This window comes from Leptodactylus fuscus, chromosome 5 (genome assembly GCF_031893055.1).
Source record: "Leptodactylus fuscus isolate aLepFus1 chromosome 5, aLepFus1.hap2, whole genome shotgun sequence".
Lineage (NCBI taxonomy): Eukaryota > Metazoa > Chordata > Amphibia > Anura > Leptodactylidae > Leptodactylus > Leptodactylus fuscus.
In genome coordinates this window covers 130,651,117-130,795,295 of record NC_134269.1, presented here as the reverse complement: position 1 = coordinate 130,795,295, position 144,179 = coordinate 130,651,117, and the positions used below count along the sequence as shown (strand labels likewise).

At 42.3% G+C, this 144,179-nt stretch overlaps 2 protein-coding genes across 2 annotated transcripts in view; both read right to left on the bottom strand.

Moving 5' to 3' along the window:
* The window catches only part of WNT2 (Wnt family member 2), a 53,488-nt gene extending 17,689 nt beyond the window's left edge, over positions 1–35,799 (bottom strand). Inside the window, exons 1-4 of the mRNA XM_075274279.1 lie at positions 35,713–35,799; positions 25,245–25,480; positions 12,741–13,018; positions 10,902–11,166 (exon numbers count right to left, since the gene is read on the bottom strand). Coding sequence (XP_075130380.1) covers positions 10,902–11,166; positions 12,741–13,018; positions 25,245–25,480; positions 35,713–35,795 — 862 coding nt within the window. The 5' untranslated portion in view covers positions 35,796–35,799. The remainder of the gene's footprint in view (positions 1–10,901; positions 11,167–12,740; positions 13,019–25,244; positions 25,481–35,712) is intronic.
* An 18,453-nt stretch (positions 35,800–54,252) lies between these two features.
* On the bottom strand, positions 54,253–133,088 carry ASZ1 (ankyrin repeat, SAM and basic leucine zipper domain containing 1). Its single transcript, XM_075275867.1, has 13 exons — positions 132,993–133,088; positions 127,770–127,869; positions 119,209–119,331; positions 112,023–112,134; positions 108,070–108,181; positions 89,796–89,930; positions 87,336–87,451; positions 84,876–84,948; positions 84,208–84,264; positions 71,440–71,549; positions 66,076–66,178; positions 65,211–65,324; positions 54,253–54,417 (listed from the first exon to the last, which is right to left on the bottom strand). Exons 1-13 carry the CDS (start codon positions 133,086–133,088, stop codon positions 54,253–54,255), a joined length of 1,416 nt encoding a protein of 471 aa, XP_075131968.1.
* Between the last annotated feature and the right edge of the window lie 11,091 nt (positions 133,089–144,179).

Below are 144,179 nucleotides of genomic sequence, written 5' to 3'. Positions count from 1 at the left end.
AAAAGGATAGATTTTAAAGGGATCCTATATTTTAAACACATTTTTTTTCTCCCTAACATGTCGGAATAGCCTTAAGAAAGGCCTTAAACGTGCCTTAGAAACGTGCCTTAAGAAAGGCTACTCTTCTCCTACCTTTCCTTGTCTTCTCCGTGCCACCGTTCGTCTGCAATCCCGTTTTTTCTCGGTATGCAAATGAGCTCTCTCGCAGTTCTGGGGACGGGCCCCAGCACTCAAACAGCACTGGGGGCGTCCCCAATGCTGCCAGAGAGCTCTCCAGCATGGCCTCCATTTTCTTCTGCAACGAGGTCTTCTTCTGGTGGTGTCTTCTAACTTCTATGCTTCGGGCCTAGGACAAGCTGACTGCACATGCCAACGGCCACAAGAAAAATGGCTGCTTCCACAGTATTGAAAGCGGCCATTTTCTCGTGGCCAGCGATTGCAGGCGAACGGCAGCACAGAGAAGACAAGGAAATGTAGAAGACAAATAGCCTTTCTTAAGGCTATTCCGACATGTTAGGGAGAAAAAAAATTGTTTAAAAGAATCCATTAAAGTTTAGTGTTCCTTTAATTCACTAATATTTTTATTTATGGGCCGCCAAGAATTTATTAGGCTATTTTCTTTCCAGATTTTCTCCTTTCTTTGTAAAAGTTTCACTTTTTACATTTACACCTGGAAGAAGTGAGCGTGGGAGGGATCCAAATTCCTACATTGACCTGTATCTCCTTTACTATCCTTCTATATAACCAGATAATCATAATCCTATAATATATTAGGCTCCTGTTACTGAAAGGAATAGAACTCTACATCACAACTTGCCCTCTTTACGGCCAAAGGCACCTTCATGTAATTGAACAATGTTTCTGCTCAGCACAAATGCAAATGACCCCTTCCAAATCATCCACAGCATAACAAATGGCATCTCTTTACTAGCACCTTATATAGCAGAGCCTCTGCTGTCTGATGTTTATTTGCCTCCACAGACATCAGTACGTTGTCTATGATCTGCATACAGACTACTGCAAGCCAGAGAGAGAGAAAGCTATGGTGCTATGAAATGATGCACACTTCCCTCAATGAACTGGTGGAGTGCCATATGGGAGTTCTGCCTAATCATTAAAAGGGGTTTCACCATCGGTGTGTTTTACCTTCTATCATGACCCCCTCAGTTCCTGTTTCATTCACAAGATAGTAGATGGCTCAGGCCAGCAGTGCTCCATCTAAGGCTTCATGTACATGACAGTCTGCACAGTCAGTGTGCTAGCCATTAATTTCTATGGCCCCATACACACAACCGTGTATTTTCACAGTCCGGTGTATGGGACCTTGAGCAAAGCTCAGAACAGGTCCTATTCTTGTGCATTTTGAGGACCGTGCTCACTGGCCCCAACAAATGTGGCTGCGGAAAACCGGCCTGTTTACAGATGACACATGAATGACATCTGTGTGCCGCTCATGCCTTTCGATCACGGCCAGTGGCACGCACACTTCCAGTTTTTAGCAATGAGGGTCTTTGCCGCAGTACACAGATAGAGAAATAGCCTGGAGGCCTTGCTACCCAGGTGTCTAGTGGGAGGTTCAGGAGATAGACAAGGGGATCAAGAGGGACCCCCTGCAAAAAAAAAAAAAAGGGCATCCGTCAAAGTTCTGACCTCCCTCCAGAAGCCCAGGACAAGGGGACATGTCCAGAAGATATGGTACAGAGTACCCTCTGCAGTGCCACAGCTCCAGCACCCCAAGGGAATTGCCGCATTCAAGGCATGAAGATGGGCGGTTTTGTGATACCAATGCATCAGGAGTTTATATTGTGCCTCCCTAAAGGTCACACACTGAGAGGACCTCTGAGCCCAAGCCCAAACAATCTGCCACTGTCCCGTGGAAATAGTTTTACCCACTGCCTCCTCTCAATCTAGACATATAGCGGTGTTCGACAGAACCAGTCGCCTGTGAGTCAAGAAACTGGTAGACTGAGGAGATGAGGCTCCTAGTAGACGTGCCTGCAAAGCAAATCTTCTCAAAGGCCGAGGGGAGTGATATCCTTGTGGACCCATGAAAGGAGGATTCTTTTTTTTTTAGTGTCAGGAAAAAAAGAAGCATCTGTCATTGCCTCCAATTGGAAACAATAGGAAGCAGATTCTGGCTAGAATTTGGAGCTGACTTAGAGGCAGAATCTGGCGAAAATCAGCTCCAAATTCCTCCATATGAACCTGCACTAATGAAGTCCTTGCGATTTACCATATCATGTGAAATGTTTGTCTTGGGCCCAGCCATTCCTAGTTGCTCCACTGGGTGGGAATACCCCTTTAAGGAAGTGGGGGGGATTATGGCTTACGGTGACAGGCCATTGTGGCCGCAGGTTATAAAGAACAGGGACTTTTTAGTAAGATATTTTGTTGCTGAAAAGTATATCTTACAGTTTTAAAAGGTATATAACTATGCAATTACATGAGTTTAAAATACACTCCATTGTCTCACCCTTGAGCAAGGGGCACATCTTCCATGAGGTGACCTGAAGTGTTAGGCTCAAGCAGTGCCTCATGGCATAGAAAAGGGGTAGATGCCATTCTTTTTTTTTAATCAGCCGCTTCTTATTGCATTATTATAATAGGTAGTGGCCGATAATTTACTCACCCATTGACGCGCCTGTGCAGGCCAGCCTCCACATGGTGCTGCACTTCTGCCAGTATCCTAGTGATCTTTAGCGTCAGCTACAGCACTCCCTGGAGTTGGGAGTGGAGGTTGGACTGCATGTTCGATTTTGTGTCTGGCTAAAAAAAAAACGGTTTCCCTGCAGACAGGCAGAAAACGCACACGGGCAGTCACCTTTGCAAACCCATTCAAGTGAATGGATTTTAAAACTGACTGCTAGGTTTCCGTCCCCTGTCCAGTTTCGCCGGGGCAGAAGACGAAAACGAAGAGCGCAAGTGTGAACCCCCCCCTTAATCTGTTAACAGATTCCCTTTAACAATAGACAAGATCACCAAACAATCACAGCTCATATACAATCTTTAAATCAGATGTCTAAAATTCTTTTCTTGGTAATGCAGCAGTTCCCAGCGCCAAAAGACGCTCATTGAAATCAATAAATAGTAAAAATAACTAAATGACTGCTTTTTTTGTATCTAAGTATCTTGGATACAGTGATAATAACCAATTTGCCAAAGGATTAATTTTCAAAGGTTGTCAGTGCCATTGGGCCAAGACAAATGTCCTGCAGTAAAATTCCAAATTAATAAGGCGGAATAAAAAAAGTTAAAAAACATGAAATAAAAAATACTCTAAATTATAGGATACTGACCTATATTTATTGGCATGTCACAAAAAGCAAAGTAAAACCTTTTTTTTCATGTTAATGAAGTGGTTTAAGTGGTTTACCAAATGGGGTATCTTTTCCCTCTAGACTGACTTAACTACAAACCTAATCCTCAAAAGGTTTCTATGTATTTCAAGCTTAGTATTGAGCATCCTGAACAAACAACTGGCTTATTATTTCTATGTCTCTTCAGTTTTGTGCAGAGGCCCCCAGCAGTGTTAACCCCTAATATAGAAGCTGTTTAACACAATCAACTGGCTGCTGTAACAAGGCCACCATACATGTGACGTACCCCTGGAATTAACAGCTATATCCTGTCCAAAATTGTGGGAGGGAAAGCAGCAGAATTTATTTAAAAGATTTAACAGAAGGACTTGGCACCTGATACTTTACAGTTCATAAAAATGTACATATTATTCACAAAAGCACACACCCAGTCTCCCACAAATAGACATATCTGTATAAATGCGAGCAGAAATATATCCTGCCCAAAGTAATTCATGCTCTACTGACTTTGGAAGACCTACGGCCAAATGAATTCATGGCTCAGCCTTTTCACTTCTACCAGTACTAAAGCTGTTATTGTTAAAACACGGGAAAGTGGTATTGTACAAATAGAAAGAAAAACAATAATATGAAAAAAGTTTTTTCTCAGCAGAAAAGCATGTGTGACAGCAATGTATTATAAAAGGGTTTTCAGTTTTTCTTTTTTTTTAAAAAAAAAACTGTATGGTGTAAGCCAATGGCTGGTCAGGTAATGGAGGGGGTGTACATCTCCCCCAGACTACTAAGGTGGGTGAGATGAGAAAACTCCAGAAAGAATGTTTCTCAGCAGATAACTATTGTCTGCTGAGGGTTATTTCAAAGTTCCGGTTACTGGGCTGGATTTTTAGGAATGACAGGTAGATTGGTAGTGGGACCTGTCATTCCACTCCCCTCTAGTCCACACTTTCGGGATGTTCCGGCAGCGACTCAGCTGTTGAGAGTCTCCTCGTCAAGGAGGCTTAAGAAGCCAGCTCCAGCAGCAGACTGGGGGCAGAGTTTGGCTGGAGAGCCAAAGAGAGAGGTCATATTTTTGGAGCTGTGTCCTGAAGGACTCAACTGGCTTTTTGATTTCTGTGGTTCTAGGTGAGGTAACCTATTCTATGTTTAGTTAGAGCCTAGCAAGGCAGGTATTTATTTTTGTATTTTTTCCTTTTGTTGCTGCACTATACACTCACCGGCCACTTTATTAGGTACACCTGTCCAACTGCTCGTTAACACTTAATTTCTAATCAGCCAATCACATGGCGGCAACTCAGTGCATTTAGGCATGTAGACATGGTCAAGACAATCTCCTGCAGTTCAAACCGAGCATCAGTATGGGGAAGAAAGGTGATTTGAGTGCCTTTGAACGTGGCATGGTTGTTGGTGCCAGAAGGGCTGGTCTGAGTATTTCAGAAACTGCTGATCTACTGGGATTTTCACACACAACCATCTCTAGGGTTTACAGAGAATGGTCCGAAAAAGAAAAAACATCCAGTGAGCGGCAGTTCTGTGGGCGGAAATGCGTTGTTGATGCTAGAGGTCAGAGGAGAATGGCCAGACTGGTTCGAGCTGATAGAAAGGCAACAGTGACTCAAATAGCCACCCGTTACAACCAAGGTAGCCAGAAGAGCATCTCTGAACGCACAGTACATCGAACTTTGAGGCAGATGGGCTACAGCAGCAGAAGACCACACCGGGTGCCACTCCTTTCAGCTAAGAACAGGAAACTGAGGCTACAATTTGCACAAGCTCATCGAAATTGGACAATTGAAGATTGGAAAAACGTTGCCTGGTCTGATGAGTCTCGATTTCTGCTGCGACATTCGGATGGTAGGGTCAGAATTTGGCGTCAACAACATGAAAGCATGGATCCATCCTGCCTTGTATCAACGGTTCAGGCTGGTGGTGGTGGTGTCATGGTGTGGGGAATATTTTCTTGGCACTCTTTGGGCCCCTTGATACCAATTGAGCATCGTTGCAACGCCAAAGCCTACCTGAGTATTGTTGCTGACCAAGTCCATCCCTTTATGACCACAATGTACCCAACATCTGATGGCTACTTTCAGCAGGATAATGCGCCATGTCATAAAGCTGGAATCATCTCAGACTGGTTTCTTGAACATGACAATGAGTTCACTGTACTCCAATGGCCTCCACAGTCACCAGATCTCAATCCAATAGAGCATCTTTGGGATGTGGTGGAACGGGAGATTCGCATCATGGATGTGCAGTCGACAAATCTGCGGCAACTGTGTGATGCCATCATGTCAATATGGACCAAAATCTCTGAGGAATGCTTCCAGCACCTTGTTGAATCTATGCCACGAAGAATTGAGGCAGTTCTGAAGGCAAAAGGGGGTCCAACCCGTTACTAGCATGGTGTACCTAATAAAGTGGCCGGTGAGTGTATTTTTGAGTGAAAATAAAACTCTACCTTTGTTTTGGACTAAAGAAACTGGAATTGTGTGTCTATGCCACCCTACCTAGCAACCCCAGACCCTGACAATTGGTGGAGGATGCGGGCATACAGTGGTTGCTTGGGACAACGACACGTCCACTCCTTGCTGGAGAAATTGCTGACCTAAAATAAAACCTGTAGCAATTCCCCCACAATTTCCATATTAAATACAGTACAATTAGACGCCTGACGCGTGTTTCACTGGTGAAGCCACTTCCGGCGAAACACGCATCAGGCGTGTAATTGTCTCAGGCGTGTGTAGTGGATCCCCCTTGGTGGCTTACTTTGACTGCTATTATGTCTGTGGGTATGTACCTATAGCTGGCTATACATGTAAGCTGATTATTGGCTGTCACTAGCCAACTATACATGTACTTGTATAATGGTTACTCATTTATACCTATTACTATCTTATTATCTTGCGATACTTCTCATATTTAATATGGAAATTGTTGGGGAATTGCTAACACACCTGTAGGTGGGAGGGTTTGTGGTATCTGTCCGCTATTTGTTAGTGGACATTCCCTTGTTTGTCTCCCTTTGTTTTGTGTCATTTTGTGCTTTTTTTTTTAATCTTTTGGGATATTTAATAAATACTTTTGTAATTTTTATTAGATTTTTCTTTGTCTCTATTTTTTGGTCAGTTTCTGCTTTAGGTTACCATTTTGTGCCAAAGCAGACATTGGCAGGAGACTGTGCCTCACCAACCAGTATGCTGCGCCTTACCAGTAAAGCCTTCCTCACAGTTTGAGAAGTAGTGTACTAGACTAAATTATTCCATCCTGCAGGAAACGTCCATGCTCAGCTGGAAGGAAGTTAAGACAGCCAGAGAAGTGATGAAGTGACTTATGACTTGCAGCTGCTCCAGGCACTCCAGTAGAGTGACCAGGTGGTGGAAGGTGAAGGTCAGGTGCAGGGACACCATAATGAAGAGAAGCAGCAGCTCCTAGTTCTCAGAGCTGAGCAGCACCAGGTAGGATGGGAGATAGTACTACTGCAGTTTCCCAACAGCTCTGATGTCATAAACCCACATATAGTGTTGAAAGGAGGGAGGAGCTGTACAGGTGATGTATGCCATTGTATACCTATACAGTTGAATACTTTGCAGCATTCTATTGGTGGTATAGGTCAGGAGTCCTCCCAGTGTATACCAATGTCAAAAGGCAATGAGGTTATGTGAACACAATCTTACAGTGAGTCTGCCCTTATTATTTCCCAAGTTCTGCTGTTACTTATCATGTACATTAGGAACATTCCCTTCACAGAAGTCAGTAATGATGACAGAAGTCAGTAATGATGGCAGCAGTCTACATACACTTTGGATTGCAAGGTTAACAGTGGGCTAGTAAATTGTATAAAGCCGGGTTGACATCTGCATTGTTAATCTCCTCTGTCATTGGATCATCACATAAAGACAATCCCCATTTACCAATCAGTCATGGATAAACTAATGCTGCATGCTGAACTATTTTGTCATTTTAATTGGAATCTGTGTGACCGGATCCTAAAAGAGCCTCCAATGAAAATGCGAACACTACCTAAAAGAGTGTATATTGTTCATTGACTAGTTATGATATATGGGTAAAAAATATGCAAATCTAGTCTCCTGGATGGAATTAGGAGAACAGAGTGCACAGCGCTGTCCATAGTTGGGAATCTGTTCCTTTTGGGACAGAAATACTGATTTAGCAATTAAATCCACATTATGATTAAAAGACTTTACAACTGAGTCGTTCATGATGTTAAGGATGCTGCCCTCTATAGGGTGGTGTACAGAGTGCACTCTGTTCTCCTAATTCCATCCAGGAGACTAGATTTGCATATTTTTTACCCATAATCCCTAGCGGAGCAGGAATGACTTGTAAGTCTCCGTACTGCCTATGTAGGCGAACACTCTCCCTAATGTGGACGAGTGCCCCCATACCCTGGTCTATAGTCTCTCACCATGCTAAATCAGTATCCCTACACTATGCTGAGGATGGCCCAATAGGCCGAAACAGCGCTGTCCATAGTTGGGAATCTGTTCCTTTTGGGACAGAAATACTGATTTAGCAATTAAATCTACATTATGATTAAAAGACTTTATAACTGAGTCGTTGATGATGTTAAGGATGCTGCCCTCTATAGGGTGGTGTACAGAGTGCACTCTGTTCTCCTAATTCCATCCAGGAGACTAGATTTGCATATTTTTTACCCATAATCCCTAGCGGAGCAGGAATGACTTGTAAGTCTCCGTACTGCCTATGTAGGCGAACACTCTCCCTAATGTGGACGAGTGCCCCCATACCCTAGTTATGATATAGGCGTAGTTAGCTAGCATTCTTCCTAGATCTGCAAAGATCTCAGACAGATGAAAACACAGAATGGTAATTGCTGCATACAAATCTAAAATGGCTCAAAAGGAAACATAATATATTCAAATCACAAAGTTAAAATGAAGTACTTCATGTAAATCTTCGAAATACGTCATTTCTTTCAATGTGACCTTAAGTGAACAGTTAATACCAGACATACAATTGAAATTCAGAGAAAATAGCACAGTTCGAGAGGAACATTATAAAATCAGGTTAAGTGCATCTTTGCTTATTTCATTCCTTAAGTGCACTCTCTACATCAGCTCATTCCATGTAAATCTGACATCGTGATCAATACATTTCAAGCGCTGATGTACAAAAAGACGGGTATTCTGAGAGTGAAGTCATCATAGTGTTATCTAACAATGGAAGCAGCTATCTCCATTAGTGCCGATAAATACGTCACATCATCTGAACAGAAAAAAAATGATCTTGTGTATTACAGAGGTTCATTAAAATTAGATCCACTGAGTAACAAGCATTACGTCATAGTGTCCCATGGTGAATAGTAATACATGCTTAATGTGAATGCACAATTTCATCTTGTACTGGACTTCATGGTGCTATTTTTCTCCTTGATGATGTAATCTGCCTGATCATTTTTAGCAGCAGTTCTAAACATTCATGTATCATACTATAACCTTATCATTCAAAAAAGCACAGTAGATATTTTTTAAACTTTTGGTCCCAAAGTTATGGACATGTGGTATATAGCAGTGCCATTAATTCTCTTATTCCTGATTTACTGTACAAACCTCTGTTCCATTTATTTGTATCACGGGAGCAGCCCTCTGACTATCTACATCACACAGCAGGCATGTCAATACTCACGCTGCTACTCGCTGCTGTACGCTGCTGTGTAGACGTGATGACGTCACATTGCGTCTACAACTGTTAGCGCGCGCGAGAGAGAGATAGAGTGCGGCGGGGGAGCGAGGACTCGGAGTCGTCGGAGAAGGTAAGTTTAATGTGTGTGCACATAGAGGTGGAATGTGAAACTGGAGGCAGATGAAGGAGGGGACGGCATGACACTGGGGGCAGAGATGGAGAGGACGGCATGACACTGGGGGCAGAGATGGAGAGGACGGCATGACACTGGGGGCAGAGATGAATCTAGGGGCAGAGATGGAGAGGACATGAATCTAGGAGCAGAGATGGAGAGGACATGAATCTGGGGGCAGAGATGGAGAGGACATGAATCTGGGGGCAGAGATGGGGGACATGAATCTGGGGGCAGAGATGGGGGACATGAATCTGGGGGCAGAGATGGAGAGGACATGAATCTGGGGGCAGAGATGTGGGGACATGAATCTGGGGGCAGAGATGATGAGGACATGAATCTGGTGGAAGAGATGGGGGGAGATGAATCTGGGGACAGAGATGGAGGAGGGACATGAATATGGGGGCAGAAATGGGGGGGGACATGAATATGGGGGCAGAGATGGGGGGGACATGAATCTGGGGGGCAGAGATGGGGGGGACATGAATCTGGGGGGCAGAGATGGGGGGATATGAATCTGGGGGCAGAGATGGAGGGGACATGAGTCTGGGGGCAGAGATGGAGGGGACATGAGTCTGGGGGCAGAGATGGAGGGGACATGAGTCTGGGGGCAGAGATGGAGGGGACATAAGTCTGGGAGCAGAGATGGAGGGGACATGAAACTGGGGGCAGAGATAGAGGAGGGACATGAATATGGGGGCAGAAATGGGGGGGGACATGAATATGGGGGGGACATGAATCTGGGGGGAAGAGATGGGGGATATGAATCTGGGGGCAGAGATGGAGGGGACATGAGTCTGGGGGCAGAGATGGAGGGGACATGAAACTGGGGGCAGAGATGGAGGGGGGGACATGAATCTGGGGGCAGATGAAGGGTGTATATGTAAACAGATAATTTTCTTTTATGAAACTAACAAAATCTTCTCAGAGAACAAGGCTGACTGATCACCACTTATCATCTTTGATCGAAGTAGGCACTACGTTGTCATTTTAGCCTGATATACCAACAATTGATAGCACAAAGAGGTGTCAAGCCTCAGGACAAAACACTAAAAAAGATTGAAAAAAATTATAGCAAATAAATGTTTAGTTTTTAATTGCTGTATTTTTGTTAAATATATTAGTTGCTGTTGCGCACTGCAAATATATGTTGCTGTTACATATTACTACTTCATATCTTGTTTTCATGACTGCTGTTAAAATACGTGTGTGACATTAGCTGCTGTGTGCGGCCCTTGCAACAACCTCTTGTTACTAATGTGGCCCTCGGAGTATCCAGAGTTTGACATGCCTGTTACACAGCATCTTTTGTGGTGACCAGAAGTCAGTTTCTATGTACATTGCTATGTGACTCACATTGAGCACCTCACAGGAATGTAGACTGTCCCCATTATTTCTGGGGCTTATACAGTGTATTGCTGAACATATATCCTAAATCTATGCAACTTTATGACTATATAGTTCTGCATATATCTGCCATTAACTTCATACTGACATTTTACTGCCGGTTCCGCTTCTATTGAAAACGGTAGTTGAAAACACTTTGCAGTACAGTTGAAACACAGTTATATTGTTTTGGCATACACGTGGCTATGTCATCGATGGATAGTTAGCACATACATCAAGAAATGCTTTTGATGTATACACTAAACACAAGACATATTAAAAAGAATCTAATTGTGTTAGAAATGTACATTTTACACATTTGTATGAGAATTATTTGAATATATTTTAATAACTCCAAAACTTACCAGCATCTCTGTCCCTGATACAGTAGTCAGGTGAATTCTCAAAGTATACCAGGTCATTGGATGTTGGTTTGTTAAACCTTTTATTTGCCACTGTAAAACCAGTACCATCTTGATTCATAACAACTTGTATGGCCCCATTGTATTTTTTTCGCAATAAGTCTCCAGATTTTCGAAAATCCCCCATAGTCAGCCAACATGTCCTTAAAGTACAAGACCCACTCACTCCATGGCACTTGCACTCCTGTGTCATAAACCTCTTTACAGCCTGCAAGCAGTAAACACAATGTAAGTCTATATAGTTACTTATTAGACATATCACTCTTTAATTTACCTTAATGTTAATGAGTGGGGTGATCAATGATGTTACAAGGAAAGCTGCTAGTAAACTATATCCATTCTGTATTAAGTAAATGTAGTGGTTGATACAAAGAATGCTAAAACCATTAGGCTGGGTTTACATCTGTGCCCAGTCTCCGTACAGGCATTTTGTTTGTCTCTCCGCATTTTTCACCCCTTTTCAGCCAGAAACCAAACGGAAACCATGCGAACCCCATTATAGCCTATGGGTTCCATGGGTTTCCTAAAGTAACCACTTTTTTATGCATTCGGGAGGAAGTCCCCAAGCGCACACCCCAAATGGAAACCAATGCGCAGATGTGAACCAAGCCTTACAATGTATTCATGGTATCAGTGGCGTAACTACCACCATAGCAGCAGAAGCAGCTGCCACAGGGCCCGGGACATTAGGGGCCCGGTGACAGCTGCTACCGCTGCTATCATTATGCTCGGAGGTCTTTTCGGACCCCCGAGTATAATGATCGGGGCCCCCGTTGGTGGAATACTTTCCACCAACAGGGGGCCCCGAAGCTGCAGCAACGGCTGAGACACAGGAGCTGCAGGTCTGGCTCCTGTCAGCGCTGCAGGACGTTCCCCCTCTCTCCCCCCTCCCTTTCTCTGCTGTCCTCTGCCCACCAATGAGAGGAGGAGGCGGGGCTTATCCCTGCCGAGCTCCTGCACAGAAGAGAAGAGGAAGAAGCTGCTCTAGGAAAATGAAACTGAAGATACACAGGTACGTACTGGGGTTACTATACTTATTACTATCAGGCATTTGGGGGGATTACTTGTGTTTTAGTAACTCCATGTGCCTCATAGTAATAGCAGTTAACCCCATCATCTCCCTGACATTAACCCCTGTTTGTCTCACCATAAGAGTTACTGATATGTGAGACATTTGGGGGTAATAGTAATGAAGATACTTTATTATTACCTCCATGTCTCTCACATATCAGTAACTCTTATGGTGAGGCAGACAGGGGTTAATGTGAGGGAGATGATGGGGTTAACTTCTATTAATATGAGGCGCATGGAGTTACTAAATTGTAATGCACAGGACCAGATTTTTTTTTATCCACAATTTGTCCTGGTATAGCGGTCAGCGGTGACAGTATTTAGTCCTGTAGGGGCCACTAAGGGACATAATACTGTGTGCAGGGGGCCACTACTGGGTATAATACTGTGTGCAGGGGCCACTATTGGGTATAATACTGTGTGCAGGGGCCACTAAGGGACATAATACTGTGTGCAGGGGCCACTAAGGGACATAATACTGTGTGCAGGGGCCACTATGGGACATAATAGAGCGCGCAGGAATGCGTAGGAGGGACTCGGTCGAGATCTTCGTTGTCGGGGGGGCCCCATGTCAAAAGTTCGCCACGGGTCCCCGCCATTCCTAGTTACGCCACTGCATGGTATAATACAAAACCAATATAGAAATGAACAAGGAACAAGACACCACATTTGTGTTTATAGCACCATAGTAAAAAGTAGATAAATGAATACCTTTCTTCCAACTCTGTTGTTGTGAAGGTTCATTAGCGCTCTTGCGTCTTTTCCTTTCCTTTCTCTAGCATCCACAAATGCTCTAGCAAATCTGATTCCATAGTCTATGTTGTCACTGCAGCCACCCCAGTCAAAGTTGCCTCTGTTGTCCTTAGACAAACCTTTTTTCTTTGGATCACAAGAGCAAGACTTCAGTTCTCCTTGACTGCAAGCCCTTGTGATAGCAAATACTACTCCAGCAGAAGAGATGGCATAAACAAAAGCTGACTCTCGGCTGCCTGAAAAAAAAAGTTAAAAACATAATTGTGCTAGTTATAGAATTATGACATCATTATTCACTTGTCTTGGACTTCATATCTTAGATTAATATTGAAAAACAGATATATAAACAGATCCTGCAGTCATGTATTACTTTCTTTCATTACTACTTCTTCTACTATCTTAGCATAAAGAGGGAGCGAAGAGGGAGATAAGTAACACAACTGCATGATCAGACTGCGCAGAGTTTGTTTGTAGTCTGTAACCACAAGGAACTGTTGCCCAGCACAAATGAACAAACCCATTTTGTCATACAATTTTAGAAAAATGGGTGAAAGTCTAAAAAACAAAAAAAAAAACAAACAACATCAAGACTAAGGCTAACACCCCATGTTGCGGAAATGCTTTTTTGTTGCAGAATTTGCTGCCTTTTTTGGGGGGGCCAAACCTAGTAGTGGCTACATAAGGAATGGGATATATCTAGGAAGTTGCTATACTTCTCTCTTCTGGTGAATCTATTTTATTTTGCTAAAAAAAAAAAAAAAAAAAGGAAAAATCTGCAACATAAAAAGTTGCTTTTCTGCAATATTGGGTCTTAGCCTAAAGAGGTTTTCTGCAGGCCCTAAAACTAGAATAAGCATTGTGCTTGCTGATGTGCTTAGTTGTTTCCACCATTGCAAAAGAATTTAAATGAAGTGGCACAATGCAAGTGTTTGTCAATGAGTATTAACCTATATTACCAGAGAAACAAGATCCTACTTTAAATTTTTGGCACAATTTTTTTTCTCATATGAAGGTTTGTCTTTTGTGTACCTGTCTTGATGTTAAATAAAACAATTGCATGCAGTCAATCAAGATTGTTGGTTAAATGTATTATTATTTTTTGTTGTGGGTCGTTGAAGTAAACTGAATTCTGAAATTTGATGAAAAGGTATGAAAAATGTTGCCTGAGGCAATACATATTTATCAAACAAAAACAAGTTTTTACACAAAAACATTAAACCTGGTCCAGCACAAAGTTTGAGGACTTGTGTGTCTTGCTTTCACACATGCCAAGTAAAATGCAAAGTCACTCCAGAAAACAGGTGGAGAGAGAGGCAAAAGTCATACAGTACGTTTCGTACACACAGTCTTGAAACTAATGTATTTAAACATTATCCAAGTATCCAATTTGATAGATTATCCAATACTGTAATACATATCGAATATAGGAAATGTGAGCACAAAGCACAAATAACTTAGATAAATGATGTGTTACATGACTAGTGGGTTTTCAAAACTCTCTTTCTGTGAACAAATAAAGAATTTTAATCTACTGAGGACCATGCCCACCGACATGGGAAGAAATAAAGATAAACGCCCAAAATTGATTTGCAAGTAGAAAACATATTTAGACAAAGTTAATATATCAAAAAAGCTTGTCATACAAATACAGTGGCTTGCAAAAGTATTCATATCCCTTGATCTTTGTCACCTTACAACCACAAACTTAAATGTATTTTATTGAGATTTTAAGTGATAGCTCATTGCAAAGTAGCAGATTGTGAAGTGGAATGATACATGGTTTTCAAAATTTTAATCAAATAAAAATTGGAAAAGTGTAACGTGCAAAACTATTCAGCCCCCTATATCAATACTTTGCAGAGCCAGCTTCCGCTGCAATTACAGCTGCAAATTTTTTGTGGTAAGTCTCTATCACCTTTGCACTTCTAGAGACTGAGAATTTTGTCCACTCTCCTTTGCAAAATAACTCAAACTCAGCCACATTAGATGGAGAGCATCTGTGAACAGCAATTTTCATGCCACATATGATCAATGGTTTTCTTTTTGCCACTCTTCCATATAGTCCAGATTTGTGTAGTACATGACTTATAGTTGTCCTGTGGACATATTCTTCCACCTGAGCTGGGGATTTCTGCAGCTCCTCCAGAGTGACCATGAGCCTCTTGGCTGTGTCTGACACATGCTCTCCTTTCTCGGTCAGTTTAGGTGGACGGCCATGTCTTTCTGTGGTAGGATTGCAGTTATAGAATACTTTTTCCATTTTTGGAAGATGGTTTGAACAGTGCTCCATGGGATGCTCAAAGCTTGGGATATGTTTTTAAAACCTAACCCTGCTTTAAACTTCTCCACAACTGTATCTCTGACCGGTCTGGTAAGTTCCTTGGTCTTCATGATGCGGTTTGTTCACTAGTGTTCTCTAACAAACCACTGAGGCCTTCACAGAACAGGTGTATTTTTACTGAGGCTAAATTTCACACAGCTGGACTCTATTAACTAATTAAGTGACTTCTGAAGGCAATTCTGTGCAATGCATTTTATTTACGGGTATCACAGTACAAAGGTCTGAATACTTTTGCATGTCACACTTTTAAGATTTTTAGTTGATTAAAATTTTGAAAACCATTTATAATTTTTGTTCCACTTCAAAATTATCTGCTACTTTGTGTTGGGTTGGTCTTTCACTTAAAATCTCAATAAAATACATCTAAGTTTGTGGTTGTAAGGTGACAAAATGTGCAAAGGTTCAAGGGGTATGAATATTTTTGCAAGCCACTGTAAATGCCAGACAAGCCTGGAAGCTTTCAATAGGCTTACAGCTGTCATGGCCATGGATCGCCAGCACCCGGAACGAGATCCAGGCACAGCAATCCTCCATAAAATGGTGGTGCCAGGAAAATACCGCTTCAGTCAGTTTGAACCGAGCCACCTGGGGCCTTAATGCCCACAATTACTGTGGGTACTGATTGCAAACATTAGCGCCGGGTCTCTGCTGTGTAATACTTAAATACCCGACATCTGAATGGTTGGTCTGAATTGTCCATATACCAGAAAGATATTTTGATATAATTACCTTACTAAATTGAGTTTACCACCAGACTTGTTCAAATGCAGATATCAGCAGTGCTGTGTAAGGTCAGTCACAAGCTTATTAAGCATACCCTTCCTGTGCTTTAGTGATATGTTGGTGTTGAGAAAGATAAAATTACGTCTTACCAATAATTAGAATTTCAGGAGCCCCAATGACAGCACCAAACACCAGAGAGATTGACCCTTGTCCCTAATAGGAACAGGAACACAAAGAGGTTAAAAAGTACCCACATCCCTAAATTGCCCAGTGCTTAAAACTCATTAGGTAACCCCTCAAGAAAGTATGCATAAAAATCATACAGGGCGGGAAACCATGGTACTATCATAGCGGCTCCTGAAAACCAAATTATCGGCAAAACATAATTCTCTTTATACATTCCTCCATGACAGCACCAAACACCAAAGAAATGGCAAATCAAAATTATTGGGGATGAAGAAGGGAACCATGTTGCAAAAACTTCCTACCAAATACATCTTCTCAAATCTTAAGTCAATAGGGGCCACACGGTGGCTCAGTGGTTAGCACTGCAGCCTTGCAGCACTGGAGTCCTGGTGTTCAAATCCCGCCAAGGGCATAAAACCATCTGCAAGGAGTTTGTATGTTCTCCCCGTGTTTGCATGGATTTCCAACCCATATTCCAAAAAACATATTGATAGGGAAAAATGTACATTGTGAGCTCTATGTGGGGCTCACAATCTACATTTTAAAAAAAACAAAAAAAACAAAAAAAAAAAATCTTAAGTCAATAAATTTAGCTTGTGGTGCTTAAAGAAGGTATGTGGGTTAAACCGCACTCTAGCTTCACAGATTTGTTCCAGAGATGCTGAAGATATTTTCTGCCCACAAGACTGATATTGCATGAGTAGAATGCACTTTTAGAGAGAGTAAGGACCCCCCAGATGACTTGTAAGCTTCACAGACATAACAGCTATAAGCAGTGATAGATTTTGAAGCTTTCTTTCACTTGTTGGCTCCATAGTACTGGATGAAAATATTCTTATTCAAATAACAAGGTTTTGTAATTCTACGATAAGTACAGAGTGATAAACATCAAGTGTATGAAAGTCTTCTTTTTCAGATCAAGTTTTTCAGAGCTAGGGTTAACGTAAAATGATGGTCAGATATTGTGTTGGGATCACTGAAAATAGGTAACCACTTTGGGTAAGAATGTGAGATCATTTTTCAAAACAATTCTGTCAACCAATATGATGAAAAAAGACTTATTAATAAAGAGTGCTTGAAGTTCAATAATTTTGCGAGCAGATGTTATGGTTACACAAAAAAAATTGTTTTCAAGGTTAATAACCTCAGAGATACTTCATGAGTTCAAATGATTTTTGTATAAGTGCTGTAAGAACCCAAATTAGATTCTATGTAGGAGACAGGTTAGTGATCCTAGGTTTTAGCCTAGCTAGAGCTTCGCAAAATATCACAACCCAGTGATGGTTGCTGAGGCAAACATCGAACATGGAACTCAAAGCCTAGATATTAACTTAGAGACAGATCTTCCTCTGAACCTGTCTGGAGGAAATCTAAAACCTGGTCAATATTTGGTTTGTTAGGATGTAGTAGAGAGACCTCCTTTAGTTAAGATAGTCCTCTCAAACCTCCAAGCAGTAAGATGATGGTTTCCCAGATTTGGATCTGGAACTGGGCCCTGAACTAACATATGTTCTCTCATTAGTAAAGAGAAAGGATCTTCTATAGCTAGATCCCTTAGGAGGCCGAACCATCCTGTCTTTGGCCAAATTGGAGCTACAAAGATTACCTGGGTTCTCTTTGAAGTTTTGGAAGTGCTTTTGGAATAAATGGAAGAGGAGGAAGTGTGTAGGCAAGACCAAAGTGCCATGGCTGAGCAAGAGCATAAATCCCCACAGGGTTATCTTTCATGTATAGAGAGGAGAAATTTTAAACTTTCCTGACTCTTCTTGAGGCAATAAAGTCTATTTCTGAAAATCCTAATTTCTAAACCAGCAGAGAGAACACCTCATCAATCAAAAACCATTCTCAGGGGTCCAAATAATTTCTGCCAAGAAACTCTACTATCCTGTTGTCCTTTCCCTTGAGGTGGATTGTGTTAATAGAAAGGATGTTAGATTCAGCCCAAATGAAAATTTGGCTGCTAAAATCTGAAGATATCTGTACTTAGTATTGCCCTTGTGATGTAGAAAAGCTGTTGTGGAATTGTCTGAAAACATTCTCATGTGGTGATGCTGGAAGAGATGGTAAGACTCTTGACTGGGTCCCCAAATTGCCCTTAGCACCTGATAATTAAAAAAAAAAAAAAAAAAGGATTTTCATGGCTATTGACTGTGAAATAAAAGACCCCAGATCTGGGCTGTCCAACCCCAAGCACTTGCATCTGTAGTGCTGGTTATCCCCACTGATAACAGGGTACACCCTTGTCCAGATTCAGGCTATGTAACCACCAGCCTAGAGATCTTCAAACAGAAGTTGGAAGGGATATACTGCTGTCCAATGTTAACTGAGACCTGATCTCAGAATGTGAGCTTACAGGAGGTGCTGGTGGAATTGGCTCCAAGACACTGCTGGGAGGCAAGCCATCATAATCCTGGGAACTCACATGGCCTGCTCGATAGCTCTTGCGGATTTTTCTTAAAGGCCTTTATTTTTTATTTTATTGACACCTTCTTGTCCTGTGGAAGAAAGGTTGTTTGTCTAGAATGACTCCCAAAAATCTTTTGCTGATACAGGTGAATAAATCAGATTTCTCAGCATTGATTATGCAGCCCAAACCTTTTAGTAGTTTAGTTGTTAATACCTGGTTTTCCAGGAGATAGATTAAGGGAACTGTAATCAATATGTCATACAGATAGGGTTCTAGATATTCTTCAGCCTTAAGTACGCTAATACTTCTGGTAAATTTTGGTGTACAGTCTTAACACTGAAGATATCTCATAGAGCAGTGATGGCGAACCTTTTTTAGACCAAGTGCCCAAACTGCATCCCACAATCCAATAAATTATCGCGGAATGCCATTGCAATTTAACCTTAATACACAATTGTGGACCCACAAATTACAGTTATATAAATGGGGCTTTACAGATCTTGCACTGAAAGTTAAAGATTTCTGCATTTGGTACTTTTGAACAATTAATGTTCTCTATTTACATTGCACAGGATTTGCTTTATAGTGTCCATGCAATGTTATTAAGGCCTGTACTAATACCATGTCTGCTAAAAAACATATACTGTGTGATATAAATAGTGAAGGAACCCTGCACAGTACCACGCCCCCACACAGTATTATATGCTCCACATTGGGCCCCCACTTTGGGCATTTACACATACAGCTGAAAGAAGGGATCACTCACTAATGGGGAATCTGTACCGGATTGCCTGTTAGTGAGCGATTCGGGTGACAGTGCGCATGCCTACAGAGAGGGCTCTGCGTGTCCTCTCTGGCACGCGTGCCATAGGTTTGCCATCATAGTCATAGAGAAAATTGAAAATGTTGAATTATTCCATGGAAAAGAGGAGCAAATCTGAGGAATTTTTGATTGGACTGATAGATTGGCATTCAGAAATAAGAATCTTTAACCCCTTAGCGCTATTTCACGTACATGCATGCACTTCAGGGAATGTGGCTAGTTCCCACATTCCCACGTGCCTGTACGTCATGGAGATCACACGGGCTCAGAAGCAGAGCTCTTGCGATCACCATGGGAGCCCGGCTGCATCTGACAGCCAGGCTCCCGCTGTAACAGCGGGGACGGTGATAACACCGATCCCCACTGTTTAACCCTTAAAGTGCAAGCGGTCAATAGTGACCACCCCATCTTAAGAGTTTCAAAATTAAACTAAAAATGCCGGCGGCATTGGGGGCCGATGTTAGCTGTAACACAGCTAGCATCATGCTCCTTCACCCCTGATCGAAGCTGCGCTTCAATCGGGGTTTTTAACCCTTTGGATACGGCGGGCAAAAATGTCCGCCGCATCCAATGGGCTCCGCCGGGATAAGGGGCCCCAGGTCACCGCCCACAGTGAGATCGGGGGGTGCCCATATCAAGAATCTGCAGCCCCCACATACCTGCTTGATCCTGACAGGAAGGGAGTAAGTTAGTCTATGCATCTGATCTCAAAATCACTTGTGTAAGTTATAGCGTCTCAAAGTTATTGCCATATAAATTGACACGTTAGTTTTGAAAAACGAAGCCTGGTCCTTAAAGCACTTTTGGGCTTTGTCCTTAAGGGGTTAAGATTCAAGATGACCATAGCTGCATTCATTTAGATGAGGGGGAACTGTTGATTTCGTAGTTTTCATCTTGAGTTTTTTTGTAGGCTATGAACCAGTTCAGGAACTTTAGATTTATTATAGTATAGTATAAAGACCCGTTTAGATTTTAAATAAGAAATAGTTGCAAGTAATGACCCGTTTCTGCTTGAGAAACAGGGGATAAAGGTTTTTAAAGGTTTTTTACTAACCCTTCCTTTCTTTTTTAAAGAAGGAAGACCGTGTACTGGCCAGAATAAATCTGGATGAGACTGGGAAGAAAACTCTAGATCATTGTTCTTAAGATCCCCAGATTTCTGGTTACTGATTCCCAGCCGTGGATGAAGAGAGAGCGTCTTCTTCCAACTTTGATGATACCATTGAGGTTTGGAAGGTTGATTTTGGTCCTCCTCTATTTTTGCCAGAGGTTGAAGATCAGACCCTGGGAGATTCAAGGTTGCTACTGATGCCTGGATTTCCTGTTTAACAAGGGACCTTAAAGGAGTTCTCCCATTATGGATAAGAAATTACCAGGTCCCCCAGTAATCAGCAGGACGGGGGACTGAAAGTCCCTCTAAGGCTTCCTTGTGAATGGAGCCCCAGTGTGTTTGTGTCACCAGCACTCCCATGAACTTATATGGGGCTGGGGATGCATTACAGTTCCAGCAACCCACTATAGGGGAATGGAGCACTGATCCCCCAGTGATCCAACAGTTATCACCTGTCCTGTGGATAGGAGATAAATGTCCATAACAGGACAATTCCTTTAAGTCTTTAGATATAGTAGGCTTATGGTGCTTTACAACTTTAGCTGTGAAAGAGCTCCCAGGGGCTTCTTGTAATTATTCGGCAGGTTTCCATGCAGGAACCTTTTCACCCTGTGAGCATCTAAGTAAGAAAATGCACCAGCACCCAGTAAGATAGAAAGTGAACCTCATGGGGACAGTTACTTACAGGATTAGGGTTATTGGCATGATCCATAATCTTCCCACATGGCGCAGCCTGACCCTCAGGATCAGAAATTCTGAAGCAGCAATAAGCCGATCATGTCTTACCTTCCGCCTAGAAATATATTCATAATTGCCACAAAAATATTGCTTCTGTCAATCGTCTCTGCTTCCTCTGTCTCTGCTCAATCACTTCCAGGGGGAGAAGGAGAGAGCTTCATTGATGATTCCGCATTTCCAGTCACATACAATGCCTATCTTGGATGGAAACATGGGATGCCAGTGTGTGACGTCACTATCCAGCGTAAGTCACTGCGTCATCATAAATGTGCCAGAAGTTACATGTGAGGTCCGCATCATGAGTAGTACCTGACAGGCCAAAGATAAGGAGGGAAAGCAAGGTAGAGGGAGCCAGGAAAACCTGGGCAAGGAGACCCAGTTCAGGTGGCCTTCTCATTGGGCTATGTATAACCCCTCCAGTGTGCAGTAACCACCAATTTAACAGACACCAGCCTACAGCGTATCGTACATTGCAATTTATGGCATAATGGTTCCTCTTGAGGAGTCAAATACCTGATGCAATGCAAAGGATGAGATGAAAAAAAGCTCTAGACACTGGAGACCTCTTTGAATCCCAAAACTAATAGGAGTAGTAAACACTGGGGAAGTGAGGTGGGAATGGGTACTTGTAACCTCTTTGTATTCCTGTTCCTACTAGGATCAAAAATCAATCTATCTGTTGTTTTGGGCTACCATGGTGACAATGTGCAAATAAACCATTTATTCTTACTGCAAAAGAGCTAAATAGGGTGTGTCTTGGCATCCTGGTGCACTAAAAGACTGGGGCAAACTCTTGGTGCATCATTTAGCTCACTTGCATAAAAAATAAAAAAATGTAATTCTGCAAACTGACATAACTAAAGCACTGGAAATGTCTTCCTATTAAACTTATGCATTGCTCTACTTCTAATAGCTAAATATTGACAAATCTAGTGGTAGACTCCCTTTATTACGCCTTACATACATATTAAAAATGACTAAAATGTCACCAAGCCACACCAAAATGATGCTCAGACGCGCAGTACTGCACATGCCTGAGCGCCATTTTGGTGTAGCTCGCTACAGAACAGCATACTGAGCAGTAGGTTGAGTTCTAAAGCGAGCTACAACAAAACAACACTCAGGCATGTGCAGTACAGCTCTAAACAGAGTGGAACTGCACACGCCCGAGAATTCAAATGCAGCAGCGCGATCTGGCAGAAAGAACATCCAGGGAGGAGGAGGGTCAGATGGAGCACAAGCAATGGAGGGGCGTGAATAAAGGTATGATGTGGAGGGGTGCTTGAAGGACCTGAGGAACGCCCAGGGTGCTCGGTGGGCTCATTTACATAAAGTAATTAACCAGGATTACAAGAGAATGGCAGGGAGAATTGAAAAAAGGAAGGAAGTAGTAGAATAGCCTTTTTAAAGGCTATCCAGGAATGTCTTTATCTTAAAACCACTGACACCAATGAGAGACTCCCTTTAAATGGTACGTATGCTTTCTGATTAATAAAGGGTCATATTATAAACAAAAGCCCATGTTATTCCCTCTCCTGGGATTACTCAAGTGACATGAGAATAATAAAACCATTTTCCCCTCCCTGCACACCGTCGGCTACACATGTTCTGCAAACTGTTGTTCAACATAGTGAAAACTGCTCTGCAGCTAAAGTGTAAACTGTTCATGCAGTTCCACAGCTACACCTCTAAATCTAGATGGACTACAGACATGATTCTTGGCTTTAAAATAAGACCAAGATCACGACTCTAGTCCCCTGCGGATTCAGAGTAGAGCCATTTAAAATGACAACACCCTCTAATGTCTTGCTGAATGTCTCCTGTAATGTACTTTTCTCAAACCCTGTGTAGGGTACTTCAAAACTATTTTTATTCATGGAAGATAAATAAAACTAATTCTCCATAATGCAATGTTTTTTTCAGTTTTAATTTGCATGCTACAAATTTAGGGATATTAGAGATTGCCAGACAAAATTTTTGAGCATGTCAGGCAGATTTTCTGGCACATGAGATAGTTTTCAGTCAAATGTGATTGACCAAATTGTTATAAAGTAAACATGTTGAAGTACAGTGGTACAATATATTGGACATGAGCCCTAAAAATCTCTATTTATCGCTTTCCAGATATTAAGTCTACACAAAAATCCCTGCTAAATAACTAAAAATAGGGTCACAGATAGCGTAAAATAGCATAATAAGGGTAAATTCACACAGGGTTTTTGGTCAGGGTTTTGAGGCCGTATCCGCCTCAAAACCCTGACCAAAAAGACATCTCCCATTGAAATGAATGGGCGCCGCTCAGGTCTTTTTTCCAGAAGCCGTTTCTTCCGGCTCCCTAAAATGAAGCGAGATGCTCATTCTTCAGACCAAGTCGCCTCGCAATTCGGCCTGAAGAAACTCCCTCCTCCGGACTAGGCCCATTCATTGGACCTAATCCAGAGTGGAGTGCACGACTGTATGCTGATGCAGTGCACCGGCTTTCAGTTGCTGCTACCCAGCTTATGGATTGGAACCTGAGGCGGCCTCCACCTCAGGTTCCAATCCAAAAACCCCCCGAGTGAACTTACCCTAAGTGTTGATTCATTTAAAATAGATAGAACTGGAATTACAGGTTTCTGCAAGGAGGCTGAGGAAAGTAAAAATTAAAAAACGCATATTCACCTGTCCCCGATTTTCCCCACCAAAGTTCAGTCCAGTGGTGACGAGGGGCTTGTTTCGGCTTAAAGGGGTATTCCCATGTACATAATTATTTTTAAATTTGTAGATAATTAAAAGTTAAACATTTTTGCAAATATAAGTAATTAAATATTTTGCAGAGTTTTAAAGATTTTCTCTAAATATCTTGTGGTCACAGTCTGTTGTCTCGATCGGTTGCCAGTGGATACGACCATGATTGCAGAACCTTTCTAAGGTCAGAAAATCAGCTATGATTTCTTTATTGTAGCCAGGATATCTTCTCATACATGTAGTGTCCCCGCCTGGTAACCCAGCTACAATAAGAAAATCATGGCTGGGTTTTTGACAAGTCCCAGACCATAGAAAGTTTCTACATTGGTGGTCGTATCCATTGGCAACTGATCAAGACAACAGACTGTCACTACTAAGATGGTTATTGGAAATCTTTAAAACGCTGCAGAATTTTTAATTACTTATATTTGCAAAACTGTTTAACTTTTAATTATCTACAAATATAGATATGATTATGTACATGGGAATACCCCTTTAAGTCCTCACTTGTGAAAGCCGACAGTGCGCTGAATTCAGTGCACTGTCGGCTTTCCAGCAGTATATAGAACTGCCTGTGCCCCAAACCATGAAAGGTCCTCTTTAAGGGCATACTGGAATAAGGTGTAGAATATTTAAAAGATTTACACAATACATTACACCTGTATACATATGTTTATTTCCTTTGTGTGTATTGGAACAACACACACACACACAAAAAAAAACATAAATAAAAGGCAAATTGGAAATAATTTCACAGAAAAAAACCCAAAAATGGGATGGACAAAATTAGTGGCACCTTTTCAAATAAATAACTTTGTTTCAAGTACAATGAAACTCACCTTTTTTTTTTTTTTTTTTTTTAAATGTAGACTGTGAGCCCCATATAGGGCTCACCATGTACACTTTTTCCTATCAGTATGTCTTTGGAGTATGGGAGGAAATCCACGCAAACACAGGGAGAACATACAAACTCATTGCAGATGTTGTCCTTGGCAGGATTCGAACCCAGGACTCCAGCACTTCAAGGAAGCAGTGCTAACCACTGAGCCACCGTGTTAACCCCCTAGAAAACTTTTTTTTTAACCACTAAATCAGTGGTTCTTAACCTTGTTTGAGGTATGGAACCCACCAGTTTCATAAGCACATTCACCGAACCCTTCTTTAGTGATAAATCAAATATGATTTTTTTTCCAAATTCAAGACATAGGTATATGTTTTTTTTACTGGTACACAAAATGAACCGTGCATAGGGCCTAGGGTTCGATCGAACACTAGTTAAGAACCACTGCACTAAATGAAGGGTTTGAGAACCAAGCTATGCCCCACAGTTTATGTACAACATAGCTTCGTATTTTGAAATGGCAAACTATCCAGCAAAAGTAACAAACAGATCTCATACAACTTACTGCGTAAAATTAATTTTCCAAATAAGCTTTGATCTCTTTCATGTGTGTTGCAGTTCCAGCGATGATGTTGAAACTGATGTTGACACTCTGCTATCCACTCGCTCACCCCTAGACCAATAACATGCATGATTTCAGGATAGCGCTGACACAGTTGTCTCTGTCGGGTAACTAAACCAGGTATGTTATTGCACATTACTCGGGATGAAGTAGAAGAGGAACCAACAGCCCCCATGTACCTGGCCAAGGAAAAAAAAAATCATATTAATTGTGTAAATATTTCCAATGTATAAAAGAAAACTGCTAAAAAAAACATGAATACTATCTTTTATTCATATATTGTTCCCCAAGTTAAAATTTACCATACAGGTTTTTTTTTAGGAGCTTTTAACATTTAGCCAAACAATATGAAATAACATTTAAAAATAATTAAAAAGTATCAGCTAAACCCCCACGGTTCCAGTATAGATGCTCTTGTGGGTTTTTTTTTTTACTGTGTTTACTGTACAGGATAAACAGTATTAAATAAACAGTCCAGACTTTTGCACACTGAAATAACAATTATGTTTAAGTTTTTCTTTATTTTATTACGAGAGGCGCTTGAAAAGTTTGTAGCCCACCCATGGAATCTTTTTCACACTGTCTTGTTTTGCCATGCAATATGTTATTTTGTTATGAGCAATTTAGATGTATTTTGATTTTTTTTTTTTTTTTCAGGTGCAGCATTGTAAAGCTACCTTTGGCTCACATCTGCATTTGGTAATACATTCAGGGAGTCTGCATGGGGACCCCCCCCCGAATGGATTACCAAACGCACTTGCGAGCCGTGTGCCGTGAAAGCACACGGATCCCCATAGACTATAATGGGATCAGTGTGCTTGCTGCAAGATCTACACACAAATCAAGTGGACAGGAGAGTAAATTGTGAAGTACTTTCCTGTCCACATGTTCCATGCGGAGATCTCACGGCAAGCACATGGACCCCATTATAGTCTATGGGATCCATCTGCTTTGACAGCACATTGCTTCCAATTGCGATTGTATTCCGTCCGGAGAGTGTCCATGCGGACTCCTTCCGGACGGAATACGAGCACTACTAGTGTGAACCAACCCAAAGGAGTCTATGTTGAGAACTGACTGAAAAATTTCAACCCACAGTCACTACTTCTGGGTTGGGCCACAAACTTTTCAGGTGCCCCTCATATTTCACATATTGGAAAAGGTGGGTTTGAACTTTTAATATTAAAAATTTTAAACACTTTTACCCTTTTTTATTGTTTTGACAGTCCCACAAGGGAACCTGAACATGTCATAGTTTTCAAATTGTGGTACATTTTACTAAATGCCTATTAATAGAGATGAGTGAGTAGTATTCGATCGAATACTGCGGTATTCAAAATACTCGTACTCAATCGAATACCACTCGCTATTCGCAGTAAAAATTTGATTCAGAACCAGCATTGATTGGCCGAATGCTGTACAGTGTATAGCATTCGGACAATCAACGCTGGTTCTGCAGGACGAGTAAAAGCAAAGCGGAAGGAGTCCGGACCCACATACAAAGAACCGTACAGAGCAGTGACACCGTGACGGGGAGCAAAGACACCGTGCGGGGAGAATGATAGATCCGCACAATAGTATTTCACCTTTGAGTAGCAATCCCCAGCATCCCTCCTGCAGAACCAGTGTTGATTGGCTGAATGCTATAGCGTGTATAGCATTCGGCCAATCAGCACTGGTTCTGCAGGAGGCTCGTCTTTGACGAGACGGAATCTAAGATCGGACCACAATGAAGACTGCTCTAATGTTAAATACCGTATTTTCCGGACTATAAGGCGCACATAAAATACTTCGATTTCCTCAGAAATCGAAAGTGCGCCTTATAGTCCGGTGCGCCTTATATAAGGCTTGAAGCGGCGGCACGCGAGGAGTTAAGTGGCGGCACGCGAGGAGTTAAGCGGCGGCCGCCGGCAAAGTCTGCATGCCGCTTCCATACATTGCAATGGGAGCGCGCTATTCAAATAGTATTCGTTCATCTCTAACTATTTGAATAGCGCGCTCTCATTGTAATGTATGGAAGCGGCATGCAGACTTTGCCGGCGGCCGCTGCTTAAAGAGATTCTACTAGAGATGAGCGAGTACTGTTCGGATCAGCCGATCCGAACAGTACTCGCTCAACTCTAGATTCTACCATTAAAAGAACCTCTTCCCCCTAACCAAGTCGGAATAGCCTTAAAAGACTATTCGTCTCTTACCTTTCCCATAGCCAGCGCCGCCTTCTCCCTGAGCTGTGTTCGCGCCTTCCGTGTCGTCTTCTTTGGGCCTCATGGATGACGCATGCGCAGTTGGCTCTGGCTGCGAGAGCCTGTTAGAGCCGACTGCGCATGCGTCATCCATGAGGCCCAAAGAAGACAGAGACGGAGCTGCAGAAGAAGGCGGCGCTGGCTATGGTAAAAAGGTAAGGAGATTATTCCGACGTGATCAAGAAGGAAGTTCTTTAACTCCTCGTGTGCCGAGCGCTTCCATTCATTTCAATGGAAGCGTACCATTGAAATGAATAGAAGCGGCTGGCACGCGGGGGGTTAAGCGGCCGCCGGCAAAGTCTGCCGGCCGCCGCTTTCAATCATATAAGGCGCACCGGACAGCGCTGCACCTTGTAGTCCGGTGCGCCTTATATATGGACCTAGGCAGGACTATAAGGCGCTCATGGGTAATGCGCCTTATAGTCCGGTGCGCCTTATAGTCCGCAAAATACGATATGCAGTCTTCATTGTGGTCTGATCTTAGACTGCCTCATCAAAGACGAGCCTCCTGCAGATTGCTACTCAAAGGTAAAATACTATCCTGCGGGTCTATCATTCTCCTTGCATGGTGTCCTGCTCTGTACAGTTCTTTCTCTGTATGTGGGCCCGGACTTCTTCCGCTCTGCTTTTACTCATCCAGCGCTCGGGTACTAGGCTAGTTTTGACAGTCTGTGCTCTCCTGGTAATATACAGAAACTGTATCTGGGCCTAGATAGTTCCTGGTGCTGACTGCCTAAGTACCGCACTCTCCTTCGCTCCTCCTCAACACTCTCCTCCTGCTACTCATAGACTTGGTGACTCCCATTTGTCGAATAGTGGTTTCCCCTGAAACGAGCATTTCATTCCCATAGACTATAATGGGATTCGATATTTGATCGAGTAGTCGAATATTGAGGATCTACTCAAAACGAATATTGAATCTCAAATATTTCACTACTCGCTCATCTCTACCTATTAAGTTCTGTTTCTGGGAATGTTGTCATAGGAGAAGGCACAGAGAAAGGGTTCCCTTCTCTCTAACTATAAAATAGTAATAATAACAACAACAACTTTATTTTTATTTAGCATGAATATAAGTTATTCTGCATCACTTTACAAATCAAAAGGTAACTATTTAGATACCATGATCACAGCATTTAAAGGGGTCACTCAGGGACTTTATTTTAGTTTATTTCTTGCCTGGGTTCTTTTTCATCCAAACCTTGGGTTTCCTGCTTCCGACACTGGGCCACGTGATTAGAACCAGAACGAGCCGATCCATCTCCTCTCCCCCTTTCTCCATGTTAAGTGACATTGCCTGTATTATGGGGGCTTTACTATTACAAGGATCTAGTCTGTCAGCTCACATAGTACAGTTAATACCACTGAAGATGGAGAGGAGGGAGGAAGCAGAGTGACTCTGGTGCTGGTCCTGATTACAAGACCCAGAGATGTAAGCAGTTGGGAAACACAGGTTCTGATCAAACACAAATACAAGATGTAATTTAAAAAGTGCCAGAACAACCCCATTAAAGGAGTAAAACTGCCAGAACTGGGAGTTCTCTCTAACTCTGGCAGTATAAGCCAGGTCCCAGCTGTATAATGCAGCTAGAACCCCACAACAATATAGCAGGTGTTACTCGTGTTACTATTACTGAGAATTAAAATGTACATGTCATTTCAGGTAACCGTTTAAGAGAAGCTACCTTGTTTGTACATGAGAATACTATTTCTGATCATTATATGACTTATATGCTACAATTTTTACCAATTTGCCCCTTCATCTGAAATTCATAGTTCTCTCTAAACTGGTGAATGGAAACTAGCTGTTTTACACGATCCACAATGAGAGTACAGGAGAATTAGTTCCCCCCCCCCCTGTGTTTTTGTAAAATTTTCAATTATTTAAGAATTGTACAGAAATATATAATGTACGTTAAATATCACATAAACATATAAATGCTGTGAAAAATACCTAAGAATTAAAAAAAAATTGTATAGTCTGGTTTGCTAAGTGCAATTGTTATCAGTAAGACCTTTTCATATAGATCTAATGTACAGTGTGCTGCCAGGAGGGCTAGGGCATTAGCCTGAGGCATGGCTAGGAGATGCTAACTATTAATCAGGGTAGGAGATTGTCTTTTTATTAACAATTGCCTCTCTCTCCTTCCAATCTCATTTATAGCTTTTGTTGTTTGTTTTTGTAATCAATTCAGCCAAATAAACCCCAGAGACCATTGAATGGGACAAGGTTAGTAAGATGTACTTTTGTAAAGAATTTCACCTAACAACAGAAAGACTGGACTGCATGACAAGCCCACAGACAATGAAATAGATTTGCCCCAGGTACGCTGCACATGAAATGGACAATGGAAAAATGCCCATTTTCAGGCCTATTGATGGCGGAGATACGTATGATTTATGTAGTATTCTGGGTGTCATCTCTGTGTATATAGATGACAGTTTAGTTCCCATTCCCATCTGTGGAGTCATAGTCCTAGGAAGGGTGCAAGTAGAATAGTAGCCCTATTTGTCCCTTGGAATTTTTGGGCAAGGAGACATATTTTAAATGTATTGTCCCATTTCTGAGTAGTCAAGGTTCATACAGGTGCCTGTAGGAAACTTAGGCAAAATGGAAAAATGTTATCAGGAATTTCTCCTGAGAATATTTCCACTTTATCAGTAGGGTTCAAAACGTTGGCCAACTGTGCTTAATCCTAATCTGTACCACACCATAAAATATGTGATGTTGATGCTCTTGGAAATCTGAGTTGGAGACAAAATGTGGCATATAGTAGGCAACTTGGGTTAATTTGTTTAAATCTCCTATTTCATGTTTTCCACACAGAGATGAAAAGCGGGATATCTTTTACTGTGCTTTTTATTTTTAACTCCTATTTTCCCACAGTCCAACTCTGACTCCATCATAAATGTCTGACAGGCAATGGTCAGGCAAACACAGTGAATCTCCTCGAATTCACAAAAAAAGCTAATGATTGATTTCCTATAAAGATAAGTATGAAAAAAACCTAAGAATCTAATTAATTATAGAACATAAATAAGGGTATAAAAATAATTTAAAATAAGTGATCATTTTATTTTGAAGTCGCAGTGTGGAACTTTTTTTTTTATTCAGACTCCACAGCTGTTCTGAACAAAATACATAGACTTTCAGATGACTTTTCAGGATAAGCAGTTAGATGTATATACGACAACATCATTTCTATTATATAACTTGTACCTTGCAATTTATAGCAGGCTCTCTTATTCAAATTCTCAGCTTTCCCTGACCTAGTGGGAAGAGACTAATTGCTATGATGACTCCCATAGACAGTGCATGATAAAAAACTGGAGACTCTATTCTTTATTGCTCTCTCATACACCCAGAAACAGCAACACCAATTTAAGACACTATCTTAAGACACTGTGAGTTAGGATGGGAAGCACAGGTTCAGTATTAAGAGACAAGGTCATACACAGGAGATCAGTAGATAAGATCAGAGTCAAGACAGTCTCAGAAATGACCCAAAGGTCAAAAGATGGAGAACATTCATAGGATCTAGCAAGTTATGACTTTATATTGCTCAACTTTAAGTATGTTCTGAGTGACAGGCATTGGCTGGGGAAGATTAGGGTGAACACTGTGGATGCTGGTAGTTTTCTCTGCTTTGATAGACAGAAGATGTATTTTTTTTTTATTGGATGTGCTTGTGTTGGCTATTGTGATTATGGTTTTATAGTTAACTGTAAATTAGGCTACTATTAATATATTCTGACTTACTGTAAAGAGTTATAACATTATTACTTGTATTAGCCTTATAAAATGTATTTTGCTTTTCTAGTTTGTCCAAAATGGGTTGTCTGTCTAAGATTGCTGGTTAAATAGTCCAGAAATCATGGGGAAATATATAATGGAGTTAAAAGGGACAGAAAACCTAGTCTATTTTAAATTGATTTGTTTTGCATCTGAATATTACTGTTGCCTGTAAGCAAGTTCAGGATCATTTTAATGATCTAATACAGAACATCCTGATGAATTTTAAGTGCTACTCCCAGGACTATGCCCATCTTACATGAAGTCAAATAGCCAGGCTCCTTGCATTTATTTCCTGCTTGCATGATGTCCAGTACAAGCGATACATTGTTACCTTCTCTTCTCTCTCTGATGTATTGGATATTACAGATCATATGCCTCTTATCGCTATTGTTCCTTGACAACCATCCCAGATCATCTCTCATGAGGAATCGTGTTTTACATGCTGGGCAGCATACATATTGACATTTTGCTTCTTTTTTGTTACCTTGGCTCTGCACTAGTCAAATGCTAACTTTAAAAGTTGCTTTAAAAGTTTCTAAATAATCCACACATAATACTGTATAAACAGATGAATGTGGGAAAGATTGCATTGTAACTGAAAATTCTAAGCTACTACCAGTGATATCTCATCCACAGTAGTAGTAGAAGATGCAGAGCTTGCCCAATCTGTCCATGGACATTTCACTTGGTTACCAAAAAAGCACACTAACACACTAATGAGTCTCATAATAAATAAATAACATATACCACATTGATCCATGTAGGTGATGAGGGTACTTTCAAATTATTTGGCTATACTGAGCATCATCTTTTTCTATCCTATAACAACAAAACACTTCAGATTTTTAATCATCATCATTAGTTGCTTTACAATAATTAATATTTTTTATAGCTTTCCAGAATAAAAAAAAACAAACAAAACATATTGCTCAAAATCTGTAGTATGTCAGTCAGACAGTTCTTTACATTGGTTAATCTAGGTTTATCAGAAAAGGGACAATTCTTTTAAGCCCCAAACATGTGTCCAATAATTAGAGGGGAATTAAAAGCTAATCATTTATTAAATTGATGCCCCATTAACAAGGATCCATGAAAAGATATTTATTGAAAGTTACAACATTAGTTCTGATTCGCTCAGACATAACTTATGTGCACTTTCACAGATTTACTTCCAATCACAAAGACTTCTGTATGGGGATTTCTTAAATGCAAAATAAAGTCACTGCAAAGCTCCTGTATCTCTGACATTACAGTTATTTGCTACAGGTGTCCTGATAATGTGATGAAAATCTTTACTTGTCCAATAAGATTTCTGACCTAAACATAGATGCCAGATTTTCATCTGTACTATCTACACATTCATGCCCAGGTTTAGGTTCCTTTAGGATGACAACCTTACAATTGATTTAAATATTTTAAATACATTTATTTTAATATGATTATGTGTTTAATAGACAGAGACTGACAGAATCTGGAAAACTGGATTACTACGAAAGTCAGCAGATATTCAAGCGACTACTGAAAGGTCTGATTTTCCACAAACAGCCACAAAATATATTCTTACATAAAGTTAATTATATAGTACAAGGAGCAGATCAGGGAACTAGTTGTGCAATGCATTTTATAAATCAGCACTAAATGCATTTTAGTTCATTCTGATGTACTATACTTTATATTTTCCAGTACTCTGAAAGTATACCATATCATTTATGATTATCCCAATTCTTTCTTATCTATGAGATCTTTGACAACTGCAAAACATTGCAATACAATTGCGTATTGCCATAAGCATAAGTTGCACTAGATTAAACAATTATAGTGTTAATCTTGTTTAATGATGATGAAATACAAATAATTCAAAATGTATTTCTTTACCTATAGATACAGCAAGGCTCCAATTGAATCCATTTAATGTTAAGAGAACTGGAAACTGCATAGATGGCAATTACCAACTACAGATGTAGCAAAGCTTATGTTGACTCTCACTCATTAAATGGACCGTGGTAAGAACCTTAGAGCAAATTTTTAATGGCTTTTATTGTGTTTTGTGATAAGATACCACAATGAAACAAGTCATCAACGTTAACACATCCGCATAATGTGGTTAACGGAATGCAGAAGTTTTCACCTAATAACTCCACAAATGCATTAATAGACCTAGATGAGAATATTTTCTCCATTGTGATGGGTGCCCATAACAGCTGTCAGGAAATATGCTAACACAAATAGATATGTACTATGTTACAAGTCATTTTTTCACAAAACGTTATTTCAAGGGAAAAATCATAACTTCGCAATACAATCTACCACTTTTCGGCAAGAAACATTTTAAAATATGCGTATAAACTGTTCCTGACCACTGGTGGGTGTAATACCATAGATATAACCATAATCATTATCTAATAAAATTATAAACCCATTTCACAATACAATTTCTCATGGACCTATGTAGCATCTAATATGACCTGTGGCTTCCCTGCAGGAAAATTTTGCTCAGGGCTTGGCAACCTTTTCTGGTATGGCGTGCAATTTTGCAATTGTATCCAGGTACAAAAAGATAATGCACACACCACTGCTGCCCTCTGACTAAACTAGCTTACAGCCTGGACATAACTTCTCGCACTTATTACCCCCTCCCCCCCATTACTGCCTCTTCCCCTCAGACTGTGTTTCCATGGTCCACAAGAGATAGCGTTTGCTGCTCGAAGCAGCACTGCTCTATGTTTAAAACAGCAAAGAAAGCTGTGACAGGTAGATATGCCTGAGGTGCTGATTTCAGCACTGTTACTAGAGGTTGCTGCCCCGACAGCATAATACACACAGTTTATGGCAGGCAGTAATATATACAGGTGAAATTTTTATTATTTCTTCTTAATTTGCTTTAGAATTTTTTGATAATACAAAATAGATGAAGGTAGTTATGTAAAAGTATGTCCTGAAATACACACAACCTGAATTTCATATACAGATAACATGTGACTTGAAAAATATCAAGTCAATTCAGGTCAGGTCACTAGTAATTCATTGGCTTGGACATTATATGATGTTATTCCCACTTCCAGCAATGAAACAAGGTGGATGGAAAAAATTAACATTGAAAAATTTAAAAAATAAATGTAAAAACATCAGTATGCAGTGTCCACTGCAGAAGCATATTATTTTAGACAAGTCTTAAAAAGGAGATTACATCATCGGTGCCCAGATGTTCCTTATTAGCTAAGAAAGTTTGGAAAGGCACCTTAATAGTCAAATACATTGTCTTACAAGTTCATCTAACATAAAAATCTCTGAAAGTGGGGGCCCTACTTATCTTTTACAGTCTGTAACCTGGCCCCTTACTTTTATACACATCTGGTGGATTAAACAGTTAAACTACTCACAGTTCCTATTAACTACATAGAGTTAAATATTCCATGTAAACAATGTACAGATTCATCAACATCAGTCAATAAGTAATTAGAGAACTTTATTAATTTATATAGTATTGCTTAAGATATAAATACACAAAAACATACACAATTACTTACCAACCTGACAATATTCCTTAAAATGAAATACTAAAATGTGTTTTACATGGTGACACATGTAGTCTACCAATCAGAAAACACAAATGTGCATATTAGGTTTATGTAATGGAAAATTGGCCATAGTTCATGTTAGACAGTAAATTAGCAGATAATCCATATTTTGGTAACATGTGAGTTGGTAAATCTGCACCTTTCAGTATACACAACATAGATAACTAGGTATATATTTAGTATGATAACATCTGAAGAGCAGAGGTCACCCGTTGTGAAGTTTTATTCATTAGCACTGGAAAACTTAAGTATAGATGTTAGATGGCACTACATTCGGTCAGCTGTAAGAGATGATTATAGCACTATCTGTTTTAGACAAAACCATCATTAAAATGCTGAGCTCTGCTGCATATTCTAGATTTCACCTTACTGAGCCAGATAAATCATACTGCTGGGGTTATAATACATGCCAAAAGAAAGTATATGCTTAAAAGGGACAAGTAATATGTAAGTGCATATTTAAAACAAAAAAAAAACATATGCCATAAAGCTTGAAAGCATATTGCAAGTATCCCTCCCAAATAAAAAAAAATCAACAGGATTACAACTTAACATGAGGTAGAAATTACACATACAGCTGCTATGAAATAAAGTTAACCAGTGTTTTCCCAAAGTGCACCTCAGAATAGATCACACTTTCAATGCATAATAAATCATTTGTATCTCCAATATTATGTAATAAATGCAATGATATCAGCAAATTAAACACCCTCCAAAGCCACAGAATATTTCATTTACTAATCATACTATTATATTTCAGAAAGAATCAGGTTACAACAGAACATAAGACTTACCACCATGAAGTAGTTGCTTCAGGTGTCACAAACAACAAGATGACAGGAACAACAAACCAGATGTCCAAGAACAAGGTGCTCATATTAAAAATCCCTCACTGCATATCAATATTAGTATAGAAAATCCCATGAGAGATGAGGAGACAAAAAGGTTAAAAAGATTATTATTTCAGCATTAGACATATGAAATAAGCCTTCTAATGTATCCGAAGCCTACAGTTCTTTGTCAGACTCTGATCAGCTACTGTGATATGACATTAAAAACTACGGGCAAAAAAAAAAAAAAAATGACTTGGAACGTTCTCAAATGACTTCAGCTCTGTCTCAGAATGAAATGGTTAGTGGAGAAGAGGAGGAGAGGTAAGCTTATTTCATCTCTCCTGAGCAGTGCTAGTACCGTTCTGGAGCTGATGGACGTTGCCTGCAGAATGGGTGGGTGTATAACACTGATGGATGGAATGATGTCAAAAGACAAGAGGGGTTAGAGAAGGGAGGGCTACAAAGTACACCTTTGATTGACAATTAAACCCCAAAGTCACCTCTCAGCAACCTGAAACCCAAACAAGATCTGGTCAAACAAAAGTGTATGAAAATACTATATTAATATGATCCATCTGTCCCTCCCCCCTTTATAAACTGTAGTCCAGAAAGCTGACAATGTATACCACGCTGTGCTTTTGCTGTTCACATTCCTGCTTATGTCAAAGTCATACAAAAATAGATAAGCAACATGTATACCATATTGTAATGAAAGTGCACTCCTTTTATGCTGCAAATCTGACTGCAGAGCCAAGTCCAGACTAATTAAATTCAGGATCGTTGCTAACATTGCTAGGACTTTGAGATCATTTTCTTGTGCTATGCATTCTCCACACTCCTAGATATTCATCATAGTCACAAATTAATGCATAGTACTCTGCTTAACATAAGAATAAGATGCATTCCAGCATTTAACATGAAAAGCTACAAAACATACATAAGCCTTGCCGTTCAGTTAGTAAACTGACCCCAAAACTGTTGTTTTACAATATCATATATTGGACATTTACTTTCAAATCCAAATATTTGATATGATGAAGTGTTTCCTGGCAAAGTCCTACAAAATTCAACAAAAAAGCACAGGAGACAAAGAAAAATAAATGACTTGCATGATGAACATGGGTGAAAAGGAATGGAGCCTTCAGGATTCACAACATAACATAATAGGTGTTACAGAAACAGATGGTAAAGTAAGACATAAAACACTGGGTTCAACATCCCTATAATGTAAACACATATTTAGTGATTTCCAAGCTGTATATGGTTTTCTGACAAGTAAAGCTCAAGATTCATTATACATTCTATCACAGTTCTTCAGTGGTAGATATATTGTGAATGGAATATTCAATTGTAAATGCACAGATAGATAGCGATGGTTATATATACTAGGGATATAAAGAAGTTTTTCTGCATCTTGAGACCAATTTAATAATTCCATTGTTTCATACTAGTATGTAATATACCTTACATACCTCACTGAATAATCTTCTCGCAAATTGTATGTACGTACAAACATGGTAAAACACCCATTTCTATAAGAAATACTTTACCATTACAGAGGCAAATTTGACCAAGTACTAATTCACGGAAGGGGTTCATAGAACCTATGAAGGGTGATATTAATGAAAGTGTTTAATTTTCTAGAACTCTTTTTGTGTGCCCCACGTTCAACAACTGAAATTCATAAAATATATTTTTACCAGGTCATTTACCAAAATTCTAAAGTACGTTGCATAATTCAGTGGGTTTATACAAGTGCTTAAATTTAGAACTTCACTGGTTCCTACAGCGTGCAACAGCACTATAAATTTTCCATTCATATATTTTCTTAACTTCCTGTTCTTAACTTCTTACCCCAATATCTGACACATTTACTTATTCATTGGGATATTAGTGCTGTGCCATTATAACAATATTGTGATACAAAATGTAATTAATAATACTGAGGACAATGTGATATTTATAGGCACCTTGCTCTTCAAAACTCTGTTCTGTATGCTACGCATTAGAGAAAACACAAATAATATAAAAAGATTTACAAACTTGCAGAAAAAAATAGGTCAAATGACTGACTCATGAAGGTCCCACCAGTGAGGCCTTCACTCATCAAAAACATGCATTACACTATAAAGGCCCCAAAAATTAGGGCAAAGGGTCAGTGGTTGTGCTGCAACCTCCTTAAAGGGGTTGTCCAGGGAGTATTCACTCTCTTACCTGATCCATTGGATTGTTTTTGATGAGCCCAGGTTTCGGCGACCTCACTGAGCCCTGGTCATGTGATCGGAGGCAGCGTTTGGCTCACAAGGTCGCTTCACCTACTCCTTCCTCTATCTAACAAGCAATTAAATTGGCGATCTGTGAGATCGGGGAAGGAGGGGGGCAGAGCAACACTGGAAGCTGAACATTGCCACTAGAGATGAGCGAGTACTGTTCGGATCAGCCGATCCGAACAGCACGCTCCATAGAAATGAATGGATGCACCTGCTACTTCCGCTTTGACGCCGGCCGCTTAACCCCCCCGCGTGCCGGCTACGTCCATTCATTTCTATGCGAGCGTGCTGTTCGGATCGGCTGATCCGAACAGTACTCGCTCATCTCTAATTGCCACCAATCACGTGATGTCACCGAAGCCCCCTGGGATCCATCAAAAGCATTCCGTCGTTCCAGTTAAGTGAATAAATAATCTCTTCACACTAATGGATTATCCATAATCAACAATTGCTAAATTCAACGTATTTGTTTCATGGTGGTTTGTAAGGGATCTATGATCTTTATACCCAATATACCAGATGGTGATCAGTGGACAACCAACAACTCTTCAGTGAATAATGATAGCATGTCCGTCAAATAACATGTCTTGTATGTATATGTCTATATCTCCAAATATAAAAGTTTTTGAAGTGAATTTCATCCTTTTCATAATTTGCATAATTTACATTCAGAAAATTCAAAATGAAATCCATATGAGGAACGCACTACACTTATTTCTGCTTACAATTATTTCAGCAGCAGTGGGTAATTGGTCTTGGTTAGTGTAGAATGTGGGTGCCAACTTTATACCGAAATAGCTAAGGTAGAAATGGATTATTTGATAGAGTCTAGTTTTATCAGTAAGATGATGCTGGGCATCTCATCTCTGGGAATTTCTTATCTCATTCTCATCTCTGGGAATTTCAGACTTGTACTGGGAATGTAAGAGTACATTCCAACTACAACTGCTGGAAGTTCATTCTAAGACTCAACTACTCTTCCAGTGAAATAATCTGACAGAGCTATAGAGGTACAGGCAAGATAAAGCACAAAATGGATATCTAGGAATATAATCATAGTCTCAACCTTTTGAGAATGGCATAAGTGGATGAGGTGAGCCACCTCATATTGTCAGTAGTTTGACAGCAGTGGAAAGTAGTTTTATGCTTTTTTTTCCTTTCAATTTGTAATCAACTAAGGGAGCGTTCACACTACCGTCGGTGTCCGACATGTAGTGTCCGCTCAAAATCTGTCACGGACACTAGGAGCGGACACTAGGAGCGGACACTAGGAGCGGACACTAGATGTGTCCGTGACACCTGTCATTCACTTGAATGGGCATCGGGTGCGTTCTTTTGCACTCCGTGCCCGTCCTTCCCTGTCCGCAAGAGAAGATGTCCGACTTCTCAAGCGGACAGAGGAACCCTGCATGCAGGGTTTTTCTGTCCGCTTGAGAAGTCGGACATCTTCTCTTGCGGACAGGGAAGGACGGGCACGGAGTGCAAAAGAACGCACCCGATGCCCATTCAAGTGAATGACAGGTGTCACGGACACATCTAGTGTCCGCTCCTAGTGTCCGTGACAGATTTTGAGCGGACACTACATGTCGGACACCGACGGTAGTGTGAACGCCCCCTAAGGCTTCATTCGCACTGCAGAATCTGCCACTGAGTTTGCAGTGGATTCAGGCCTCACACAAAAAAAAAATAAAAAAAAATAAAGGGTCCTACATGCTCTTGCCATTGAGCCTGTGGCATGAGTCTCCATTCAAATGGATCTAATCAGCAGTGGAAAGAGGAATTCCGCTGCAGTGATCCAGGAGGAGGAAAACGAAGAGGCGGATGTCCACCTCAAATTCTTCTTCATTTTTCAACATCTGAAAGGGGTCTAAAAGTTTTCCACATCTCCTGATCGGGCTTTGAGCAAAGTAGCTAACAGTTTTGCCCGAGGAGGACACAGGTTGGAAAACTGCAGAAGAAGCAATTACTAAAAAATCTTTACCTTTACAGCCAGAGATCAAAATCATGGCTGTGGCCTCAGTCAATCTTTAGTTATCACTGGTTGAAGTGGAGCTGCACATGCTTGCAGTTCTCATTTCAGCCAGTGTTCTGGGGAACACGTGCTGCTTACAGTGTACATGGAGAAGGGATGGATTTCTTATATTTTCACCCTGTGATATCAGATGACCGCAGGGGGCAGTGTATAATTATCTTCTCCCCTCATTATCAATCAGAAAGGATACTTGCCATTTAATTCCCTTAGGTGCTGCAGCCAATGCAGAAAAAAATTAAAGAGGTATGGACCAAGGATATGAGAAACTTTTCAGTAGTAGCTAACAGTGAAAACATTGGGCTTCATTCATTGCTATAAAGCTGCCAGGATTGTAATTTCTGACAGTGCCACAGCAGGTTAGGAATAGAGTGCCGATCATACAAGCATACTAATGTTCCACTCACAAGGAGGCTTTAGGGCAACTTTTGGTCGCCTGTTCTCGTGATTGCTGGGGAACTCAGCAGTCAGGCCCCACTGATTAGACACATCCCCTGTCCTGTAGAATAAGTATCCTTAATGACACAACCCTTTACACAATACATTAATGTATTTACCGTATATACTCAAATATAAGCCGACCTGAATATAAGCCGAGGCCCCTAATTTTACCACAAAAAAAACTGGGAAAAAACTAATTGACTCGAGTATAAGCCTAGGGGGGAAATGCAGCAGCTACTGGAAAATTTCAAAAATTAAAATGGTCGGAGTTTTTGGGTGCAGTAGATGCTTGGTGCTGGGAAAGGGGAGGGGAATTGGAATTCAGCCTAGCTGAATATAGGGTTTCTGAGGTGCTCCTATTAAACTCTTCCTGACGGAACAGGAGCACTGCAGATACCCTATATGCAGTAGACCGGGCACTGTCAGACACAGGGATACCTAATGTGTTTGTGTTTCCCAGTAATTTTCTACTTTTATATGTATTCTAGGGAAAGGAGTGATTATGAACTTTTTTTTAATATATATATTTTTTTAAAGCTTCTTTTTTTCCCCCACTATTTTATGGGAGATTCTATACCTTACTATTGCGGCTGGTCATTTTTTTTGCTTTTAAAGTTCTTTTGTCTCTAGATATTTGTGTTACAAACTTAGGTGGATGTTTTAAAAGAATCAAAACAACAAACACAATATGTGCCACGAAGGGAATCACATTTGCTCAGTAGATTAGACAGTATCCTCTTACCTTTTGAATACAGGTGGCAGAGCAATTCTTGCTATTTTATATGCTATCCAGTAAAAGTCAGTATGCTAAAAGTGACCTTTGCTTACCAGCACTGTACATATTTACTGAACATACTAAGAGGAAATTGAAAGAATTTGAGGCAACACCATCATAAATCTGTAATTTATAAATGACTCGAAATAAAAAATTGCTAGACTTTGTGTGATATAGTAAAATACATTAATATTTACTCCAATTTAATATATATATATATATATATATATATATATATATATATATATATATATATATATATATATATATATATATATATATACACACACACTTACTATGGTTTTTCCATTCTTGACAACAATTTCATTTAGGCCGGGGCCCCACATGGCGTAATTGCCATGATTTGGCTGTGGCAGAAACATGCAGTGATTTACAGTCTCTGCAAAGCAGATGGGATTCAAGAGAAATAAATGCTGCAATTTCAAAAACAAGTCGCATTCTAGAAAATCGCAGTATGTTAATTAAACCTATGGAAACGCTGGTGGTTTCCCTATAGGTATAATTGAAGCAGAAAGTCCACAGATGTAAACAATACATGGGGAGCATAGTCTTAAAGACAAAAACGGATTCATGAAGATCAGCATATTATATAATAATCTTGATGAACAATCCAAGAATAGAAAAAAAAAGGACACTCATCAAAAATGTGGTAAGTAAAAAAGTATCCTTTATTCCAATTCAAAAACTGTATAAGGTGCAGCAGACTGGAAGAGAGGATCAGGTCAGCAAAAAAAATCTTCATAATCTTGGTGAACTCTGAGCCAGAACAAAGACCTCTTCATGAATTAGGTGCATTTCTCTCAAAACAAAGAGCCCTTCAGGACTGACAACCATGTCTCCTTCATTTTCTTGAGCTGAATGAGAATAGTGAGCATTGTTTGCAAGTACAAGAGGAAGAGGTGGTGGAAGTATTAGTCACAGGGGGTGTAGTACTACTACTGATATAATAGTAGTTATAATTGTTCTGGTAAGGGAACTAGGGGGAAATCTGGGAGGTGGAAATTATGAGTGTGCAAGAATTCCATGGCCATGATGTGTCACAGAAGCAGGGAAGACAATGACAATGCTGATTCTTTTGCAGATAGGACCTAACAACTGGGTCAGGGTGACAAGGTCACATCTGATGAATAGGGTTGTGGCAGTGGTGATAGTAATGATTCCAACAAATGTGTAGGTGTACATCCAAAAAGCCGGCCTGGGCAGACCTAGGAGTCACTTGTGGGGTGAGGGTGGTGTCACTGGTGGTGGTAGTGGCAGACAAACAATAAATTCAGGTGCAAGATCTGCAAGCAGAAACTTAACCATGGTAGTACAGGAACAAATGTAGGAACAACATCTATACGTACTCACATGAAAAGGCATCATCATCTTATTTGACAGGCAGGGGAAGTGAGCAAAACTGTTCTACTCCTCCCTGTGATCTTCCTTCGAGGCAGGTCACATATAAACTAGGACATAATTGTCATCACTAACTGCCAAACCTCCCATAAGGGAATGTGTATCCAGGAAACAACAATATGTGGCCAGTCATATGATAGGTCTGAAATATACCTCACATTTGGCCAATCTGCTAGTGTTGCAGTCAGTGCTGTATCAGTTAGTGGATTCCACTACATTTCGCCAACTGATGAAATGCGCTTAGGAAAGCTGTCCCTGTTTTATGGCGCCATATGTCGAAGAATGTGGACCTCTCCTTAAGTTTGTTGATCTGGGGAAAGGTGTACATCGCTATCATCACACAGAGCAGCAATTATGGACAAGGACAATACATGGCTTTCACTGCTCAGTGGGTCTGTTTTGAGCAACAGTGGCGACAGTCCAGAAATGCAACAAGGCCAGATGCTAGTTTCACCCTGTTTGTTCCAACACAATGCAGGGCCCATTTACTTCAACCACACCTCCAACTGATGCCTCTAAAGAGTAGTACCACCGACTTCCTGTATCAGGTATCATTTACTGTACTACTGATGCTGCCAGACATGTCCTGCGCCTTGCTCTATCACAGTAATCCACGCCGCACTATCATTCACATTGCCACATCTACTACCACTGCTACCACTCAGTCAGATGTTCTGGGGCCTGGTCTATCACATCAATCCATACCACAATGCCACCCATGTTGCCAGAGTTACCAGCACTCAGTCAGACATGTCCTTTGCCTGGTCCATCACATTCCACTACAGTACAATTCTTCATTATTAGAGATGAGCGAACACTGTTCGGATCAGCCGATCCGAACAGCACGCTCCCATAGAAATGAATGGAAGCACCTGTGACACCGGCCGGCCGCCGGCAAAGTCAGCGTCACAGGTGCTTCCATTCATTTCTATGGGAGCGTGCTGTTTGGATCGGCTGATCCGAACAGTGTTCGCTCATCTCTATTCATTATGTTACAACTAGGCACACCTCCACATATAAGTCATGAAAACGGGCTTATTTTTTTCTACAAAACCATCGCTTTTGCAATATATCCACCATCCTGTGAATGTTTGTGAGTTTATGTGTTTGGATGTTCGGATGTTTGTTCCTCAATCACAGCTGAACGGATAGGAGGACATTCCTGATGTTTTTAACAAGTCTGAATAAATCACAATTCGTCTTGGACAAAAAAAAAAATTGCTACGTGAATGTGTCCTCCACTATGTGTTTGACCAAGAAATACAGAGGAGACACTGACTTTGTAGCACCACTTGACAGCCACTCAACCAATAGTGCTGATGTCACATGGACTGTAAAAGGTTGTACACTTGTAATCGGCCTTTAGTTGCTGTAATTGTTCAGAAAAGGCAATGGAAATTCAAGCAATAGTTAGGACCAGATGAACTTACCGTAATCAGAATCAAGCAATTACACAGGCAGATTAGTGCTAAAAATCAAAAGAGTTAGGATTAGATTAAAGGAGTGGCAACAAATCTTTGCTGCTGCTTACACACACTCAACAGTTAAGGGGGCGTTCACACTACCGTCGGTGTCTGACAGGTAGTGCCCGCTCAAAATCTGGCACGGACATTAGGAGCGGACACTAGCTGTGTCCGTGACACCTGTCATTTATTTAAATGAGCATCGGGTGCGTTCTTTTGCACTCCGTGCCCTTCCTTCCCTGTCCAAATGTAAAGATGTCCGACTTCTCAAGCGGACAGAAGAACCCTACATGTCGGGTTTTTCTGTCCGCTTGAAAAGTCAGACATCTTTACATGCGGACAGGGAAGGACAGGCACGGAGTGCAAAAGAACGCACCCGATGCCCATTTAAATAAATGACAGGTGTCAGGGACACAGCTAGTGTCCGCGCCAGATTTTGAGCGGACACCACCTGTCGGACACCGACGGCAGTGTGAACGCCCCCTAACAATTTCATTGTTTATCTTTTTACTGACAAAACAAACCTGTTGGTGAAAAAAGTTTTGTTATAAACCTTTTTGGGCAAGATTTGCCATATTTTTCATTAAATACAAACTGATGTTCTAAACAAAATGCTGATTCCACCTGCACAAATATGAAAAAGCAACCAAGCTTTTTTTTGTTGTTCACCCAACATACAGTCTAACCTGTGCTAATCTAACAAAAAAACAAACAAAAAAAACCACTTAATTTCATGTGTTTTTTTTTTTTGTACTCTGGTTAATAACCAGTGGTTATCAAATACACAGTGTGACTGAGCATTGTTGATCTGAAAAAAATAACCTCTGCTGCTTGCTCATTTCTATTCATCACTGCAGCTCCATTTTCATGAAAATCGGTACTTATTCTCATGGAAATTAGCTGAAAGGGAGATTGAACCTCAGATCTTCCAAAGACGACCTACTCCGCTCTACTCCTATCCGCTCTTCACACAACCGTCGCTAAGATTTCTCCTATGCTTTCCCCATACTCTTGAACGCCACATCAAGGCACATAAGACTGACCCCCAAAATCACAGGCTTCATGAAAGCCCTGAAGACTCACCTATTCAGGAAGGCCTACAACCTTCAATAACCCTACTTGTCACCACACCACCATCTGAACAGTCTCCCCCTCTCCTTCTGTCTCTATCCCTCTTCCCTCATAGACTGTAAACCCTTGCGGGCAGGGCCCTCTACCCCACCGTGCCAGTCAGTCATTGTTAGTATTATATATGTTTGTATATTTTGCGTACTGTACGTAAACTCTCAAATGTAAAGCCCCATGGAATTAATGGTGCTATATAAATAAACAATAATAATAACCCATCAAGAAAAGAAACACCCAAAAGCACTTTATCTAATTTGCATAATAATAAAACACTGATTTTCTTGGAAATGGGACTGCAATGCTCAATAAAAATAGGAATTTTTAGAAGGTGTAGTAGTAGTTTTACAGGGTACAGTCATTAATTTGAAACTGATTTTCTTACTGATGGAATCACTTTAAGATCCTCATTGCCAGCGGCCTCTGGAAGACTTCTGACTCAAATATTATGCCTGTGAGGACACAGTTTTCTGCACTGTACAGGTGTATTAGCGCATTTCTAAAGAATCCTCTTGGCCGCAAAATTATGGGCGCAAAATAACGCGGCGTATACGCTCGTAGCTCCCATTGAAATCAATGGGATCTTTTTGAGCGCGCAAACTGCTGACACGTGTACACGTGCCCGATCACGCTCCACTTTACTTCGTGTGAACGCACCCTAATGCTTCCCAGCCCCCATTTTATACCATGTGGGGACAACATGATATAAAATGCTCTCCAGAGCCTACACACAGTATAATATTCCATAGTGGCCCCAACACAGTATATAATGCTCCTAAGTACCCTCCTCCACACGGTATAAAATGCTCCATAGCCCCCCCACAGTATAATATACTCACCCCACACAGTAATAATACTAAATGGCTTGAAACCTCAAGCCGTTTCAGGTAAACCCCATAGGATTAATTTCGATGTATATTTGTGAGGTCTCTTTACTTCCCAAAATATAATAAGTGGAGGCCCGGGTGTGATAAGTAAAAATAACAAACAGTTATGCCCACTTTGCCTCTGCCTGCCATGACACACCCCGGGGTCACCAATGAGGCCAGTGATTGGGCCTCAGCACTCATGTGTGCTGATGTCATGATGCTAGAAGGACTGCTGGATGCCCAAAAGAGGTGTGTTTGTGTGTGTGTGTGGGGGGTTTTTTTTTCGCCCACCTCCCCTGGGCCTACATTTATTATGCTCTGGGGTCTGCTACAATAGTGTTTTGTGGGTGACAAGCCCCAAAAGTTTCAGCCCTGGGCTGAGTTGAAAAGTTTTGAAATAATTCAGACTTGAGTCTGGTACTGCTCCTTCATTTGGATTCACCGACTATGAAGTGGAAAGTGGCATGTAAACACACCACAATGCTGGGTGCCTTTCCATTAGCGATATGAAGCACTAGGGCTAGGTATGAAGTTCGAGCTAAAGTATGACAGCTAAACTTATAAATGGAATAGATTACCAGAAACATGAAAATGAGAGTTATTCAGTTTATAGTCAAGGCCAAAAGCTTTGAGATTGACAAATTTGGGTTTTCACAAAGTTTGCCGTTTCAGTTTTTTAAGATCTTTTAAGTCAGATGTTTTTATGATATACAATACAGAAGCATTTTATTGAAAAAAAATCAAGTTGATGCAAAAACTATATACTTACATTTGACCCTTATTTTTCAAGACTTCAATTCACCCTCTCTTGCTGAATATCAGATTCTGGGCCAAATCCTGACCGATAGCAACCCATTCTTGCATAACTAGTACTTGGAGTTGAAGACAATATCTGTGTTTTTGTTGACCAAAGGTTCTCAGTGGGATTGGGATCTGCGTAGTTTCCTGGCCATGGACCTAAACATTTTATTTTTTTGTTTACTTGGCCAGTTATCACTTTTACCTTATCCCATATCATGTTGGCAAAATGCATTGTTAAACATCACATTGCCCCTGGATGGTTTCAAGACGTTGCTCTTGGATTATGTTTAGATACCATTTGTTATTGATGGCAGTGTTCTTACCCCACATTCACACGACTGAGTTTCATGAAACTCAGTCCGTGTGTTGACCAGATTTACCAGCCATACCAACAGTATGCCAGGAGAAGGATTCTAGTGGTATACTTATCTATGCTGCCAAGAGTACCTGCCTCTCAATGACATACTGTCCTGTATTGGTTAGTATAGGTCGTTTGAATGCAGGATAAGCAGAATTGTTAGACAGCCCATCCTTCGATGATATTCAGCCCCACACATGTAGTGTTTGAGGATTCTTTGGTGTCAGCATGACAACAACATGATTCGTGGAAGATTTTGTCTTTTCTTCTCAGGACAATCATTTGTCCAGAAGTTACTTTTCTCCAAGAAAAACATCAACTGATAATTTGCAGGAAGTACAGGGATTGGACTGCAGAGAACTAGGATAAAGATATTTTCTCTGTTGTTGCCTTTTCAGACTATCGGGTACATCTAGAAGAAAGAATTGGATTTATTTTAGATACTTTTTTTCCTTTTTTTCCAGAAACCGAGGCATGAACCGTATTGCAGAAATGGCATGTGAACCTAGACGCACTTAGCCCTGTATAAATCCATATATATATTTTTTTTAATCTAAAATGGAGGTAAGATGACGTAACAGATTCAGTTGTCTGCCTCGGGTTGCAACCCCAGTGTCATATCCACCCCCCCCCCCTCAAGGTTGCCTCCATAGTATCATGTCCCCCCACCTCCCAGGTAGCCGCCCCCACAGTGTCATGTACCATTCAATTTGCCCCCACAGTATCATGTCCCTCTACCACTCAGGTTGCCCCCACAGAACATTCCCCAAGATTGCTTCCACAGTTTTATGCCCCCTGCTATACATAATCCAAAAAAAACCCCAAAAAACAACTTATTACTCAACTTTCCCAGCTCCCTCTGCATTCTGGTCCCAGAGTTTTCAAGGAGCAACGTAAGGTACAATGTAAGTGACGCCAGGACACCGGGAGCAAAGACAGCGGTTGGTTAGGTGATGAAGCAGACATCTCCCTACTTCATTACTGTACTCCGTACACCAATGAGTTGGGGCAGCCCGCACCCACTGTTCTGGACAGTGGGACAGAGAATGCAGGACTACAAGCAATGAATGGTATCCCTGTTGCAGAAATGTATTCTTCAGTGCTATCAGGTGTCACTTGCTGTCTTCACTGAATAGATCCAAATGTACTGAAGAACTTGGCTAGGTGGATTTTTTTTATTTGTTTTGGATGAAAGCTGTTCCATCTCAGACATGCTGTCAGACCTTTAACTTTATGGTAGATTAAAGTTTGTATTGTATTCTGTATATAGTTATATCCAGAAAATATATTTGATACTCAGAGTAGTTGAGAATGAGTCAGATGGTAGAATAGAACTTTTCATGAAAAGACAAAAGTTTACTTTGTGAGCCTTTCCAGATTATCAGCAGGTCATTAATGCATCAGAAGTATGCTATAACTTGAGTTGTATTGCCCTGGCTTATCTTCCTGATGTATCATCTCACAAAGCATCACTTCTGTGTAGCATCTTCCAAATATCACTGTTCTCAGTGTTTTATTTGTAAATGCCTGAAGAAAAAGCCTCTGTGTATTGAAAGCTTGCAAATCTATTTTTTTCTGGTTAGCCAACCAAAGTATCTTACCTACAATACTTTTGCTGTTTCTAATACAAAAGTATCTGACATAGTGGGCTTTATTTTTGGCATGGTACTACATTATCTTTCCCTATATAGAATAGGAGATTTTTTTGGGGAAAAATGGTAATTAAAGCTCAACAACAAAGACCGCTCACTAAGGGGGGGAGGGGATGTAACAGATAAGAGTCTTACTAGAGTTTGAAAATAAACTCTATCATAGGCTACATTTCTCAGCTATCAAATGTGTACCTAATCTTCAATAACAAGTGTCATTTATTTTGCATCAGTTTTTAGCATTATAAAAAAACAAATCTCATTTCACATCTTTTGACTCACCTCACTGATCTATTTTTAAAACTGATAAACTGATATAACTTGGATAAGTCAGTTGCTTCATAAGTTAAAAAATTGCCAATTGATTTCTATTGTGTTTGACTGCCTGTCAAAATTGATATTTTAAATGGACCATTTTTTATTTTTTTCAAAGGCATGCAAATACACTTTATTTTTTTATTCAAAGCCAGAACAAAATAAAAATGATTCATCTGCAATTTTCCATTAAGATGTTTATAATCATTTAATGTATATAAAAAAAAACAAAACATTGTTATCCTTAGAAGCTGAACACTATATAAAGTTGCTTATGCTTGAATCCGGGATATAGTGATACATTGAGAAGAAGACAGCACCTGCACTTCAGAGTCAAAGGAAAACAAATGCTTGGCTTGCTACCAGAATACAGCTCCCCAAGATTACCACGCAGGACCGGGAGCAGCTGGCTACATATGGAACTGCTTAAATTTTCTTTATTTGATTGAGATGTACTATACCAATCAGAAATTAATATAAAAATTGACGCTGTTGTTATCTCTCTTAGGGTAAGTTTACACGGGCACTGTCTCCATGTTTACATCTTGGGAGACAGATTTGCATATTCTTCCCATGTTCCCTTGCAGTGGAGCAACTATGGCTGTATAAGTCTCCACACACCTGAGAAGGTGGTCTCTCCCTAAGGAAAGACGTTATCCCCACAATCTGGTCTCACAACCTCTCACTTAAATCAAATCAATTCTCTCTAGGCTGCGCTGATGAAGTCCAACCAGACAGAAACGGTGCCGTCCGTAGCTGAGAAATTGATTTGGTTATAACCCCGCATTATGCAGTGAAGACTTCTGGGAAGTCGGGCATGATGTTCAGGGTGCTTGCTATAGAGGGCAGCATAACAGAGGCACTGACTCCCTGTTTACATCTTGGGAGACAGAGTTGCATATTCTTCCCACTGAGTTTTTTGGTCAGTGTTTTGGCATTGTCAAAACCGGAACGGAAAACGCACGAGACGTTTCCTGAGGCATTTTTTGCCATTTGAAGTGTTTCCTGAAGCGTTTTTTGAGGAGTTTCCTGTGGTCATGAATTATATTTTTTTTTTAAAAAAAAACGCCTGGCGTTTCCTGATCAGGTTTTTTCACAAAAACGCTTCAGGTTCTGCTTCAGGTTTTTGACCAAAAAATGAGCTCACATTAAGTTGCATTGAAGCCGTGAGCTGGAAAACGCTCAGGGCTTCAAAAAGTATGGAAACCTCACTTCCTTTTTGCCAATAGCGGAAAAAAACGCTAGTGGAAATGACTCAGAAGCGTTTTTTATACTTTGAACAGTGAGATGATTTCTGGTTCAGGGTTTGGAGGCGTATTTCTGCCAAAAACCTGACCAAAAAACTCCGTGTGAACTTAGCCTACTTTCTTGGCTACTATTTAACCCCCGTGGTCTTGAATAAAGGTGCGTCAGCATACATTTTTTGCTGAGAGAAGAATGAATACCAACACAGAGTGGTGTAATTTCTTTACTGCCTTGGCACTCAGCCTAATTAATTAGGACGACAACAGTTATCCAGGAATATTGGTAATTTAGTCATAAACGCGACTCTGCCCTTATCAGTAGAGATGAGCGAGTACTGTTCGGATCAGCCGATCCGAACAGCACGCACACATTGAAATGAATGGAAGCACCTGGTACTTCCGCTTAACCCCTCGCGTGCCGGCTACGTCCATTCATTTCAATGCGTGCATGCTGTTTGGATCCGAACAATACTCGCTCATCTCTACTTATCAGCATCACCCATTCATTTCATGGCCCTGCAAGTCAGAATATACCTGAAGATGGGGGCGTGGCCTAAACACCGATGTGAGCGGACGCATCTACCCGCTGCTCCTGCCCAGCCTGCCGCTACGAGCCACTACATGAGCTTCCCCGCTCCCCTCATGGGGACAAAAACTGCTGCCAGCTCCATCTCCAGGCCCCCTGCCCCTTCTGTACGCTTGGGGCAGCCGGGCATTGCCTCTTACCTGGCTCCTCAGTCGTCCTCCACCCGGGCATCCACGTGGCAGCGGCCATCTTTACAGGCCACACCAGTCCCAGACACGCTGCCGACGGCTCCCCTGCAACAGGCTCCATCAATATGGCAGATTGGTTCCACTCCTCCTCAGCTGGACCGGGCATCACTCTCCTCTCCTGCGGGCTCCCCGTATGAGGTAAACAGCGCTGCTCGGACTCCTTCTGCTGCTGTCCCCTGCATCCAAGATGGTGGCACAGTCCATCTCCCCTGCCAGCTCCCTCAGTGCAGCATGCTGCTCTTGCTGCTGACCATGAACTGCCTGCTGTCTCCCATCCTCCACTCCAACAGCCTGTCTCTCATCAGCTCCCTAGCCTAGCTCCTTCAGCTGCTGAGCCTGCGGCTTCTGACTTTGCCTCAGGGCCTGCATCATCAGACAGGTCCCTCCCAACTGCTGCTTCTCAGGCCCTGTCTCCTCAACAGCTACAGAGAACTGATTCACCTGCGCATTCGTGGGGGGCGGAGAGCAACATTGGTGCTACCCCTGCATTATCTCCTTATGCTGCCTTGTCTTCTCCTCCATCATCATATGTATCTCCACCCCTGCAAGCGGGCCAGCCTGAACCCCAGTTGTCTTCGCTTCCACCGCAATGGCTTCAATATCTCACTCGCTCTCTGGTTTCTGAGATCACGGAGGACTGCCGTACAGAGAGCCGCACTGAAATATCAGTCCTACGGCAGGACCTCCATCACATTGCAACCCAGGTGGACACTTTAGAGGATGATCACGATCAGACCCGTGTGTACATGCTTACAGGACTCAGGTGGGCTTCGTCCCTTGTCGCCAAGGGACTGGGGCTGGCGGTTCCACATATCCTGCATTATTATTAGGCTTCGTACTTACGTTGTATCCCATTCTGGGCGGCCCGTCAGGTCTATACGAAATGGGTCGAGATTGAGAAACTCTGGCTGGGCCCCGATCCACCCTAATGCATTTCTGTGGTCCCGGTCCTCCCCCCCTCCATCTACCCCCTTTAGAGCCCTTTCGTTTTACCAGAGATATCTGGATAACTTGCTCTAAACTTTTCCTGTTGTCCTCCCGTTGCTCTTCTCTGATCTCCTTTTTGTATCACCCACTCCTCCCGGGGGGACTCACAGCTGCTATGGTTCGCCCCTGGATTGAGCGTGGTCTCTTCCATATTGCGGATCTGGTTCACCCCTTGACTTTGGAGCTTAGGCTCTTTGAGTACTTCACTTCTGCACTTGCCCACTACACCGATAAAGCTAGAGTTTGTCACATAGGCACACTCCACATGCCCTGCCTGATGCATTTCTGCTGGCAGACACCAGATCATCAGAAGCTAAATAGTGAAATAAAGTCAGGGCGTATAGAAGGTATAAACCACTGACTGTAAAGATAACAAACGTTTGATGTATACAGGCCGGCCCTCTGTAATGTAAAGCCGCAACGCTGGAGCTTGCCGTCCATGTTCAAATAGACTAAGCCAGACACCCACTCATCTCGTGACTCGAAGACGCGCCCAATAAATGGGCACCAATACCTCCGATGATCCAGGTGATGGGGGTGTAATGTAGGCCCTCCATTTAGTGTCTAGTGAGTAAGGAGAGTGTCTTTTTCTGGCTTTTACTAGTTATGAAGAGTGTGCTTGTGTGAACATGTATGAATCATTTTTTTTTTGCTTCCTGTAAAACATTCAGGTCTATAGTAGGCAGACACAAATGGATTTACAATGGATAGTAATTTTTTTTGTTTTAAGAACAGCCACTAATTAATCAGTCAAAAATGACGGACCATGATATGTGTGCCCGTTTGAATCCATTTTTTGACCAATCTATTTTTTTTTTTAAGGATTGGCAGCAGACAGATACCAGGCCAAAATCTTGAGTGGGCCCTAAATGAACACCGTCATATGACCAGCAAACTTAAAAAGAATATATACTATATATATCCAAAACATACAAAACAACAAAGAAAAACGAACACACACAAACAGGGGAGTTAAAACATGCTCATTTAGGAGGAAATTCTTTAAACCGATTAGTATGAGAAATGGATTTATTGTCTGAACCATATGACATTATCTTTTGTTGACAAGTTTCTTTACTAAATAAACATTACATAAATCTTATTTATAAGATACCACTATAGGTACTGTGCAGTCATCTTTAAGGAACATAAGTAATAACTAACACTGAAAACAAAGACCTCCATTTATCACACAGTACATGTAAAAACTAGTATTAGGGGGCGTTCACACTACCGTCGGTGTCCAGACATGTAGTGTCCGCTCCTAGTGTCCGCTCAAAATCTGTCACGGACACTAGGAGCGGACACTAGATGTGTCCGTGACACCTGTCATTCACTTGAATGGGCATCGGGTGCGTTCTTTTGCACTCCGTGCCCGTCCTTCCCTGTCCGCAAGAGAAGATGTCCGACTTCTCAAGCGGACAGAAAAACCCTGCATGCAGGGTTCCTCTGTCCGCTTGAGAAGTCGGACATCTTCTCTTGCGGACAGGGAAGGACGGGCACGGAGTGCAAAAGAACGCACCCGATGCCCATTCAAGTGAATGACAGGTGTCACGGACACATCTAGTGTCCGCTCCTAGTGTCCGTGACAGATTTTGAGCGGACACTACATGTCGGACACCGACGGTAGTGTGAACGCTCCCTTACAATAAAGTCTCATCACAATACTGTTTCAATATTTATGATGGATAGTGTAAATAAAATATTTTACAACTGCTAAAACAAACTGAAGAACATTGTAAGGATGCATTCACACAGCCATATTACGTCCATATTATACGGACTATATCACAGCTGCAAATACAGTTCTAGCTGTTTTTGGTGTTTATAGTTCTGATCACTGAACCCACAGTTGGAATGGGATTTACAGTTGTAACACAGTCCCATTCTTTATAAATGAATATGGCCATGTGAATCTTATTTTTTTTAGCTTTACTAGAGCATATACAACAATCAAATATCACATCTAGCATATTATTGCACTACAGTATATGTTTATACCTTGCAGCAATATGAAAAATTGAAATCACAAACCCCAAACCTAACATTGCTATCAAAGTCATTCTCCCAGATTTCCACCAACTCCAAGTTTGCTGTTCTTCCAATGGTAAAACACGACAGGGATTGTTCTTCTGGCCATGCTGAAACTGGCAGAAAAATACACTCGTGAGATGCCTAGAGTCACCAAAATTGCCTATGGTTTCAAGACTGAAAAACTTGTATCACCCCTTGACCACCATGCAAATTTCACTATTTTGGGGGTACTAAAACACACATATAAAAGTTAAATCTTTTTGGCACATAGGAAGCATGTAAGAGCAATGGAATACCTAGCTAGTTTGTGTACTCCACGGCAGTAGAAATGAAGAACCAAACATAAAAACAGATCAGAGTATTTCAAAAAGTTTTTTGATTTGTAAAGCGCTGAAAAATTATCATCATGTTAGATAAAATTATTAATGTTTTCTGAAAAAACTGACCAGATTCAAAATCTCATCTTTCCACAGGACCAAGAAGCAACAAACATGGAACTAAAATGACTGAACCACAGGAAGACTGTGCTATCCACAATACTAAGCCACAATGTGTGAACTAGACCCAAAAAGAAACTACATACAGTGGGGCTAAGCAATTTTGCTTAAAAATAAAATCTTGATTTTTATTTAAGCTTATAGACAATTTTCCACTTTAATGTAAATTTTCTTGTTTAGGCTTAAATTAAAAAAGGTTAGCGAGCAGCTGACACTGTGAGAAGGAAATGGATGTGTCTGATACAGACCTACCACCCAAACACTGACTATTAGTAGAGAAATTGCTCATCATAACTCAAGGCGGAAGGAGAAAGCCTGCATGGATTATATTAGACTTCTTGACAGGCTTAAAAAAAAATAAATAGAAAAACAAAACAACCCCCCCCCCCCCACAGCATTAATGTCCCATCCCAAAATGTTTTTCAGTAAAGGGGTATACTCAAATAAAAATAAAACGTAGCTTTTAATAAATATGATTAAAAACGAACTATTTGTGTATCTCGTGACTGCTATTGTGTTACAGTGTTAACAACAAGTATTGCACACTTGTATCCTTTCATGGATAGAACATAGGGGTGGTCTGAGTCGGGGAAAACCACACCACTACCAATGATGCACAATATTGACAGAGCGGTGTGGCGTTCACCCACCCGTACGGCCAGTTCCCCCAAGATAACTCCAAGGGCCAATGTCAACGCTCCTGTCACTCCTCCCTATTGTCTGCACAAGATACGGTCACTGGGTCCAACAATAGTGGCCCTCTTAGCTGTATCGGTGCAAGTATAGCAGTCTGCCCCTACTAGGTCGGATATAGTAGGCTAAAGCTACACTCACTACAATCACTATAGCTGCACCGTTAGCAAGTAAGTATAAGAGAGTAGACTAGGATAGTGGCATTTGTAAGCCCCATTTAAACACTCTCTACGCGTTTCGCAAGGATCATCAGGAGAGTTAAAGGAGAATATTCAAATAGAAAAAACAAAAAAGGTTGCGGTAATAACCACATTTCCTGGGACCTGGATGGTAGGTCCCAGTACATATATTGTGTTAACACTAACACAATAGCAGTCACGAGATACACAAATAGTTCGTTTTTAATCATATTTATTAAAAGCTATGTTTTATTTTTATTTGAGTATACCCCTATACTGAAAAACTATTTATTTTGGATATACTAGCCCTTCGATACAAACCCCATCCCAAAATGTCTTGTAAATAAAAAAACTAAATATAATTGACAAATTAAAATTTCCGCGTCTGAATGGTGCCATTAAAGAGGACCTTTCATGGTTTGGAGCACAGGCAGTTCTATATACTGCTGGAAAGTCGTATTCAGCGCACTGTCGGCTTTCCCGATCTGTGCCCCGGGTGAAGAGCTAACGGTCCTGGTACCGTAGCTCTTTACAGTCAGAAGGGCGTTTCTGACGCTCTGTCAGGAACATCCTTCTGTACAAGCAGCGCCAATAGCGTTGTGCTGTGTGAGCGGGGAGGAACGCCCCCTTCCTCTGCACACAGTACTCATCCATAGACAAGTATTATCAGGAGGGCAGGGGGCGTTCCTCCCCGGTCTCAAAGCACAGCGCTATTGGCGCTGCTTGTACAGAAGGACGGTCCTGACAGAGTGTCAGAAACGCCCTTCTGACTGTGAAAAGCTATGGTACCGATAGCTCTTCACCCGGGGCACAGATCGGGAAAGCAGACAGTGCGCTGAATAAAGCGCACTGTCGGCTTTCCAGCAGTATATAGAACTGCCTGTGCCCGAAACCATGACAGGTCCTCTTTAAAGGTGCTATTCTACCATTAAAATCACACTTTTTTGTAGATTACCGTATTTTTCGGACTATAAGACGCACTGGACTATAAGACGCACCTAGGTTTTAGAGGAGGAAAATAGGGAAAAAAAATTTTGAAGCAAAAACTGGTAAAATATTTAATATATGGGAGTTGTAGTTTTGCAACAGCTGCAAGGCCACATTGACAGGTGACCCTGCAGCTGTACGGGGATGCATATTTTTTTATTTTTTTTGCGGGGCCAGAAGTACTTTTTAGTTTACCATTTTGGGGAATATCTATTGCTTAGATCACCTTTTATTGAAAAAAACCCGGTGGTTTATGACATATGATTTTCTACTTTTATATATATATTCTAGGGACAGGAGGTGATTTTGAACTTTTATTTATTTCATATTTTTAAAGCTTTTTTTTTTTTTTTTACTATTTTATTCCCCCCCCCCCCGGGGCTTGAACCTGCAGTCACTTGATCGCAAGTCCCATAGACGGCAATACAACTGTATTGCCGTCTATGGGACATTCTGTCTATTAGTATTACGGCTGGTCATAGAGACCAGCCGCAATACTAATACAGCAGTGACAGGCCGGGGAGCCTCATTAGGCTCCCGGCTGTCACCCGAACAGGTCGGCTCCTGCGATATCGCCGCGCAGGAGCCGGCCTGCATCTTTACAGGTACGGGGGAGAAGGGGCCGCTGACAGACTGCAGACCCGGCATCCGCTGTACTAAAGAGGCGGATGCCGGGGAGGGATAGACGCCGGGGCCTGAGACATCGCTGCCCTGCCCTGCATGAAGCCAGCGGCGGGGGGACAGAGGATCTAAGCATCACTCCTCCCGCTGCTGGCTTCATGCAGGGCATAGGAGCGCAGCGATGTCGCAGGCCCCGGCACCTGTAATGGCGTCTATCATTTGCCGGCTTCCGCCTCTCTTACAGCGGATGCCAGGCGCCGCATTCGTACTATAAGACGCACCCTTCTTTTCCCCCCAAATTTTGGGGAAAAAAAGTGCGTCTTATAGTCCGAAAAATACGGTACATGTAGAAATAGCCTTAAGAAAGGCTATTCTTCTCCTACCTTTAGATGTCTTCTCCGCGCCACCGTTTGGTAGAAATCCCAGTTGTCGTCAGTATGCAAATGAGTTCTCTCACAGCACTGGGGGCAACCCAAATGCTGCGAGAGAAATCTTCAGCGCCTCCTCCATCTTCTTCAGGAATGGCTTCTCTGCGCGTCTTCTTCTGGAGCTGGGTTCAAACTTCTAGGCCTCGGGCAGAGCAGACTGCACATGCCCGCGGCCACAAGAAAAATGGCCGCCTACACGGCATGAAAGCAGCCATTTTCTTGTGGCCTGTGGGCATGCGCAGTCAGCTCTGCCCAAGGCCTAGAAGTTTGAACCCAGCTCTGGGAGAAGACGCACAGAGAGTCTCCTAAACACAGTTTTTATCCAATTCTATCCCATTCTGAATTTTTTTGCAGCTTCCCAATACATCATACAGAATATTAAGTGGTACTATCTCAAAGTACAATCTGTCTGGCAAAAATAAAGTGGTCATAGAGAAGTCATCATTTTTGAAACCGAAAAACAGCAGTGGGAAGGTCTAAAACCGCCCCCAGTGCTGTGAATGAACTCATTTGTATACAGAAGAAAACCGGGATTACTACCGAACGGCGACGCGGAGAAGACATCTAAAGGTAGGAGAAGAATAGCTTTTTTTAAGGCAATTTGACATGTTAGGGAGAAAAAAAATGCCATTTTAATGATTGAATCCCTTTAACTCAGGTGGAGCCGAACACACTCTGTGACACATTGTTAGTAGGGTTGAGTAATCGTGTTCGGAAAAGATCGGATTCCGATCGGCGATCGAGAAAATTTCACGATTGCGATCGGAATTCTGAACACGATTTTTTTTTTTTTTTTTTTTTAGGTGGGATCGAGATCGGTACTATTTCCCACAATGCTTTGCTTAGCCTTCACACTGAGTATACGCTCCGCTCATTCTGAGTGGAGTGTATACTCAGTGTGAAGGCTCCGCTGCGGTTCCATAGGAATGAATGGAAGCAGCCGGCACACAGCCTTAACCCCCTGCGCGCCAGCTGCCTCCATTCATTCTAATGGGAGACTAAACTAACATCTCTAGTAGCTACTTACTTACCAGAGATGGCTGCTCCGGTGCCCGGTGTTCTCCTTCTTCTTCGCCTCGCTGCCGCTCCACGCTGCCGCTCCATGCTGCTCTTCTCGCCTCGCTGCCACCGCCTCCCAGGTTAGTGTTTAAAGAGCTAGGAAGGCGGGGCTTGTGGCTTAGGAGAGTGTAGGCGGGTACAGGGCGGGGAGACGTGACGTCTCCCCTCCCAGTACCCGCCCACACTCTCCTAATCTGGGAGGCAGCGAGGCGAGAAGAGCAGCGTGGGGCGGCAGCAAGGCGAAGAAGAAGGAGAACACCGGGCACCAGAGCAGCCATCTCTGCAGGTAAGTGGACACCAGGGGGGACTAAGTAGACAGAGGATTAAAAAAAAATCCTCTGGCTACTTAGTGATTCACTACACAGCATGGATTCTAACAATTAAAGCGTTCAATTGTTAGATTCCATGCTGTATAATGAATAGAATTGCTTTTAAAATCCGATCTCCGATTAATAAAAAAAATCCCATTGACTTGCATTGGGATTGGAATTGGGATCGAGATGGGGTTCGAATGAAAAATGATCGGAAATTGGATTTTAAAATCGATACTGAAAAGTCAAGATCGGCTCAACCCTAATTGCTAGTAAGCGCTTATGGACAAGATTACATTTCACTCACTAAAAGGGACAAATTGATTATAAAAGGCCAGTAGTTTATAAACGTCCTATTAATTGTTTGATTAGTTCATATTTTATAGAATGAGGATGTAACTACTGGACTATTCTTCTTAGTAAATTACATGTTTAGTAGAGATGAGCGAACACTAAAATGTTCGAGGTTCGAAATTCGATTCGAACAGCCGCTCACTGTTCGAGTGTTCGAATGGGTTTCGAACCCCATTATAGTCTATGGGGAACATAAACTCGTTAAGGGGGAAACCCAAATTCGTGTCTGGAGGGTCACCAAGTCCACTATGACACCCCAGGAAATGATACCAACACCCTGGAATGACACTGGGACAGCAGGGGAAGCATGTCTGGGGGCATAAAAGTCACTTTATTTCATGGAAATCCCTGTCAGTTTGCGATTTTCGCAAGCTAACTTTTCCCCATAGAAATGCATTGGCCAGTGCTGATTGGCCAGAGTACAGAACTCGACCAATCAGCGCTGGCTCTGCTGGAGGAGGCGGAGTCTAAGATCGCTCCACACCAGTCTCCATTCAGGTCCGACCTTAGACTCCGCCTCCTCCGGCAGAGCCAGCGCTGATTGGCCGAAGGCTGGCCAATGCATTCCTATGCGAATGCAGACTTAGCAGTGCTGAGTCAGTTTTGCTCAACTACACATCTGATGCACACTCGGCACTGCTACATCAGATGTAGCAATCTGATGTAGCAGAGCCGAGGGTGCACTAGAACCCCTGTGCAAACTCAGTTCACGCTAATAGAATGCATTGGCCAGCGCTGATTGGCCAATGCATTCTATTAGCCCGATGAAGTAGAGCTGAATGTGTGTGCTAAGCACACACATTCAGCACTGCTTCATCAAGCCAATACAATGCATTAGCCAGTGCTGATTGGCCAGAGTACGGAATTCGGCCAATCAGCGCTGGCCAATGCATTCTATTAGCCCGATGAAGTAGAGCTGAATGTGTGTGCTAAGCACACACATTCAGCACTGCTTCATCAAGCCAATACAATGCATTAGCCAGTGCTGATTGGCCAGAGTACGGAATTCGGCCAATCAGCGCTGGCCAATGCATTCTATTAGCCCGATGAAGTAGAGCTGAATGTGTGTGCTAAGCACACACATTCAGCACTGCTTCATCACGCCAATACAATGCATTGGCCAGTGCTGATTGGCCAGAGTACGGAATTCGGCCAATCAGCGCTGGCTCTGCTGGAGGAGGCGGAGTCTAAGATCGCTCCACACCAGTCTCCATTCAGGTCCGACCTTAGACTCCGCCTCCTCCGGCAGAGCCAGCGCTGATTGGCCGAAGGCTGGCCAATGCATTCCTATGCGAATGCAGACTTAGCAGTGCTGAGTCAGTTTTGCTCAACTACACATCTGATGCACACTCGGCACTGCTACATCAGATGTAGCAATCTGATGTAGCAGAGCCGAGGGTGCACTAGAACCCCTGTGCAAACTCAGTTCACGCTAATAGAATGCATTGGCCAGCGCTGATTGGCCAATGCATTCCATTAGCCCGATGAAGTAGAGCTGAATGTGTGTGCTAAGCACACACATTCAGCACTGCTTCATCAAGCCAATACAATGCATTAGCCAGTGCTGATTGGCCAGAGTACGGAATTCGGCCAATCAGCGCTGGCTCTGCTGGAGGAGGCGGAGTCTAAGGTCGGACCTGAATGGAGACTGGTGTGGAGCGATCTTAGACTCCGCCTCCTCCAGCAGAGCCAGCGCTGATTGGCCGAATTCCGTACTCTGGCCAATCAGCACTGGCTAATGCATTGTATTGGCGTGATGAAGCAGTGCTGAATGTGTGTGCTTAGCACACACATTCAGCTCTACTTCATCGGGCTAATAGAATGCATTGGCCAGCGCTGATTGGCCGAATTCCGTACTCTGGCCAATCAGTGCTGGCCAATGCATTCTATTAGCTTGATGAAGCAGAGTGTGCACAAGGGTTCAAGCGCACCCTCGGCTCTGATGTAGCAGAGCCGAGGCTGCACAAGGGTTCAAGCGCACCCTCGGCTCTGATGTAGGAGAGCCGAGGGTGCACTTGAACCCTTGTGCACCCTCAGCTCTGCTACATCAGAGCCGAGGGTGCGCTTGAACCCTTGTGCACACTCTGCTTCATCAAGCTAATAGAATGCATTGGCCAGCGCTGATTGGCCAATGTATTCTATTAGCCCGATGAAGTAGAGCTGAATGTGTGTGCTAAGCACACACATTCAGCTCTACTTCATCGGGCTAATAGAATGCATTGGCCAGCGCTGATTGGCCAGAGTACGGAACTCGACCAATCAGCGCTGGCTCTGCTGGAGGAGGCGGAGTCTAAGATCGCTCCACACCAGTCTCCATTCAGGTCCGACCTTAGACTCCGCCTCCTCCAGCAGAGCCAGCGCTGATTGGCCGAATTCCGTACTCTGGCCAATCAGCACTGGCTAATGCATTGTATTGGCGTGATGAAGCAGTGCTGAATGTGTGTGCTTAGCACACACATTCAGCTCTACTTCATCGGGCTAATAGAATGCATTGGCCAATCAGCGCTGGCCAATGCATTCTATTAGCGTGAACTGAGTTTGCACAGGGGTTCTAGTGCACCCTCGGCTCTGCTACATCAGATTGCTACATCTGATGTAGCAGTGCCGAGTGTGCATCAGATGTGTAGTTGAGCAAAACTGACTCAGCACTGCTAAGTCTCTGCATTCGCATAGGAATGCATTGGCCAGCCTTCGGCCAATCAGCGCTGGCTCTGCCGGAGGAGGCGGAGTCTAAGGTCGGACCTGAATGGAGACTGGTGTGGAGCGATCTTAGACTCCGCCTCCTCCAGCAGAGCCAGCGCTGATTGGTCGAGTTCCGTACTCTGGCCAATCAGCGCTGGCCAATGCATTCTATTAGCCCGATGAAGTAGAGCTGAATGTGTGTGCTTAGCACACACATTCAGCTCTACTTCATCAGGCTAATAGAATACATTGGCCAATCAGCGCTGGCCAATGCATTCTATTAGCTTGATGAAGCAGAGTGTGCACAAGGGTTCAAGCGCACCCTCGGCTCTGATGTAGCAGAGCTGAGGGTGCACAAGGGTTCAAGTGCACCCTCGGCTCTCCTACATCAGAGCCGAGGGTGCGCTTGAACCCTTGTGCAGCCTCGGCTCTGCTACATCAGAGCCGAGGGTGCGCTTGAACCCTTGTGCACACTCTGCTTCATCAAGCTAATAGAATGCATTGGCCAGCACTGATTGGCCAGAGTACGGAATTCGGCCAATCAGCGCTGGCCAATGCATCCCTATGGGAAAAAGTTTATCTCACAAAAATCACAATTACACACCCGATAGAGCCCCAAAAAGTTATTTTTAATAACATTCCCCCCTAAATAAAGGTTATCCCTAGCTATCCCTGCCTGTACAGCTATCCCTGTCTCATAGTCACAAAGTTCACATTCTCATATGACCCGGATTTGAAATCCACTATTCGTCTAAAATGGAGGTCACCTGATTTCGGCAGCCAATGACTTTTTCCAATTTTTTTCAATGCCCCCGGTGTCGTAGTTCCTGTCCCACCTCCCCTGCGCTGTTATTGGTGCAAAAAAGGCGCCAGGGAAGGTGGGAGGGGAATCGAATTTTGGCGCACTTTACCACGTGGTGTTCGATTCGATTCGAACATGGCGAACACCCTGATATCCGATCGAACATGTGTTCGATAGAACACTGTTCGCTCATCTCTAATGTTTAGTGATATAATAAAAAACGATTGTTACATGTAGAAATAGGTGTTACAAATATTGGTTCTTTTAATCTTGTTATCATATAATTAGGGTGAAACTGTATTTAGAAAATCCCACTTGAGGATATGATCAGGTTTCTTCTTTTGGTTTGTTCAATGCATTCAGGTTGAAAATGCTGGACAAGTTGTGTTATGATGATAACGCTAGGTTCACACCTGCGTTCAGGGTCTCCGTTCTGTGGTTTCCATCTTCTGCATGCCAGAAGGCGGAAACCACAGACCAGGTCCGGCCGTTATCGGCGGTGAGCGTTTTATGCTCTCCGCCGCGAAACCGTTTTTTTTTTAAATCCGGACACAGAGTACTGCATGTCCAACTCTGTGTCCGGATTATAAAATCCGGTTTCGCGGCGGTGAGCATAAAACGCTCACGGCCGGACAGCTTTCTCACCCATTCAAATGAATGGGTGAGAAAGACTCCTGCAGGTTTCCGTATCCTGCCTCTGTTTTATGCAGAACGGAGAGGAGAACGCAGATGTGAACGAGCCTTAAGATGTATTTATTCTGGCACTTACGGGATTTGTTTTTTGTGTCTCTTTATTGTTGCATATAAATGTTGAATTCAGCAAGTTGTAATTTGAAAAGAAAAAAGGAAGAAGCTCACACAAACATAAAATCAGATGATTCAAGGCTTAGAAATTTTTTTAAAAAAAAATTGATCCCAATTTGGTCCCAATTTGAAACTCTGTACAAGTATAACCAAGAACACAAGTAACACACATGCATTTTTTTCACAATTTTAAAACATACATGTTTTCACAATTGCGCATCGAAATTTTGAATTTAATTTCACCAAAACAAAATAAAAAGAAACATTGTCTTGTGACATATTAAATGAAAGCTGATACCGTTCTGAGAAAAATGATGCCTCTCCCACCTCTTTATCTTAATTCTAGCTCGAGATATGATAAAAAATGTAAAACTACATCAGGCCAAAATTTGCGCTTTCAAAACTTTAGAAGTCTTTTAAAAATTAACGGATGAAGAAAAAAATTTTAAACTTTTAATTTGTAATTAACTTAAGTTTTACTTCATAAAAATAAAAAAAAATTTAAAGACGTCAGGTAAAAAAAAAAAATTCATATTTGGATCACTTGATATGGAATGACCCTGGTGTATATTAAAACGCATGTTCCCGAGGACATGAAGGACATAAAGGTCCTCTTTAAAAGCACAATTTAACAACATCATCATTAGATTTTCTGAATTTAGATGCCAATATATGTAAATCAGGCATAGAATCCATAATCCACAAAACAAATTAACCTCCCTTTGAAGAACAGGTACATGTTAAAATATAATCTCTAAGTACACTGTAAATATAGCCAACATGCTTATTAAGTGCTTGTTCCTTAAGACTTATGGAATCTGAACACACATTCTATGCAGCCAGGAGTCTGTATGTATGTCCAGTGCAAGATCATATAAATCAAGATCTAAGTTTATGAATTAGATTCCCAAGTTTTATTATTTTTGGAAATGTTAGTTTAGCTTTGCCGTTTACATTTCCTAAGAAAGAGATGAAAACTTCTTCCGTTACAGCCTGTGTGGGCTTACTTAATACGCTGTGCGCTGCTATTCCTTCTATTTATTTTCTTAACCAGGAGGTCATAAGTATGTCTTATTTGCAGCACAATATTTATAACCCCTAGTTATCCCTGATGTATCTTTATCCTCATTTCAATTCCAGAATTACATGATACTGTGTTGTAACTTCTTTTGCAGTTTAACTTCCACATGGCATCATTCAGCAACAAATTCCTTTGTGACACTAGTGTTCAATTTACTGAATCCTATCCTGTCACTTTTTCCCCTCCAGATCATTACTCAAAGTGACCCTTCTTGACAAGAGCTTGTCACAGGGTTGTTGATTTGGAAGTGAATGATTTGGTGCTAACACCAAATCTTAACTTTCCCACCTTCTCCCTCTGTCACATTTCCACCTTTCTTCTAACAGATCTTACTTTATCACTCATACCATCACGCATCTTTACTTTGCGCCAAAAGAAGAAAAAAAAAGTCCATAAAGATCTACACACCTTATTTAACAGACCTTGAAGTCTGCAGATTTCTTTATTCATATCTGTAACACTTGTGAGAATGTCTTCACAAACAGTAGAAAAATTTTGAGAAGAATCCCACTCCAAGACTACCTATTAATAAAATGAGCAGAAAGTTAAATGTAATTTAAGAAAAAAAATACAATAAAAAAATGTAGGTTTTGCTAAACTGGCCACATCAGTTTTCAGCCACAAAAGTGCCACACTTGACACGTGGCTATTTGCACCAAAAACAAAACAAAACATTTTACTTTGTCCATTTCCCAAGCAGCTTGCCACTTTTCAGGAAGGCCTGGGTCTGCAACTTATGTCACAAAACTCTAGTTATACCCAAAATCTATGCCAGTTCCTGACCGTCGTAAGTTTCAAATCTGAGGCCTCCTGTGGTGTCCCAGAATTGTTAAGTGGCTGAAACAATATTAACACCAGAGCATGATAGGAGTTCTTAAATACCCCCAATAAGTCACATTTACTAAGGATGTGCATACCACCATATATACACTTATATGACATTACACTGATCAGTGCAGGATATCTAAAGCCCTGGAAATCTATAGTACACACTCAGAAACTGACATTGAAGTCTATAACTTTGGGTACTGTAAAATAACGTCAAAAGGGAGTGTTATACAATGACTGCTTAAGAGGTACATAATATGACATTATGGTTAAGTTTAAAAAAAAAAATAAAAAATGTTAGCATGTACTCTAGAGACATAAAAAAAAACAAAAAAACAACACTTCTTTATACATATTATTTACTCCACTGTTTTACTCTTAACAATTGAATAAAGCGACCACCCAAGGCTACATACGCTTTTATTTATCAGAGCATTGTATTTACCTTTTGAGGATTCAAAGGTATTTGGTTGCTTACAGCTACCACTGCATGAGTTATAGCACTGCACTGCCGATTCAGCTTGAGCAGAAAGGCAAACAGCTCATCACTGTCATGGGGAAAAAAACAAAGAATCAACAATTATTTTTTTATATTTTGTGGAATTTAAAAAAAAAATAAAAATTAAAAAATAAAAAAAAAAAATCAGGAAAGGAAAATGCATGTAAATATGTCAGTGATCTCACAATGTAAATTTTCAAAGAAGCTGCTCCATGGACATTCCTAGAATTGCTTCTCCACATTAACACCATCTATATTAATGTGCACAAACAAAAAGGAGCAAAGCCTAAAAGATCCCTCATGACCACCACTTCCAGCTGAAAAATTATTCAATTATATAATGCTGTTTATCCACCCTAAATTGACCTTACCATATGCAGCATCAAATAATGAACTTTCCTATGCTGCCCCTCACTAAACTTTTTATTGCTGAAAAGTCAAGTTACAAGGTTTTACAATCTTAGGTCAGCATATGCCAATTTACCTGAACTACGGGTAGCCTTTATCTAGTCAAGCAGTCGTCATACTCTGGGTATCTGTGAGATGTGACTGACATGTCCTTCACCAGAACACCTCCGCCTGACACTTTACCTAACTGCAAGGCTTACAGAGTGAGATTTAGTCAAGTGATTGAACAACTAATGTACAGACCAAAAGTTTCGACAAACCTTCTCATTCAAAGAGTTTTCTGTATTTTCATGACTATGAAAATTGTAGATTCACAATGAAGGCATCAAAACTATGAAGTAACACATGTGGAATTATAGACTTAAAAAAGTGTGAAACAACTGAAAATATGTCTTATATTCTAGGTTCTTCAAAGTAGCCACCTTTTGCTTTGATTCCTGCTTTACACACTCTTGGCATTCTCTTGATGAGCTTCAAGACGTAGTCACCGGAAATGGTTTTCACTTCACAGGTGTGCCCTGTCAGGCTTAATAAGTGAGATTTCTTGCCTTATAAATGGGGTTGGGACCATCAGTTGTGTTGTGCATAAGTCAGGTGGATACACAGCTGATAGTCCTACTGAATAGACTGTTAGAATTTGTATTATGGCAAGAAAAAAAAGCAACTAAGTAAAGAAAAACGACTGGCCATCATTACTTTAAAGGGGTATTCCCATAACTCTTGTTCTGAAGATAGACAGCACAGTAATCCCGGAGCTCTCACACCCCACCCCCCTTTTGAAACTTTGAAAGTGTCCCCAAGTGCAGTTGCAAAAACCATCAAGCGCTACAAAGAAACTGGCTCACATGAAGACCGCCTCAGGAAAGGAAGACCAAGAGTCACCTCTGCTGCGGAGGATAAGTTCATCCGAGTCACCAGCCTCAGAAATCGCAGGTTAACAGCAGCTCAGATTAGAGACCAGGTCAATGCCACACAGAGTTCTAGTAGCAGACACATCTCTACAACTACTGATAAGAGGAGACTTTGTGCAGCAGGCCTTCATGGTAAAATAGCTGCTAGAAAACCACTGCTAACGACAGGCAACAAGCAGAAGAGACTTGTTTGGGCTAAAGAACACAAGGAATGGACATTAGACCAGTGGAAATCTGTGCTTTGGTCTGATGAGTCCTAATTGGAGATCTTTGGTTCCAACAACCGTGTCTTTGGGCGACATAGAAAAGGTGAACGGATGGACTCTACATGCCTGTTTCCCACCGTGAAGCATGGAGGAGGAGGAGGTGTGATGGTGTGGGGGTGCTTTGCTGGTGACACTGTTGGGGATTTATTCAAAACTGAAGGCATACTGAACCAGCATGGCTACCACAGCATCTTGCAGCAGAATGCTATGCCATCCAGTTTGCGTTTAGTTGGACTATCATTTATTTTTCAACAGGACAATGACCCTAAACACACCTCCAGGCTGTTACTATTTGACCAAGAAGGAGAGTGATGGGGTGCTACACCAGATGACCTGGCCTCCACAGTCACCAGACCTGAACCCAATCGAGATGGTTTGGGGTGAGCTGGACCGCAGAGTGAAGGCAAAAGGGCCAACAAGTGCTAAGAATCTCTGGGAATTCCTTCAAGACTGTTGGAAGATCATTTCAGGTGACTACCTCTTGAAGCTCATCAAGAGAATGCCAAGAGTGTGCAATGCAGGAATCAAAGCAAAAGGTGGCTACTTTGAAGAACCTAGAATATAAGACATATTTTGAGTTGTTTTACACTTTTTTGTTAAGTATATAATTCCACATGTGTTACTTCTGAGTTTTGATGCCTTCAGTGTGAATCTACAAATACAGAAAACTCTTTGAATGAGAAGGTGTGTCCAAACTTTTGGTCTGTACTATATGTGAAGCCGCTCTCTGGTTCCCGTTCCTATTTAAAGGGATTCTACCATTAAAAACCTTTTTTTCTGGTTGACACGATGGAATAGCCTTAAGAAAGGCTATTTTTCTCCTACGCCTCACCGTTTTGTTAAAATCCCATTTTCCGCCAGTATGCAAATGAGTTCTCTCGCAGCACTGCGGGCATCCCCAATGATGCGAGAGAACTCTCCATCGCTGCCTCCATCTTCTTCAGGAACGGGGTCTTCACGCCTCTTCTTCTGGGGGTCGGCTTCAAACTTCTAGGCCTCAGGCAAAGCCGACTGCGTATGCCCGCCGGCCACAAGAAAAGGCCGCTACAATACTGTGTAAGTGGCCATTTTCTTGTGGCCGACGGGCATGCGCAGTCGGCTTTGCCCTAGGCTTAGAAGTTTGAAGCCACTGCCAGAAGAAGACACAGGGATAGGTTCTGAAGAAGATGGAGGCGGTGCTAGAGAGTTCTCTCGCAACATTGGGGACACCCCCAGAAGATAGAGGCGTCGCTGGAGCCTGTTTTCGAGCAGCAGTGGGGGACGCCCCCCATCGTTGCGAGAGAACTAATTTGCATACCGGTATAAACCAGTATTGCTAAGGAACGTCGCGGTGGAGATCACATCTAAAGTTAAGAGACGAATAGCCTTTCTAAAGGCTATTCCGACGTCTTATCTACAAAAAAAAAATAAAAATAAAAAAAAGTGTTTTAATGGTAGAATCCCTTTAAATAAAAAGTTTAGAAGGGAGAGGGAGACAACTTCAGAAAGGCCAATTTTCACCAGCTAAGAGGGAACCTTATAGGCATTAAGTGAGACAGTGTCCTCAAAACATAGGGAACACAAAGCAAGTTTTCAAAAACACTCTAAATAGGGAATGTGGAATATATACACCTTATAGGAATGAGTGTTAGAAATTATACAAAACTTAGTGACCAACTAAAATAGCAAGGCGTGAAATTATTAATAAAAATAAAGTGTTAAGATACTAAAATAAGAAGGTGATGTGGCATTAGAAAAATTATAAAAGAGAAAATATTGTGTAAAATAAAAATAAAGGTAGAAAAGATCAAAAGCAAAGGTAATAATTGACAAGGAAAGTTAAAAAAAATAATCCAAAATTAGGTTTCAAGTGTACAAAAATAATCTGGGTTGCAAGGGGTTGTCCAGGCCCTAGCACAATTGGACAGTGATGACCTATCCAAAGGATGAGAAATCAGTATTTGATCAGTCAGGGTCCAGTACCAGGACCCAGTGCTGATCAGTTGTTTTGACTGCCAGAAGTTGTATACCAAGTATACAAACGGAATCAGCCCTACTGCTATTTCTTCTAGCCTCCGCCAGCTGTTCTTTCTCCTATCATGGGTGGCTTTGTGTTTTGTCAGGGTGAAAAAAAAAAATCCCCAGCCTAACCCTCATAAGGTTTATTATCCTACATATATGTGTTGCCATCTGTAGATTTGCATTATGTACCAGCACATTGTTTCCTTTTTAAGATAATAAATATTCCATGTTTCAATTGCACTGGACTTTAAGTGTTTTCACGCATTGAGAGTATCCTGTAATTTTTTTATTAGACTCCTAATATTAAGATAAATGTGCATAGTATGTTCGCAACGATTTCTGTGTCTCACCAAATTGAAGCTGTATATCTGTATGCTTGGCCTGTTCATACATGATGATCAGAGCCATCAATTTTAAACAACAGAAAAACAAACTCTCTTTCTAACGGTTTTTGTATTGTTTTGGATTGTACTCTTACATACACTTGTACTGTATTCAGTGTGCTGTTAGCTTTCTAGTGGTATATAATGCCAAACATAAAGAGGAGGACGTGAAAGGTCCCCTTTATAAGATCATTAGAGTACCATAAATCTTTCAAAATCTGAAAACTTTTAATTATTTATATCTACAAAAAGGATTACCTTTTAATTGTCTACAAATTTACATATAATAATGTTCATAACAAATTCCCCTTATTGTGTAAATTGATAGGCAGGGTTCACACTGCTTTTGGATTACGTAATGAAGGTGTCCGTTAAAAAAAATAAATAAACGTACACATGACATAACAGACATTAATGGGCACTAACTTATGTTAGTTAAATGGATCAATTAAAAAATAGACACATTAGCATCAGTTAGGGCTCATTCACATCTGCGCCCAAGGTCTCCGCTTTCAGGTTTCTGTTTCCTGCCCGAAACAGGACAGGAGACTGAAACCTGCAGGCATTTTTCAAACCCATTCAAATGAATGGGTTTGAAAAGTGTCCTGCCGTGAGCGCTTTGTGCTCTCTGCGGCAAAACAGTTTTTTGTTTTTTTTTAACCGGACACAAAATCGGACATGCAGCCTTATTGTCAGTTTTTTATTGCACAGTTTTGTTTCTGCTTTCTGAGCATGTGCAGAAAAATGGGCACAAAATAACGGCAATAACTCTGTAGAGTTAAGTCCGTTAGCCATAGACTTCAATGTTAGAAAATATTGGAGGCCTGACATCAGTCATGAATCAGTTTTTTTTTTTTTTTTTTTTAACAGACATTAAAAATCCTGATTGTGAGATATTTTTTGTCCGTGAAAAAAAAACAAAAAAAAAAACACAGACTTGTGACAGATTGGGTGTACAAAGCACACTAACGGTCAGTAACGGACACAAGATAAAATCCTAATGAAATCAATAGAAATTTTAAATGGATTTGTGATGGTTCAGGTAGAGTCAGTTGTTAAAATCTTGTAACGGACCATAGCAACGGACACTACGGACAGTACCAACGATAGTGTGAACGCTCCCTTAGTTGTCCAAATAGATGGACCCTGGTAAAGCAAATGTCTGACACATATCTATGATACTTAGGACATTTCTATGCCATAACCCTAACTCAGGTAACACACTAATTCCCTAGATAATTTGTTTGAAATTTTAAGGCAATCTAGTGAACTTTTATGGCAAAAAAGTATTCAGTTAAATCTTTTTCTTTATGAGAAGCCCAACACTTTATGAGAGAATACCTGGATTCCAATTTTGAAAGTGAAGGCAACTTTCCAAGTTTTGTCTCTTCAACATAGATTTCCTTAATTGCAGTCATAATTTTTTTACAATCTTCATCTTTAACTCCTACCTTAAAACATAAAATAATTAATATAGCAATATTATTCTCATTGAAGGAAATTTAGAAAGCTAAAGGTGTCAAAACTTTGAGCAGTTTGCACCAGATTAGGCATTTTAGACACTTCAGCACCATCAGTGACTTAATGAGAAGCATTATTAAAGCTTAACAACAATTCAAAGGATTTTTTCCATAATTTTCATTCATAATGTCAGATTTAAAAACAAACAAAAAAACACATTAAAAGATAAAACCCTTAGCCATAGCTGTACAGCACAAAATTGATTAAAAAAAAAAAAAAAAAAAAAAAAAGTGTGCATACAGGAGCAACAATGTTAATTTGTGTTGCTCCCACACAAAGATTAGCAGTATCTAAATCAGTCTTTCTCAAAGTGGGCGATAACGCCCCCTTGTGGGCGCTGGAGGCCTATAGGGGGGGCAGTAAAGGGCACAGAGAAGATTGGGGGGCGTTGAAACGGTTTAGGGGGGGGCGATGGCTAATTTAAAGGGGTGGTATCATAAAAATGATTCCATCTATACTGCTTGTTAATGTGGATGTAAGACTTTTCCTAAATACATTGCTTCAGCAAAACTGCTTTGTTTGTCCACTATCTTACTTTATTCACTTCATTATGGACACTAGCACCTGGCCCCCAGCTCATTGCTGAGGGAGCCACATAACGTAGCTCCCTGCTGTGTGGGGGGAGAGAGGGATGGGGGGGCTGAGTGTACGGAGCCAGCCTGTGTCTGCACCACACATACACATCACATACACATCACCTAGCTCCCTGCTGTGAGATACAGGGGTGTGTGTGGAATAAGTGCTGCTTTCTTATATAAAGCAGTCTAAATCCTACTGGGCTAAAGGACCTGGTCTCTCTGTTCACTAGGATAAAGCTTTATTATATAGAGCAGGCTGCTAGTGGGCAGAGGAGCCAGGTCCTTTAGGAAACTCCGTACAAGGTAAATCCAAGTCTACAGGACCTTTTCATGACATCACAGGCCCTCTATTCATCCCATAGGATCACGCTATGTGGTGGGCGGGGCTACACACTAATTTTGGGGCGGGGCTAATTGACGCGAGCAAACAGGAAGAAAGAAGATTTTTAGGCAGCTTAGAAGGAAGATCAAGCTTCATGAGGCTACCCCTTTAAAATTGTTTTTTTGCTTTTAACACAAACATTTCCGCTCCTTTACGCTTAACGCGCGTTTCCTCGTGTAACTCCATCTAGGGGACTAGACAGTAACTATTTCCTGTCCAAAAGTTGTCAAACTGTACCATAGATAGTTGCTGTGGCAACGTTGCTAACTAAAAAGAGAAATCGGTTGCAGATTACCGAACGCGGTGACTTACGGCTGTTTTTGAGTAAATTCGAGCCTGATATTAACAAACTTTTTAAAAATCATCAAATTCATCCTTCACATTAGATTAGTTTTAAAATTAAAATTGAAATGTTTGTTTTAATAACATGAATAAAAGTTTTCCTAATATTACAAAATGGTGTTTTACATTACCCTCATCAGAAAGTCTGACTTTCACATGACACACATAATTTAATTATTAACATAATAACTGCGATTGTGATTCTTAAGATGTAGTAAAGTAAAAAAAATTTTGGGGGGCGCTAGAAAATAATTAATTCTCGAAGTGGGCGGTAGACAAAATAAGTTTGAGAACCTCTGATCTAAATCAACAAAACTTTATTAAAGAGGACCTTTCATCAGATTGGGCACATGCAGTTCTATGTACTGCTGGAAAGCTGACAGTGCGCTGAATTCAGCGCACTATCGGCTTTCCCAATCTGTGCCCCGGGTAAAGCGCTATCGGTCCCGGTACCGTAGGGCTTTACAGTCAGAAGGGCGTTTCTGACACTTAGCCAGGGACGCCCTTCTGCCCAGCAGCGCCTATCGTGCTGTACTGTGTGAGCGGGGAGGAACGCCCCCTCCCTCTGCTCACAGTGCTCGTCCATAGACGAGTATTATCAGGAGGGGAGGGGGCGTTCCTCCCCACTCACACTGTACAGCGTGATAGGCGCTGCTGGGCAGAAGGGCGTCCCTGGCTAAGTGTCAGAAACACCCTTCTGACTATAAAGCCCTACGGTACCGGGACCGATAGCGCTTTACACCGGGCAAAGATCGGGAAAGCCGATAGTGCGCTGAATTCAGCGCACTGTCAGCTTTCCAGCAGTATATAGAACTGCCTGTGCCCAATCTGATGAAAGGTCCTCTTTAAAGGATCAAAGAAAGGACATAAAAAAAAAAATAGGTGGCCTCGCAGGGCCCAAACTAGACCAGGTCCACCCAATACAACACAAATTGAAAACGGATACAAAAGCCAGAACCCAGGAGAGAGAGAGCTGTCTATAAAGAATAGATCTGGGCTAAAGTCCAACTGGCTACATGGAGAGAAAAGCAAACAAGAGAAAGTAACAAGTAATGGATAAAACCAGCCCAGGCAATACCCAAATTCTAAATAAAGATCATATAAGAATTCCTCATGACAAAGGTAACGAATTATACCAAAACATTTTAAAATAGTACACAGTAAACCATAAACAACCGGCGTGACCCCCTCCCCCCTCAAGCCACCCCTGGGAACTCCACACCAATATGCGCATACACTCATATCCAGAGATTAACAGGTTCTTGGATTGGTTTCCAGGGATAAGGTAGCCACACAAACAGTTCTTTTCCCACTAAAATTAACCTCCTCTACCTCCTTGTTTTGTCTTCTCTAGCAGTCTGGAAAAAGACTGATCTTGCATCTATTCTCCCTATAGCCCAGCAACAACAACAAGGTACCATCAAACAGAGAATCGGCCATATAAGCCACCAAGGACTTCTAACATATGATGTAGTAGCACAACAGATAAATCACATACCATACCACAAGAGAAACATGTAGGTAAGAGAAGGAAACTATGCTCATAAAAGAGTCCACGGCTCTGTCCTCTGACACTCCCCAACGCACGTTTCAGAGTGTGCCTTCTTCCGGGGGCTAAAATGGTCAAGACCCAGTAGTCATTCCAATTGCTATTGGCTACATTGTCATAAACTAATGTCTGCAAGTCACTAATGTCCTCCTCAACGTTCTCTAAGTCAAAAGCCTGACCGTTCACAACTCCAGCTCCCACACCAGTCTCCTCATCACTACTTACCCGCCTACCAGAGGAAGCAGCGGATGTCTCCTCCAGATTTTGGCTGGGCACTAGCTGCTGACTGTCCAGTACAAGGTCATCCTCACTGTATAGTGGATCTGAGCCTAAAGCATAGAGTAATTCTCTAGCTGAGGGAACAGAAAATGACAGAGGCAGGTTCAGGGCACCTGAGGGCACAGGGGCTGCTCCCAGGCCATGCCAACTAAGGTTTATGTCTGATTAACCCACCAACTCTTGGCTGGAGGTGTCTGATGTCACTTGGGATGAAGTGGATGACTGAGTCAGTCTTCAACTGTTGAGCTGCTGGTCAAGACACGACTGCTACTTGACACTGGGAGGTCAGGCCTCTGTAAGTGACCTCTACTGCCACACCTCCTTACTCTGCTGTTATCTGTGCCTGCACCAGAAACAATTAGGCCTGTGCCCCTCCCCTGTGCATGGCCTATTGCTTCTCTGTCTGAAATACTGTCAGATAAAAAAAACATAATTGCAAAGGAAATAAATACAGGGCAAAGAGGCCTGTGATTTTCTACTTTGAAGAGAACGACGAATATGTCCCTTATTTCTTTCCCCACTAATAAACACTTAAAAAAAAAAAAGGTATGAGTGATAAAACGCAGAGATTGCTGGATGAGAATTATGATTTTTTTGGCAGTCATGTACAGCAAAATGGCCTGTAATTTTATACTTGGAACAGAATGGCTAATATGCCCCTTATTTGTTTCCACACTAATAAACAGCTTTAAATAAGTGTTAGAATAACCACTAACTGCAGAGTTTAGTGGCTAAGAATTATTATTGACTTTTGCCACTTTGGTATTGAGAAATGGCCTGTAATTTTATATTTTCAACATTATGGCTAATATTCCCCTTAGGTCAGGGGTGGGCAATTAATTTTCCCATGGGGCCGCATAAGAAATTGAAACTATGCTAGAGGGCCGTGCCATGGCAAATTTAGCTCCACCCACTTCTACGTTTACTCCGCCCATTCCCAATCATCTTTCCATGTGCCCCCACAAAGTATAATCCTCCTACAGTCACCCGTACACTATATGCCCCCATATTATAATGTTCCCTTCCAACTGCCCCACAGTATTAGGTCCCACTCCTGGTGCCCCAGTATAAACTGGTGGAAACTAGAGGGGACACGAAACTGGAGCAGTTGGAGGGGGGACATTAAACAGTGGGGGTAGTTGTAGGGGGCCAATAAATTGACAGCTGGAGCGGGACATGAAACTGGGGGCAACTAGAGGGGGACATTAAAATTGGGAAGCAGACATTAAACCGTAGGGGTAGCTGGAGGGTGACATTAAACTGGGGGTAACTAGAGGCAGACAGGTCCCCCTACAGCTTCCTCCACGGTTTAATGTCCCCCCAGGCTAAGTGTCCTCTTCATCTACCCCCAGTTTCATGTCCCCCCCCCTCCCTTTCTCCCTCAGTTTCATATCCCCCTTCATTTTCCCCATTTCATGTCCCCCCCTCCATCTCTCCCCCAGTTTCATGTCCCCCCCCCCCTCCATCTGCCATCTCTGCCCTAGTATAACATTCCCCTTCCATCTCTGCCCCTACGTTACTGAGGCACACACACATATAGACAGACAGGCACACACACATATAGACAGACAGGCACACATATATGGACAGACAGGCACACATATATGGACAGACAGGCACACATATATGGACAGACAGGCACACATATATGGACAGACAGGCACACATATATGGACAGACAGGCACACATATATGGACAGACAGGCACACATATATGGACAGACAGGCACACATATATAGACAGACAGGCACACATATAGACAGACAGGCACACATATAGACAGACAGGCACACACACACTCTCCACCCTGCAGCTCACCTTACATCTTTCAGTATCTTATGACACACTCACATGTCTCGATCTTCGGCCGGCACTAAGACACGCCCCATAGACACGCCTCCCTAGTCACAGCTGTGCAGGCCGGACTGAATCAGTCAGAGGGCCGGATATGGCCCGGGGCCGGGCTTTGCCCAAGTCTGCCTTAGGTCTTTCCTCACTAATAAACGCCTTGAAAAAAGCGTTAGAACAGATAACTGCAGAGATAACTGGATAAGAATTCTGTTTTCTTTGGAACAGTAGTACTGAAAATTGGCCTGTAATGTTATGCTTTGAATCAACAGTGAATAAGCCCTTTATAATAAACGCCTTGAAAAAGGCGCTAGAACAGATAACAGTAGATATTAGTGGATGATAATTCACTGTTATTTGCTGTACTGCACTGTAAAAGACTTGTTGCATTCTACTTTGAACACACAGGTATGACTAATGAGCAGCAGTATAACAGCAATGAGTGCTGCAATGTGTATTAAAATTCGTGCTGTTAGAGCGGGTTCACACCTGCACCCGGTCTCCGGCTTTCAGGTTTCTGCCTTCTGCCAGAGAAACTGGACAGGAGATGGAAATCGGCAGTCAATTTTCAAACCCATTCATTTGAATGGGTTTGCAAAGTGTTCGCCCGTGAGCGTTTTCTAACACCATCCCTATGCTCCTTCTGATGTCTGTCCCTGCAAGAAGAGCGATGTGAAATGACTGTACCTAAAATGGGCAATGGTTTTTATAGGGCTGTGACATCACGAAGCCGGCTGGGTACTGATTAGTTCCCTGCCCCTTAGGGGGCGTTCACACTACCGTTGGTGTCCGTTATGAAGGTGTCCGTTTAAAAGAAAAAAAAACGGACACCTATCATAACGGACATTAACGGACACTAACTGATGCTAACTGATGTTAATGTGTCCGTTTTTTTAACTGATCCATTTAATGGATCAGTTAAAAAAAACGGACACATTAGTATCAGTTAGCATCAGTTAGTGTCCGTTTTTTTTCTTCTTGCTGTTTATGCTTTCTGAGCATGTGCAGAAAATAAACGGACAGAAAATAACGGACTGTAACTGATGGCCATCAGTTACTGTCCGTTATATGTCCGTTGCCCATAGACCTCAATGTTAAATAAAAAACGGACACTTTCTGTCCGTTTTTTCAAACGGACAAAAAAATCCTGCATGTGTGATTTCTCTGTCCGCTTGAAAAAACGGACATGGTTGTTAACGGACCCTTAAGGACACAAACTGACACAAATTGACAACAGATGAAATCCCATTGAAATGAATGGAAATTATAACGGACACAGCTAGTGTCCGTTGCTAAAATCTTGAACGGACAGTAGCAACGGACACTGCAATCGGACACCAACGGTAGTGTGAACGCCCCCCTTATCCTAATATGTGCAGCAGCCATTTTATTAAAAAATGTGATTCGATGCATTGAAGCGTGAGGAAATCCGGATTCTTGGTGGAGTGAAGATTTTCTGAAATTCGCATCGAATTCCACTTCTACAGCTTCGATTTGCTCATCTCTAGTTATATCCAAAAAAAAAAAAAAAAAACCATCAAGAAAACAAATTGTCACCACTGAGCCGATTAGATGAAATCTTTAAAACTAAGATAGCTCAAAGAAAAAACAAAAAGACAGCACAGAGAGCTAAGAGCGTAATAATGTAAACTGACGTGACAGTATATAATGCAAGCTCACAAATAGGTGATCACTTTTTTGGGTTGTGACAATCGTTCACAACCACTTAATGCGCATATAAGGAAATATTCCTTTAGAAGATATGGACCCCAGTAAGCAGCTGCTGGCCTCAGAAACTTTCTTTCCACATCAAGATCAGTAGATATGAAGAAGAGCTAGTAATCAGTAGATATGAAGAAGCTAATAAAATAGTTTAAAAAAAAAAAAAAAGCTTTAAAAATATATAATAAAAAAAATGAAATAAATCACCTCCTTTCCCTAGAATACAATGTGGCCTTGCAGCTGTTGCAAAACTACAACTCCCATATATTAAATATTTTACCATTTTTTGCTTCAAACTTTTTTTCCCTATTCTCTTCCTCTAAAACCTAGGTGCGTCTTATAGTCTGAAAAATACGGTGCTTAAAAGGTTCTACCATTAAAACACTTTTTTCTCTAGTTAACACATCAGAATCGCCTTAAGAAAGGCTATTCGTCTCCTACCTTTATCAGTCACCTCCAGCCCGCCGTTCGGTAGAAATACCGTTTTTTACTGGTATGCAAATGAGCTCTCTCACAGCACTGGGGGCAGGCCCCAGCACTCAAACAGCACTGGGGGCGTCCCCAATGCTGCCAGAGAACTCTCTCCAGCGACTGATAAAGGTAGGAGACGAATAGCCTTTCTTAAGGCTATTCCGACGTGTTAACTAGAAAAAAAAAAAAAAAAGTATTTTAATGGTAGAATCCCTTTAAACGGACATTTCATAAATAATGTGGATTATCATCAACTATTTATATAGCGCCAACATATTCTGCAACACTTTATAAATCAGAGAACATATGAACAGATATGAGACATTACAATGTGACATAGAAATAGAAATAAGCTTATAAAACAATAGGAGCGAGGGCCCTGCTCGCAAGAGCTTACATTCTATGAGGAGATAGATGCAGACACTTTGTACTCAGTTCCCTCACCTTAGGTCGGGTTCACACGGAGTATTCTGGCTCGTCATTTGGTACGTAGACGCCGCGGGAGGATTTGCGGGCCGTATACGCTCCCATTGTTTTCAATGGGAGCCGGTACTGTACATGTGGCGCTATTTTGCAGCCGTGATTTTGCGGCGGCCGCAAAATAGCCCCGCGTGTACGGTACCAGCTCCCATTGAAAACAATGGGAGCGTATACGGCCCGCAAATCCTCCCGCGACGTCTACGTACCAAATGACGAGCCAGAATACTCCGTGTGAATCCGGCTTTACATGTACAAAGCATGCAAACATGCAGGAAAGAATCCCTGCAAAGCACTGCAATTGTACAACAGCCACAATGACCAGCTTCAGAAACAAAGTCCAATGCCAGCTGTTTAACTCCTTAGATGCTGCTGTGAATAGCAACCAAGACACTTAAGAGGATTTTCAAAGGAAGGTGTTCCCTATATTAACAACAGACTTGTTGAGTTATTGAAAATGACAATAAAATAATTCAATAGCTATGAAGTATTTATATCATAAGATTAGAATTACATTAAACAGAACATCCCTGATTAAATAAATTTCACCTAATTTCACACATTTGGAAAATTTGATTTATGCATTTGAAGAGTAAAAATTACACTACAAAATTGGCAGAAGGATCAGCAATTTTATAGTCAAGGCACGACAAAGTAAAATACTTGCAGTGAGCGCGTATCGCATCAATTATTTTAACAGAGTATGCGTGCTCTTGTTGTAAATGATTATTATATCCCATGATTATTTACAGACCTGGTAATTGTCATGAAAAATGGCCAGAATTTGTCTAACAGCAGCCAAAGAAAATATGTGAACCAAATATCCCAATTCTCTAAAGATCATTTATGAAAAGGTTTGTTCTTTAAAAAAAAATAAAATAATAAAATCTTCAGCTACGGAGCTAAATCATCCAACCCCAGGTATGCATTTTACATATAGTTCAAAAAAAAAAAAAAATGCTTTACCCTCTGCATACTGAAATCTGTAAAAAGTCGGTCGTGTCAGAATAGTGCAAATAAGAATCTGTTCTCTCACTTATATAAAGCTCACACAACCTGGATAAAACCATCTGAGCAATGGAGCTATAACAAAACAATCCCGGTATGAACAGATTTTGATATTACAATGCAGAAAGTAAAGATCAATTGAAAAAAACAAAGAACGGCTACAGAAGCAGTACTTTAAAGAGTCAGTTAGGTGCAAAGTGCCTCTGAAACCAATAACTGTGCATTGTAGGGGCCTTTACTAGAACAAACAAACCTTTGTGGACACAAAGCCATGAAGCAATACAGAAATAACCTATTTATGGATGGATATGTAGCCTACAAATGCTTCACAGGCAGAACCTCATTTACCAGATCTGCCTATAGAAAATTTTTCAGACATACTGTAGGCTGAAAATGTCAATCACGGCAAAAGAGAGGCTACTGGGCACTGACTCCAGAGGAAAGCTAGAGCATTTTCAACTGTCTTTAGGCAGGATCTTGAAGGTCAATCTGCATATCCATAAAAGGAAAATTCACTCTACGTTACTACTTCAATTACAACAATATGTTTCAGATCCTACTAAAGGTCCCTACATGGCATGATTATTGGTGTGAGAGGAATTTTGGACCCGACAGACTCACGATATATTTCAAGTGATTAGAAGACGATCTGAATAACCTAGTCCAGCCACTATACAGAGAGCAGAAGTCTGTTCTAGCTCCATCCACTGTGCAGAACTGGTGCTGACGACAACAGCAAATCAGTAGGGCTACCGTATGTTGGACTTATTGTAAGCTTAGGTCATCATTATAAAAAGCCTGGAAAACACCTTCAGATTGAGGCCACATTGCAGAAACGCAACATTTTAGAAGATTTCACATAATTTCACCCACACACTACAGGAAAAAAAAAAAACACTGCGACAAATGCAACATCTAACCCCTTCCCGATTTTCGTTTTTGAGTCCCCCCCCCACATAATTTTTTTATTTTTCCGCTGTCATAGCCATATGAGGTCTTCATGTTTGCGGGACAAATTTTTCTTCACGATTTTTCTGTACAATGTACTGGGAAGCTGGAAAAAAAAATCAGAATGGCGTGGATTGGAAGAAAAAGTGCATTTGTGCGACTTTCTTACAGGCTTCGCTTTTACGGCATAGGGCTTCTTTTTTGTGGGACCAGGTGTACTGTTAAGTTATACTATTTTGGGGAATTGCTTTTGCTTTGATCACTTTTTATTCAAATTTTTACCAGAGTCAAAATAGCAAAAAAAAAAAAAAAAAAAAGTCGGCTTGGCACTTTTGACTTTTTTTTCCCGCTATGGCATTTACCGTACAGGAAAAATATTTTTATAGATTTGTAGACTGGGTGTTTTTGGACACAGGCATACCTGATCTATATGTATTTCACAGTATTTAAGTACTTTTATATGTGTTCTAGGCGATTTGAATTTTGAATACTTTTTTTGGGCATTTATTAGACCCCCTAGGGCATGGGTGGGCAATTAATTTTCCCATGGGGCCGTATAAGAAATTGAAACTATGCTAGAGGGCCGTGCCACGACAAATTTAGCTCCACCCACTTCTACGTTGACTCCGCCCATTCCCAATCATCTTTCCATGTGCCCACACACAGTATAATTCTCCTACAGTCACCCGTACATTATATGCCCCCACATTGTAATGTTCCCTTCCAACTGCCCCACAGTATTAAGCCCCTCTCCTGGTGCCCCAGTATAAACTGGTGGAAACTAGAGGGGACATGAAACTGGAGCAGCTGGAGGGGGACATTAAACAGTGGGGGTAGTTGGAGGGCGGCAATAAATTGACAGCTGGAGCGGGACATGAAACTGGGGGCAACTAGAGGGGGACATTAAAATCAGGAAGCTGGAAGCAGACATAAAACTGTAGGGGTAGCTGGAGGGTGACATTAAACTGGGGGCAACTAGAGGCAGACAAGTCCCCCTACAGCTTCCTCCACGGTTTAATGTCCCCCCAGTCTGTGCCCTCTTCATCTACCCCCAGTTTCATGTCCCCCCCCTCCATTTCTCCCTCAGTTTCATATCCCCCTTTATTTTCCCCATTTCATGTCCCCCCCCCCCCCCAGTTTCATGTCCCCCCCTCCATCTGCCATCTCTGCCCTAGTATAACATTCCCCTTCCATCTCTGCCCCTAGGTTACTGAGACACACACACACACACATATATAGACAGACAGACATAGACACACATATAGACAGACACACATATAGACAGACACACATAGACAGACACACATACAGACACATATAGACAGGCACACATATAGACAGGCACACATACACACACATATAGACACACACACACACACACACACTCTCTCTCCACCCTGCAGCTCACCTTACATCTCTCAGTACTTTATGACACGCTCCACATCTCCATCTTCGGCCGGCACTAAGACACGCCCCCTAGACACGCCTCCCTAGTCAAAGCTGTGCGGGCCGGACTGAATCAGTCAGAGGGCCGGATATGGCCCGCGGGCCGGACTTTGCCCAGGTCTGCCCTAGGGGTTTTGAACCCCAGGAGTCTGATCTCTAATGCAATGCATTAAAATGCTAATGCATTACAATAAAAATGTATTTCATTTTCAGGCTACATAGAGTAGCCTGCAAAAGGAAATAATTACAGACAGGCCTGGGAGCCTTCACAAGGCTCCCAGCTGTTATGAGACACCATTCCTAGAGCTTGCTCCAGGTGCCGCCCATCCCCGGCAAAAAGACAGTGCTCCGGTAAAATGGCGCCTCTGTCAGCTTTCACCGAGGCGCCAGAGGGGTTAATGTCCACGATTGGTGCAGGCACCGATCACAGGCATTAGTACCCAATGTCTGCTGTATAAAACATAGCCGCCGAGTGTCTCCGGGATTGGTGTCTAATTGGCATGACATCTGGGAGCCTCGTAAAGGCTCCCAGGCCTATCTGTAACGATTTCCTTTTGCAGGCTACTCTATGCAGACGCATAGGCTGACTTCATTCATCGCAGGCAGGATTTGGGGGCTTCTAGCAGTCTGGTGTCACTGGCCAGACCCCCAGCAGCAAATTATAGATGCCGGCACCCTCCAATCTCACCACGGAGGGTGCGGGCAGCAACGTGAAAGAACCCTTTGAATGCCGCAGTCTTGTTTGACCGTGACATCCAAGGGGTCAAAACTCCCCTCTCAGAGCTCAGGTCCAAAAGGGGGTTAAAAAGCAAGGTGTTAGCTGTCAGATACAGTTAACACCTGCTCCCGATGCAGCCTGCAGCATTCAGTGTATCTGACAAACCCCCAAGACGCTGCAATCTCTATTGATTGCAGCATTTTAAGGGTTAAACAGTGGGGAATAGCGTAATCACCGTCCCCGTTGGTGCAGCGGGAGCCTGGCTGTCAGATACAGCCGGGCTCCCATGGTGATCACACAGGCTCTGCTTCTGAGCCCCTATGATCACCATCGTGTGAAGGAGATAAGGCTAAGACCCCATGTTGTGTGAAAAATGCTTTTTATGTTGCAGATTTTGCTGTTTAAAAAAAATAAATAAAATTGAAGCCAAGAATGGATACAATAGGAATGGAGAACTATATAGGAAATACTTATACCTTCTGTTCAATCCACTTTTGTCTTTGGCTCAAAAGAATCCACAGCAATATCTGAAACAATTAAAAGCTGCTTTTTCGCAATGTGAAGCCTTAGCCTAAGGTGTTTTCCAGCACTTGAATGAACTAAGCTGCAATAACCAGGCACAGCCACTACACAGTGTCTGGAGCCATGTTTCTAGGCAGTACACTGAACAGTGCTGGACTGAAGTGTGTGGAAGGCTATGTAATCACCTTATTAGTGGGACAGCCAGGAGTCAGAAATCCACTCATCGTCTGTTTATGGATAAGAAAAGAAGGCACTTTACTAAGTGCTGGACAAATAGAACATTCAGGTGCTCCTTACCTTTAGCAGTTCATTTTCTTCCAAACATAAAAACTGCCTCAAAGTCAAATCGTTTTCCTAGGATAAAAAAAAAGTTTTAATAATAAGGAAAATATTTAATTATTTGTGCCGCACCCCCCCTTCTAACAAAAAACACAAACACAGACTTTGCTCGGTTTTTCTGCCATTCTTTCCAGTTTTACCTCAGATTTTTGACTCTTGATATATTTACAAATTCATTATTTGTTTATTTAAGGTGTCGTATGTAATTCCTTTGTTATAAAAACTCAATTAATATACTGCTAAATTGTGGAGTATATGTCTAAAGTCACATACAGTCTCAATAAGGGAAAATAGCATGGTATTAAATTGATACAATTTCAGAAGCCAAAGGAATGCTAACCCTAGAAATGAATGAAAAAATTTGAGGCAATAGTATGCTCCTTTCAGGAACATGCAGAAAAAGCAGTAGTGTTCTTGAAATACTGCTCAGAATACAGAGGAAAGTCCTGTGGATCAGTTCCATTTTCCACCATAGAATAACAGATGGGATGGAGCTTTGACACAGAGGCCAGGCTCAGCAATATTTTTTATCCTACTGTCTGTAGGGCAGGATGTGGAGGAAAAGCATGAGAACCAGTACAATCGAGCAATGGTTAGAGATCCTTAAGCAAACACTTAAAATTTACCTTTAATAATTCTGCCAAGTGTTCCAAGCCCAAGCCATACAAAAATACCTCTAGGTCACTGGAGGTTGAGTAACTAAAAGAATAAAAAGGTCATTGATTCTAAATTATAACTAAGATAAAAAACAAAAAACAAACAAACAATGGAAAGAGTATCTTAAGTAACAGAGCAGAAGCATTTATAGCCAATGAACAAAAAGTATTAAGACTGCAACGCTGTCTAAAATACAGATTTAGACTATATTTACCAGCAGACATTGGGTGATTTTTTTTTTTTTTTGTATAAGTGATGCAACAGCCCACTAATGTCAATTTTCCTGGCAAGATCCCAAAACAGTTCTGTTATCACTCATCAACATCTATAGTAGATTTTGAAAAATTTTTTATACTTCTCTACTCGGGTATCAGAGTGCAATGATATTGGGGTTGATTATTATATTATATAAGGTATTTACTGAATTTCTTAATAGTTAAATTAAAAAAAAAAAAAAAGTTTACAGTTCATACCTCAAGGTCAGAAAAAAAGCATTAGAGGACAATATTATTTATTTCACACTGCACTTTCGCAATGTAACTAGGACTGCTGTCCACTTAGTTGGCATTTACACGGAGGAAAGTGGCGCTGATTCTGGCACGATAACTTGCGCTAGAATCAGCGTTGATAAAAAGACTCCCTTTGACTTCAATGGGTTCCGTTTTCCGCGTGGAACAAATTGAAATCAATAGAAGACTTTTCAACCCATTGATTTCCATGTGTTCCGTGTGAAAAAAGGCAGTCAAGGGGAGTCTTTTTATGAACGCTGATTCTGTTGCGAGTTATTGTGCCAGAATCAGCACCACTTTACTCCATGTGAATGCCCCCTTACAGGGGAAATCTGAATTGTTGCACAGTTGCACTTGACACAGTTAGGGCTGAGCTGTTTGTAGTTAGACCTAGAAGCAGCCTCATATACTGAGATGTCCTGGCAGTCGCATGATCAATCACATAATAAGCAACAGACCTGATGCTCCATACCTATTATATCAGAACAGGTGTCCATTCACTATGGTTCACTTATTCATGCCTGCAATCTACATAGAATAGTGGCTATCATAGTCTATGGACTGTATTTCTTAGTAGGGTCATAGCTACCTTTCCACTAATTTGCAGCCATCACAAAATTCAATGAACAGCAGGGCCACATGGTTACTCAGTGGATAGCACTGCAGCCTTGCAGCGCTGAGTACTTGTGTTCAAATCCCACCAAGGGCAAAAAAAAAATCTGTAAGGAGTTTGTATGTTCTCCCCGTGTTTGCATGGATCTCCATCCCATATTCTAAAAACATACTGATAGAGCTCACAATGTACATTTTCCCCTATGTGTGGCTCACAATCTATATTAAGAAAAAATAAATAAAAATTCAATGAACAGCGAGTAATTACTTATTATACACCCTTAGATTGCTCTATGCAACTGAATTCCTTATTTGTGACCTCTTATTTTTTGTCCAATGCCAGATTTTAAAAAGCATTTTATACAGTGGTATGAAATCTTATTTTTTTTTTTTTTTCTAAATGTATTCTTATTTTGATATGTCTTACTGTTTATAAAGGAAGGCAATTCATTCTAATTATTTTTGCATTGCTCGTATACATAATGACATATTGCATTCACTTCAATATTACAGTTTTAAATGGTATCTCTGTATATTTTCTTATTTGATAAAATCTAAGCCGCCATTATCTGCTTTTATTACAAAGTAAACCTTGTAAAAAAAACGGTTAAAGAGCATCCTGACATACTTGCAGTGTGATTCTTATACAAAGTGTTTTCCATTTCCATTGTTACTTCAAAAGGATCTTTACATTTAAAGCTAAAGGCCAAGACCCTGGTAGTATGGAAAAATCTTCAACATTATGACACTTGTAGAACTAGTAGGCAAGAAATTGTGAATCTCCATGTCATATGTGTAAGATATTCAGAGAGTAATATTGCCACCTAGAGGTGGAATGTTCTCAGTACTGTGAGGGCAAATAAACGCTATTTTCTGCTTTCTCTCTCTACACTACTAAATATTTTCAGAGTATTAGTATTTAAAAAGGTAAAAAAAAAATCAAAAAAGTACACGGCTAAAAAGGAATATTCATTAAAAATCTGTGTTTAAATGTGTTTTTTCAGCTGGAAATTTTCATTGACTTCTATTTACTGTATATAGTATATCCAAAAAACTGCAGAATTACTAAGCAGGTGCAAACAAAAAAAACAAAACAAAAACAAAAAACTTTACTATAAACTATTTGTTGCACATTTTGGTGGGACTTCTGAAAAAACAGTATTTTCTGAACGCTACTGTGTATCTTATTAAACACTTGATGACTACTAAAAACCTTTGCTCCTAACTTTACACACTCACAATAACACAATATAAAATTTCATATATATTGAAGGTATTTTACAGTACACTGAACATAAGAGCACTTGCCTATAGTTTACAGAGGTCTCAGGTTGTACTCTCAGATATTTATTTATCGCCTCCTCTTTACTCAATGTGGATTTTCCATTATTTATCTTTCCAGAAAATGAAAGTATGCTAAAAATCTGAGAAAAAAAAAAACAAGTTTTTAGATGAAGCTTCACTAAACACACAAAACTTTTTTTTTTTTTTTAAAGGGGTTTTCCCATCTCTTTGTTTCAGCAGCTTTTCCTGCTGTTTCCTCTTCTCACTACCTGTATCCCCCCCCCACTCCCAACCTCAACTTGCTGAATGGGACACTATGAGGTATCACAATACTTATGCAGATCAGATAATATATACATGCTTGTAGAGAAGGACTCATTATTATCTGTGTGTTTACATAGAGAGGTAACAGACTCGGCTTTATCAGCAAACTGCAATTGTCTGAACTGTTTGTCCTGTTGTCCTGCAGAGCTGTAGATAACAGTGAGAGCAGTGAGTGACATCACTTGTCCTATCACACAGGTCCAGCACTGTGGATACGCTGTATAAACAATGGGAGGAATAAGGTCACATAGCAGGCAAACAAAGCAGCATTGCAAAAGTAATATATTTAGGAAATGTCTTCAATTTAGATAAGCTGCCAGTATAGATAAGATCCTTGAGATGGGAATACCCCTTTAACCAGATACTGAAATGTATTACTTTTTCTTAATTTGTTTTTTTAATGTGTTTCTGATCGACAACTTATTTATTCTAGTTTCTGTACAATATTATGAGGGTTATCATCTTACCAGAGATTACACTATACTCTTAACAGCATTTAGTGATCTGCTTTACGGCATTTTAATGGCCATAGGCAGCAATATACTATAGACAAATCATGGTCTATGGGAGTCTTTTCTAGATATGCTCCTCCCAAGCAGATCATCATCTATCGTTAGTAACAGATGCAATGATGGGTCTAAGGTGTTATCTTCTACAGTAACCCTGTCATTCTGCTTTTAGGCCTAATGAGAAGTGTGAAAATTGCAGAATTTAGTATAAATTATATAGTTTAAATATAAAGACCAACATGGAAGATTAAAAATAAAATAAATACACTCTTAAAAAAATACTTTTTAACATAAAAATGTGGTAATAAATAAGTTAGCATTTTCTGGTGACACATTGGGGAAAGTTAATTCATCCCTCTACACCAGTTTTCTAGCGTAGAAGGATGACATTGTGGCACAAGATCTGTTCTTAGCCACAAAAACCCCTTTCAGGCACAGATAGAAAAACTGAATTTTGTTGCAGATTTTGCTGTGTGTGGTTTTTTTTTTTTTGAGCCAAAGCTAGCAGTGGATTTATTAGAAGGGAGCACAAATGCTTTCTTTTTAATTCACATTTCTTATAAAGCCACCTTTAGCATTGGCTGGCAAAGTGTTCCTCCCTCCTAAGCTGTAAAAGGAACAGGAAACTGCTCTGATTATTTAATATAAATATAGTTATTCACAGGGCTGAGCGATTATGACTTAACATGAAACTTGTGATTAATAAAGCATTTTTCCTAGATTATGATTATTGGCAATTATTTAGGTCACGAAGTATGAGTATGTATCGGATGAATACGCCAACTGATTTTGTTCGGACCAAACACGCTCGAACTAAAACTGCCATTATACTATGAGGTCTTCAGACACCAGAATATAATAAGAGGTAGCCCAGGGAAGGTGACTAAACAAAGTGTTATTCACTTCTACTGGGCCCAGGTGAAACTCCCTTACAATTTTCTGCCTGCTGATACATGGGACCACTGAGGACTATGATTGAGCTACAGTGGTCACGTGAAGGCATGACGCATAGACCCAAGCGTCACAATGCAGCATGTCCCACGTGACTGCAGTGGCCCAATCAGGCCTCATAGGTCCCTGACCTCAGTCTAAAAAACAAAAGAGAAGAGGGAGTTGTGCCAGAGTGGTGAGTAACGCTGTTTATTATGTCTGCTCACCTCACCTGCACCTCTGCTTATTTTACTCTGAGGTCTGAATAATAGCAGTTTTGTTTAGGACGTATTCAGTCTGAATGAAAAGCCAGGTGGAACCTCACAAATATTGTAATACCCGAACCTAACTGATGTGCACAAAATCACATGGGTTACCCGGGTTGATGTTTGGTTTCAGTTATTTTTCAATGAATTACCCAGCTCTAGTCATTCATATGCAAATAGGACATATTTCAGTTTACTAAGCATTTACAGTATCAGACTTTTTCAACCAGGGCTCTGAACACTAAGTTGACAGCAACTAATACCCAGAAACACAAAATGCAATTGTGTGAAGGCAGTGCTTAGGCACAATCTATTTTCAGCATGGGTATAGCAGAAGACAAATGGAACAATACGTTAGAGACATGTATAGTTATTATTGTACAATTAATAAACGTTACATTATGAGGAAATATTTTCAAAAGTATATAAAATAGAAATTACATTTAAAAGCATACCTCCAAATGGTTATTCTGTCTAGCTATATCAGCTGCTGAAGTTCCAGTTTTTGTTAATAACCCTACGTCAGCTCCCAGTTCTAGCATCTTTAAAACGGTGTTCTTACGTCCATTATGGGCTGCCCATGCCAATCCCTATGGGAGAAAAAAAAATGGAAGAAATATTAAAGGGACTGTCCAGAATAACTTGTTTTTTTGCAAAACCAGAGTTTGTGTTTGGCATTTTATTTTATTTATTTTTTACCTTCCCTGGCCTTGTTGCAAAAAAACAGGTTATTCTTTAAATTTCTTGAAATTGTGAACCAAAAATACATTTTTAATGGGCTAAGTTAAAGGGGTTACCCAGCTTCCAAAAAATTATATGTAAATACATCCACAGCAGTGCTAAATGCTCACCATTTTGCAGTCTTTACTTGACTTCATTTTAATTGCTGCCTTTAAAGGGATTATCCACACTTAGCATAAGCCATCAATATTAGATCTGCTGGGGTCCAAGTGCAGGGACCCCTCACAGATCAACTATTTCAGGACACCATGGCTCTGCATTGCTCATTTGCAGTACAAAGTGTAAATCAGCAGCTTTAGGTACTACAACATTATCCCAATTAAGTCTAAGGCCTAGCACACAATCCTCTACCTATTGCTATGACAATAGGTAATGCCACTAAAGGGACAGATAATAAGGCACAAGATCGTGCAGTCTCTTCCATGCCAAGCAGGCTGTTCCAATGATCTTCTATCAAGGGACAAGGTTTCCAGACTCATCGGATTTGCAAGGTCAACAGGGTCGGATGATGACCCTGATCCAACTGTCCCCTATCCTTGAAGATGGGAATTCCTCCCCTTCACAAGGTGAACTGGCTGATATAGATGGCAGCGACATAGAAGAAGTGACTTGCATGCAGACCAAACCTTGGCAGAAGTCAAAAGCCACTGCCTTCAGGTGGGCACACAGAGATGGATTGAGAAATTTATACTTTCTGACAGGACTTAAAGCGGTTGGCCACTTTCAGACCAATATTGAGAGGCAAATGTTATTGTTTGTGTAATAAAAAGTTGTACAATTCCCCCCTCCCCCCCCTTCCCTTTTCTCTTCTTCTTTTTCCACTCTCTCCTTTTCTCTTTTCTTTTCTCTTTTCTCCCTACCGCTTGTTCGGAGCTAGATTTAGTACATCCTCTTGAGCTGATAATGCTACGTATGTCAATTCTTTGATCTTGCTATGTGGCACAAGTATGTTTGTAAAATTTTTGTATCGACATTTTGCTACTATTTGATTTGTCTTATTGCTCCTTTATTACTTGCTTGTATGTTCTTTTACAAATGTTGAAAAACCCAATAAAACGTTTGAATTGAAAAAAAAAAAAAAAGTTGTACAATTGCCCAATATACTTTCTGTATCAATTCCTCACAGTTTTCTAGATCTCTGCTTGCTGTCATTCATTCTGTTACCTCTAGTGCAGTGGTCCCCAACCTTTTTTCCACCAGGGACCAGTTTCAGCAAGATAATTTTTCTATGGCCTGGTGGAGGCGGGAAGGGGTGTGGTTGGGACGAGGTTAAGCATGGGGATGTAGATTAGAATCATGTACATATAAAAACACAAGAGAAAGTGCAAACTAAATATAATAAAAATAATATAATGTGACTCAAGTCACCATAAGGCAGAATCAGTGGGAGCACTGAGCTCGTTTCCCTGCAATGAGATGGTCCCATCTAGGAGTGATGGGAGACAGTGACACACGAAGTGTGTTCCTTATGTTCAGTCTACTTTGTAATCTCGTTTTGGTTGCTGTCATTGCAGAACACCTTGCATAGTACTAGAATCCCGGACATACAGCGGGTCCCGGATCAACCCCGCACTTTGCTCACCTTATCCCAATGAGCAACAACCAAGCATCAGTGTTGTGGCACTCGCTGACTCCACAGCAGCTGTTGACTCCTCGCCGCCAGTATGCGGACCGGTGCAACATGCCCCACGGCCCGTTACTGGTCCGCGGACCGGTGGTTGGGGACCCCTGCTCTAGTGGGTAAAACTCTGACCATGGTCATGTGATTTACGGTCCATGATCATGTGATGAGCACACAGGTGCCGCTCGTTATAGTCACAGCACAGTAATCAGACAGCTGCCTGGTAATCAACTGTACACCTGTGTGCTCATCACATGACCATGGTCAGACTTTTATCCACTAGAACAGGGGTCTCAAACTCAATTTACGCAGGGGTCGCTGGAGGTAGAGTCTGGGTAAGGCTGGGCCACATCAGGTTTTCCACAAGCTATGCTCACCGCAGCAAATTTAGCTCCACCCATTTTTATGTCTCCGCCCATTCTTATTCATTTTTCATGTGCCCCACACAGTATAATCCTCCTACAGTCACCCATACATTATATGTTCCCACATTATAATGTTCCCTTCCAACTACCCCACAGTATTAAGTCCCTCTCCTGGTGCCCCAGTTTAAACTAGCAGAAACTAGAGGGGACATGAAACTGGGGCAGCTGGAGGGGGACATAAAACAGTGGGGGTAGTTGGAGGGGGGCAATAAATTAATGGCAGCTGAAGTGGGACATTAAACTGGGGGCAACTAGAGGGGGACATTAAACTCGGGAGGCTAGAAGCAGACATTAAACCGTAGGGGTAGCTGGACGTGACAATAAACTGGGGACAAATAGAGGCAGACAGGTCCCCCTCGAGCTACTCCCACGGTTTACTGCCCCCTCCAGTTGTCCCCAGTTTAAGTGCCCCCCTTCATCTACCCCCAGTTTCATCTCCCCCCACCATTTCTCCCCCAGTTTGATATCCCCCTTCATTTGCCCCATTTTATGCCCCCTCTCCATCTGTCCCCAGTTTCATGTGCCCCCTCCATCTGCCCCAGTTTCATGTGCCCCCTTCATCTGCCGCCATTTTCATGTCCCCCCTCCATCTGTCACCATTTTCATGCTCCCCCTCATCTCTGTCCCCAGTTTCATGTTCCCCTTCCATCTGCCCCCAGTTTCATGTTCCCCTTCCATCTGCCCCCAGTTTCATATCCCCCCTTCATCTGCCCCCATTTTCATGTCCCCCCCCTCCATCTGTCCCCATTTTCATGCTCCCCCTCATCTCTGCCCCCAGTTTCATGTCCCCCCCTCCATCTGTCCCCATTTTCATGCTCCCCCTCATCTCTGCCCCCAGTTTCATGTTCCCTTTCCATCTGTGGCCCCAGTTTCATGTCCCCCCTCCATCTCTGCCCCTAGGTTACTGACATACACACACTCCACTCTGCATCTCACATTCCTCTCAGTACTACATCTCTTCATCTTCCGGCCGGCAGACTAAGGCACGCCTCCCTAGTCATGTGACATCTGACATGTCACACAGGTCCTTGAGTTTTAAACTTCAGTAGTACTAGCGTTCCACTGATCACCCATCACTTTCTATTGCTGTTATAAGAGCGGGGGAGTGATCAGAGGAAAGTTTAAGTAAAACACTAAAGGGACATAGCGGGACATGCAGGGAGCTGCGCGGGGGCTACAAACTATCGTCCTGAGGGTAAGAGAATGAATGACAGCAAGCAGAGACATAGAAAACCGTGAGGAATTGATACAGAAAGTATATTGCAAATTGTCTATCCTTTTATTGTACAAATGATAACATTTGTTTCTAAATATTGGTCTGAAAGTGGCCAACCCCTTTAACCATTTACCTACCAAAGGTCTCTGGAAAATTTGCACCTCTAGTAGCCAGAGCAATTTTCACAGTTTTGAGATGGATAAATCAAACCTAAATTGCAACATTAAAAAGTCATCCACCACCACCCCCCAAACCTATATATTTTCTTAAAGTAGACACCTGCAGCATTGTCTCAATGCCACTTGTTACTATGTACGAACAGGCACCTTCATGCAATTTTGATGAAAAAAATGCAAATAAATGTACATTAGTTGTTAGAAGTGGAAAACAAACAATAAATTATATGCACAAAAGCTCCTAAAAATAAGAGTTCAACATGTGCAGAGTTCATTCATATCACTATGGCCTAAACCCACATACACGTGTCTTCAGAAAATCGCTAGAATTGGAAGGAACAAAAATCTGCTTTGAAGTTGGAAATCTTAAAGTGTCATCCTATAAAATGTAGGGATTACACACCGCAAAAAGCAAGTGAAGCCCCAAACCCTATATATTTTTTAAAAGTAGACAACCTGAAGATTACATACAGTGCCTTGAGAAAGTATTCGCCCCCTTGAACTTTTCAACCTTTTGCCACATTTCAGGCTTCAAACAAAGATATCAAATTTTAATTTTTTGGGGAAGAATCAACAAGTGAGACACAATTGTGAAGTGGAGCGAAATTTATTGGATATTTTAAACTTTTTTAACAAATAAAAAACTAAAAAGTGGGGTGTGCAAACTTATTCGGCCCCTTTTCATTCAGTGCAGCAAACTCACTCCGTTCAGTTCAGTGAAGATCTCTGAATGATCCAATATTGTCCTAAATAACTGATGATGATAAATAGAATCCACCTGTGTGTAACCAAGTCTCTGTATAAATGCATCTGCTCAGTGATAGGCTCAGGGTTCTGTTTAAAGCACAGACAGCATCATGAAGACCAAGGAACACGCCAGGCAAGTCCGAGATACTGCTGTGGAGAAGTTTAAAGCTGGATTTGGATACAAAAAGATTTCCCAAGCTTTAAACATCTGAAGGAGCATTGTGCAAGCAATCATATTGAAATGGAAGGAGTATCAGACCACTGCAAATCTACTAAGACCCGGCAGTCCCTCTAAACTTTCATCTCAAACAAGGAGAAGACTGATCAGAGATGCAGCCAAGAGGCCCATGATCACTCTGGATGAACTGCAGAGATCTACAGCTGAGGTGGGAGAGTCTGTCCATAGGACAACAATCAGTTGTACAGTGCACAAATCTGGCTTTTATGGTAGAGTGGCAAGAAGAAAGCCATTTCTCAAAGATATCCCTACAAAGTCTTGTTTAAAGTTTGTCACAAGCCACTTGGAAGACACACCAAACATGTGGAAGAAAGTGCTCTGGTCAGATGAAACCAAAATGGACCTGTTAGGCGTAAAAGCAACACAGCTCATCACCCTGAACACACCATCCCTACTGTCAAACATGGTGGTGGCAGCATCATGGTTTGGGCCTGCTTTTCTCCAGCAGGGACAGGGAAGATGGTTAAAATTAATGGGAAGATGGATGGAGCCAAATACAGGACCATTCTGGAAGAAAACCTGTTGGAGACTGCAAAAGACCTGAGACTGGAACGCATATTTAACTTCCAACAAGACAATGATCCAAAACAAAGCAAAATCTTCAATGGAATGGTTCACAAATAAAGGTATCCAGGTGTTAGAATGGCCAAGTCAAAGTCCAGACCTGAATCCAATCGAGAATCTGTGGAAAGAGCTGGAAACTGCTGTTCAAAAACGCTCCATCCAACCTCACTGAGCTCCAGCTGTTTTGCAAGGGAGACAAAACCCAAGCGACTTGCAGCTGTAATCGCAGCAAAAGGTGGCGCCACAAAGTATTAACACAAGGGGGCAAAATAATCTTGCACGCCCCACTTTTCAGTTTTTTATTTGTTTAAAAAGTTTAAAACATCCAATAAATTTCGGTCTCTATCACTTTATGCCCTTAATAGACACTCAGCATAGTAAATTCAGTGTGATAAGAAGCCATCCCCTCTAGCAAGAAAGAGGCATTATGGGAAATGTAGTCTGCATTAGGAGAACCATATCCAAATAGGTGTACACAAGACATAAACTAGATTCTTTACACTATTATCTTTTGGTTTTGAATGGATACATTAATTGGCATATCCACAGGAGGTAGGATGCAGATCCCACCATATTAGTAGTTCTCTGAGAAAGAGAGCATGTATGAGCAACACCATTTAGGCCATAATTATTTTTAAAAAATATTCCTCCTTTTTTTTAGCCTCAGTAGTCTATTTCCACTATATACTATCTGCAGTTTTTGCAGGAATAGGTATGGCTATTAATCTATGACATAAGACTACACACTCAAATACATAAAAGACAGGAAACAAAGTAATTCCTTGTTTCTCTGATACTCAGAAAAGTCATTTCTCACATGTCAAGAACGATATCTTTAGCTTTATATTAATGTGTGTCATTCATCTTAAAAAGCAGTGACAACTAATGGCACCACGTTTAAGAGAATGCATTTCTCAGATTTACAACATATACATTAGCAAATATGGTAAACATAAAAATGCACTAAACGCTTCACAGTAAACCAATTCATGAGCCACTCCAATGACACAACTCCATTGTCATTTAAAATGTAAATGCAATTTTACAATACTTTAAACAAATACTTTTCTGTAGGATGGTGTTTGGGCTATATTTTTGTAATATACTTTATCAAAACTATGCTACTTATTTTTTCAAGTCCTTCCCGTACAGGCACCTTTTGATTTTCGCATTTGACGATGCCTTCCAAGAGCCAAAACTTTTATTTTTCCATTGACAGAGCCATATAAGCATTTCTTTTGCTATAAATTGTACTTCCTAGCGGTACTATTTAATATTCTGTATGTACTCTGTATGATGCAATGGGAAGCTGAAAATTCCAATTCCAGGGATGCCAAATATATATATATATATATATATATATATATATATATATATATATATTTTATTTTATTTTTAAACCCCTTTAAAAAAAAAAAAAAAAAAAAAATCCAAATTTCAACACAACCCGCCAGAAGAAAAGAAGATGAAGGCGTGGAAGAAAGAGCCCAGGAGGACGTCGCTGGAAGAAGACACCAGATGTGTGACTCATAGGGAATAATTCTGATGATAGAGCCCCTTTGGTCTGAATTGACAGATCCGCCGTTAAATGCAGTTGAGGTAAGGTGGGGTGGAACAGTAGCTTCTGAGACAGGAGGTCGTCTTTCAGAGAAAGAGGCCAAGGAGCAACCACCAGAAGGAACATGAAATCTGTGTATCAGGCCCTGCAGAGCTAATCTGTAGCCATCAGGATGGCTAGAACCCCCTCGGTCTTGAGTTTCTTGAGAAACTGAAGGAGAAGAGGAGGGAACAGGAACAGAAGAGGGAAATCTGACAATGGATTCACAAGAGCGTACGTGGTGATAGCCCGAGGGTCCCGGGACCTGGCCACATAGTGATGGAGCTTATAGATCAGACAGAAGGCGAAGATGTCAACATCTGGCACACCCTACTGGAGCACAACTGGAAAAATATCTGCTGGTGAAGCAACCACTCGCTCCAAGCTGAGCATTTCTCGACTTAGGTAGTCTGCTGCTCAATTATCCACGCCTGAAATGTATATTGCCAACAGGGCTGACACATGATGCTCCGCCCAAAGAAGAGAGCGGGAGGCTTCTTGCATAGCTGCTCAGTTCCTGGTGCCCACTTGTTGGGTCAAGGTGACTGCAGAAGAACACCCCTTCCCTTGGGAGATCCCTCAATGAAGCTCTTGCCGAAGCTAGGGAGGCGAGAAGATCAGCCGTTCGAGGCTGGATGGAAACTTTTCCCAGCGGCCAGAATCGCCAATTACAGTAGAAACAAGTGGAATTGAGTATAAGGAATAGTCTCAAAAGTCAAACCCATTGTGTCCAGAACCCAAAAGCAGAACTGAAAAGGACATGGAGAGTTCCTCCAAAGGTGGGAGCTTCCAGATCAGATCAGATGGGCAAAGATCTCTGACTCCAGGAGGAGAACCTTGCCCTGGTGAGTATCGAGGATCATGTCAAAGTATTCCATATACCGAGAAGGTACAAGACAGGAGGATTTTTCTTTGATGAGCCATTCAAATTGGCAATGGAGGTCCAAGGTGATGCATAAGCTGGTCAAATTGTCCAGCTTGGAGGAGGCTTTCACCAGGAGGTAGTTCAAGTATGGAATCATGGCAACTCTTCTGGAGCTGAAGATAGCCATGAGGAAAACCATCACATGAAACTGAAAATGACATGAACCCACTGCGAACAAAGAAAACGCAGATGGAATAGCACAATGGTAACGCGGAGGTAGGTGTCGCAAATGTGAATGGACAAAAGAAATTTGCAAGTCTCTAGGGATGCCACCACTACCCAGAGGGACTCCATGCAGAACCTGCAGACACAGATAAAGCAATTGAGACCATTGAAGTTTTGGGATGGATGGTGAACAGGTTTACGAAAAAACCTTGAAAACGATATGACATGGGGAGAGGGATAAATGATGCCCTCACGTTGTAGAGACAGCATGTAAAAAGGTGGGCACTCGGGTGGGAGAAGAAGGGAAAGTGAACGGAAAAAAAAAATCTTCTGTGACGAATGGTCAAGAACTTAATGCAGTAACCATTGAGATCACCTCTCATTCCCAGGAATCTTCGACGCTGGCAAGGCAGATCTCCTGGAAGTGAGGAAAGACCTTCAATCACAGAAGGACTTGAAAGAGGAAGGCTTGAAAACCTTGGTATAGGACTGCCAAGCAAGTCTGGCCTTGAAGGAAGGATTCTTGAAGAGGGAGTCCTTTCGTGGCTCTACCTCTCACTCTGGAGGGCAAATGCTAAGAACAACTGGAGAAGGTTGTCTGGCACTTAGAATGCCTCTAAGGGAGAACTTTTCCTCCCTGTAGCCTCAGATATGAGCTTCTCCAGGCCTTTGCCAAAAACCCTGCCCTTTTCATCCAGAGATAATGGAATGGATAGCTTAAAGACAGATTCAGAATTCCACAAGTGGATACAAACAGTGCGGCGGATTGCCTCTTCATTGGCTGACACCCTGGCAGAACGGTGAGCCGTCTCCAGAGAGGCATCGCACAGATGGTTCGAAGTGTTCAGAATTTGGGAAACAAGCTGCTGATTCTACTCATGGGGACTCCAGCCTCTTCTGAAACTGGTTGGCCCAAGAAATTAAGGCCTTGCTGACTCAAGGTGCAGCAAAGGAAGACCACAGGGAGGAGCCAGCCGTTACAAAGGCCATCTTGGAGACAGAGCTCACTATCTTGAGCAAAGGATCTCAGAGAGTCCGCCAAAAGTAGAATTGTAGCCTGGGAAAGCTTAGCTATCGTGGGGTGCACCGCCGGAGGCTCTGACCACTTACAGACACTGCTCTGGAAAAAGAAGTACTGGAAAAGGGGCAATGGTAGAGAAGGAGGTGGAATTAGTGAAAATCTTCGTTTGTGCAACTTTCTTAGGGACTTGAGTCCTTTTAGTGCAAAGCCAAATGTACTTTTTACTTTATCGCTTTTAATTTAAATTACCTTCCCTGGACTTGGATTCCTGTACTCTTTGGCTCTTCTGCTTGACGTCAACGACCGGACTCGGGCATCATTATGACTCATGGCGACCACATAAGCCCTGAGGCCCTATCAGCAGTCTGTGACGTCAGGCAGACACGCCGAAGAGGGCCAAGGAGCCACGTTGGAGTCCAAGGAAGGAAAGTAACATTGTTTATTGTGCTTTGTCACCACCCCCTGGGCCTCCGCTTACTATATTCTGGAGTCGGAAGAGATCCCACAATATAATAAAAGCAGTTTCGGTTTGGATGTATTTGGTCTGAAGGAAACCGCTGGGTCAATTTGCCCAAGTAACGCCCAATCAGGGACTCTGGCTGATGTGCCAGGGAAATATGCCTCAAGTTCCAAAAAAGGTCCGGGGTTGCCGACCCATGGCCTAGATACTTTGCATTGTAATAGGAATGTGGCTCATCAGGAAATACAGTAGAGCAGAGAATACTTGCTTAAGACCTGTTATATACTGCTTAGATGGTGAACAACATCAAATTGATTACTTGAAATGTCAAAAGATTAAAGGATGGAGATAAGAGTGGAACGGTTAGAAACTTTGTTCAACCTCATCATTCAGTAATTCTATGTTTGCAAGTGACCCATATGACTTAGGAAACCACATGTACTCTGGGGGGGCCGTGGATAGGCCAGCAGTTTCATATGGCCTACTCCAGATAAGTCAGTATTCTCTTCCATTGATCTATACCCATGCTTCAGAAATAGACACACATGGGAGATATATTTGTTTATACAGTAAATTGTAGTGCACCCGCCGTGTTATTAATCTGGAAAGGTGTTGCAGAGGATATTGCGTTTCACTACATGTGCCCGTGCCTTCCTTGGTTCCTTCTGGGTGACTTTAACCCCTTCCCACCTTAAGTATTACATTTTTTGTTTTTGACTCCCCATCCTCCAAACCCCATAATTTCTTTATTTTTATGTTCAGAGAGCAAAATGGGGGCTTAATGTTTGCAAGACAAATTGTACTTTGCAATGGTACCATTTATTATTCCATACGATGTACTAGGTAGGTGATTTACACCCTAGAGTCCTGAAAGAGATAGCAGAGGAAATAACAGAACCCCTTGCTATAATCTTCGGTAAGTCATGGGAAACAGGAGTGGTCCCTTTAGATTGGAAAAGGGCAAATGTTGTCCCCATCTACAAAAAGGGGAAAAGGGACGATCCAGGAAATTACAGGCCGGTAAGTCTGACCTCGATAGCAGGAAAAATCTTTGAGCAAATTGTCAAGGAACATTTACTTCGGTACCTGGATGGGAAGGCATTAATTAACCAGAGCCAGCACGGCTTTATGACCAATAAATCTTGTCAGACTAACCTGATTTCCTTCTACAACAAAATCACTGAATGGTTGGACCAAGGGAATGCCGTGGACATAGTATATCTTGACTTCAGTAAGGCATTTGATAAAGTATCACATAACCTTCTTATTGAAAAAATGATTAAGTATGGCTTTGACAAAAAATCAGTTAGGTGGATTCACAACTGGCTTAATGATCGGGCACAACGAGTAATACTAAATGGCTACACATCGAACTGGAAGAAAGTCAAAAGCGGGGTGCCGCAGGGCTCTGTTCTGGGCCCAGTACTTTTTAATATCTTTATAAATGATCTGGACGATGGAATTATTGGGGAACTCATAAAATTTGCAGATGATACGAAGATAGGAGGAATAGCCAACACTAGAGAGGAGAGAGAGTGTATTCAAAAGGACTTAGACACACTGGAACAATGGGCTGAGGCGAACAAAATGCTATTTAACAGGGACAAATGCAAAGTTCTACATCTGGGTAACAGAAATGTAAAAAACATATATAGTATGGGAGGAATAGAACTAAGTGATAGCATAAAGGAAAAGGACTTGGGCATAATAGTAGATCACAAATTCAACATGAGCCAACAGTGCGGTGCTGCTGCAAAAAAGGCTAATAAAATTCTGGGATGTATTAAGTCAAGCATTGAATCTAGATCAAGAGAGGTCATTATTCCGCTGTACTCTTCCCTGGTCAGACCACACCTGGAATACTGTGTACAGTTCTGGGCGCCTCAATTCAAGAAAGACATCAATATATTGGAGCAAGTCCAGAGAAGAGCAACCAAAATGGTGGAAGGTCTGCAAACCATGTCCTATGAGGAGCGGCTAAAAGAACTGGGATTGTTTAGTTTGCAGAAGAGAAGGCTGAGGGGAGATTTAATAGCAGTCTACAAATATCTGAAAGGTAGTCACAGTGCAGAGGGATATACCCTATTCTCATTAGCACAAGGAAGTACAAGAAGCAATGGGATGAAACTAAAGGGAAAGAGATACAGATTAGACATTAGGAAAAACTTTCTGACAGTGAGGGTAGTGAGAGAGTGGAATAAGCTGCCACGGGAGGTGGTGGGCGCTCCATCAATGGAAATCTTCAAGCGGAATCTGGATAAACATATAGCTGGGATGATTTAGGAAAACCTGCACTCGCAGGGGGGTTGGACCCGATGGCCCTTGAGGTCCCTTCCAACTCTACCATAAGAATAAGAATATAAATAAAATTCAGAATGGGATGCAATTGGGGAAAAAGTGCATTTAAGCAACTTTCTTACGGGGTTCTTTTACATGGTGTTCATTGTGTAGCCAAAATGACATGTCACTTGTATTCTATGGGTCGGTCCGATTCCAGTGATCCCAAATTTATATTCATTTTCTTTACGTTTTAACCCCTTAAAAAAATCCAGTGTTGCAAAATTTTTCTTTTTTTCTTATTCTGCCATTTGTAACTTTTGGATATTTTCTTGTATGCCTAGGTTTGGAGTTTATTTTGTTGTTGGGCCCAATGTACTTTTTAGTCACACCATTTTGGGGAAGGTCTCTGTCTATGAGAGGTGAAACAATGAAAAAAAGAGAGTGGTTCACACTCCTGATCTAACTCGCCCCCTCACCATACGGGAAAAATAAATTACCGTATATACTCGAGTATAAGCCGAATTTTTCAGCCCAGTTTTTGTGCTGAAAAAGCCCCCCTCGGCTTATACTCGAGTCAGCAAAAAAAAAAAAAAAAAAAAAAAAAAATCGCCCTTTGTTTCTTGGATGTTGGTAGTTTTCCCTCAGAGATGCAGGACGTTCTGGGACAGATTGTGCTCGCAGCTCGGGCCATGATCGCTCGTCAGTGGAAGTCCGCTCTTTGTTTGACCTTAGCTGAACTATTTCACCATGTGAACTTGGCATGTACCCTGGAACGTCTGTTGTCTAACAAAAATCATACTTACGCCAAGTTTCGATCCCAGTGGTCTCTCTGGATTTCGTATGTGGAGTCTAATAAGGGTGTTCTTTCTCCTCGGCCTCAGGCCGCCCCCATGGGGACCCCTTGATCACTATTTACCTACTATGTTGATATCCCAGGTGGCTTTATTTTATTTTATTTTTTGGATGTATTTTGTGTTTCTTTGGTATTGTAATCAGGTATGTGGTTATTGGAGATGAGCGAACACTAAAATGTTCGAGGTTCGAAATTCGATTCGAACAGCCGCTCACTGTTCGAGTGTTCGAATGGGTTTCGAACCCCATTATAGTCTATGGGGAACATAAACTCGTTAAGGGGGAAACCCAAATTCGTGTCTGGAGGGTCACCAAGTCCACTATGACACCCCAGGAAATGATACCAACACCCTGAAATGACACTGGGACAGCAGGGGAAGCATGTCTGGGGGCATAAAAGTCACTTTATTTCATGGAAATCCCTGTCAGTTTGCGATTTTCGCAAGCTAACTTTTCCCCATAGAAATGCATTGGCCAGTGCTGATTGGCCAGAGTACTCGGAACTCGACCAATCAGCGCTGGCTCTGCTGGAGGAGGCGGAGTCTAAGATCGCTCCACACCAGTCTCCATTCAGGTCCGACCTTAGACTCCGCCTCCTCCGGCAGAGCCAGCGCTGATTGGCCGAAGGCTGGCCAATGCATTCCTATGCGAATGCAGAGACTTAGCAGTGCTGAGTCAGTTTTGCTCAACTACACATCTGATGCACACTCGGCACTGCTACATCAGATGTAGCAATCTGATGTAGCAGAGCCGAGGGTGCACTAGAACCCCTGTGCAAACTCAGTTCACGCTAATAGAATGCATTGGCCAGCGCTGATTGGCCAATGCATTCTATTAGCCCGATGAAGTAGAGCTGAATGTGTGTGCTTAGCACACACATTCAGCTCTACTTCATCGGGCTAATAGAATGCATTGGCCAATCAGCGCTGGCCAATGCATTCTATTAGCTTGATGAAGCAGAGTGTGCACAAGGGTTCAAGCGCACCCTCGGCTCTGATGTAGCAGAGCCGAGGGTGCACAAGGGTTCAAGTGCACCCTCGGCTCTCCTACATCAGAGCCGAGGGTGCGCTTGAACCCTTGTGCAGCCTCGGCTCTGCTACATCAGAGCCGAGGGTGCGCTTGAACCCTTGTGCACACTCTGCTTCATCAAGCTTATAGAATGCATTGGCCAGCACTGATTGGCCAGAGTACGGAATTCGGCCAATCAGCGCTGGCCAATGCATCCCTATGGGAAAAAGTTTATCTCACAAAAATCACAATTACACACCCGATAGAGCCCCAAAAAGTTATTTTTAATAACATTCCCCCCTAAATAAAGGTTATCCCTAGCTATCCCTGCCTGTACAGCTATCCCTGTCTCATAGTCACAAAGTTCACATTCTCATATGACCCGGATTTGAAATCCACTATTCGTCTAAAATGGAGGTCACCTGATTTTGGCAGCCAATGACTTTTTCCAATTTTTTTCAATGCCCCCGGTGTCGTAGTTCCTGTCCCACCTCCCCTGCGCTGTTATTGGTGCAAAAAAGGCGCCAGGGAAGGTGGGAGGGGAATCGAATTTTGGCGCACTTTACCACGCGGTGTTCGATTCGATTCGAACATGGCGAACACCCTGATATCCGATCGAACATGTGTTCGATAGAACACTGTTCGCTCATCTCTAGTGGTTATGTTGTTTATGTCATTGTTTGGTTTTCTCGTTCTTTTCTGTTCCTATTCAGTCTCCCCTATTTCTCTTTTTCTTGTTTCTTTCCTGTTCCCTTCTGGTTGTATTCCCCTTTTCATTCCTTTCCTGTCTTCTCGTAGAATTGGTGTCTTTGTAGCGTTTGTATATCTGGTCCTTTGGTCTTTGTATGTTTGGTCATGTTTGTGTCATCCATATATTTGGGTTGCAGCCCGAAGTTCCAGCTTACAATTCCTTTTCTACTGCTTAGACTTATGCCGATTCTTCTTATGTTTGTAATTGCTTTTTTATTATATTGTAAAAGTTTTCTTCTTTTCAATAAAAATCATATTTAAAATAAAAAAAAAAAAAATCTAGCTTGTACAATGTGAAGACAAAAACCCTAAAAGTCGCCAAATCATTAGGACATAAGTGGCTGCGACTAGAAGGAAATGTATAAGCTGTGCGAGCGTTTTCTTATTTAGAGCTTATGAGAGATAATACACTAGTGCTGATCCCCCAGAATGCCCCTCTTCCCCGTCCGTGTCATAGGAGCTAGTGGGAAAATAGAATGGGATTTGGTGTACCCAATTTACTCCGCACAGCTTACATATTCACTTCGGGGTTACTAATAGAGATGAGAGAGTACTGTTCGGATCAGCCGATCCGAACAGCACGCTCGCATAGAAATGAATGGACGTAGCCGGCACGTGGGGGGTTAAGCGGCTGGCCGCCATCAAAGCGGAAGTACCAGGTGCATCCATTCATTTCTATGGAGCGTGCTGCTCGGATCGGCTGATCCGAACAGTACTCGCTCATCTCTAGTTACTAATGCTCGCTACACCACTTGATAAATTCTTTGAGGGGTGCGGTTTTCAAAATGTGGTCACTTTCTAGAGGTTTCCACTGTTTTGACTCCTCAAGAGCTTTGTAAATGCGACATGGTTCCTGAAACTGATCACAGCCAGATCTGTGCTCTAAAAGCTCCTTGGCGCGCCTTCCCTTCTGCGTCTCGCTGTGCGTCCATATATTAGTTTACACCCACAAGTGGGGTACTATGGTAGTCGGGAGAACTTGCATAACAAATTGTGGGATGCGTTTTCTCCTTTAACCCCTTGTGAATGTGCAAATTCTAGGGCTAAACGAAAATATTAGTAAAATCAAATTTTAAAATTTCACCTCCAATTTGTATTAATTCCTGTTAAGCACTTATAGGGTTAAATTACTAGGTATATGCTGCTTTGGCTTATTTAAGGGGTGCCGTTTTGAAACTGGGGTGATATATGGGGGGCTTTAATACAAGGGTCTTTCAAAACTCCTTCATAACTGGATTAGTCCCTTTAAAAAATGGGTTTTGGAAATTTCTTGAAAATTATGAATATTGTTGTTTCACTTGTAAATCTTATAATGTCTGTAAAAACTAAAAGGGTGACTAAAGTTTGATGCCGACATAAAGCAGAGATCTGGGACATGAGATTTATGATATAATTTTGGCGGTCTATCTGTATGCGATGCACATTATTTCAAACTTTATAAAATGCATATTTTTCAAAATTTCCACCAAATTTCTTATTTTTTCATAATTAAACACAAAACATATCAACCAAAATTTACCACTAACAAGAAGTATAATGTGTTACGAGAAAACAATCTCAAAATCACTTTGGTAAGTTAAAGCGTTCCAAAGTTATTGCCACATAAAGTGACACATGTCAGTTTTGAAAAATCGAGCTTGGTCAGGAAGTCAAAAAGTGCGATCGGTGGGAAGGGGTTAAAGGGGTTTTCCCATCTGAGTCTTTCAGCAGTCTGTCTGCAGTATCTGTTCCTCTCACTTCCTGTATTTCTCCTGCTAAATGGCTGGAGAAGTCTCACAAAACTTCGGCATATCAGATAATATGTAGATGATCATACAGAATGGACTCTTTATTATCTGTGTAAAAACAGTGCAAACAAACAAAAGGCACAAATACTGAATTTCAACTATAAAGTGCAAAAAATGTTGTCAAAAAGACAGTACATTTGTGGTAAGGTCCCATTATGATTTACTAAAGGTGCTTTTTTCCTGCGGGTCTACTTTGGTGATGTTTGGAACTTGAATAGGTTTTCTTCTGCTTTACTATTAGACTCTGCCTTGTTCATTATTATGCACACACTTGGTCACTTTTCTTTACTGCCATTTTTTTCAGAAAGGTTGATGTTCTATATATCTATTATATATATAACCTGTTACATTGTAGTCCCTGCACCCTAATTATATGGTTTTGGTTGAGGGATTTATGGTTTATATTTTTACAAACATGCTATATTGAGACATTGTCTCTTGAATAACTTAGAGCAGCATTGTATGTTTATTTATACCCTGTACTAATATTATTCATGTACCTTCCACATTGGTTCTCTGGTAGTTTTGGTTCCCCTGTCCTATATGTAATTTATTTGCATCCATTTTGTTACTCTGTTTTCTTATTTTGATTAATTATTTCTAATAAACTTTATTCATTTATGAATTTGTCTTTTTGATAACATTTTTTGCTCTGTATTATCTGTGTGTTTACATATAGAGATAACAGACCCTAGGCTAGATGACAGGACTCTAGAGGCTAGATGAGGCTATAGAGGACGCAATGGTCAGGTGCAGCCCAGGAAAAAGCACTAGGAACAAGCAAAGAAGAGAGGAGAAGGAATGAACCTCCCATAATTTCCCACATCCAAGGAATAGGAACAGGGGAAAGGGACCACCCCTGGGTCAATGAGAGGGCTAGTAGAAGTCCTGAAAGCCCAGGGGAGAAGGAGTTGCCTAGACCCCGGCGAGACCAGGAACTAAAGTAGGAGGACGCAGTTAGCAGTGAAGCACAACTGGTGCGAAAGACGGCCGGGGGCTCCAGAGGCCCAACGGAGGTCAATTGAGAGGAAAAAAAAAAAAAAGGAGGATTGAGGCCTGGTTATGGGCCCCTAGAAGTACCCTGGCGTGCTAGATGGTCTCACATATCTTCTCATATTCACCTGTACTTCGCGCGTGGTAGTGGGACCAACAGCATTCCAGTCAGAGATGCGGTGGGGACTGGGTGACCAGCAAGGTGCTCACCCACAGTGGGGTGCGACTAGTGTGGCGTACCTGCTTTTATTTTGTCTAAAAGTTGTGCTACCAAGTATTAGGCTGAGGGTGCCAATACTTTTGTCCGGCCCATTTTTGGAGTTGTGTTTAAAATGATCAATGATTTGACTTTTTATTCATTTCATTCTCTTTTGTGCTTTTCATTGCAAGCAAAATAAATGAAGATATTAATACCAAAGAATTTGTGATTGCAATCATTTTCTGGAAGAAAATGAATATTATCTGACAGAATTGCAGGGGTGCTAATACTTTTGGCCAACACTCTATATTGACAGTGGTTTTGACTCTCACTGAATGTTACTGTGTATGAAGTAAAGGATTGGAGTACAGGGCTGTGCAAAATGTATAGAAAATGAGAGGGGGGGTATAAAACATACAACCTTTTATATTATATACATATTATAATATATTATTATACAGCTGTATATAAATATATCAATCCAGACTTATCAACCAAAGACATCTCTGGAAAAAAATTTAGATAAACACTGAGAATCTCCTCTTTCATGTAAAAAAAATAAAGTTTGAACATTTTATAATGTCTGAGATAGAACTGTTTAAAGTGACCCTACCTTACCCTCATTTTCTCTTTTCTCATTTACATAATGCTGTTCTCTCGTACACAGTAACATCAGAAACAGCTCTCAACACAGAAAACAAGGGAAATATTGAAAAAATTAGACATGTGTTATAAACTATATTACAACACAATATCAATAACACAGGTACTGTCAAAAAAAAATCAAAAGTTGTCCGAAAATTTAGTTAAGCTTTAATACTGCTTATGTACTGTGAGAGGCCCGTTGGGTCCAAACACAACACCATCCTCTGTGGATCTTATAGGTACTGCCCTAATTGATAGCATATCCAAGCATTATAAAATAAGATCTAGCCATGTCAAAGCATATAAAAGCATATCTTACTGTAAAACCCTTCTCATCCTGTGCATTTATATCAGCACCATGAGCAACCAGTAGTATAATGACCTGGGTGTGGCCTTCACAAGCAGCAAGCATAAGTGCAGTCATTTTCTTCCTGCAAACAAGTATGATACAACAGAAATTGAAAATTAGTTGTCATATGTACATACACACATGGACAAAACGTACGTAAAAAATGTTGACAGTATAAAAAAAAATACAATCAAGCTGATGAAGGGTCTACAAGAGAGTCAGGAAAATTCTTTCTATATACACAAGAACGACAGCAATAAATGATGTGATATTAAAAGGGAACTTGTCACCATGAAAACAATCTAATGACATCATGTTATAGAGTAGGACTTAAAGAGGTATTCCCATGTACATAATCATATCTATATTTGTAGATAATTAAAAGTTAGTTAAACATTTTTGCAAATATAAGTAATTAAAAATTCTGCAGAGTTTCTCTAACTTTCTTAGTGGTGACAGTCTTTTGAGTCTTTTATCTTTATCTTAAACGTTCTATTGTCTGGGACTTGTCAGGAACCCAGCTATGATTTTCTTATTGTAGCTGGGTTATCGGGCAGGGACACTACATGTATCAGAAGATATCCCGGCCGCAGTAAAGAAATCATGGCTGATTTTCTGACCTTAGAAAGTTTCTGCATTGGTGGTCGTATCCATGGCAACCGATCAAGATAACAGACTATCACCACTAAGAAAGTTAGAGAAAATCTTTAAAACTCTGCAGAATTTTTAATTACTTACATTTGCAAAAATGTTTACCTTTTAATCAGCTACAAATTAAAAAATAATTATGTAGATTGGAATACCCCTTTAAGCAGACTGATACAGTTTTGAGAAAAAGTTTCAGTAGGACTAGTCATCTTCATGCTTAGGCTTAGTTCACATGTAAATAACATGTGGCTTATTTTGGCACCGGAAAAAAAACGCTTCCTAATTAGGAAGCTTTATTTTTTACCTTGGTATGCTTTTTGTGGCACTTTTTTTGTAAAAAAAAATGCAATGTCCTTTCACTTCCATTGCTTTCTTCAGGCGGAAAACGCCTGAAGAAAGGTCATGTCGCTTCTTTTTCTCTGCTAGCAGAAAAAAAAAAGCTAGCAGTCTACATAGACTAACACTGTATGGAGGAGGATTATGACGTGGATTCCGCTGTCAAAATCCTCCTCCATGTCCCCGTGTGAACTAGGCCTTAGGACTACACCAAGATGGACATTATTTATTTGAATCTACTGCAGTATCTTGGAAAATGTATGATCACAATCTCTGAATGTCCACAAAACTGAAAAAAAATAAAAAATAAAAAGGTTTCCATATTTTACTCTCTCAATATAATGGCAGAGCCATCCCAAATCCATTTTAAACCATCATTTCCTAAAACTGTGAGAGAGAACAGTTTGTTTACTACCGGAATGAAGGCAAATAAGCAAGCACAGATGCTTACAAACCAAGCAGGAAGCACACCAACAGTTAGCCATGTGAAATTTCAACACATCCTGTGCTATAACATCATTGAAGTCACCTTTCTCCCTACTAGAAGTCTCTGTATATAGATTGATGCCAACTCATCTGGACTGAATTCTGTTAAACACTAAAAAGTTTACTTGCTTATCTAACAGCCGATAAACAATTTTTATTCACAGAATTCTACTTACATTTTATTTAGCATCAAAAAAGTGCTAGCTAGTAAAATTCTCAACTACATGGACTTCAAAGGGTGCTCAATGGTTGGACAAAATAATGGACCATCCAGAAAGTCAGTCTTGATTTATCCTGGAAATCTGACAAACCCAGAAATCACAAAACATTGCTAAAAGGTTTATAGGTTCACTTATTAAAAGGGATCCTATCATTTAAACTCAATTTTTTCTATAAATCACATAGGAATAGCCTTAAGAAAAGCTATTAGTCTCCTACCTTTAGAGGTCTTCTCCGCGCCGCCATTCCATAGAAATCACGGTTTTCTTCGGTATGCAAAGGAGTTCTCTCGCAGCACTGGGGACGTCCCCAATGCTGCGAGAGAACCCTCCAGCGCCACCTCCATCTTCTTCAGGAACGGGCTCTTCATGCATCTTCTTCTGGCGCTGGCTTTGCCCAAGGCCCGAAACCTAGAAGTTTGAAGCCAACCCCCGGAAGAAGACCCGTTCCTGAAGAAGATGGAGGCGGCGCTGGAGAGTTCTCTTGCAGCATTGGGGACACCCCCAGTGCTGTTTGAGCGCTGGGGCCCACCCCCAGTGCTGCAAGAGAACTCATATGCATATCGAGGAAAACCAGGATTTCTACGGAACGGCGGCGCGGAGAAGACATCTAAAAGTATGAGACGAATAGTCTTTCTTAAGGCTATTCCTACGTGATAGACAAAAAAAAAAAAAAATTGACTTTAAATAATATGATCCCTTTAACACATTAATAGCCCTAAGACTTTTTTTTTTCTTTTGCTCAGAAAAACCAAACCAATAAAAGTCTCACAAAAGAGAACATAACCTGTTCTTAATAGGTGCTGCACAATTCAGAGAAAACATTGCTAAAACATGGCTAAGGGCTTGTTCACACGGGCAAGAGGGGGGGATTCTGACGCCGAATCCAGCTCAGAATCCGCCCCCTGACAATGGAGGTCTATCTAGACCGCTAGATTTCTTTTTTCCGTGTTCCAGCTCATGGAAAAAAGAAACGGCTGCCCTTTCTTCAGGCAGACTCCGTGGCTGATTCAGCCCTGGCATCCGGCTGGCAGGAGCACCCTCTGGCCTAGCCCCATTCATTTGAGCCTACTCTGGAGGGGGAAGCCGCAACTGTCGGAAGCCGCGACAGTAGTGGCAGGCGCATTTTGGTCCAATTCTGATGTGGCTTCCTGCATCAGAATCAGGGCTAAAATGCGGGGGCTTATCCCCGTTTGAACTAGCCCTTAGCCACCAGTTTTCTTAGATTATTTGCACATTTTTGGAACAGAGATTTATATTATATGTTAGCACCAAAAGAATATGTGCCCATTGGCAGTTACTTTTTCCTTCTGAAAAGGGGCCATGGTCATACGAGTCACAATTCATTAAAATGTGTTACCAGTGTGCTTTCTGCCACAACATAATAGTCTAAAGCTAGGTTCACATCTGCGTTCAGTTTTCCCTTGGGATAGTTTGCTTGGGGACCCCGCCCGCACCCAAACCAAATATGCTTAAAAAAAAACCTGTTACCCAAGTAAACCATAGGCTACAATGGGATCCGTGTGGTTTCCACCTGAAAAGGGCGAACAATGCGGAGAGAAAAGCACTGCTTGCAGCACTTTTCTCTTCCCATTTTTCAAACAGAGAGGCGAACGGAATCCACATACGGAGAGCCAACGATGGTGTGAACCCAGCCTAAGCTAAGCCAAACAAGAGTTGACAAATTCTAGCAAGAAGCATCTCACCTTGCACAGTTATTTGGTCTGCCCAGCTTCAGCTTTAAAGCTTTTTATTTAAACTCTTGCATTTGTTAACCATAGTGGAAGATGCATAAAATGGGAGTATGTAGACTGCACATTACTTTGAAGTTTCCAATGTTTAAAACAAATCATTTTCATGACCAATAAAAACAGTAACGTGTAGGTACAAACAGACGGAAGGAGGATTTGAGCTTGCGTTTCCAAAACCATGTGGAAACCAACAAAAATAAGCAAGGGAAGTTTAGTTAAACAACATGCAAGCAATTAAGGATTGTGTCTGTAGGACTGAGGCTTACATTTGGTTTAACAGACTGTTACACTGATACATTCCTCAGTTTATGAACAGAATCTAAAATTAAACACTAGTATAAAATACAATTACACGTATACAAACACTCTTGTGACAGACCAAAGCTAGATTTAGGTACCTGCTGTAAGGCTATAGTCACAAGAGACATATTTTAGCAAATGGTACTCAGGATGGTCTTGTGATTAGATAACTGGAAGTCCTTACCTGCAGCATACATTTGGGTTAACATTTCTTGAGAGCAGTAATTCAACACACTTCACAATATTTTCCTCAGATGCACGGGCAGAAACCGCAGCCATGAGTACAGTAAAGTTATCTAGCAAAACAATTAAAGTGCCGAATTTTTATTTCGAATTCATAATATTAAAAATCCAAATAAGTTTCCCAGGTTATGGATAATGTGGATTCATCCTTCTATCCAACTCGCAACACCCGCACCATTCAGCTATTTTGAACAGCTCCTGGCACAGAAATTAAAGAATAAAGCCAAAATCATAGCATCATTCTCCATTTAGTGGTCCTATTTTTAGACCATTATTTCCAGTTCCTATTGGGAGTAGCTAAATGTTGAGGGGGCCAAGTATCTGACTTCTACCCATCTACTATTGATGAACCATTCTGAAGACAGGTCAACAAAATCCACAACCCAGAAAACTCATTCAGGCTGGGTACACAGTGAACATATGCCGAATTTTTACGTTTGCATTTTACATCCAGAACAAAGTGAGCAAAATTTAAAAAATAAAAAAAATCCTCAAACATTACTTAAAAAATCTGAGCCATGTTAAATTATCTTTGCACAATGCTACATTTTCCTGCACCAAAAAAAGGCTAAGTATTTCTGTAGAAAATAAATCTGTTAATTCCACAGTAAAAACACAGTCCGAATAAAACTCTGGTTTAAAATTGGATTTAGACCAGGAAGAGGAAGCTTTTGGTGGAATGAACCAAAATACAGAAGAAACAAAATGTTGCAGAAATAAAAGTAACAACGTAATTTAAAAAAAACACTGAGTATTTGGTGCAATTTTATCCTGTGTTTTAATACTGCACTTCCTCACTGTTTTATTCCTGTGCAAGCTTATCCTTAAGACAAAGGCTGCACATTGTGGGAAAAAATTGGATCTTTGTACTTATTGTAACATCCCTTAGGGGGACATAGTACCACGGGTATAGGTCTGGCCACTAGGAAATAAAGTGCTGGCTCTTCCTTAGTGAGCCATACCCTCTCCATAGACAGGAAGTTAATCAGTTTTTAACCAACAGCAGTAGAAGTCAACGTGTGGAGTAAGAACTAATATGTCCTGAGCCCAAGAAGACAACTCAAGATCGAAGCCAAGATCAGAAAAATTAGAGGGAGGGATCTGTATCCCCAATGAATACAACAAGAAAGGGATTTTATGGCAAGTAAAAAAGTCCAAGATTGTATTATTGGAGGACACAGTATCCTAAAGCAGTCCCAGAGGCTGGGAAAAGAAAAAAAAAAGCCCTGCAGTTGACCAAAAGCACAAGAGCCTGATAGGCCTAAAATGCAGACAAGGAGGAAATCTGTTTTGGAACAGCAGGTATACAAGCATGAAGAACAGGGTATATCAAAATGATTCATTTAAATAACATCTAATACCCACTGTAGATCATCAAATAATTGCATTTTCAAAAACCCAGAATGAGGGCCAAGATACTGACGGAAGCCCAGAGGACAGCAACGATAGACAATGAATGCCCAAAGAATGAGGAGCCAACTGGGACCCAGAATAAAATGGAGAACCAGTTAGAAACTGCAAATATCCTAAAGATATTAAGCCAGAGTGCCAAGATTGATGCCTCGAAGGCTGCCAAACCCATGCAAGGACCATCAATAGAGGAAAAAGAAGAAGTTGGAGCAGTGAGGGGGTTTGAGACGCAACCCAGAGGCACTAAACTGTTTGTGACAGATACTGTCCAAGAACAAAGAAGGAAGGAAGGTGGAGAAAGAGAAAAGCGAGCAAATTTAAGCATTGTGCAGGGAAGAACAAGTGGAGTAGATCCAGAGAGAAATCAAAATAAAGGCAGACAAGAAGGAGAAAGTGGATGTCTACTGTCTTCATGCTGCTATGGTTCCATATTACCCAACTTATGTTGAAAGGGAGGTAGCTGGAGAGACCCCCTAACCCTGAAAAGGGGGAGGAGGAGAGAGAGCACGAGAGAGCGATTGTGGGAGATGGAGCTCTATCCAATAGTTAGACAACCTAGTCACAAACTGGACAAATAATTACAGAGGGAACCTAAGGGGATTAGGTAGATTGGAAGGCCCTCAGGATTTAACAGAGTTGCAGGCTTCACAGAAGTGCACAATGGAAGACCTTTAGCGAAAAATCAGCTCTGTGGGAGAAGAGGCACGAGAGCTTGAAGGGTGAAGAAGGCTAGGAGCAGGCCCATATGGTAGTCAAGATGGTCAGAATAGGTCAGATGTAAAAGAATCGAAGATGGGGGGCAGCTTTGCGGAGGTGTGCACAGCACATACTAGGGCAGTGGGCAAACACCAACACTAACCAACCAAATGCAGAGAGGCCAAGAGGCAAAAAAGTTTGAATGAACAGCGAGCTCACAACTCACCTGGGAGAACATAGGGACAGAGGACTAAAATATATCCAGAGCCTGGGGAAGGGGACCAAAGAACAGATCTCAGCCAGAAAGAAGGCAAACAATAAAGGGAGGCCCACAAAAGTCACGCCTCACCACAAGAAGCTAGGTGAACAACAGTCTCTACCCAACAGGAGGAGGTAGGCAAGTAAGGAGAACACTGCAAAAGCTCAAGGGCAGGCAATCAGCAGCTAAAAGTTTAGAAGAACCATGAAGCTTGGGAGGACAGTCATTTGAGGAAAGAGAGACAGAGGTCTAGCAGGAAACCAGAACTAGTCTATATTGGTCTTCCATGCAACAGAATAAATTTCATAGTTGAAAAAAAAGGAGGAGGAGACATGGGGGGGGGAATGAGGCAGGCAGAAAGAATCAGGGAGCCCCAAAAATACTGCATTAAAGAACCAATGCCACTTGAAGGCCAAGACAGCAAGTAGTGAGATCTCAATATCAGTACGTGGCAGAAGACCTCTGGGAAAGGGTACTGAGTAGAGGTTGCCTGCTAAGGTCGCCATTAAGGGACGCAAAAGCAATAGATTCCCTGACAGGAAATTTGTAACCATGAGAAGAACAGGCAAACTGGGGTAACATCCTTCAGAATAGGAAAAATGCCTATTAAATAGCAGAAGGCCAGTCATGCCTGGGGAAGGCAGCTTGGAACTGATCTCACTAAGAGTGGAGAGAGACCACACAGAAAGTGACATGTCAAGATGGACCAGGGGAAGTCCATAAGCTCCAGCAAGCAAAGTGGGAAGAGGAGTGTTTCAGAGAAGCAGAGGCCCCCTAATCATAACAGGCAAGGAGAGACTCCCCAGGGGAGCACTGATGTACTAGAATGAATGAATGAATGAATGAATATCCTTTCTGGGAACCAAAAGTCATAACCAGCTTAGCTCATTCACATGATGTAGGGAATGGGCTAAGAGACACATAGACCTGGAAGCAACGTAAGAGGTAACCGCTGAACCAGGAGTCTGGCAATGGATTGAACGAGGTCTACAGAAGACAGGACACCCTACTGGGGTCTGACAAGAATAGGAGCACTACACACCATCAGAGGATGAGTAGCACATGGAGGACTGGAACAAGTCAGAAGTTCATAGCAAGCCAACAAACTGCAAGGTTAGTAACCAGAGACTACCAGAAGGCCACATCGAAGCAGATCACTCCACAATAACACAGCAGAATGCAGGGGATCTCTGATGGTCCAATCCTGGAGTTAAAAGGAAGATGAAACATAGAAATGCTCAAAACAAAGAAGACTAGGCGTTGAGGGCGGCTGAGGCCCTGGGTGACTGCCTCCAGCAAGGTATGTGCCTGATGTCTGAACCAGACAAGAGCATAACTAAAACAAGGTAATGGAAAGAGATCTCATTAGATCCATTTCCTGAAGAGGGAATGCCAGGATGGTTCAGAGATGCCCGAATCGTTGAGGGGAAGAAACAGTAAGATGACGACTAGACAAGGCAGGGCAAGTCAGATGAAGTACTGCTGCAATAACCTAGACAATCAGCTGGAACCAATGGCCCACTTCTAACAGGCGAACTAATGAATATACAACATAATAGGTAGCGTTACGAGAACATTAAAAATAAAAATGAGTAGGCGAGTTATATACACAACAGTAGAGTAAACAAAGGCCTTTCACCATTTTGTTTATTCTTGTTTCTCTTTTCTATTGCATCTTGTTCAATCAAGGCCCCAAGTGTTAAACAAGGAGTGTCAGGAAGCTGCAATTTAGACCTAGTTTTTGCGCTAACAGACTACATAGACCTCTATTGTGAGGGGGCGGATTTTGAGGTGTATTTGGCATCAAAATCCGCCCCCTCTTGCCCCGTGTGAACGAGCCCTAAGACATTCATCTGTACACTGTGCTAGCACTATGTCAGCTTAGGCATGGATTAGTGTGGTCTATAAGGTCTCTAAGAATGTTACATTGGCGCAGTTCCCTGTAACAGAAACTGAAAAAGAGGCACACAGCCATGCAGCCTGTGAAAGACATACACAGGCATCGTTGGAGGCCTTTAAAAGTGTGGCACCTAAATAAAATCAGCACCATCCCCGTAGAGTAGACTGTCTAGGTGTTAGGCCGGGTTCACACAATGTCTTTTGGCACGTAATGTGCCACGTAGACACCGCGGGATCTTTTGCGGGCCGTATACGCTCCCATTGTTTTCAATGGGAGCCAGTACCGTATAGGAGGCGCTATTTTTGCGGCCGTGATTTTGCGGTGGCCGCAAAATAGCACCGCATATACGTGTCAAAAGACATTGTGTGAACCCGGCCTTACCACTCCACAGAGAGGGAACTTAACAGGGTTCCAAACAAGGTCAGTGCCTGTTGTGAAGCAAAGGAGCCATCATCACAAGAAAGAGGGGAAGTGTCAGCCTCATGCAGATGGAGTCCCACACAGCCTGCATGGAATCCTGCATGGCAGGAAGGCAGTTCGTTCAGACTTAGGGCCTCAGTCGGAGGGGTCCCCCAGAGGCAGGCCAGCTTTTCTTCATGAAAAGAAGTCTCGTGAGAAAGTGTCTAAGAGGGAGGCAAATGGAATTCTAATAGAGAATTGGATCCAATTCCTCCAAGGTACTGGCACATCACCCTAGAGACAAAGGGGATGGAACAGAAGGAGCATTAATCAGAGCTCCAAACTGCAAAAGGGGCCAAAAGGAGTTGCAGCACAAAAAGCTATAATGAAAGAGGGCACCCCCTAGCTTCATGCAAAAGATGAAATGAGGCTGAACCACCAGGACCGTATCACTTCATGCCACTGTGTCTTGAACTGAGCAACATTATTGTCTTGAGAGAGGGGCTATGTAGGCCAAGGTGCTAGGCCAGAGTCACACCTGTAGTGGGGGAAGCATCTTAGTCCATAATAACCCCATTAGCGCCTAAGCTACTGCAAGGGTAGTGAATGGCTCAGAGCCTCTGGAGTGAGGTGCTTATCTTAGGGGGCTGCTCCCCAGGTCCTGGCACCAATGGGGAGATGGTTACTCTATTGCTAAGCCCAAGCCCAAGGGTCAATAACCATGTGCCTGAAGGAGGCTGTAGGCTGAACATGGGAAAGAGGCCTGAGGTAATGGGTTTGAAGTCAGAGACTTCAGCTAACATGAGCCTGTGACAGATAAGGAGGAGTAGCCACTGTAGCAAGGAAAAAGGACTGTACTGGTCGTACATATTAGCAGAACACCAGTCATTCGTTCAGTCTCCTCATGAGGGCAGAACGTCACCCATAGCAGGAGGTAGACGTACCCACAAACGACTTGATGTGCACAGGTCAGAGCAATAAGGGCAAGCCCACTCCAACCTTCACAATAGCAAAGGCCCATCCCACCCTTGCAAAAGCTGTCTCCCGCTCTGACAGAGGGGAGAAAGACACTCCCCCTAGAGGCAGGTTAAAAAGCTTGAACTGAAAGGAAGAAGTAGCACTTCACTAGAGGGAAGAAGGGCTAAATGCAGCCTAGGCTGGCAGAAGCCTAGGACTGAAGTAGTTCAGCCAATCTATGGCAGGAAGGACCCTGAAACTGAGTCCCTGAGAAAGAAAAAGGGGTGGGAAATAACCTGGGAGCTTCACCCTTTTTGGAGAGGAGACCAGGGACACAGTAAGTTCACCTTACTAGGGGAGCATGACTGGGACTAACATGAATGTATACTGTGCTGCAGCACAGTACTGCAGAACTTAACAGTAGTGCTGTGTACTTGGAGGGACAGTAGATGGCAAGCAGCAGGGAGGGGATCCAAGGAGTGAAGCTTACTCACACAGCCGATGTCTTCTGGGGCTTGCAGAGTCACACCTTTGGTAAACTCGCACTTAAAAGTGGGATTAACAGCACTCCAACTGCAGACAAGTAGGGGGACTGCGTGACTGGTAGTGAGGAAAGACATAGGCCTGTGAAGAGATACCCTAGCTGCCTGCCTCCTAGCACCCACAGTGGGGTAAAACTAATATAGTGATGCACACTGAGGACCTCCTGTAATCTGAAAGACAAAATTAAATAAAACTAAAACAACAAAAAAAACCTTTATGCAAAGGTGTGTGGTCGCATTGTAGTGACTCCACAACTGGCCCTTCTTTTAGTTATCCCTGGCAGGATTTCGGCAGTGAAGCTGCTTTTTGTTACCCTGTGGTTTTTTTGAGCCAAAGTCAAGACTGGATTGACTAGAAAGGAGAAATGTAAGTGCTTCCTTTATTTTTCCCATTTTTTTAGCAGCTACTCCTGACTTTGGCTAACAAAATAAATAAATTAAAAAAAAAAAACACTGCAAAATCGCCAACAAAATAAAGCAGCTTTTCTACAAGGGGCCTTAGCATATGTGCAAATTCAGGGTACTTTTACACGCTATTTTTGATGTAGTATTTTATTCAGATTTCAAAGCCAGTCAAGCCTGAGTAGTTTAAAAAACAAGAATAGATATACACCTTTCCCCTTGCGATCCCCTCCTAATGTTGACTTAAAAAATGCATTAAAATGGCACATATGAAAGCACACCTAAAGGACCATTTCACACCTGTACAGCAAAATATCATAGAAACACTCTTCTGTCATGTCCGTGGCTCTACCATCATTCCTAGAAATTTCAGAATAAATGGATTATTGGTTACTCTTGCTTACAGGAGTGTCCCAACAAACTGTCCAATCAGTGCTTACTGTGTAGGAACACATCACCTACAAAGCACTGAGGTAAATAATCATAAGAAAAACTAAAAGATATAAATATTTAAAAAGTATTAGTTATAATGAGCATGAAGATATTAGGTCACAATACATACCTCTTTCGAAGTTTGCATTGGCTCCTCTATTCAGAAGAACACGTACCAATTCCAAATTTCCAACAGTAGCAGCATACATCAAAGGAGTCCAGCCAAAACGGAAACAACTCTCAACATTTATTCCTGACAGAAGCAAAAAATATGACATGATAACAGATCACGCAAACACATTAAATTAATGTAAGGGTGCTATTTTACCTTATATACTCGAGTATAAGCCAAATTTATCAGCACAGTTTTTGTGCTTACACGATACATGGAATTTTACCTATAATCTTTATTAAAAGTTATGTTTTATTATTTACTCCTTCTGTGACACGGATCTCAGATAGGGCAGCAGAAATCACCTGGCAGGTTTACATTAAAGATTAACCCAGTAACTTTGCATAAATGAATAGAACAGGTGAATATAAGAAAGGTTGTTAAATATATTTTTAAAGAAATGTTTTCTTCTCCACTTTTAAGGCAAAGTTACTTTCTACATATTAGCCTATGCGGGCTGCTAGAAAAGACACTCAAAAATTTGCTTCTGCTATACACTGCTACTAACGGCTCTTAACACTGCTAGGTTTGAAGATAAGAGGCTACCAGTGCACAGAATGAGGCAATAAATAGATGGGGTTAATTTGTACTTGCTGTAAAAGCCTTCTCTCATTGTATTCATTGGGGGACAAAGCACCATGGGATTTCCTAAAGCAGTCCTAGAGGGAGGGAATTACAAAGCCATGTGAGCGACCTAGCACATAGCCTCTTACAGAACTTACAACCCAAGCTGGCATCACCAAAGGCCACTGAGTGGCAAAACCAAAAAAAAGGAAAAAGAGGCCAGAGAAAGGTTCTGGAACAGCTTCGTGAAAGTGTGGATAGAGGACAAGGTGTCAGCCTTGCAGACTTGGACAGCAGAAGCCTGATGCCATACAGCTCAGGAGGCTCCTGACATTTATTGTAGAAAGAGAAGTCACACAGAGAGGCAGCGGACTATCCTTCAGCCAACAGGCCTCCTTGATAGCAGACCAAACCCATCTGGAGATGGAAACTTTGGAAGCATCCAGGTTGGCTGGAAACCGCTCGGTGTTAAGTTTCTTGAGAACCTGAGAGAGAAGAAGAGGAGGAAAAGTGGTAAAGTCCAACCAAGGAATCACAAGAGAGGTGGTGATGATGGCCTGAGGGTTCTGAGACCTGGCTACTTAGAGAGTGAGCATCACTGGAGAAAGATCTGGAAAAGAGAGCACTTGCTTGGGTCAAGCTTTTCTTGGCTTAGGTAGTCTGCAGCCCAGTTGTTCATGCCTGGAACATGGACCGCAGGCAAGGTCAGAGCATGACTCTGCAACCAAAGAAGTGAGTGGGAGGCTTCTTGCATGACCATGTGTCTCCTGGTGTCCCCCTGAGGGTTCAAGTAGGCAACATGGTAGAGTGGTCGGTCAGAACTATGACATGTAGCCCTTGGAGGAGAGAGGGCCAATGAGACAGGGTTAGGAAGATGGCTCTTAATTCCAGTAGGCTGATCTGGATGGAGGTCTCGGATGTAGACCACAGGAAACATGCGGAGGCAGAAGGATCAGGAGCTCGAGGCTGCATGAATGCTTTTCCCAGAGAGTTAGAAATGTAAATTGCAGAGGGCGCAAGTTTAATTGAACATAAAGGTATGGCTTCAAAGGTTGAGACCAACACGTCCAGGAACTGCATGCAGAGACAAAGTGAACACTGAAAGTTCCTCCGAAGATGGGACACACCAGATTGGAGGGCAAGGATCTTGCCCTGCAGGCAGTTCCTGTGGAAGAGAGGAGGTTCTGGCAAAGAACCTGTGGTGACTGCTGAGGTTCCTGTGTGAACTGCTGCCAGTGGTTTGCCTGTATGTTGCTGAAACAAGCCACATGTCTAATTAGAAGAAAGAAATTGTGATCCAACTGTATACAGTACTGATCTGATGAAGGGGTGGAGCACCCTGTGCGACTCCTATACCCCGAAACGCATCATCTGATATATCCGAATTCAATAAACACTCACCCTAACATCATCTCTGTCCCGAGTGAACGTGTTTAACTGTCATCTATTGGTATATCCGATACTCACCTGTTACAGAGGAACCTTAGAAATTACCACAGATCTAGCAACATGGTTGCTCAGTGGTTAGCACTACAGCCCTGCAGCACTGGAGTCCTGGGTTCGAATCCTGCCAGAAATATCTGCAAGGAGTTTGTATGTTCTCCCCGTGTTTGTGTGGATTTCCTCCCATAATACAAAGACATGCTGATAGGAAAAAAAGTACATTATGAGCCCTATATGGGGCTCACAATCTACAATTCAAAAAAACAAAAACAAAAACCCCACAGATTTACTCTTACGCTGGGTTCACACCAGCGTTCGGTCTCCGTACTTAGGTTTCCGTCTTCTGTTAGACCGGGTCTGGCCGTGAGCGTTCTATGCTTTCCGCAGCGAAACCCTTTTTTTAAACCGGACACAAAGTTCTGCATGTCTGACTTTGTGTCCGGTTAAAAAAAACAAACGGTTTTGCCACGTAGAGCATAAAACGCTCACCGGCGCTCACAGCCGGACACTTTTCAAACCCATTCAAATGAATGGGTATGAAACATGCCTGCTGGTTTCCCTTTCCTGCGCAGTTTCGGCAGGAAACGAAAACCTGTATAAACGGAGACCGGGCGCAGATGTGAACGAGCCCTTAATCTAACTTAGTCTGATAAAACATGTAATCCATGGATAGTCTGCCAGATTCACATGAAAATGGGCACCCAAAGCAGAGACCTGCACCTTCAGCATACTGGTGGATAACCCTTTTTCTAAGCTTTTCTGGAGAAAATCCAGGATTTCCAGAATCGGGATTACCCACACCCTACTCAGGAGATATCCTAAGAACTCCAGGAATTGAAACCAGGTCTTAACATAAAAGTTGGTGGTAATAGGCTTCCTGCTTTTTAAGAAAGTTGAGATATCTACCTGGAGAAAAACCCCTTGCGGCTAAAAACCCCCTATCAAGTTCCACTCCGTCAAGTATGGAGATGGGGTGATTAATAGGACCCTGCCCTAAAAGGGTTGGAATCTCTGGGATGATCCAAGGGTCGGTCATAGACAGGATCCTCAGAAGAGAGAACCAAACTCTCCCTTGGGCAGAAGGGAGCAATCAGAATGACCCTCGCTCGCTCCTCCGTTATTGTCCTGGTGACTTTCAAAATGAGAAAATAAAATGGAGGGAAAGCACAGACCAGGAGCTGAGATGACAGAATACAAGAGCGTCCTGTGTATCTCCCAAAAGCAACTTACACATTAGATCTGATATGGGGTGTTGAAGGGATTAGAGGAAAGGAGGGGGAGGATCCATGTTTATTTATTTTTCCTCTTGACATCCTACCCTGTTTCCCCGAAAATAAGACACCCTCCCCCTTCACCTTCCGGATCACATACAACCGGCAGTCATGCCGACACTCCGCTAATTGTTCCCCGCTTCGTTTGCCGATTGTTCCCCGCTCCAGTCGCTGCATAAAACATCCCCCGAAAATAAGAAAGGTCATATATTTTGTTAGATAATTAATTATAAGAACATGCCTTATTTTCGGGGAAACAGGGTAGTAGCTTGAATACTTGTTTTGGCTACGGCGCTTATACCCCCTAATCAGACCTATGCGACTATCTGTAGTCTAGCTATCCTACATTTTGATAGGTGATGGTGGTTCACTTGTGGGGGAGCAATCTTATATTAAATATTTTAGCGGGTATTAATAAAAGCTTTTGAGTTTTAATTTGCTACCCTATATTTTTGGATACTCACTTTATCCCCTGTTTTTTTTCCAAGAAAGCACAGACCAGACTGAATTGCCACATGTGGGATATAGTGAATCTACCCCAAGTGGTGATTCTCTGGGATCCACAGGAAAAACAAAAACAAAAGAGAAACAAAAGCAAAAAAAAAAAAAGTTGGCAAAAAGATCTACCTCTGGCATTCCCCAGGTTTCCACTATTTGCCAAAAAATTTACTGGTTCAATTCCCACTCCTAGTGTCTCAGGACATACAGACTTTAATCTGCCTAGGAGTTCTGGGACCTCCTTACCGTATGTGAAGGGCAGAAAGGGAGGGAATGAAGGGCTCCCTCAGAATCAAGGATGTGGTCTGCATTAGGGAAAGAGATCTTGTACCCCTCTGTCTGACATAAGCAACCACAGTCCTGCTTTCAAACAGGATCCTTACATGACGACCGTGAATCAGGTGGGCAGCCTCCCTCAAGCTCATTAGAACTGCCATAAGCTCCTACAGATTCAAGCAAGTGACCCTGAAGGGGTCCTGGCTCTATAGGGTACCGCAATGTTTGGCTTGAAGGACGCTCCTACTGACTCCTGAGTCTGTCTGAGGAAACTGTCCGCCTTTTTATCCAAGGAATCTTTAAATGAGCCAATGTCTGTTTGGAGGCCATAGAGATAGCTACGTCTAACATAGAAACTGAGCCCCACCAACATGAAGCTTCTTCCTCAAAGGGGTATTTGCACTTCAACACTCCCCCACTCCCAAATATGAAAATTAAAGGGGCGTCCCACAGCCACTTACATGTCCCAAGACAGGGATAGATGCAACGTCCTCCTGGCACCTATCATGGACCTTGGATTTGGCTGTTGGCTTCAAGGAATGATGCTGCTGCTACAGTATCCTCCTCCTCTATCTTCAGAGCAGGGTACAGAGAGGCTACTGGGAACTTCACTATAAACAGATGCCTCCATCTGTGTCCTCTTCCTTTAAATAATCCTTTCCCTTCAGCAGAAGGCATGCTTCTGCTGCCAGGACTTACGGTTCCTCTAACATTCATCAGAAGTCAAATTTTATACTTCTGGCGGGCCATTTACTCTTGGAGCTGGAACAAGAGAGATGAGGGCACACGGCGAGTGGCATGGAAGACATAGACTTAGCAGCAATCTGGGAAGGCAGATGTTCCTGGGTTTCCACCACAGACCGCTCAAATTTGGCAAGGCCACCTATTGCCTGGGTAAGGGAAGTCGTTCAGTCCATAGAGAGTCCAGAAGGTTCCTGAGCTGGTTAAGGCGAAAAGAAGTGAGAGCAGATGGGCACAGACTAACAGCATGATAACTTTTTAAAACAGTGGGCACAAGTATAAAATATGGTGGCACCAGGAGAGGCTAAGGTAACCTCGGGGCGGATAGTCTACCAGACTGCTGGGAAAATGTCCAATCCCCAACTGCTGCCGAAAAAAAGCTTTCTGAGAAGAAACAGGACCTCTTACAGAACTTTCCTGTTTCCACAGAATTGGAGGAAGAATCCTGGAAGCCCAGATGAGAGACTGGCCTAAGTGACGGACGGCCAGAGGTGAGAAAGAAAAGCAGGGGCTGGAATGGGGTCTCTGAGGATGAAAGGGGCCAACCCAGGGAGAGACTGGTGCAGGACAAGAAAACAATGCAACGCTGGGCAGAGGTGAGGGTGATTCACTACCTTCCCAACATGGAAGCCCCTACTCAGATTCCACCAAGGCAGCATACCAACCTGCCCAGAGCCCATAAAAGAGCCTATAGACCAGCCAACAGAAAGGTGGGGGGGGAGGGTTGGGGTCTAGAAATAACCATTCCGACGTTATCTTTGGGTGTCACAGGGTTACCAGCATTTCAACCGTGGATACAGCAGTGGGTGACCGGCAAGGCAATTGAAAGAGTGCAGCAACTGCAGGGTGGTGCAACTAGTGTGGCGTACACACTGAAGACCCATCTCCACCTGAAAGAAAACGGATAATGATGCAAGACAGAACTCAGTGGAGAGGCTATACCCAGCGGCCGACATCTTTTGTTATTCCTAGTGTCAGCCTCCTAGTGGCCAGGTCTATACCCCTGGTGCAGTGCTCCCCAATGAAATAAGCGAGAAAAAAAAAAAAAAAAATCTCACTATACAGTTCACAATATAAACTGGCATTTTTGTCATGTGATGCCCATAGTGTCCAGTGATTGTGCAAGTACTGGCCTTGTACATGACACTAGTATGGTATTGATGGTGGTCAGAAGGAAACTTGAAACTGCTTGTGCTATGTATCTCAAATTACTCTAAAGCAGGGGTTTCAAACTTGGCCAGGCAAATGAAGTTCAGCGCACTGTCGGCTTTCCCGATCTGTGCCCCGGGTACAGCGCCATCGGTCCCGGTACCGTAGCGCTTTATAGTCAGAAGGGCGTTTCTGACAGTTAGCCAGGGACGCCCTTCTGCCCAGCAGCACCTATCGTGCTGCACAGTGTGAGCGGGGAGGAACGCCCCCTCCCTCTACTCACACAGCTCGTCCATAGACTAGTATTGTCAGGAGAGGGGGGTTTCCTCCCCGCTCACACTGTACAGCGCAATAGGCGCTGCTGGGCAGAAGGGCGTCCCTGACTAACTGTCAGAAACGCCCTTCTCACTATAAAGCGCTACGGTACCGGGACCGATAGCGCTTTACCCGGGGCACAGATCGGGAAAGCCGACAGTGCGCTGAATTCACAGCACTGTCAGCTTTCCAGCAGTATATAGAACTGCCTGTGCCCAATCTGATGAAAGGTCCTCTTTAAAGAAGAAGGAAACAAATCTCCTTAATACTTTATTATTATTATTATAACTTAGATCTACAAGTGTTATATTCAAATGTACTACGCATTTACGAAAAGTTTACAACTAGAGGTATGCTTTAAATTTAACCGTAGAGGTAACACAAAATGACGACTCATGTAGACACGACACATGAACACCTAGAGCAGGGGAACAAGAGCACATCCAGGAGCAGTGTGACAAGTACTGGGTCACTCTGGGGGAACATTAAATTGTGTGGGGCCAGTACTGTAGTAACTTAATAAATTTGTATTGAATGGAATTTGTAAGGAATGTAGCCCTTCAACTTCATTTGCCTGGCCAAGTTTGAAACCCCTGCTTTAGAGTAATTTGAGATACATAGCACAAGCAGTTTCAAGTTTCCTTCTGACCACCACCAATACCATACTAGTGTCATGTACAAGGCCAGTACAATCACTGGACACTGTGGGCACAGGCAGATTAAGAATCAGAAAATGAGGTAATCACTCATACAGTATATCAAGTGACTGCTTCTTTGACATCACATGACAAAAATGCCAGTTTATATTGTTTACATTAAAGAGGACCTTTCACCACTTTTGGGCACATGCAGTGTTATATACTGCTGGAAAGCTGACAGTGCGCTGAATTCAGCGCACTGTTGGCTTTCCCGATCTGTGCCCGGTGTAAAGAGCTTACGGTGCCGGTACCGTAGTGCTCTATGGTCAGAAGGGCGTTTCTGACCATTAGCCAGAGACGTCCTTCTGCCTCGCGGCGCCAATCACGCTGTGCTGTGGAGCGGGGAGGAACTCCCCACTCCCGCTCCTGATAATGCTCGTCTATGGACGAGCTGTGTGAGCAGAGGGAGGGGGCGTTCCTCCCGGCTCCACAGCACAGCGCGATAGGCGCCGCGAGGCAGAAGGACGTCTCTGGCTAATGGTCAGAAACGCCCTTCTGACCATAGAGCACTACGGTACCGGCACCATAAGCTCTTCACACCGGGCACAGATCGGGAAAGCCGACAGTGCGCTGAATTCAGTGCACTGTCAGCTTTCCAGCAGTATATAACACTGCATGTGCCCAAAAGTGGTGAAAGGTCCTTTTTAAGAGACGCATTCTTAGTACTTGTGTCTACTAGAAAAGAAACTTTTATTAGTAATGAAAACTGTCTATTTAAAAATGACTTGGCATCCTTTAATAGGTGACGTTTGACTGATTCAGGCAAGGCACAATTAGAATTTCTTCTCTACCTCTACCATTCATGAGCAATTGGAGCCATTAGATTGAGAGCCAATATGCCTATAACTCCCTCTACAGTCAGGTGGGCAGTCCTGAGCTGGAACAGACAGACACTAACCACCCACCTACAAACACAGAGCCTAATATGCCTATCAGTTACTGAAACTAACAGAACTGATTGCTCAGAAATGGAATGGAAACAGCGTAGTAACACCTATCGAAGGAAGCACAGAGCTAGTGGAGATGGTGATAGGCCCCCTTTAAGGTTCTTGTACTTTAAAAACTATTTGGCATGTCATAGTAACAAGTTTTAATCACTGGTTGCCTGGGTGCAGAGAACACCTCTGATTTGTGAGACAGAAGTGTTAAGAAACGTACTCCCTCAACTGCAATTGTCTCTCCTCATATAGTAGGTGTTAATAATGTACAGCTCCTCAAAGTCTGTAAGTCCATACACACTGACTCTTTGAATGAAAAGCAGCACTGAATGAATGAATGAGCCTAGCACTTAGCTGAGAGCTTCTGTACTTTTGCTTTAGCAATTGATGGCGATCTCAGCACTTGGGCCCCACTGATCAAAACTGGACGTGCTGTTAAAAGTTATATGCAATTTCTATAAAATGGCAAACCCATATCATAGCCAATGGGGCAGTTCTAATATTGATATTATGACTTGACCTTAGAGGAAAATGTACTATAATGGTCTATATTTTCATATATCTCTGTGCACCTAACTTGAGAGAACATTTTTATGACTCGCATAATAATTTAATATCGCTCTCACCTGAATCTAAGAGATCTTCAACTAACTTCACATTTCCTGAAGTGAGAGCGTTCTTAAGAGAATCTTGATGGCTGTCTGTGCACACCTTTGTATTCAGGTTCTGTGAAAAAAATTAACAGAAATTGTGGAGTAGGTCCACTTATTTGAAGAAAGAAACTCCAAGCAATGGTTTAGAGATCCAGCAGGCTATTTATTGTATGCAATCTTTAAAGAGGACCTTTCATGGGTTTGGGCACAAGCAGTTCTATATACTGCTGGAAATCTGATTTTTCCCGATCTGTGCCCCGGGTAAAGAGCTAGCAGTCCCGGTACCGTAGCTCTTTACAGTCAGAACGGCGTTCCTGACAGTCTGTCAGGAACGTCCTTCTTCACAGCAGCGCCTATCGTGCTGCACAGTATGAGCGGGGAGGAACGCCCCCTCCCTCTGATCACAGTGCTCGTCCATAGACAAGTATTATCAGGAGGGGATGGGCGTTCCTCCCCGCTCACACAGTGCAACGCAATAGGCGCTGCTGTGGAGAAGGACGTACCTGACAGACTGTCAGGAACGCCCTTCTGACTGTAAAGAGCTACAGTACCGTTACCGATAGCTCTTCACCCAGGGCACAGTTCGGGAAAGTCGACAGTGCGCTGAATTCAGTTACAGTTCATCTGTAAAGAATCTATATCGGTTACTGACTTTCATGGGGAATTTATATAGAGAGAGCAAGCTATCCTTGCCACCCAAGAAACAGACATCTTCGGTACTTGACAGACTACCCCATAATCATAATCAAGTCAGCATTCCAGCCGCTGTGAAACTACAACTTCCAGCATGTTCCATTCACTTCTATGAGGAGTTCCAAATAGGGCAGATCAAATATGCATACTGGGATTTATACAGCTGGTGAGCTAAGGGTTGCCTACCCCCGCCATAGACTTTAACGCATTAGTTATAAAAGTTGGTTTGGCCTTTAACCCCTTCCCGCCGGTGACATTTTTTGATTTTCGGTTTTGACTCCTCTCCTTCCAAACCCCATAACTTTTTTATTTTTCTGTTTATAGAGCCATAAACGGGGTTGTCCTGGATAAAATGCAATTTCTACACTAATCTAAACACCCTTTCCCTGCCTACTTCCTAAATATGACTTACTTCAGCAAAAATGTATATTTATCGGGGTCACACGGTGGCTCAGTGGTTAGCACTGCAGCCTTGCAGCGCTGGAGTCCTGGTGTTCAAATCCCGCCATGGGCAAAAAAACCATCTGCAAGGAGTTTGTATGTTCTCCCCGTGTGTGCATGGATTTCCATCCCATATTCCAAAAAAAGACATACTGATAGGGAAAAATGTACATTGTGAGCTCTTTGTGGGGCTCACAATCTACATTTAAAAAAAAAAAAAAATGTATATTTATCCATATTCATGACCGCCACAGGCACATTTTATGATTATCCGGTGACACTGTTTCTGGAAATGAAACGTCACCAATGCTACCCGCTCACCCCATCATACTTGCCTGTCTTCTTGTCCAAACTTCCTTCCGTGGGAATGCCGACTCCTCGTCTTTGACGTCTGCTGGTGCATGTGCAGACCGGAGGAGTCTCCCATGCCTGCACAGTAGAGATGGAGTGCCAGCTACAGCGCAATACTGTACTCATAGAAGGAAGTCTGGTCTGGAAGGCTAAGGCCCCACATTGCGCAAACGCAGGTTTTATGTTGCGTTTTTTAAGCCAAAGCCAGGAGTGGATTGATCAGATGGTAGAAGTTTAAGAACTTTATATATCTCCCATTCCTAATATTACTAGAGATGAGCGAGTACTATTCGAAACTCCCTTTTCGAATAGCACGCACCCATAGGAATGAATGGACGCAGACAGCACGCAGGGGGTTAAGTGGCCAGCCACCGGCAAAGTCTGTGTGCTGGCCGCTTCCATTCATTCCTATGGGTGCGTGCTATTCGAAACGGCCATTTCGAATAGTACTCACTCATCTCTACTTATTATCATCCTTGGCTTTGGCTCAAAAAACCGCAACAAAATCTGCAGCAAAAAAAGCTGCGATTCCGCAACGTGGGGCCTTGGCCTAAGACAGGTAAGTATGATGGGGTGGGATGAACTAGTGACGCTGGGTTCACACCAGCGCCTGAACTCCAGAAGACAGAAACCTGTTATGCCGAGTCCAACCATGATCGCCAGTAAGCGTTTTATGCTCACCAGTGAAACCGTTTTTTTTAAGCCGGAGACAGAGTACTGCATGTCCGACTCTCTGTCCGGTTTAAAAAAAACGGTTTTGCCACGGAGAGCGTAAAACGCTCACCGATGCACACGGCCGGAGACTTTTCAAGCCCATTCAAATGAATGGGTTTGAAATATGCCTGCAGGTTTCCGTCTCCTGCCCTGTTTTGTGCAGGAAATGGAAACCTGCAGAACAGAGTCCCGGGCGCAGATGGGAACGAGCCCTGAGTTGAGAAGAACTAGTAGTGGGCAAAATATCTAGGGAGTCAGGGAGGGGGTGTGAATGAATGAGAGTCAGCCTACAATTACCATGCATTTCTTGAGCTAAGACAGCAGGACACCATGTAAACAAATGCAGGGGATACCAGAAGCTCCCAGAGAAACCCAGAAATCACTCAAAATACTGCTAAAGGTATTTGAATGCGCTTATTAACCCATTAATAGCACAAAAAAAAAAAAAGTGGCACCTTGGTCAGCTTTGACTAAAGTGCCAGGAGGAGTTGATCCCTGTGATCAATGTAGACATTAAACACAGGCATTAGCGCCAGGTCTCTGCTCAATAATACTTGACATCCACCATACATTAAATTAGTTTTTATTAACGTTAGTCGGCGGGTCTGTGTGAAAAACTACAATTAGATTGCATTTAGTTTTTTCGGCGTTCACTTTGCATTAACCCCTTTACTCCAATGACATTTTTTGATTTTCATTTTTGTCTATCCACCTTCCAAATCCCATGACATTTTTATTTTTCCGTTTACAGAGCCATATTAGGACTTAATCTTTGCTGGACAAATTGTTCTTCATAATGGTGCCATTTATTATTCTGTATAATGTACTGGGAATCTTGCAAATAATAAGAATGGGGTAAAATTGAGGAAAAAGTGCATTTGTGCAGCTTTCTTAAGGGCTTCGTTTTTACGGTGTTCTCTCTGCACTCAAAACAACATGTTACCTGTATTCCATGTTTCAGTATAATTCGGGAAACATCAAATTTACATTAGACCGAAACGTCTGTTTATAAATTGTCGGTTGTAATAAACACTACGCACTGGAAGCATCAATTTTGAGTGCCGGAAATTCCTTCTACTATTTACTATGGCTGTAAGAAAGCCTTTTCATGGCACCTTACATATTAACCAAGTGGCGGGATATTACTACCAAAAGGTTACAGTCCAAAATACAGGTAGCTGCAACTGGATGCTGAAGCAGAGCACCGGCATCCAGTCACGCACTCCGCTCCGGATTAGGCCCAAATGAATGGGCCTAGTCGGGAGGCAGATGCCAAGAGGCGAAACCGCCTGAAAGAATGAGCATCTCACTTCTTTTTCCGGGAGCTGGGAACAAACGGCTCCCAGAAAAAAGAACTGACCGGCTCCCATTGATTTCAAAGGTAGCCGTCTTTTTGGTCAGGATTTTGAGGCGGATACGGATATATATATATTTTTTATATATATTTTTTTATTATTATTATTTGTACATTTTTTTTTACCATTTTATTACTATCTTTTTGCAGGTCCCATAGACCAGCCTCAATACTAACATTACTATTGCAGAACTGTAAGCCTTCAGCTGCTAAACCAACAGGGCCAAGGGGACATATTATTTTGCATTGCCACCAATCAGAGCTCAGTTAGTTGATGGTTAACTATATGTTCAGCTCAACTAAATACTATGACTCAGAGCAGGAAGGGGTTAAAAGGGAATTACTCATCCCAGAGTTTCACCTGCTTTCCTGTCTCCTCTCCACTCCCTGTGACAAGATGGTAGTTAGGGTCTGTGTGATCTACAGTTCAAGTAACCTTGCTCCTCAAAGAGTAAACTGCACAGTCGAGGACAAAAGTTGTGAGACTGACAAATTTTGGCTTTCGCAACCGTTGCTGTTTGACTATTTATACCACACCTCTCTATAGTTTGTCCAACTCCTGGACAACTCCCTTTAGACTAACGCCCCACATTGTGGGCTGCGGCAAAAAAAGCACTGCAGGAAATATCATGGTGGAAAAACATTGTGACTTTTTCCCCACAGCGCTTTCTGCTGCAATTATACCTATAGGAAAACCGCCAGCGTATCCGTATGTATAACAGACATGCTACGATTTCCAAAATCGTGACAATTTTAGAAATCACACCACATTTTTCTGCAATGTTTGGATGGGATTCGCTAGTAAAGAGTATGGTACTGGTAGGTACATAACCCAGAGGGAGCAGCCATATTGCCATGCACAGGACAGATGCTTATTTTGGCTGACAGAAGTCACTGATAGCCTTTGATATAACTCTGTAGGGCCTAGTTCACATCTGCATTCGGTATTCCGTTTGGGGAGTCCGCTTAGGGACCGCCTGAATGGAATGCCGAACGCATTAAAAAGCGGTTAGCTAAGAAACCACATGGACCCCATAGACTAAAATGGGGACCGTTGTTTTCCACACGAAAAACATACGGACCCCATTTATAGCCTATGGAGTCTGTGTGGTTTCTTAGCTACCGTAACTATTTTTTAATGCGTTCGGTATATCGAAGTGGAGTACTGAACGCAGATGTGAACCAGGCCTACATGTTTGGCAGGCTTTTATCTTGTATGTAGGGCCAGCTCTAGATCATTCACAATGTAATGAGACAGATTCTGTTAGGAAACTATGAGAATGCACATACTAGTTCTTCTTATAGGATTTCCCCCCCCCCCCCCTACACACATAGAATTTCCTGCAACATGAAGATAAACATTAAAATACAGTTAGTTTGCAGAAAATTCAGAACAGTAGTGCGTTTGGGCATAGAATCTGTGCCTAAAACATCAAAAAGCCTGAACGTGTGAATATACTCTTGGGTTGGCTCTTGTGACAACATATAGACGTGGTTCACCTGAGACCTTTTACCTCAGCACACAAGGCCAGCAGGCGGCAGGTTACCGAGTGTACCCCCAGGCCCCTGATACGGACTCTGCTAGCACATGGAGATAGGCCCCTGATACGGACTCTGCTAGCACATGGAGATAGGCTATGTACCTTGCTAATCTCCTGAGAGTCGCCGAGGTCCCATTCATCACCGCTATCACTGCTCTCTCCGCCCCCGGGGACCGCATGATACAAAGTGCCCGCCATTTTTTCAGCCTCTCCTGCTTCTACGCCACAGACTTTCTTTAGCCGCCATACGATGAAATTGCGCCCCCTTTCTGCTGTCCTGTGATAACAAGATTGAGGCAGACACTAGCCGAGGGCACGCCCAGTATAAGGTAGAGGTTATTGTATAACTGCTGTCTTGTATACGCACACTATCTATAGCTTACTTAGAAATGGCTAGTACTGTATATAGGCTTCATCAATACTTGCTTTCTTTTCTATTCACTAAAGTACCGACCGCTATGACATATCCTGCTTAGGGTGTAATCAGACAGTGCGGCTGGTTACAGTTAAAAGACGTGTTTCACCTGTTGCAAAATGAAATGCATTTTTTTTCAGTGTAGTTTTGAGCACACTCTGTTATCTGAATACATCCATCTACTTCATGTGACTGTCTTCAAAAACTTATCTGTACAAGATTCTGTTCCCACCACAGTTGGTGTGTATGCAGGAGAACTTTCTCAATATACTGGCCATATTAGTAGAACTCTATACTCCAGATATATCATGAGTGACTTCTTGGTTATATACTGTACCTGTGACCACTATGGTTTGCCATACCTTTTATACAGCGGTATTGGAATATTGACAATGCTCTAGAAGGCATAAATAGGCTGGGGCTTCACATTGCAATAGAGTAGCATATGAGTGGGCTTTAGGCCGGGCCCCCACGTGGCAGAAACGCCGCCATTACCCTATAGCTATAATTGAAACAGAAAGTCCACAGAGAAACCTCTGCGGACTTTCTGTGAAAAACTCTGTGGGAAAAACCGCAATGCTTTTCCGCCATGGTTTTTGCAGCAGCACTTTTTCGCTGTGGCCCACTTCGGCCGGGTTCACACTGGGTTTTTTGGGCCGGATTTTGACACAGAATCCGTGTCAAAATCCAGCTCAAAAAACTTCCTCCCATTGAAATCAATGGGAACGGATCATTTCCTTTTTCCGCGAGCGGTTTGTTCGCGTTTGCAGAAAAAAGAAGCGACATGTCCTTTCTTCAGGCGGATTCCGCGGCTGATTCAGCCATGGACGTCTGCCTCGCAACACTCCCTCACGACTAATCCCATTAATTTGGGTCTAATCCGGAGCGGAATGTCACAACAGAATGCTGGTGCACGGTATGCAATGCACCGGCATCCAGTTGTAGCTAGTCACTTTTTGGACCGGATTCTGAGGCGGCCACCGCATCAAAATCTGACCAAAAAACTCACGTGTCAACCCAGCCTTCGTGGGGCCTCAGCTTTACATGGGTTTTTCAGGACTAAAATATTGACGATCTATCCGTAGGTCGTCAATATCACCTCAGTGGGGGTCTGATACCCAGGATTACAGTGTCCATATTAGGACATCCTCAGATATCAGAGTCAAACATCAGATTAATGCTAGTTTACAGCTCTGATACCTGACTTCTGACATCTGATTTATCTGACACCTGACTCTGACACCTGACTCTGACTAGTGACATCTAATACCTGACCCTGATACCTGAAACTGACACCTGACCCTGATACCTGACCCCTGACTCTGATACCTGACTTTGACACCTGACCCCTGACCCTGACCCCTGACCCTGACCCCTGACCCTGACCCCTGACCCTGATACCTGACCCTGATACCTGACCCTGATACCTGACCCTGATACCTGACTCTGACACCTGACTCTGACACCTGACTCTGACACCTGACTCTGACACCTGACTCTGACACCTGACTCTGACACCTGACTCTGACACCTGACTCTGACACCTGACTTGTGACTCCGTCAGAGATCAGACTCAGGCATCACAAACAAGCCAGCACATACACTATGCCTCCCAATGATTGGCCAGGATTACAGAGCCCCCTGCTGACACTCAGGAGTAGAAGATACAGTGTATATAGGAGCTGCAGGCTGAGAATCTCAGATGAGACCTGATACCTGACTTGTGACTCCTTCATAGATCAGACTCAGACATCACATACAAGCCAGCACATACACTATACCTGCTAATGATTGGCCAGGATTACAGAGCCCCCTGCAGGAGTAGAAGATACAGTGTATATAGGAGCTGCAGGCTGAGAAACTCAGATGAGACCTGAGACCTGACTTGTGACTCTTTCAGAGGTCAGACTCAGACATCACATACAAGCCAGCACATACAATGGTGGAAACTTATCAAGTGAAATGCTCCAGAATTCTAGTATCATTTTCACCAAATACACCCTGTAACATGTTGGGCACCACATTTATCAAGTGTTTTAAATACTTTTAAAACTTGTGAAAAAAGGGGCGTAGACTCACAGTAAAGGGGCGGGACCTACAACATTGTGCTACAAAAATTCACCAATAAGCTCCAAAGAACCTCAACTAATCTTCCATAGAAGACCCTGCTGCAGATTTTACCAAAAAATCATCAGAGAGAAAAGTCCTGCACAAAGTAGAGGAGGAGCAGAGCTGATTGGATGAGACTCTTGCAGTAATTGTCATTGACAGCATCTCCACCAATCAGAGCTTCTGAGGGAGGAACGTTCCAGACTTCAGCAGCTTTATGAAGTTCCCTCCCTCAGAAGCTCTGATTGGTGGAGATGCTGTCAATGACAATTACTGCAAGAGTCTCATCCAATCAGCTCTACTGTGATGTGATGTCTGAGTCTGACCTCTGAAAGAGTCACAAGTCAGGTCTCAGGTCTCATCTGAGTTTCTCAGCCTGCAGCTGCTATATACACTGTATCTTCTACTCCTGCAGGGGGCTCTGTAATCCTGGCCAATCATTGGGAGGCATAGTGTATGTGCTGGCTTGTATGTGATGTCTGAGTCTGATCTATGAAGGAGTCACAAGTCAGGTATCAGGTCTCATCTGAGATTCTCAGCCTGCAGCTCCTATATACACTGTATCTTCTACTCCTGAGTGTCAGCAGGGGGCTCTGTAATCCTGGCCAATCATTGGGAGGCATAGTGTATGTGCTGGCTTGTATGTGATGCCTGAGTCTGATCTCTGACGGAGTCAGGTGTCAGAGTCAGGTATCAGAGTCAGGTGTCAGAGTCAGGTATCAGAGTCAGGTGTCAGTTGTCAGAGTCAGGTATCAGGTCTCATCTGAGTTTCTCATCCTGCAGCTCCTATATACACTGTATCTTCTACTCCTGCAGGGGGCTCTGTAATCCTGGCCAATCATTAGCAGGTATAGTGTTTGTGCTGGCTTGTATGTGATGTGTGAGTCTGATCTCTGATGGAGTCACAAGTCAGATATCAGGTCTCATCTGAGATTCTCAGCCTGCAGCTCCTATATACACTGTATCTTCTACTCCTGCAGGGGGCTCTGTAATCCTGGCCAATCATTGGGAGGCATAGTGTATGTGCTGGCTTGTATGTGATGTCTGAGTCTGATCTATGAAGGAGTCACAAGTCAGGTATCAGGTCTCATCTGAGATTCTCAGCCTGCAGCTCCTATATACACTGTATCTTCTACTCCTGAGTGTCAGCAGGGGGCTCTGTAATCCTGGCCAATCATTGGGAGGCATAGTGTATGTGCTGGCTTGTATGTGATGCCTGAGTCTGATCTCTGACGGAGTCAGGTGTCAGAGTCAGGTGTCAGAGTCAGGTATCAGAGTCAGGTGTCAGAGTCAGGTATCAGAGTCAGGTGTCAGTTGTCAGAGTCAGGTATCAGGTCTCATCTGAGTTTCTCATCCTGCAGCTCCTATATACACTGTATCTTCTACTCCTGCAGGGGGCTCTGTAATCCTGGCCAATCATTAGCAGGTATAGTGTTTGTGCTGGCTTGTATGTGATGTGTGAGTCTGATCTCTGATGGAGTCACAAGTCAGATATCAGGTCTCATCTGAGATTCTCAGCCTGCAGCTCCTATATACACTGTATCTTCTACTCCTGCAGGTGTCAGAGTCAAGTGTCAGGGTCAGGTATCAGAGTCAGGTGTCAGGGTCAGGTGTCAGAGTTAAGTGTCAGGGTCAGGTATCAGAGTCAGGTATCAGAGTCAGGTATCAGAGTCAGGTGTCAGGGTCAGGTATCAGAGTCAGGGGTCAGGTGTCAGAGTCAGGTGTCAGAGTCAGGTGTCAGAGTCAGGTGTCAGAGTCAGGTGTCAGAGTCAGGTGTCAGACAAATCAGATGTCAGAAGTCAGGTATCAGAGCTGTAAACTAGCATTAATCTGATGTTTGACTCTGATATCTGAGGATGCCCTAATATGGACACTGTACAGGATACTCTGGTGACGCTAGGCTCACACTAGCGCCATGGTCTCCTGGTGGATTCGAACAACGGAGAGACAAACTGCTAAAAGAGCAGTTACACACGGACATCAGCAGATCTCTTTAACTATAATGGGGTCTGCCAGGTGTCCACCATTTCAAAACTCAAAGTGACAGAGAACAACATCTTACTGCAAAATTTCTGACGTTTCTGCAACAGAGTCTCCAGCTTGAGCGTTACATTTGCTTCCCAGGCCATATTATGTCATATTCATTGTAGAGCTGTGGAGCTGGAGTCTGGCCAAGGTCGGACTGTATATACCCCCGGTGGGCCCCGAGCCTTGACTATCAGTTCTCAGTTTGTCAATGCAGATGCATTGGCCAGGGACTCGATCGGGATGTCAGGGGCCAGGTCGGGCCCCTAACCAATGCATTTGCATTGACAAACTGAGGACTGAGAGGTAAGGGGCCGGATCAGTAAGCTTGGGGCCCCAGGCTGCCGGTAGCACGGTAATGATTAAAGATGGCCGGCTGCCGGCAGTTTCCCAGACACACGGGCCCACTGGCAGTGGTATACTTTCCCTATTAATATAGAGACAGTATACATCGTGTGGATCAGGGGCAGCAGCTGCAGCAACTTCACCTGTCGCTGTCCTCTTATGTAAAACTCTGTGCAGCCCGGACTCCCCACCCCCCCACCAGCAGTGAGTCATCGCTTACATCGGACCGTGTGGGGATAGAGAGGAGTCTGCTGTGATGCTGCACTTTCTGCTTCAAATGTGAGTATATTCTTTTTGGTAAAATGTAATATTTAATATGTATATGTGTACATTTCTTTTAACCCTTAAGTACTATCAAGGTGTCTATCATACACCACTACCATACACATATCATTATGATAGACACTGTGATAGTACTTAAGGGTTAACGTATGTGATGTGTACTGTGTGAGTACTGTATGTTTGTATACAGGTATGTGTGAGTATATACAGTATGCTATAATAATGTGTATGTGTGTATGTATATATGTGTGTGTATATATAGTATTCATACATTCATATAAGTGTATATATGGCTTGTATATGGTATATAAATGTATATGTATTATAATAATGTGTGAGTGCATGGATATATATGAGTATATATAGTACTAACATCTGCCTGCGACTTCGTCTGTGGATTGGCGGTGGTGTTAAACCGTGTACAGTTGCTGTATTTTTAGTGGCGAAGATCCGCCGTGCACCAAGGCAGACCCCCTTGTCCCTCTGCATTTACCGTGGCCCCCGGACCACCCTCCCTTCCTCCTCCCGTAACCCCCCCCCCAATCCCTTGGCTGTCCCCGCGCCCTCCTCTGGTCCCCCCTCCCGCAGCCCACCCTCCATCCACGCCCCTGCGCTCCCACAGAAACCCTTCTACCCTGCACTCCTTGCTCCACGGGCCCAGGCACCCTCCTTGTACCTCCTAAACCAGGGGTAGGGAACCTTCGGCTCTCCAGCTGCTGTGAAACTACAACTCCCATCATGCTCCATTCACTTCCATGGGAGTTCCAAGAACAGCAGAGCAAATATGCATGCTGGGAGTTGTAGTTTTGCAACAGCTGGAGAGCCGTACGTTCCCTACCCCTGTCCTAAACTCTGTCCAGCGCACCATCCTCCTGCGCGCCCCCAGGCTCCTAAATGGCTTTCCCGTTGGCCCTCTGCCCCCAAATTCTACATTCCTTCGGCGCTGCCCAGGCCCCCTGCACACCTTGACCGCGACTCCACGGTTGGGCCGCAGTAGCTGCACCCTACAGTCTGGCGGGGTACCTACCCAGCCGGCACAGCCAAGTCCCATGGCGCTGCCCAGTCCCCCTGCAAACCTTGTCCGGGGACACGCGTTTGGGCCGCTGTACCTGCACTGTAGAGTCTGCCGGGGTACTTACCCAGCCAGCACAGCCAAGTGCCGTGTTCTCCCCCACAGAGCTTAGCTGTGTGCCATCGTCGCTGCTTGAGCTGTGCCGCTCACTCGTTGCCGCCGATGGCCTCGTCGGGCCCCACAGAGCCAGGCGGCTTGGCTGTGGCACGCCGCTGCTGTGAGCAGCCACCATGTTTGCCGGCTTGCCCATCGGCCCGTCCACAGACTGCCATGGACGTATCGGGCCTCGACGCTTCTCCACCGGCCTGCCCACAGCCTGCTATGCACCAATCGGAGCCCCGCTGACAGACCTGTGAAGACGTCATCTCAGGTCCTGCAGCGGAGCAGGGACTCCATTTCGCTGGTCACGGTGGGCCTGTCGGCGGAGTGCGTGGCTTGCCAAGTAACCTATGTTTTCTTCCTGATAAATATCTTGGTATGTTCAAAATCTCAGCACAATCCATTCAGCAGTTTGGCTGTGATTGAGGAACAAACATATAAACATACAAACTTTAGTAGGATTCCTACATTCAGATAAGTATATATTTGACTTATATATGGTATATGAATGTATATATGCTATTATATATCTGCGTGAGTATATATGAATGTATATCTATGAGTGTGGAGGTATATAGTGTGTACAATCTCATCCACACATTGCAGAAAAATACACTCAGCGGACACACTGCAATTCCCAAAACTTTTGTGGTTTTTGGAAATCGCAGCATGTCAATTATACCTACAGAAACATTGGCGGTTTCCCTATAGGTATAAAGGAAGCAGAAAGTCCTCAGAGGAAACCTCTGTCAAATTTCTGCAAAAAGCGCTGGGGGAAAAACTGATGCGTTGCTACCGGGGTTTTCCCACAGCGCTTTTTTGCTGCGGATGCTGTGTTAGGCCTTATCCTTATAGTGTGATGCTCAGTATATTGCGGTGAATCACAATGTATTTTTTTCAACAGTGTTTTTCATAGAACTTTTGTCCCCAGCACCCTGTTGTCCCCCCTCTGTGTCTGTTCAGTCTCCTGGCAGCGCCTCATTTCTGGAAATACTGTATCTAATTGATCTTAGCGGTCACATGAGGTGCAGAACTCCCATCAAGGAGGCTCCAGCATGAGACTGAATGTACACTGGCGGCAGACGTCAGAGCAACGGAAACAGGTGAGTGCGCTTTTTATTTATTTATTATTTTCCACCTCCCACCAGGTAGATGAGTTGCTCCAATTCCTGGAAAAATCTTTAAAGGATTTATCCATCTTTCTAATATTGATGGCCTCTGCTTAAGATAGGCCATCAATATTACATCTGCGATGATACAACAGCCAGGACCTCTGGAGATCAGCTCTTCCAGGACAGTGTGACTACAGGTAATGGTAACAGTTCTAGGAGCCACGCTGTTCACTTTCCATACAGTGTGTAGCAGTAGGTTTAGGTAGTGCACATCGTATGGCGGGTGAGCAGCATGGCTCCCGATATGGTATTGCCTTTAGCCGTCCTGTCTCGGTATCGCTGGTCTGCAGGGGCCCTGATGGTGGGCCCCTAGAAACAATTCCACTGGTGGGCCCTAGACACCCCAGTCTGACCCTGAGTCTAGCCCAATTTTGTGAGAAAAAGTCGAAAGAAGGTTTTAAAAAAATATTTTTTATTATACTGTAATATACACATATTAATATTGTATAATTAATTAAATGCATAGTTTGTTACATCTTTGCTTTCATAGGAATTCAATTTAATGAATTAAAACATCTTTACAACTGTCAGCCATTTATGAAGAAGTCGCAGTTGGTGACTTGGCCTACTAACATCACAGCCCTGGTTTATCAGTCATATGGGCTATGTGCAGCTCAGTCCCGTGTAAGGGAATGTGGCTGGGCCATGATACCAAGCACAGTCGCTATACAATGTACAATGCTGTGATTGTTAACTATAGAAGAGGCTGGAGAGTTAGGTTGGTCTTGAACGACCGTATTGAATGTATGGTCCGCAAGTTGCCGATCAGCAACACTAGTTGCTGATCTGCAACATAGACTCCGCAGACGTCCGTGTCCTGCCGCACTTGCCCATAGAGTTCTATGGACAAGTCCGTGCAATGCCGCAATTCACGGCCATTACGGACATGTTGTATAAATTGCGGTCCACGGTTGCGTCCCGGCCACACCACGGATAAAATATCCGGTGGTGTAAGAGGCCGCATTGAGTATAATATGTCCGCGATTGAAAACCCTCAATACTGTGATCTGCCCACGGCCTTTTCGCCGCAGAAAAAATCATGGTGTTTTACAGTTAGAGCAAAGCGGATGAGAATGTAGCGAATCCCATGGCTACTCTGTGGTAAAAACCGCACATCAGACACAATTTTGGAAATAGCAGCATGTCAATTATACCTATGTCAACTCCACCGATTTCCCCATAGGTATAATTGAAACAGAAAGTCTGCAGAGGAAACCATTGTGAACCTTCTGTCCATCGCGCTGCAATACTTTGCCGCCGTGGTTTTTCCCGCAGAGCTTTTTTTGTTGCTGGATGCCACATGGGACCTTAGCCTCAATTTTTGTTTAGATAGCCTACCACAAAGAAACTTTTTTCTTCTCGTAATACCAATTCCCTGTTTCTAACCCTCTAATTGTGTAGTACATACATTTTTTTTTTCCTTTAGGCTTCATGACTATGACTGTGTGCAGTTTAGCTCATAAAACAATGCACAATATAGAACAGTAAAGTGTACTAGATCGTGTTTAGCATTGTTCCACATTAATGGTGCCATGTCACGCACTATTTCCTCCTTATAAAACACTGAAAACAGTGATTCTGGAGGACAATAAGAACTGATATATGGTATCTGAATTTTTTATACTGACTATGTCTTAAAAACATATCCAGCATATCACTACCTTGATGGATCGGTTTTGGAACCTATGTAATATGTATCCTGAATACATTGGAGTGAGTAAACCATTGTTGAAACTGGACAACATTAGCATAATGTACATACAAGTAGAGTAACATTAAGCAGTTCATATAAATTTTGCATTTATATGGAGAAATAACTTAAAATACAAATTTTGGCATTGCTCCTTGTTGCTGAATTGTTTAAAGCCTTAAGGAATTCATAACTTTGGAAACTGATGTACTACACATGTTTTAGTTCAGTGTAATGCGTCTCAGATGACAGAAGGCAAGTGCATTAACTAAACAGGAGATAGGGATATGCGTAGGTTTCACGGATGTATTGTCCACACCTACAAAGTACAACTGTGGGTCAGTTAAGTACTCAAATGTTGGAGTGGAATATACCATATGATGTGGGCTGTATCTTTATTATGAATGTTTCAAACTATTAAAACTGTTCACCCTTTTTGTGTGTGGAGGGGGGGGTTCACAAAAAGGTAAAATTAATGGGGTTGATTTATGAATATTGTGTTCTAGCCAGAGGCCAATTTGTATTGGGGCCCCTAACTACCTTGTGCCATTTAATATGGTGGTATATTTTATGTGGCAGAGTAACTAAGGGACCTTCTTAGTGTCTAGGACTCAGTAACTACAATGTAACCTCTATAGCTACACTTCCGGTTCTGGCACTATATAAAAGCTGTCACATTTAGGGGTATTTTTCACAGAGGAAAATGAGGAGGACTTAGGATATTGGCATTCCACTGCATAGAATGAATGGACCTAATCAGCAGGGAGTCTCGAGCTGCAGAATCCACGGCTGAATCAGTGATGGAATTCATAGTAAGCAAAAGGTCAGCTGCAGCCTTTGCGAATTACAAAGTGCTTAATACAATCTGTAAAAGGGAAATAAAATCAGTAAAAATACACAATAAAAATCTGGAGGCTATGGCAAACAAAACTAACCCCCAAAAAATTATTTAAAGGGACTCTATCCCATTGGAGGCATCCCTCACCCCCTACAGGACCCGATCTTATAGCTCGGTTTAATATAGTTTTTAACATAACTACAAGAACTTATAGGAAGTCAACATTACCTATGCAGAACAATATTGTGAGCAACGTAGAATAGAGTGGGTAATTGGATTCAGTCACTTGACCACAGGATTGCAAGGAAAGAATGCCCCAAAACAACAGCACCATTACCATTACATGTCTCTTGCATCTCTTTGAAATGAGTTTGACTTGTGGGACTTGTTCTTGTGGACCCTTTGTGGTGACTTCTTGGTAATGTCCATTATACAGTAAGGTTGAGATTAAACAGAATATATTTACACTTCTTGGTTCTACAGGTGATAAAACAAGTGAGGCATGGAGTATTGATGTTATCCATTTGTATTTTCACAGGTTCACCTTTCTGTAATATGACATTTTGTTTAAGGATTAGACATCAATAAGTGTGACTAATATGCAACGATTACGTTTACCTGGAAGGGGGAAGGTCAAACATTTCTTTACAGCAGCATAGATGTCATAGGCTAACCAATGTTCCTTGGTATACGTCATAGTATTACAGCTCATTGATTTATGATTCCGTATAGATAACAGTATATGTTTCTTGCATGGGAAATAGCATACTACAGAGTTAGACAGATGAGATTACATTGGGTTAAGGAGATTTATGATGTGTGTACTACAGAAGGTTGAAATTTAGTTACACATTAAACTTAATAGTATTATTTAAAGGGGCTAGGCAATTTTTATTAACTCTTGAAATAGGACTCGACTTGGCAAATAATGCCATGGTTTGCTTTCCTCACTCAGCTGCAAGTTTATTTTTATTTGCCTAAAATGATGGCTGTGCGACTGTTTGGTATCCATCATGGTTGCTGATGGACAGTCATCTGACACAAACCACTATCGAATAGCATTGACACTTCACTCAACAAGTGCCAGTTTTCTTAGCTATACCAGTTCTGTTCAATGGAAGATGCTGATGGTCAGGTCACATGACCACAGAACCAAATAGCCAGCATTTTAGTGACTAAAGAGACAGTGACACAGAAGTCAACCTGGCAGAGACCTTCATAGGGTGATTTTGTGAATGGAGT

Excerpts from the sequence above, each read along its gene's own strand:
- ASZ1 (XM_075275867.1), bottom strand. The coding sequence starts at position 133,088 with ATGGCGGGCACTTTGTATCATGCGGTCCCCGGGGGCGGAGAGAGCAGT. Across the intron at positions 127,870-132,992 it reads ACTCTCAGGAGATTAGCAAG|AACCTGAATACAAAGGTGTG; the intron begins GTACATAGCCTA and ends TTTTTTTCACAG. Across the intron at positions 108,182-112,022 it reads AACCCAAATGTATGCTGCAG|GAAGAAAATGACTGCACTTA; the intron begins GTAAGGACTTCC and ends ACTTGTTTGCAG.